Below are 144,179 nucleotides of genomic sequence, written 5' to 3'. Positions count from 1 at the left end.
TTTTGGTTCCTAGCAAAATGATGTCTAAGGTAGCAGCAGTCATGAGCTTGCCCATGCTTTCTCTCACTTCAGCCACTGGGACGGCGGCATCAGCATCTTCATAAGGCAAAAGTTTGGCCCATCCCAGATTTCCCGAATCAGAGACTCCAGGTTGTAGCCAAGCAATCTACTTTGTGGGCAATTCTGAGGCCTGCTGAGGTTTTTGAGCCATCACTTTGATTCTTGCAAAAATTCAGATAAATTGAGCCAGAAGTTTTTTTTTTTAATCTCTCACTTCCTCTCAGTTCTACTTATAGAGATATACAAGTCAGACAAGTAAAGTCAAATGCCATGTGAAGTATTTTATACTAGTGGGTCACCATGGCCATCAGAAATTCCCATTAATGGGGTCCAGTGTTAACAAACAAATATCTGCATCCTTTATTTCTATATTTCATTTCTTTATTTCCATATTTTCATGATTTATTCCATTTTCATTGTCCCTGAGTAATGGGTGGTACAGGGGGAAAGTAACAATCCTCTTTCTGTTGGCAAACGTTTAGCTTGAGTGATGTGAAGATTTCAGTAGAAAAGCCACAAGATCAAAGACCATAAGTTATTGAATGATAGTTCTACTTTTGAGGAATTATGTAGGTATCATAATTGCAATTCAGCTTCTTAGCCTTCATCTTTGAGTCTGGAATTCTGTTGAAGAGTTATCATAATCACTGGAAAGTATAATATTTCAGGCTGTGTATAAAAGTCTTTTTTAATGACTAGAAAATTAGTAAAATTTGGTCTGTGTGGGGATCAAGTAAAAGAAGCTGTTTTGATGAAGGGAGAAAGGGGTGACTAAATTGTCACCATATTGTTATTCTTGTTGAGTTTTAAAATATCAGTTGAGGCCAGGTGCCAGTGACTGTAGCTCATGTCTATAACCCTAACAACTCCAAAGACTATGATCTGAGTCTCTTGCTTTGAAGTCAACCCCAGTGGGAAAATCTATGCCACTCTTTTTTTTCCAATTAACCAGAAAAAAGCCAGATGTGGAGGTATGAGTCAAGTGGTAGAGCAGCATCTTTGAGTCAAAAAAGCTCAGGGATAGTGCTCAAGCCCCAGTACTGGCACACACACAAATAAGAATAAAATAAAATGTCATTGGGTTGGATGATACTTGTAACAGAACACATCAATGTAATTTATGATATTCTGCAGGTGCTTTGGTTTTAAAGTCAACCTCAGGTGATGGATTACATTGATCATGCATGCATGGTTCTGAGGACTCTCCTCTCCTGTCTGGGATAGTGGGATCACTTCTCATAGACTGGGAGAACAAACAAACAAACAAACAAAAACAAGAGAAAGTAGCTTCTTAATAAGCATGCAAGTAGGCTTCATTACAACTTCTCCTTGTAAGTCAAACAATTTCTTGCTACATACATTTTCCTGTTTATTATAACTTCACTATCTTTTAACTTAAGCAGTCACAAATTTAGCTGAGTGGATCAAAATTACAGTCTGCTTGTGTAGATTTACACTTCAAACCGGCACATTTTCTATTTGCAGCCAAGGCAGAGCCATTTAGATTTTAAAACATAGAATGTGAAATTCCTGTGTTATCAAGACTGTTTTCAAAAGCAGATTAGAATCTAAAGAGATTGCTCTTGACATCAATTAACTCTTCTTGAACCAAGGTCTTAATGAATTGATTTGAAACTTCAGCACAGACATATTCATAGTTCCCTTGGAATATACCAGCATTCCAAGTGAAGGGTCAAACATAATTAACTCATGCAGTGCATTTGAGGGTTTATTGATCATGTTTTTAAAAATGGAAATAATTAATAGGGATGAAACAAGTCTCATATTCAAGGGGCCAAGAATAAGAAAGTAAGAGCTTATCATAAAGTCTATAAAATGTTGTCCATATGAGCTTTTAGGTTACTGTGCCTGTACCCTAAACATACTTATTCAAGGGGCTCTGTGTTGAAGCTGGAAATCTTTTTTTTTAATTCTATTTTTTATTTCTACTATCTAAGTAGTTAATTCTGCACGTCAGTTTGTGAAGACAATGCATCTTGATCAATGTTATCCCTTTCATTATTCTCCATTTCTCCCAATGACACCCATCCCCTCAAGCTACTTGGTTTCCATTTTCACATATGTACATTGAGTATTATGAGACTAGAATCCTTTGTTAACGTTTTTCCCTAAATAATCAGTCATTGTCATGTAAACTGATGGTTGTTTTTTTTCAAAGGATTCCCCCATAACTACCTGAACCAGTAGCCAGCCACGCTAGCTCTGATTATGTGGAGGGGCCAGTACTCTATGTTACCATTCTTCCTTGTTAAGCAGGTACTCCTCTTTGAGCCATGGGTAGCCCCAGAAGCCACATAGTGTGAGCTTCCTTTCTCTCCTCCCCTCCCTAAGTGATCAAAGCTACAATCCCAAACCTACATGAGATGGACCTAGGCTTCCAGGAGAGGAGGGGCTTGGGAGTTCCCTCTGTTCATTTGGTTCACTTAAACCAGCTCAAAAGATTTACCCAGGCCCTTGGGTAATCTGACTCTCACAAAGCTTTTGGTGACTCACTGCCATTTTTTTCTCCCATTTTACAACAGTAGCTCCGCACTAAGACATCTTTAGCCCACACCATCTCAATTAATCCCCATACTTATATGTTCCAACTGGCTAATAAAGCCCAGATCTCAAATGAGGGATTCTAATTCTGAGCTTAACTTCTCACTGTATTTTGATGCCTTTTTATAAGGCCTAAGTAATAACAATGATTATTTTGAGGATAATTACTGGGTTAGGAACATTCTCGCATGAGACCAGGTGTAACCTTTCCAAACAACTACCATGAGGAGGGTTCATATAATCTACTTTGCAGATTAGTAATAGGAAGCTTAAGAGGTTAAATCACTTGTGTAACTTTACTCACGATGAGTTGAAGCTAGGATTTGAACTCAGATGATTTTATGGCAACTGGAAAAATGACTATTCTCTTCTGTTTTTATATGTTTCTTGTTGCCTAAGCCAAAGGTCATTTGTATTAATGTATATCTTATTTTTAACTGTACAGATTTAAGTATGTTCTAGATGAATTCCTTGTGGACTGTTCATAGATCAATTATTCATCACTCTTATTTCCTAAGGGAATAAATTAAATATACTCAAATCTCTTTCTCTCTCTCACTCTCTCTCAACTCATGAATTATATTACATGTATGCGTTGTGCTTAGCACAGTTCCTGGTGCATAGTACACACTCAATAAATGTCAGTAACTTTGAATCACTCATTCATACATCATTTATTGAGTTCTTGCTCTGTGCCTGTCATGAGCCATTAAAGCCTATGTATTAAAGGTTGTGCCACCCTCCTATGGCATTATTGAAAGATGGTGGAACCTTTAGAAAGTGGAACCAAATGGTAGGAAGTTAAATCACTGGGGCTGTGTCTTTGATGGAGATATTGGGACTTTCGTCCATATTTTATTTCTCTTTGCCTTCTGACTGCCATGAAAGTGAGCAGCCATGAAAGTGAACAGGTTCTTTGCCATGTGCCCTTCCTGTGATGTTCTACCTCACCTCAAGCCCAAAAGCCTATGATAGGGCTAAGTGACAATGGATTAAAAGTATTGAAAATGGGAGCCAAGATAAACCTTTCTTCCTTTTAAGTTGGTATGTTCCATGTATTTGTTATAACAATAGAAAGTCAACTAACACCCAGCCTCTAACTTGTACTGCTGTGCCTTCCAAAGAACAGAGATTAGGAGCACTGGAATTCATCCAGGGAGTCCTCCCAAAATGTAGTGCATAATGGATAGCATAGTTCAAGTAAGGAAAGAAGGGTCAGCCCCACATTGAAGGTGGAATATGTAGAACAAAAATGATAACTTGTTTCCTAACATCGCCTTATCTGACCTTTTCTGCTTGACTCAGACATATACTAGTTACTGCAAATAAGGGAAACCATGGGACCTATGTTTCTTTGGGCTTGGCTTACTTCACTTCATATAATTTTTTCCAAGTCTTTCCATTTCCTAACAAATGGGGAAATGTCATTCTTTCTGATGGAAGCATAGAATTCCATTGTGTATATATACCACATTTTCTTGACCCATTCATCTACTGAGGGGCAACTGGGTTGGTTCCATATCTTAGCTATAGTAAATAGTGCTGCAATAAACATAGTCATGCTGGTAGCTTTAATGTGGTCTTGTTTGTGAACATTTAGGTAAATGCCCAAAAGTGGGATTGCTGGGTCATAGGGGAGCTCTATGTAGAGTCTTTTGAGGAACTTCCATACTACTTTCCAAAGTGATTGAACAAGTTTACACTCCCATCAACAATGCAGTAAGGTGATGTTAGGGAAATGAACCCTAAGATATGTATTCAAATGTTTTTTTTTCTTTCATGCGATTGTTTCTAACACATTTATAAGATTATTTCTTTGTTGCTTTGTATGTCCCTCCCCCACAGTATAATCCCTGCTTTCATTCACTGTATTTCATGTCAGTATAATTTGTGGAGGGGAAGGGGAAAAACAAATCGTTTAAATAGGGATACAGGTGGACCCATTGCAACAATAAGACATACAAGTCATTATGTTGAAAACGAACTTTACAACTTTGGTGGGGGGTGAGGGGGAGCGGGGAGGATTGGGTGGGAGGGGGCAGGGGGAGGATGGGAAGGGATGGGAAGGGGAAACAAAGGAGGAGGCTACAATGCTTGATAAGAAATGTACTCATTATCTTGCCCATGTAATTGTAACCCCTCTGTACAGTATTTTCACAATAAAAAATGATAACTTGTTCATTTTAGCTCAGACCTGGTAGGAGGCCAAGGAACATATTCTTACTTACCTACCTTTGTCACAGACTATGTCATTAAAATTAACCTTTTTGGCAGTCCTATAGTATTTAAGCGTCCTGCTTGCTTTCACACATTTAAAAAAGATATAACAAAGTTAGTGGTGCCCCCCCCCCCAAGCCCCCCGGCACCAAAGTTGTAATGTTCATTTTCGATACACCAACTTGTACATCTCATTGTTGCAATGGGTCTACCTGTATCAAGAAAATAACATTTGAATACATATCTTAGGGTTCATTTCCCTAACATCAACTTATCTGATCTTTTCTGCTTGACTCAGACATATACTAGATATTGCAAATAAGGAAAACCATGGGATCTATGTTTCTTTAGGCCTGGCTTACTTCGCTTAATATAATTTTTTCCAAGTTTTTCCATTTCCCAACAAATGGGGCAATGTCATTCTTTCTGATGGAGGCATAGAATTCCATTGTGTATATATACCACATTTTCTTGATCCATTCATCTACTGAGGGGCATCTGGGTTGGTTCCTTATCTTAGCTATAGTAAATAATGCTGCAATAAACATAGTCGTGCTGGTAGCTTTGGTATGGTCTTGTTTGTGAACATTTGGGTAAATGCCCAAAAGTAGGATTGCTGGGTCATAAGGGAGCTCTATGTGGAGTCTTTTGAGGAACCTCCAGACTGCTTTCCAAAGTGGTTGAACAAGTTTACACTCCCACCAACAATGCAGTAAGGTTCCTTTCTGTCCACATCCCCTTTAGTGAGCTTTGTTGTTTTTGTTGTAGATAATAAAAAATAGCTGGGATTTGAACCGATTTTTTTTGGGGGGGGGCTGGAATCCGGTCCTGGGGCCTGACCTCTAGGCCTGGGCGCTGTTCTCAGCTCTTCAGCTCAAGGCTAGCACTCTACCACTTGAGCCACAGTGCCACTTCTGGCTTTTTTCTTTTTGCTTATGTGGTGCTGAGGAATCAACCCCAGGGCCTCATGCATGCAAGGCAAGTGCTCTACCACTAAGCCACCTTCCCAGCCCTGAACCCAATTTTGATCCAAGTTCTTAATCACTTTAACATCCTACCTCACTTCCTATGCAGCTCACCAGTGGATCACCACAGCTTTGAAAACTAAAATAAGAATGGTGGACAGATGTTTTTGTAGCTATCTTATTTCTTCAGGTCTTCAAAGCTTCCTGGAAAAAAAAGAAAAGAACTGGTATTGCTCATACAAATCAAAGTTGCCCAACTTGCAAATGGCAGTGAGGAACTGTCATATTTTAACTCCTTGCTGCCATTGGCTTTCACAGGTCTCCATAGGAAACTCATTTTGTACATGAGACACAACACTTACAAACTTCCCTCTTCCTGTGCCTCTTAACCTTCACAAGTAGTTAAGACACAAAAATGAGATAAAGCACCTAGCATATGTGTCATTCTAGATGGTCAGTACAGAGTCCTTGAATTTCTGGAGAAGACTTTACAATTTCTGACATCCTCTGGGCATAACATAAAAGATCTCCGGATGTTGTAATGCTACTGCAGACAATCAGAAATTGAAGGTGATGGTCTTCTTCTGGTTTACCATTAAACCATTGCAGTGATAACCTGTTCTTTGGCATCTCCGACTCTGAGGAACAGAAAGATCTCAATCTTGCTTTCTTTAAGAAAGAATATTCTGATGATCCCTAAGCTGACTAGAAAATGATCGTGCAACTACAAGATCAAAGCTGAAGACTGTTTCTTTTCATAGTTGAATTAGCTTTCATGTGGTGTGGACATGAAGAAGAGATTGATCAAGGACTTGAATTTCTATCAGAAGTACATAAAAGAGAAGAAATTATGAAAAGCGGTGATGTGAGATCCAGTTCCAAGGAGGAGATGTGAGATCCAGTTCATAGAGGAAACTGGGACAGCATAGGTCTTGAGAACCAGGCTGTGACATACAGCTTGATGTTGCTATTTGCTACCTGCCAAATATGGGAAGAATTACTTCAATTCTCTGAGCTTCTATTTCTTCAGTGAAGATACCAATTTTGTAGGGTTTTGATGAAAATAAGATGGAATAGTAATGTAAACCGCTGGATGTAAGGTCTGTATTTAAGGCATGTTAGTTCTTTCCCTTCATTCTCTTTCATCTGTCCTGTAAGAGAACACAGTGTTCCTGGTTAGTGTTCCCCTGTTGGGATGTATCCGTTGGGAAGATTGTCATCACCAAGTCCTACAAACTGTGTGGCTGAAACAACACATGTATTGTTTCACAGTTCTGGAAGTCCATGGGCAGAGTTCCTCCTGTGGGCTGAGGGAGTTTCTGTTCCATACCTTTTGTTTTGTTTTTTTTTGTTTTTTTTTTTTTTTTTTTTTTGTCGGTCGTGGGGCTTGAACTCTGGGCCTGGGCGTTGTCCCTTAGCTCTTCAGCTCAAGGCGAGCGCTCTACCACTTGAGCTACAGCGCCACTTCCGTGTTCCATACCTTTGCACATCTTCCAGTGGCTTGCTGACAATCTCTGGTGTGCCTTGGCCTTTAGAAACATCCCCCTCATATCTGTTTTCCTCTTCACATGAGTTCTCCCTCTGTGGCTGCCTCTGAATTTCCCTTTCTATAAGGACATCAATCATGTTGGATCAGGATCCACTCAAATGACCTTATTTTTGTCTTTTGGGTTTTTTTTTTGATTTTTTAAAAAAAATTTAGGACTTATTAATTAGCACTTAATAAGTTTCTGGAGAGTAGGCCTCCATTCCTCATCTGATAATGGAGGCATAGACTATCTAAGAATTTTCCTAAGTGGGAAATGAAATATAAAGGAGCCAGAGAAAGGATTATTTTCAACATGGATTCTGATTGGCATATGTGCATTTATGGACAAATATAACATATTTGTATATTAGATGTTATCATTTATCTTGCTTGACCTAGAGATTTTAAGACTAACATGTACATCACACCTCATGAAAACTATATTTCTTTTTTTTTCAAATGATCTTATTTTAAACTCTGAAAAGATCTCCAAATAAATTCACATAGTGAAGTGTGAAGAGTTAGAAGTTCAATATGTAAATTCAAGGGGATGGTACAATGGGGCACATAACACAAGGCAAGATCATGATATAATAGACCACAGTTTGAGTGTTCATCTGGGATTTTGTCTGTTAGCTGTAGACTGATTTTACTACACGGAGACTTCCTTTATATCATTGGCCCTTTGGAAAAAATAGACGTACTGCAACAGCAGAAGGAAAATACTTTCCAGTGAGCCACAGGAATAAACTTCCTCCTTGCATTCTGAGTATGAAGATTGACCATATATGCACACTTTAAGATGGCACAGCTGAAATGAATACCAATTTCCTGGCCTAAGAATTGGTTCAAAGTAAGAGATTGTACTTCCAGAGAGTACAGTGTTAAAAACATTTGATTAGGACATCATTTTTTTTCCTTTGGTTAGCATCTTCAGCTCTTTCCAATTCATTCCTAAAGTTGAGGTACATTGTAATTTTATAGGTGGCACTTTTTAATTGACTAGCTTTTATTTTTTTAATTTAATTTAATTTTATTTGTGAACATACTGTACAGAGGGGTTACAATTACATGGGCAGGATAATGCGTACATTTCTTACCCTTCACATCCCTTCCCAGCCTCCCCCCTCCCCCCCAATCCCAATCCTTCTCCTTCCCCCCCCCCCCCGCACCGACGTTGTAAAGCTCGTTTTGGACATGACAACTTGTACTTCTCATTGTTGCAACAGGTCCACCTGTATCCTTAAACACTGGTTTTTCCCCATCTCCTCCACAAGTTATACTGACATCAAATATAGTGAAAGCAGGGGTTATACTGTGGGGGAGGGACATACAAAGCAACAAAGAGATAATCTTATAAATGCGTTAGAAACACATGCATGAAAGAAAAAAACATTAAAATACATATCTAAGGGTTCATTTTCCTGACATCACATTATCTGACCTTTTCCGCTTGACTCATGCATATACTAGATATTGCAAATAAGGGAAACCATGGGACCTATGTTTCTTTGGGCCTGGCTTACTTCACTTAATATAATTTTTTCCAAGTTTTTCCATTTCCTAACAAATGGGGCAATGTCATTCTTTCTGATGGAGGCATAGAATTCCATTGTGTATATATACCACATTTTCTTGATCCATTCATCTGCTGAGGGACATCTGGGTTGGTACTAGCTTTTATTATGAACAAATACATTATCTCTCTTCATTTGTGAAACAAGATGTAAAATTACTTTACAGGTGCCCATTTTACACATGAAGAAACTGAACAACAAAGACTCATCAAGAGTCTTAAAAGTGCTCTTTGATCACTCACTGAAGGATTTTCAGTGATGGGAGTCTAGGAGAAACCTGCTCCACTACAGGAGTAGCACCAGAACTCAGCAAGCATTTCTGCTTTGACAACAATTATAAGGCCTTCAGCATGTGGCAGTTTAGTCCACTGCAGACCATTCCAATTGCAACTTAGCCAATTTTTATCCTCCATGGTTTGTCTACACAGTAGCACAATTGGCAGAAACACAAGAGTATTGGTTACTCTCATTACAGTGACTTTGGGGACCATGACCGATCAGTTTAGACCAAAATTCCAACCACAATAATTCTGGAAATTTGCACTGCCGTGGCAAATGTGAAAAAAAGTCAGTCAGAAATTGTATCCATCACACACACACACACACACACACACACACACACGCACACACACACGCACACACACACACACACGCACACACACACACATTTGTTTATTATTGAAACATGAATGGGCTAGTGGGTTTTTGCTTTTCTGTAGTTATTATTACACCTAAGGCAAAATCATCAGGCTGCTATGAAATTAAGCCATCCTTTTGAGGGCCTTAAAATTGGAGTAAGATAATCAATAATGTGTCCTTTAAATTTCTGAGTGGTGGTGGTAGAGAAAGGAACTTCCTTTGGGTTAGCCTATAGTGGTTAACAACAACCTATAGTTGTTGTTGCTACTGCTGCTTCTGTTGCTGCTGGTAGTGGTGGTGGTGGTGGCAGTGGCAGTGTGGACTCTTCTACTATTCTTTTCTAGAGCTTTCTGGATTTTTCTGTCCTCTTGAGACTTAAATGTATAAGGGTCCCCTGAGAAGGCCTTATCATCTTGTTACAAAACTGTCAACTGAAGTTTGAGAAACCTTATCATTGAGTGTTACCATGTGCCCATCTTATCACTGTCCCTGCGTAAAAGTGTCAGTCATAAACAAGCCAGAGGTAAAGTCATTTTTCCCCCATTCTTCATTTTTTACATTTGAATGGAAACAAATGGCCTTAACCTTGTATTTAGCTGCTGAACTAATTTCCTTAAAGCTACATGGACAACTTCTTATAATTCACATCTACACATGGCCATTTGATATTTTGTGACTTAGTCGTGGCTCTAGTATGACGTGTATCCCTTGTAAGTTGATGGAGGTACAGGATAGGGGTTACATAGGTAGCTCAGGTACCGAATTCTGCCATTTCTCCTTTTCTTGACTCGGTTGCAGATTTGAGCTGACATTCTCAGCCACATGGGGTCCTTGTGGCAGCTGCAAAGCCCAGATGTCTAGCTGGAGAAATGTGGCCCTTATCCTGTTAATCTGAAAGACATATGAGTCTGGGACAGAGAAAGTTGGCAGCTGAATTGTCACTCCTCATAATCCTTTGAGCTGGTCATGAGTGGGTATGTTGGGAGTTACCAATCTGTTCTTTCATACCCAGAAAGATTCAGGAGAGAAAAACAAAAATAAATTATTTGTTCAAATCTAGACATAATTTAGTGGTTCATCAGGTGCTTTCTACAAGAGCAATGGTCTATGGTAGCTCACTGTTAAAAGGAGAAAGAACAGAAAACAAGGGAAGAGGTGACACTTTTCAAAAGATATGTACTCATTAACTGATTTATGGAACTGTAATCCCTCTGTACATCATCTACAATAACAACAATATATATATTAAAAAAGCAAAGCCTAATAGATAAATATTACATAAATGGTAAAGGAAAATATGGGCAAAAGTTCTGGATATTGGGAATTGATCAATGATTTAAAGTGTTTCTTTGTGAATGAAGCAAAGCTTAAAACCAAGTTCAGGTATGACAAATATCACAATCTCAGAAGTAAGAGTTTCCCAAAAGCTGAAAGTGTTTTCAAGATCTGAGGTCTAATAGCATTCTTTATTAGACTTCACTGGCTTCTAAACTTAGATCTTATGCACTGTTAATAAGGTATATTTTAGTTTCTTACAGAATTGTTTAGATGACTTTTCATAAAATATTTTCAAAATCCTTATTGGCTTATGAGCCACTGTTTTTTTTTAATTTTTTATTGTAAAGATACTATACAGAGGGTTACAGTTACATGAGCAAGGTAAGGAGTACACTTCCTATTGAGCATTGTTACCCCCTCCATTGTTTTCCCCCTACCATCTCTTCCCTCCCTACCTTCCCCGAGGTTCTTTTTTTAAATTGTGATTAAGTGATTACATAATTTCCCAAATTTCACAGTATTGTGGAATAATGATGCTCATTTAAAGTCACAAGTTCATTCTAACTTTCCTGGAGCAAATTGTCTATCATGGTCTATAACATATAACGGTGTACACATATACACCATACATGTGATCAGCAGCATGGGGATATTTAGTAGTGGTTCAACCAGATGAGTTTGAGTTTTTTTGTTTCTTAAGTCCTGTTAATTTTGTCGTATCACCTAACATTTTGGATTTAGCATCCACTTATCAGGGAGACCATGTACCATTTGTCTCTTTGCTCTTGGCTTACCCCGCTCAACATGATTCCTTCTAGCTCCATCCATTTCCCTGCAAATGCCATTATTTTGTCATTTCTAATGGCTGCATAATATTCTATTGTGTATAGATACCACAATTTTTGGATCCATTCATCTGTGGTGGGACATCTGGGTTGTTTCCATATCCTAGCTATTGTGAACAGTATGAGCCACTGTTTTTATCAGTCATACTATCAGTTACATTGAAACATATCAGTCATACTATCAGTTACATTGAAACATCTGTGTGTGTGTGTGTGTGTGTGTGTGTGTGTGTGTGTGTGATTATATTTTTCTCAAGGCTGACACTCTATTACTTGAGCCACAACTCTACTTCTAGTTTTTGGTGGCATGAGTTAATTACATATAAGAGTCTCAAAGACTTTACTGTCTGAGCTGGCTTTGAACCTTGCTCATCAGACCTCAGCCTCCTGAGTTACTAGGATTACAGGCATGAGCCACTGGGGCATGGCAAAAACATTTTGATCTCTAATTGTTTAAATAGGGATACAGGTGGACCCATTGCAACAATGAGATGTACAAGATGTTATGTCGAAAAATGAACTTTACAACTTTGGCTGAGGGGTGTGGAACAGGGGAGCAGGGGGTGGGTGTAGGGGGAAGATGGGAAGGGGAAACAAAGGAAGAGGCAACAATGCTTGATAAGAAATGTACTCATTACCTTGCCCATGTAATTGTAACCCTTCTGTACAGTATTTTCACAATTAAAAAATTTTTTTTTGATCTCTAAGTAAAGTTTTGGTAACTAACCAAGAGAACATAGGGTGTAAGATTATGATTTAGAATTGTACTGTCCAAAATCATAACCTCTAGAATTATGTTGTTACTTAAATTAAAATTAGCTAAAATTAATCAGAAATATTCTGTTTTAGATCTTTGGATAACTAAGATCTCCTTTACCAGATAGCTTAGTTACATAAAGCTTTCATTCTCTTTTAAAACTAAACTTTTGAATGATTGCTTTCCTTTGCTAGATAGAATTTTAAAGAATAGCACTTCCTACTCAGTAAAAAAGATGATGGAAAAACAAGTCTATGTTTCAGATGGGAAAATACTGAGTACTCTTTTCTTTAAGAAAACATGATTGTACGATGTGAGTCCGTGTTTGAATAGTGTGGTAACTAGCTTATTCTGATCCATATTAATATTGAGAACTGGCATCTAGGAATCTTATTTGAGATTCAGCTACCTTAGACAAGACGCTGGTATTTTTTTCTCTAAGAGGGTTAGACAGTAAATATTTTATGTTTTTGTACCATACTAGCTCTGTAGCAACTACTCAATAATGCCATAAGAGCATAAAAGTCATTAACAACAAAAGACTAATAGATGTAGTTTGTAGGTGTGTCTCTATAAAACTTTATTGATCAAAATAGGTGCTGTGACAGTTTGTCTTTATCTGTCCTAGAATATTTTTAATGACAGCTCATTTTGATAATTTCATCAATAGGCTTTTTACTGAAACTAATGACCAGTCTCCCTATAACATTGTTCTTATAATGTAGACAGCCAACCATTTTTATATTTCCCTCCTTTGGGGTCTGCTCAGACATAAATCATATTGGTAGCTTCTCTCTAAGGTCAGTCTATGACATTAGACAAATTGTTTTATATTTAGTTGTGTATGCATACTACAATGTCAGCCTCAGGACTCACATAGAAACCAGGCTTGGAAAGTAAGCACAGATATCAGAATGGGCTGTTCTTATTTTGTTTCTTGTTTTCTTTTCCTTTTCTTTTTGTTGTTATACTAAAGCCTGCATTATATAGATGGTTCTTAGACTAGGGAGACTAATTCTATTTCAAGATGCTTTCTGATTAGGTACTCTGCAGAAGTACACTCTTGCCTTTTTTCACCATTCCCCATCAGCTGTACACGGCTCCAAAAGTCCTTTCAAAGGCCCACAGCTCAAAGAACCTGCTCCTTCATTCCTTCTAGTGATTTGGAAAATACCTGACTCCCTGCTTAAAATGCCTAAATTCATTTCGTCCAGTGAATCCCAATTGATGTCATGCTGTTTGTAATTTTTAGGAATTCTGAAGTGTGTCAGAATTGATAATCTTTTTGGGAAATCTATATGTCGAAATGAGCTTTCTAGTTACATTTGAATGAACCCTAACTTTACTCTTCCCTAGTCCTTTCAGAAGTGATATTGTGTTGTGTTATAAGAAATATTGATCTTTTTCTCTGGTTTGGCACCACAGTCATAAAGTTTTTGCTGAATACATAAGGTAAGAAATCTCTTTCAGGTTATTTGTAATAGTCTCTTTCAGTGTTGATGCTAATGAGGTAAACTTTGGTGGGCTCCTAGATAGCTTCAAGATGAGGGGAGGTTATCAAAGGAACAAACTAGCTGGGCACCCATGACCTACTTCTATGATCCTAGCTACTCAGGGGGCTGCAATCTGAGGATCTAGGCTTAGAGTCAACCCTAGAGTCAAATCCTAGAGATTCTTATCTCCAGTTAGCCAGCAAAAAGCCAGAATAGGAGACCTGGCACCAGCCTTAAGTGAGAAAGCCAAGCAAAAGCCAGAGGCCTGAGCTTAAGCCCCAGAATTGGAGCAACAATTTGCTTAGAGGGCTAAAACTTTTAGGTCCATTCTCTTAACCCATGGGAGGGATCTGATGCTGATAATTTAGTAAATTGCTAATCACTAGTCATTAAATTGATCATGTCTTCATAATGGCACCTACACAGAAGTCTTGTATTCATAAAGCTAAGTTATGGAACACATTGGAATACAAAAAGATTGTGAGCCCACAGAGAGTGTGGAAATCCCATAAATTAAATTATGTGTTGATGTCAAAGAAAGGGCTGACATGGACCCCATTCCCCAAAAGACACAAATGTCAAAAGTGTACTGTGAGTAGAAACAAATCATAGTAGTAGCATCTTTCTTCATTTTTCTAGATGGAGAATTGGGCACTTGAATGCCAATCTTTAAGGGAATCAGGATTTGCATCCTATTGGTACTAGCCTAGGACTATATAAGAAAGACTACTATTGAAACTGGAGACCAGAATCTGTTTAAAGGAAGTACCTATCAATCTTGGTAATATGTATCTGATGCATGTCTCCTGACATCATTATGCCATGTAACTTCAGAACCCCTACCCATGTATGCAAAATGCATTAAAGAGACAACTCATCACCTGAGTTTTATGTATTGAAATTAGATTGTGTCTGTGCATTGATTTCTAGCCAGCTCATATGGGTTTATCTTTGACCTGTTTAACATTTTCCACAAATTCCATCTTGACTGTCTTATTTAGATTCCTAACTAGTAGAACTTTGCAGTGCCCTCCTTCTATGGCCTTGTTCAGGATAGATGCCCAGCCTGAATAGCTAAGTCATATTCACAATGCATCACTAAAAACCTTAACATTTTAATTGAGATTCAGTGGAATGCCAAACAGGAGTTGTTTTTTTTTTTATTTAAGAAACCATTACAAAGCATAATGCTTTATGATTAATTACCTTGAGTTCAGATATAATTTAAACATATTGACTTGTCTGAAATAAGTGCCAGACAGAGGAGCTGGGGAGACAGGAAGTGCCTGGAGAGACTGCTGAAACAGGCTGGAAGGGAAGTCAAGGGGGGTGGGGATGGACATTATCATTTAACTGCTCTCCACCGCTGGGCACAAAACGGCTACAAATGCTGATAGTCAGTGGAATCAGAGATAAATTATGCCTGAGCCCTGCCTTTGAAATGAACAGAAAGTGAGTCAATACTTCAAGTTTGCACAATCTTAAAAAATTGGTTCTGAGACAATCCATTGCAAATGATTATTTTTTCTTCTTCCATGCACACAATCTATCCAGAGACTTCTCCAAGGAGCCAGATCTGCTTTGGCAATTCCCAGCCTCAGGTGACCAGGGGCTGGGGGGGCGGGGTGGATTGCAGACTCCTTGCTTAGCTGGGGCTCCTCAGCTGGAGGGAGAATGGCACCCGTAGGGGGGAAGGGCTGCAAATTCTTGAGCATGAATGAGATCAGAAAGATGGGCATTTTTTTTTTTGGTGGGGGAGAGGAGTGGAAGGGAGCCAAGCTTCTTCCAAGGCTTTGTGTAGCTAGGCTGGGTGTGAGAGAATGAAACCAACTTCCTTGCAGCAAACTGGGACCAGATGCGTTTCTCTGTGTAGAAAGTTTAAAAATCCAACCAGCTGCTTTCAGTTTTTGATAATGGATTATGGTGTTGAGGAGCCTGCACCCACTTTGATACCCATGCATAGGAAAGTAAATGTGAGCATTTGGGCTAACCTCACTCATGGATTTTAACACTCTGAGTGTGCATGATTTGGTGACCCCTTGAAGATCAGTGGAGCTGTTCAATGCCATCTGGGTGACTGTGACATCATTTACCAAGGCCAGCTCACAGACTACCCCTGTTCTTCTCAAAGTCTGGCTCCCTAGTCCTTGTGGAAGTTTTCCAACTCAGCACAGAGAGCTGAACATTGATTCCTATGTCTGAAGTTGCTAGAGAGCTTTCGGATTCAGCCAGTTGCTCCTCTTCCTCACACTGAGGCCCCCTGAAGCTTGAAACTGTGCAAAAATTTCACATGTATGGTGAGAACAGCAGTGATTGCTTTTTGGTTAGCTTTTCAAAGAAACTCCCTGTCCCCATTGGGAATACTGAGCCCCAGCTCCAAGCTGTGGGGAGAATAGATGTTCGTAGGTGAATCCTTCTTTGCTGAGTGAAGAGAAGAAAAATGGGTATCCAACTCCTGGAAGTTTTCTGGCCAATTAACCTTCAGCTAATTCAAGGACTAGACCCCAGAAAGCCATACAGAGCTCCTAAGAAGACTCAAAGAGGATTTCAGGAACTGATTATATAGTAGAAAATAGAAAAATAGGAATTGGCCAAGTTATTTGATTACATTTTGGTTAAAAGATCTGTGTTTATCTCCACCAAACCATCACTACAAAAGATTCTTAAAGATGTCGTACACATAGAAAACCAACAAGACCACAATAAAAGCCAAGAAACCACACCCAAACTGAGAATCCAAGAACCATAGGAAGAACCCAGTTGCCACAGCCTCCAAGAAGGTAGATAAAATGGCAGGAACTCCCAAACATCTCTCAATCCTAACTCTCAATATTAATGGACTTAACTCTCCAATTAAGCAACATAGACTGTCTAGTTGGATTAAAAAGCAAGATCCTTCTATCTGCTGCCTTTAGGAGTCACATCTTGCCCTTAAAAACAAACAAATTTTCAATGTGAAAGGCTGGAACAAAATCTACCAAGCAAACGGCCCCCATAAACAGGTGGGAGTTGCAATCCTAATATCAGATAAAATAGACTTCAAATTAAAATTCGTGAGAAAAAGAAGGTCGCTACATACTAATTAAGGGATCTCTCCTTCAGGTGGATATTACAATTCTAAATATCTATTCGCCAAACAATGGAGCAACCAAATTTACCCAAGAAACACTACTTTCCCTCAAATCTCACATAGATCCAAAGACATTAATTGTTGGGGATTTTAACACACCACTTTCCCCACTAGATAGATCAACTCAGCAAAAACAGAGAAACCGCAGATCAAAACAACTGCATAGATCAACTAGGTTTAACAGACATCTACCGAATATTTCACCCAGCAGCATCAGAATACGCGTTTTTCTCAGCAGCACATGGAACATTTTCTAAAATAGACCACATTTTAGTCCACAAAGCAAACTTGTCCAAATTCAGAAACATTCAAGTTATAACTTCCATTCTCTCAGACCACAAGAGAATACAATTAGAACTCAACACCAAAAGCCACCAAAGAAAGTCCTGTAACACATGGAGGCTGAACAACACACTACTGAATCACCAGTGGGTCATGGAAGAGATTAGAAAGGAAAATCAAATGTTCTTGATATTCAACGAAAATGAACACACAAATTACCAGCTCCTCTGGGACACAGCAAAGGCAGTACTCAGGGGCAAGTTTGTAGCTCTTAGTTTCTACATCAACATATTGGAGAGATCTGAAACCAACAATTTAATGAGACAGCTGAGCCTCCTTGAAAAAGAGCAGCAAGATAAACCCCAATCCAGTACACGGAAAGAAATAATTAAAATTAAACTAGAATTAAATGAATTAGAATCCAAAAAAACCATAGAAAGAATCAACAAAACAAAGAGTTGGTTCCTCAAAAAAAGTAACAAATTGACAGACCCTTAGCAAATTTATCAGAAAAAGAAGAGAACACACCCAAATAAATAAATTCAGAGAGAAGAATGGAAACATCACCACAGAAACAACAAGGATTCAGAACATTACAAGGAAATACTTCTCAAAACTTTATGCTAATGTTTGAGAATTTGGCAGAAATGGACCATTTCTGAGCAAATATCGACATGCCAAAACTAAACCAAGATGAGTTAAACCCATATCAAGCATTGAAATAGAAACAGCAATAAGAGACCTCCCATCTAATAAAAGCCCAGGACCAGATGGCTTTACAGCAGAATTCTACAAGGCCTTCAAAGCAAAGCTCACACCAATATTCCTCCAACTCTTCAATGAAATTGAAAGAGAAAGTTCACTACCGAACTCATTCTATGAAGCCATCATAACCCTCATACCAAAACCAGGCAGGGACTCATCAAAGAAAGAGAACTATAGACCCATTTCTTTGATGAACATTGATGCAAAACTTCTCAACAAAATTCTGGCCAATCGACTTCAACAATTCATCCAAAAAATCATACACACGATCAAACAGGATTCATTTCAGGGATGCAAAGCTGGTTCAATATATGCAAATCAATTAATATAATTCATTATATCAACAGGAGTAAGGATAAAAACCACATGGTTATCTCAATAGATGCAGAAAAAGAATTTGACAAGATCTAACACCCTTTTATGATGAAGGTCTTGGAAAAATTAGGAATCCATGGAACATTCCTCAATACAATAAAGGCTGTATATGACAAACCTACAGCCAGCATTATACTAAATGGTGAAAAACTAAAGCCATTTCCTCTTAACTCAGGAACAAGACAAGGATGTCCACTCTCTCCACTTCTCTTCAATCTAGTATTAGAATGCCTAGCTACAGCAATAAGACAAGATGCAAACATAAAGGGGATCCAAATAGGGAAAGAAGACGTAAAACTCTCCCTCTTTGCAGATGGCATGATCTTGTATTTAAAGAATCCCACAGACTCTACTCCCAAATTACTCAAGCTGAGTCAAAACTTTGGAAAAGTAGCAGGTTATAAAATTAACCCCCCAAAATCAATGGCTTTTCTGTATGCCAACAATGAGAAAAGTGTGGCTGAAATTAGGAAAGCAACTCCATTTGTAATAGCCCCACAAAAAATAAAATACCTAGGAATTAACTTAACCAAAGAAGTGAAGGACCTCTATGATGAAAACTTTAAGGACTTGAAAAAGGAAATCAAAACAGAACTTAGAAAGTGGCAAAAACTCCCATGCTTCTGGATTAGAAAGACCAACATCGTGAAAATGGCAATACTTCCCAAGGCTATCTACAAATTCAATGTGATACTTATCAATATTCCAACCTCATTCTTCAAGGAAATAGAAGAGGCAATCCAAAAATTCATATGGAACAATAAAAGACCCCGAATAGCAAAAACAATCCTCAACAGAAAGAACAGTGCTGGAGGAATATCAATACCAAATTTCAAACTCTACTACAAAGCCATAGTAATCAAAACAGCTTGGTACTGGCACAAGAACAGACCTCAGGACCAATGGAATAGAATTGAAAACCCAGATATGGACCTACAGACCTATAGCCATCTAATCTTCAATAAGGGAGCTAAAAAAAATAGAATGGAAGAAAGACAGCCTCTTCAGTAAATGGTGCTGGCAAAATTGGTTAACTACATGTAGAAAACTAAAGCTAGATCCTTATATATCACCCTGCACCAGAATCAACTCCAAATAGATCAAAGACCTCGGAGTCAAAGCAGACACTCTGAAAACATTACAGGATGGAATAGGAGAAACCCTAGGTCTCCTTGGTACAGGCTGAAATATTTTTAATAGAGACCCAGAAACACAAGAAATCAAAGAAAATTTGGACAAATGGGATTGCATGAAATTGCAGAGCTTCTGTATGGCAAAGGACATAGCTAGCAAGATCAATAGAAAGCCCACCGATTGGGAGAAGATCTTCACTAGCCATACAATGGACAAGGGTCTCATATCTAAAATATACCTGGAGCTTAAAAAATTAAATCCCCCAACAACAAATCTTCAAAGAAACAACTGCCCAATAAATAAGTGGGCTAAAGACTTAAAGAGAAACTTCTCTGAAGAGAAAAGAAGGATGGCCAATAGACACATGAAGAAATGCTCAACCTCCCTAGCCATAAAAGAAATGCAAATCAAAACATTGAGATACCACCTCACCCCAATTAGAATGGCTATAATCAAGAACACTAATAACAAATGATGCTGGAGGGTTAGTGGCCAGAAGGGAACCTTACTGCATTGTTGGTGGGAGTGTAAACTTGTTCAACCACTTTGGAAAGCAGTCTGGAGGTTCCTCAAAAGACTCCCCATAGAACTCCCTTATGATCCAGCAATCCCACTTTTGGGCATTTACCCAAATGTTCACAAACAAAACCACTAAAGCTACCAGCATGACTATGTTTATTGCAGCATTATTTACCATAGTTAAGATTCAGAACCAACCCAGATGCCCCTTAGTAGATGAATGGATCAAGAAAATGTGATATATATACACAATGGAATTCTATGCCTCCATCAGAAAGAATGACATTGCCCCATTTGTTAGGAAATGGAAAGACTTGGAAAAACTATATTAAGTGAAGTAAGGCAGGCCCAAAGAAACATAGGTCCCATGGTTTTCCTTATTTGCAATAACTAGTATATGTCTGAGTCAAGCAAAAAAGGTCAGATAAGTTGATGTTAGGGAAATGAACCCTAAGATATGCATTCAAATGTTATTTTCTTTCATAAGATTGTTTCTAACACATTTATAAGATTATTTCTTTGTTGCTTTGTATGTCCCTCCCCCATGGTATAACCCCTGCTTTCACTGTATTTGATGTGAGTATCATTTGTGGAGGGAGAGGGGAAAAAGTAATCATTTAAATGGGGATACAGGACCCATCGCAACAATGAGATGTACAAGTTGTTATGTTGAAAACGAACTTTACAACTTTGGTGGGGGGAGGGGAGGATTGAGTGGGGGGGGCGGGGGAGGAGGGAGGAAGAGAAGGGATGGGAAGGGGAAACAAAGGAGGAGGCTGCAATGCTTGATAAGAAACGTACTCACTATCTTGCCCACGTAATTGTAACCCCTCTGTACAGTATTTTCACAATAAAAAAAGTAAAGATCCGTGTTAATTAGGATTTTCTGTGAAAACAGAACAAATAGGGCATATATATATGTATATATATATATAATATAGTATAAATACAAGTGTATATAATATGTGTGTGTGTGTGTGTAAGAAAGAGAGAAACAGATAAGTTATTTTAGGATAAATCAGTACATATTTGAGGACTGGCACATAACTTTAAAAAAGCTTGAAAATCTGAAGTCTGCAATGTAGACCAATAGTCTGGAAATCCAAAGAAGAGTTGATGTAGGAGTCTGAAGATAGTTTTCTGGACGAATTCCCTCCTCTTTGAGGAACTTCTATCTTTTTTGGTGAAAGACCTTTAGCAGATTACATGTGCTCACTTATATAGAGGAAGGGCAATTTACTGTAGTCAAAGTCTAGTGGTAAGTGTTAAAATCATCTTTAACATTCCTTCACAGCAACACTGAACCATACATCTGGTTACTATGGCTTAGCAAAGCACACAAATACAATTAGTCATCATAAGAACTTAGTATGGGATATTTATATTTGCTTTTTCCCTAAAAGGCAAAAAACTGGGGTGCAAAGGAATGTCTATATTCCATGTTATAGTGTAACCAAATTCATTCATTGCAGATCTATACACACGTGCGCATGCATAGGTATACACACACACACACACACACACACACACACACACACACACACACACACAGTATACACCTATGTGCCCCCAAGCCCATCCAGGTAGGGCCAAGAAACAGTCAAGAAAAGAAATCAGAGACACACAGTAGCCTACATGGTAAATGTTTTTTTCTCTAGATAAAGAATAAAAAGGAAAACTTGGCCCTGGAAACTCTCTACCATTTTTTTCTCTTCTTGTTAGAATTTACTAAGTTCAAAGTTTTTTTTTTCTTTTGCCGTTTTTGAAATATTTCAGCTCAAATATCAAGATGTCCAGGGAAGAACTCTCTGCAGGTGATACTTCCTTCTGCCTATGTGAGTGTCTGAGGATGATGAAGCACCACAATGAACACCTTTTTCAAAGAGTCTCAACAAAATGGTAAGGGCAGCAGGGATCCGCATTAAAATTCTGAGGATTTCCAAGGAAGAAACTGCTCATCCGAGCAATGACCATGTCTTGTATTTTGGGAAACTTACATTTTAATGGAATTTGGCAAAACCTCATAATGAACAAGAAGCTTTTATTTTATTTTTTTCCCCAGCACTTCAAAGGAAATCCTGCCTCTGAATAGCACATTTCACTGTGAACTCATCAATGAACTGATTCATCAATAAAGTTAGCACCCTCATGAGTTACCAATCACCATTCTAGGCTCTGTTTCTAAACATTGTAACACTGGGAATCAAGCCTTCAACACAGAAATTTTTTTGGTGGGGGGACACTTCACATTTGAGCCATAACAGTTGATGCTTAAAGTGATAAATAGTCATACTAGAACAAAACAAAAGGAAAAAAAACGCTACCCACTGGCTATAACTATGATTTTGAGTGCTTATCTGTGGAGCCAGCCTGGGGTACTTCTTTGTCTAGGGGCAAGATGGATATCTAGAGACTTATATGTAGTCCTCAGAGTGATGGTTTTTGTTGTTGTTGTTTCTATTTGGTTATAGCTAAGCCCCTTTGGCCAGTCCTATAAGATTCCCTCAGGGAGTGAGATTAAATGGCTTGTAAGGCCTCATCTCAGTGATTGATTCTGTTCTCCAACAATTTGGCTTCTGTTTCTCTGCTTTCCTGATGGTTACCGTACCCCAATCTATTCTGTCACCATTCGTCCATTGATGGAGCATTTAAAGTTGATAGCTTCTAGTTCCTTTCTTTCACATTATAAAATATAAAATCTTCAAGTGTCTACTAGGTCACTGACTACTTTTCCTTTGGATGAGGTTGCCAGATTTGGCAAATCAAACTTCAGAACAAAATTTCTTAGTATAAGTATGCTCTATACAATACTTGAGATATATTTATGCTAAAAATTATCCCATATTTATTTGAAGTTTGAATTTAACTATAAACTCTGTATTTTATCTGGCAGTGTATTTTTTTTGGCAATGCATTCTTGAGGAGTTCAGTTTCAGCTGCTCCCCAGGTCCATATGGATGGACGATCTCACTTTACTGCCCTTGGGTTTGTCTCCCAAGTTTTTATTCCCAGGAAAACATTTCTCCTTCTGACTATTCCACAGCAATGCCTGGAGTCCCTGCTGTTTCTCTATCTTGACTGTGATTTCTTGTATTCCACTTATTGCCTAGGCTTTGTCTCTGCCAGAAATGTTTAAATCACAGGCTCTTATTCCCTCCCCCGCTAGTTTCTCCTGAATGCCCCTTAAGATTTCCTAGTATGTGGTATCCTGAGTTGTGAAGAGGAACTATAAATACAAATGCATTCAGGGGCTATTAGGCAATTTTAATGTCTGAATCAGGACCCAGGACACAATAGGGAGTGGTGAGGTTTTTGGCCAAGAGCAGAGTATTAATTCTTCCTAAAGACATTTCCAAAATCTTGATAAATTATTATGCTAGCCAAATAAGGCATGTCGGTTCATCTACTATGTGGCATTATTATGTCTCTTGGTCTCACCCTTCCAAACTTTTCCTTGAGGACTCTTGTATCTTCCAAGCAATTGAAATAACGTTGAGAATAATTGTGTATGCTTCTCTAGTAAAATATCCATACCGTTCATGCTGACTGTAAGCTTCAGGAAGGCAGGAGATGGGCTTGTTACACTCATAGCTTTAACCTGAGAATCTAGCTTATAGATGACTCTCAATAAATATTTGAGTGAATAAAAGAAGAATGAAGTCTTCATTATTTTCTATCCTCACTTCTCATTCATCATGAGAAACCAATATTTGTACTATACATTTTGGATGAAAACCAAACTGCACAGAATTATTAAAGATTCTTGTGGCTGAGAAATTAATTGAATTTAACATATGATACCTAAACTTTGAACCAGAGTCTTGCTGCTGAGTCTGGCTCTGGGATGTGTTTTATTTGGCTAGCAGAGTGTTTTAGAAAAATGTGAACTTTTATGCTTTGAGACAGATATGAGTTGATAGCTCACCAAAGTCTTCACTACTCCCAGTTGTCTCATTAGTTCTTTCCCCTTACATCACTTACCTGGCCTCTGGAGCCATTTATGTTTCAGTGTCTTATGGGAAATGATTGATCAGTTTTCAGAAGGCAGTTTTGATGGCAAACCGCTTTGAGAACAAGATCTCCTTCTAACTGTGTGATTGTGGATAAGTTATTTACCTTTCTACACCTTAGGATTTTCATTTGCAACAGGAACAATGACAACAAAAATAATGCTGATGATAAGAATAACACTTCTTGCTTCATACATTTGTTAGAAGATCACATGACAGCATAAATGTAAAGTGTTTAGCCCACAGCTGGCACCAAGTACATATCTAATAGATGTTATTTGTGAATTAGAAATAATTGTTGTTTCAATCTCACCTGTAAAGATTGAGCTCTAGAATTAGCAGGTTGATCTCAACAAACTCAGAATTCAGAAGATGGCAAACTCATTACATAAAGTTTAGAAAGAGTGAAGTAAGCCAGACCCAAAGAAACATGGGTCTCATGTATACTAAATATTTGCAATATTTAGTATACATCTAGGATAATCTTAGCAGATGAGCAGAATAGCTCAATAACTACATACATTTGACCATATAAGATCATTCTAACTGAATGAACTCTAATACATGGTTGCAAGAGGTTTTTTTGTTGTTGTTGTTGTTCTTGTTTGATGTACTATGTGATTTGTGTCTTCTTCCCCCTATGGTTTATCTCCTGTTGTCACTGTATTTGATTTTGGTACCTGGGGTATTGTATATACGTTTATCCGAATTAGGGAAGGGAAGGGGAACAACAAAATGGTGAGACAAAGGACAAGGGGGAACCAATGCAACAGTGATACTCACAAGACAATATGTTGAAAATGATCTATACAACTTGGAGTGGGGGGGTTAAAGGGGAGGGAAAGAGGGAGAAAAATGAGGGAGGGGATAAAAAATTCAACAAGAAATGTATGTATTACCTTACTTAGGTAACTGTAACCCCTCTGTACATCACTCTGACAATAAACTTTTTTAAAAAGTTTAGAAAGAGGATGGATGGATTCATACCTTAAGTCTGCTTGTTCACTGTTTGGGCCCTAGAGTGGTATGTGGATCTTCAGGAGGAAGGGCCTTGTGAAAGATCCTTAGGTAATTGGGAGGTGACTGTGGGACCCTAGCTCTTTCTTGTTTTTCTTTTACATTTTGGTGACACACTTTCTACCACTGCCATCTGGCACCGCCACCTTTGAGCCCAAAGCCATGGTCCACCAGCTCCTTGTCTGGAACCTCCAAAACTGTGAGTGAAAAATAATCCTTTTCTCTAAGTGAGTTAATTATCTCACATTATTCATTATAGGGACAGAAAGTTGACTAGCACAACAGCTTAATAGATAAAACCAACATCTGGGTATCCATCATGAAAGTCAAGAAATAGAAGTCCTCCAAATGTACCTTTCCAATTTTATCTCTTGTTCTCAGTTGAAAGTACGTTTCTTACTTCTGTTTTCTTATTCCTGTCTTTCCCTATTTTTAGCAGCCATGTCATTGTTTCTGTGTTCCTATAAACCATATATGCACAAGGCATGTATGAACACATGCACAAACACACATAGGCACAGATAACAGCTGTCTACTGAGGTTCCCCGAAGGAGACAGGCTGAAAAGTTTCAGGGCCTTGTGTGAAGTGACTCTTGCTGAGTTTACGAGAGGGCAAAGTCTGTGACCAAGACATCTGGTAGGGCTGTTGTACAGCCAAATATACAGTCAGAGTGGTTGTTTTGACAGAATTATATCTCTTCTAAATTTGTATGTTGAAATTCTAAGGACATTAGACCATGTCTGTGTTGAAGCCTCAGAGAAAAGTTGTTAAGGTTATATGCATTCTTATGGGAAAGCCCTACTTCAGTCAGACTTGTGTCCATATTAGAAGAGGGTATTTAGATCGAGTCACGCCGGGAATGTGAGTGTGCAGAGGAATCATGTGAGGACACAATGAGAAGGCCATTGTAAGCCAAGGAGAGAGACCGAAGAAAAAGCCAGACATGCCTACACCTTGATTTTCGATTTCTAAAAATGTAAGAAAGTACATTTCTAACCTTCAGCCTATCATATTTTGTTATAGCAGCTCTATGAAACTGATACTAGAATAGATGCACTGTATGCTCTCTTTCACTCCCAGATATCAGGTGAAGCTGATAAGGAGGAAAAGGCTCTGTTATCTGATCCTGGCAGGGATCCTAGAGAGCAGACCTACATAATAAAGGTGATGTTACACACAAATGAGAATCCAGGCCAGATGCCCCCTAGACACCTAGTCTTTGGGGTAAAATGAGGCTGGGAAGGTGGCTCAGTGGTAGAGTGCTTGCCTTGCATGCATGAGGTACCACATAAACAGAAAAAGCTGGAAGTGCCACTGTGGCTCAAGTGGTAGAGTGCTAGCCTTGTGCTGAAGAGCTGAGGGACAGTGCCTAGGCCCAGAGTTTAGGCCCTGCTACCGGCAAAAAAATAAATTAAAAAGATAGCATCATGGTATTGGAGATCACCAGAAGAAAAGGTAATAATAATAATAATGTATAAGAATATAATAATGTTTATTTTCTCAGTTCAAAATGTTCCTATCGAAACCAGTTGTCAGTGCATGTACCACTTAACTGTTATCCTGGGAGCTCTTCATCATTCACCTCCAATTTTTTGTTGAGAAGCTTGTGAACCTTTCTTTCTGTTCCCAGTGTTCTGAAATTTTCTGATAATATCCTTTGATGTAAGCCTCTGTTCACTCTGTGTGCTAGGGGCTGGGTGAGCCTGTCAGCCTTACAAGCTACAACCTGTAGTGATGCATTTTTTTCTGATGACTTCGGAGATTTCTATGACTCATTTGGACACTCCCTGAAGAGTGTTGCAACAAGCCTTTCACATAGTAGGTGTCTGAGGAATTTTTTGTTGAGTTGAATGAAACATGTGGATGGAGATCCTATAAGAAGTCTCAGATGCATACTCATGCATGCATGTTGCTTTCCATTTTAACTTTTCTGACATTGGTATGTGGCAATTACATCAAAAAATTTTACAACTACTAAGCCAAAGGGTGAATTGTAACATATGGGTTGTTGTCTGAATATGTGTGAAATAAATGATCTGTAGAATTTGTTCATCCATTTGTCACTTCAGTTATCTGCGTTGGTGGTTATGTGGGGGTCGAATTGTAATAGGCTTGTTTGTTGTACTCTCACAAAACATTTGGCTCTACATTGAACTCATCTGGAAAACTTTAAAAGTATCAATGTCTAGGTTCCACACCCAGAGAGATCATGATGGAATTATTCTCCCCACATGATCCTAACATTCAACACACTATGAGAATCACTGTGTTAAAATATCTTTACAATTATGCAATTATGAAACACTGAAGCACTGTGTTATTGTGTAAGTATAGGCAATGCAGAAGAGATCGCTTTGTAAAGGAGAAATTATCATCAACTCTGCAAAGTTTGCAGAGATCAGTTAGCTAGTTTGTGGGTTGAGCAGGAATCTTAGCTGAGTAGTATTAAATCTTATGTTGAAGGCATTAAAGCTTGTTTTTAAACAAGTCTTATATAGACTCCTCATAGACAAAAGGCCAAAACCTGAAAAGGTGATCCACTATGACTGATTTTCTTTTTTACTTCCTAATGTGGCTTCAACCCATAACCAGAAAGCTCTCCTGTCTTCCTCCCTACTTGGTGGCAGAGGTTTACAATTGGGACCTGTGTGTGAATGTGTGTGTGTGTGTGTGTGTGTGTGTGTGTGTGTGTGTGTGTGTATTTATAGGATCATAAACAACTTATGGATTGCATCTTTCTACTAAGAACAATAGTTTAATCATAGAACTCCAAGTTCTTATTTTGAGTTCCTTATTTGTCAAAACATGTGTTTTTCTAAATTTTTTAAATTTTATTTTATTGTAAAGATGCTGTACAGGGCTGGGAAGGTGGCTCAGTGGTAGAGTGTTTGCCTTGCATGCACAAGGCCCTGGGTTTGATTCCTTAGTATCACATAAGCAGAAAAAGCCAGAAGTGGCAATGGCTCAAGTGGTAGAGTGCTAGCCTTGAGCTGAAGAGCTGAGGGACAGCGCCCAGGCCCAGAGTTCAGGCCCCATGACCAAAAAAGAAAAGAAAAGAAGAGAAGAGGAAAGAAAAGAAAAAAACAAAAAGAAAAGAAAAGAAAGATGCTGTACAGAGAATTTACAGTTACATGAGTAAGGTAATGAGTACATTTCCTGTAGGACACTGTTACCCCTTTCTTTGTTTTTCTCCTACTATCCTTTCCCTCTCCCACCTCCCCACACTTCCCTCCACCACTCCCCTGAAGTATTATTTCCAACATAGTGTCTTGTGAGTATCATTGTTGCAATGTGTCATCCTGTGTCCTTGTTTCAGCATTTTGTTATTCCCCTTTCCCACTTCAAATTAAATAAATGTATATACAAGATGCAGGGTACCAAAAGCAAATACAGTGACAACAGGGGATATACCATAGGGGAAAGAACATACAAAAGAAACAAAAAAGTCGCATAGTACATTAAAAATAACAACAACAACAACAACAACAAAGAAAAACCTCTTGTATCCATATCTTGGGGTTCATTTCACATAGCATCAGCTTATATGGTACATAGCTTTTGAACTTTTCTTCTCATCTGGTAAGATTATCCTGGAAGTATGCTAATTATTGCAAATAAGGGAAACCATGGGCCCTATATTTGTTTGGGTCTGGCTTACTTCACTTAATATGAATTTTTCCAAGTCTTTCCATTTCCTCACAAGTAGGGCGGTGTCATTCTTTCTGATGGAAGCATAGAATTCCAATATATATTCATTCATATATATATATATATATATATATATATATATGGCACATCTCATCTACTCATCTACTGAGGGGCAATTGGGCTGGTTCCATATCTTAGATGTGGTAAATAATGCTTTAACAAACATAGTTGTGCTGGTAGCTTTAGTGTGGTCTTGTTTGTAAACATTTGGGTAAATGCCCCAAAGTGGGATTGCTGGATCATAGGGGAGCTCTATGTGGAGTCTTTTGAGGAACCTCTAGACTTCTTTCCAGAGTGGTTCATCAAATTTACACTTCCACCAACAGTGTAGTAGGGTTCCCTTTTAGCCATATCACTTCCAGAATCTGTTATTAGATTTCTTGATTATAGCCATTCTTAGTGGGGTGAGGTGGAATCTCAATGTTGTTTTGATTTACATTTCTTTTATGGCTAGAGAAGTTGAGCATTTCTGCATGTGTCTGTTGGCCATTCTTATTTCCTCTTCAGGAAAGTCTCTCTTTAAATCTTTAGCCCACTTATTAAGTTGTTTCTTTGAGGATATGCTTTTGGGGGATTTAATTTTTTGAGTTTTAAGTATATTTTAGATATGAAGCCCTTGTCTGTTGTATGGCTAGTGATCTTCTCCCAAACAGTGGGTTACTGATCTTGCTAGCTATGTCCTTTGCCATACAGAAGCTCTGTAGTTTCATGCAATCCCATTTGTCCAACCTTTCTTTGATTTGTTGTGTTTCTGGGTCTTTATTAAAAAAAATTTCAACCTGTGCCAAGGAACCCTGGAGTTTCTCTTATTCCTTCCTGTAATGTTTTCAGGGTGTCTGCTTTTACTGCAAGGTCTTCGATGCATTTAGAGTTACTTCTGGTGCAGGGTAATATATAAGGATCTAACTTTAGTTTTCTACAGGGAAAAGGACTAGAGGCATCTCTTGAAGATGTTTATCAGTAACTAATAAATAAGCTACAGATTTTTATTTTTTCCTATAGTTTTAGAATAAATATAAAGGTCTCAGACCTAGATGATTTCAAAAAAGTTCCTTAGAAGCTCAGACCATACAGGTTGATTAAATGTTGAAACATTTCTGTATTCTACTTGTTGGACTGGTGGTGCTGCACCAGCCTTTACCTGGGCGGGCAAGGGGAGTTCTTGTTCCTGTGCCATGGCAGGCAGCCAGGCAACAATGGCTATGAAATTCTTTGGTATAACCCCTGGATAAGATATGAGTCATTCATCTCTCCTGACTCAAAAATCTGGGTGTAGATAGATAGATAGATACCTTTTTAGTCATCAATGCCATTGGTGCCATATTGCAAACCTACAAAAGTTTTCAGAAGATAGAGCAGGATTACCACCCAACAGGAAAGAAATATTTAGTACTTTTCAATGAAAGGACTCAAACTTGTATGTTTCAAAGATATTTCCTAAAGTGCATTAATTACATGTCTGCAGGTAGAAACCCTCTTCCCATTTCAGGAGACATTAGAAGAAAATTATAAACTCCTTTGTAGATATAGCTGCAGTTTAGTCTATTGAATGCCATTGAATTATGAATTAGAAAAGAAATCCTTTCATTGCATCCCTTTCTGAAGGTCTTCCTTGGGGCACCAAAGCAGAGATTAAATTGTAGTTTTTGATTGTTTGATGATTCCAAGGGTGTTTATGTGAGTTGTATAGACATGTTTTTTTTCCATACTTAGAATACAGTTATGTGTGTGTGTGTGTGTGTGTGTGTGTGTGTGTGTGTGCACATGTGCAAACAGGTATTTGCCCCCTAGAATACATAGCCATACTGATTTTGGCATAGGAGTCTAGCTGTTGTAACTGTGAACATAACCCTTGTTTGTAGCCTATAAAAGATCATAGGAAAAACTGAGGCAGATTATGAGTGCTATGCCAGCCTAGGCTACATAGTGAGTTCAAGACTAGTCTCAATGCAAACTGAGACCCTGACTCTCAGAGAGAAAAAGAGAGAGAAGTAAAGAAAGGGAGGGAGAAACAGAAACAGAGACAGAGAATAGGAAAGCACTTCAGCAGAAAATAAACAACAAATTGTCACCAAACCCATCAACAAATATTTACCCTTGGAATGTTTATGTTCCATGTGTGCCAAAAACTTTTCCACCACAAGATTTCCATCCTTAGCAGTTTATAATCTAGAGGATAAAACACAAATAAATTAATAAACAAAATATCTTTAAGTCCTGGGAAGCTCATACATAGGGCCTCAGTAAGCTGGAGTAAGAGAAAGTAACTAAGAGTTACAGGGAGGAGTTTCAGGATAGGCTCTTGGGCCTGAGATCTGACTAGTTATAAAATGCCACACTATGAAGAATTGGAGGAAAGATCTGCTAACAGAAATCACATAAGAGGTCAAAAAGCAATGAGGCAAGCTATGTGCTTTAATGTGCAGAAATTCTAAAAAGAAGACTACTGTGGCTGGAATGAACTGAAGAAGGTAAGACCCAAGAGGAAGGAGGTCACCCAGATATGGGGGTGGGGTGGGGAAGGATGCCTCCAGCTGAGTGGCGGATCCACTACTCTCTGAAAAACCTCCTGTAGCAGAAATCCCAGTGCAGAATCAATTACAACATATTTTTAATGCACAGCTGAAACTGCATGAAAGTCAGGTTGCTCCACGTGAGTGGAAAGCTGCCTGGTAAACTGAAATCAGGGTGTTGAGCTAATGGGGGAGCTGGGTCTAGCCTGGAGCAAATGCTATTAAGAGTCTAGAGCTTTGTGGGTGAATGATCACATGCAAGAAAGGAAACTGGGAGAGCAAACACAGGATGGAAAGAAGATCATGAAGCCTCCAAAGCTCAGCAAAACAACAGGCTATGAAAAAGCAGCCATAATGGAAACTTGTGTTTCTCAATTGCAATTCCAGTTGGAAGAAAGAACAGTCTGGGCTCAGATCTATTCTGTCCTGGATAGTGAGGAAACTTCAAACTGAGAAATGAAATGAAAATGGCCCTCTACTGGTCCCATTGGATCCCTGTAAAGGAAGTACAGATTTTCTTAGAGGAATGTACCAGGTCCCTCTGGATCCTTCTTCAGTGAAATAGAATATCTTGATTAAAAATGACTAAATTACTAAATGAAGTGGGCTCCTGTGAGACACACTGCAAAGAACAAACACTTAAACTTTGGAGAACTTCAGGTGACAGAATTCCTAGACACAGAATATTAAAGTAAGTGTACAAACTATCTAATCAAGTTAAAATGGAAAAGAAAAACCATAAGCAAAGAACAAACATTTCCAATGGTCAACCTGAACAAGGAAACAACAAAGGATCTGGAAATGAAAACAATTATTTCTTTTTTCTTTTGTTCCTTTTTCCCCTATGATTTGTGCCCTGTTGTCACTGTATTTGATTTTGGTACTCTGTGAATTGCATATACATGTAGGGAATTAGGGAAGGGATGGGGAACAGCAAAATGGTGAGACAAAGGACAAAGGGAGAACCAATGCAACAATGATACAAAACAATGTTGGAAATGTTTATAACTTGGGGGGCAAGGATTGAGGGGGAATTAGAAGAAAAATGAGGGGGTAACAAGAAATGTATTCACTACCTTACATATGTAACTGTAACCACTCTGTACATCACCTTGACAATAAAATTAAATTTAACAAAAAGACTATAAAGAGACAAAAAAACTAAAGGATGATGCCCATTGGTAAGGAGCTTGGATAATTCAAAGAGAGACGATATGACAAAATACAAGAACAAAGTGGTTTGTTTTGCATTAAAAGAGTCTAGGAAAAGACACAATAACCAATGCGCTTTGTGAAACTAGAATGGATCATTCTTTAAAAACAAATCTTAGATCTCAAACCAACAATTTAATGAGGCACCTGATGCTCCTTGAAAAAGATCAACAAGTCAAACCCAATCCAGTAACAAATAATTAAAATGAAATCAGAACAAAATGATTTAGAATCCAAAAAATCCACAGGAAGAATCAACAAAACAAAGAGTTGGTTCTTAAAAAAAATAACAAAATTGACAGACCCTTAGTAAATCTTAGCAGAAAAAGAAGAGTCCACACCCAAATAAACAAAATCAGAGATGAGAATGGAAACATCACAGAAACAACCAAGATTCAGAACATTATAAGAGAATACTTCTCAAACCTTTATGCTAACAAATTTGAAAATCTGGAAGGAATGGAAGAATTTCTAGCAAATATTGATATGTCCAAACTAAACCAAGACAATTTAACAGACCCATATCAAGCATTGAAATAGAAACATCAATAAAAGAACTCCCATCCAAGAAAAGCCCAGGACCAGATTGATTCACAGCTGAATTCTACAAGACCTCCAAAGCAGAACTCATACCAACACTCCTCCAACTCTTCAATGAAATTGAAAGTGAAATTTCACTACCAACCTCTTTCTATGAAGCCATCATAACCCTCATCCCAAAACCAGGCATGGACTCATCAAAGAAAGAGAACTATAGACCCATTTCTTTGATGAACTTCAATGCAAAATTTCTCAACAAAATTCTGGCCGATCTACTTCAACAATTCATAAAAAAAAATCATACACCATGATCAAACAGGATTCATTTCAGAGATGCAAAACTGGTTCAATATACGCAAATCAATTAATGTAATTCATCACATCAACAAAAGCAAGGATAAAAACCACATGATTATCTCAATTGATTCAGAAAAAGAATTTGACAAGATCCATCACCCCTACATCATAAAAGCTCTGGAGAAACTATGGATCCATGGAACATTCCTCAATATTATAAAGGCTGTGTATGACAAACCCACAGCTAGCATTAAACTTAATGGCAAAAATCTAAAGCCATTTCTTCTAAATTCAGGAACGAGATAAGGATGTTCGCTCTCTCCACTCCTCTTCAACTTAGTATTAGAATGCTGAGCTAGGGCAATAAGTCAAGATGCAAACATAAAGGGGATCCAAATAAGGAAAGATGAAGAAAATCCCTTTCTCTTTGCAGATGACATGAATTTGTATTTAAAGAACCAGTGGTTTAAGGATACAGGTGGACCCGTTGCAACAATGAGAAGTACAAGTTGTCATGTCGAAAATGAACTTTACAACTTTGGTGGGGGGGGGAGGATTGCATGGGGGCGTGGGTAGAGGCTGAGAAGGGATGTGAAGGGTAAACAAAGGAGGAGCCTGCAATGCTTGATAAGAAATGTATGCATTATCCTGCCCATGTAATTGTAACCCCTCTGTACAGTATGTTCACAATAAAAAATAAATAAAAAAAAGAACCCTGTGGACTCCACTCCCAAGTTACTCAAGCTGATCCAAAACTTTGACAAAGTAGCAGGGTATAAACATTCCTCAAAAATCAATGGCTTTTCTGTGTGCCAATAATGAGAAGAGCAGCTGAAATCAGGAAAGTAACTCCTTTTGTAATAGCCCTCCAAAAAATAAAATATCTAGGAATTAACTAAAGAAGTGAAGGGCCTCCATGTTGAAAACCTGAAAAAGGAAATTAAAGTAGAACTAAAGAAGTAGAAAAACCTCCCATGCTCTTGGACTGGGAGGATTAACATTGTGAAAATGGCAATACTGCCAAAGGCTATCTATAAATTCAATGTGATACTTATCAATATCCCAACCGTATTCATCAAGGAAATTGAAGAAGTAGTCCAGAAATTCATATGGAACAATAAAAGACCCCAAATAGCAAAAATAATCTTTAGCAGAAAGACCAGGGCTGGAGGAATATCAATACCAAACTTCAAACCCTACTACAAAGCCATAGTAATAAGAATAGCTTGGTACTAGCACAGAACAGAATAGAACTGAAGACCCAGAAATAAAACTGCAGACCTATAGCCATCTAATCATCGATAAGGGGAAAAAAAAATGGAACAGAAGAAAGAAAGCCTTTTCAGTAAATGGTGCTGACAAAATTGGTGTATCCTGTAGACTGATTTAATTCATGTATGTACCAAAGATTTCTTAGAAGCATGCCTGCTTTCAAAAGACCTTTTAAATAACTGGTTATGAATACTAATCTCTGGTCCTGAGGCTTGAACTCAGGGTCTGTGTGTTGCCCCTGAACTTTTTTTTTTTTTTTTTTTTTTTTTAATTGTATTTTATTTTATTTGAGAACATACTGTACAGAGGGGCTACAATTACATGGGCAGGATAATGCATACATTTCTTACCAAGCATTGCAGCCTCCTCCTTTGTTTACCCTTCACTTCCCTTCCCTGCCTCCCCCCTCCCCCCACCCAATTTTACCCCCCTCCCCCCACCCAATTATACCCCCCTCTCCCCCCCACACCGAAATTGTAAAGCTGGTTTTGACATGACATTTTGTACTTCTCATTGTTGCAACAGGTCCACCTGAATCCTTAAACGATTTGTTTGTCCCCATCTCCTCCACATGATATACTGACATCAAATATAGTGAAAGCGGGGGTTACACTGTGGGGGAGGGACATACAAAGCAACAAAGAAATAATCTTATAAATGCATTAGAAATACATGCATGAAAGAAACGAAAACATTAAAATACATATTTAAGGGTTCATTTTCCTAACATCACATTATCTGGCCTTTTCCGCTTGACTCATACCTATACTAGATATTGCAAATAAGGGAAACCATGGGACCTATGCTTCTTTGGGCCTGGCTTACTTCACTTAATATAATTTTTTCCAAACCTTTCCATTTCCTAACAAATGGGGAAATGTCATTCTTTCTGATGGAGGCATAGAATTCCATTGTGTATATATACCACATTTTCTTGATCCATTCATCTACTGAGCCCCTGAACTTTTTTGCTCAAGGCTAGTGCTCTATCACTTGAGCCATACTGCCACTTCCTGCTGTTTTTTTTCTTTTGGGCAGCTAATTGGAGATGATTCTCAAGGACTTTCCCGCCTGGGCTGGCTTTGAACGATGATACTCAGATTTTAGCTTCCTGAGTAGCTAGGATTATAGATGAGCCACTAGTGTCTGGCAGAACCTTCTATTTTAAGTGAACAAATATAACCTCCCTTCTATTTTCTCTTTATGTGTGAACATAAAGTGACCAAAATTTCAGTGTATGACCAAAGCTCATTTGGTCATTAGATTGTAGAATATTGAAGACTTTTGGAGAAGACCAAGGAGGTAGTTCCTAGTAAATACCTATAATCTAGATAAGCTGCCTCAAAACGTTTTTTGGACTTGAGGTATAATTGGTCAGGAAATGATTAGCCAAGAGGATGTGAAGGAAGACAGGTATTCTCTAATTCAAACCTGATGATGAGACAAGACTCAGCTGTCCATAAATCCACTCATCCTTTTCACGAAATGCAGGTGTGGAGTAGGCTGGCTGTTGTACTATGCATAGCATATCCAGACAAAAACGGAGACACTTTTTCTGGTTATCTTCCCCTAAACACTTTTAGGATTCCAATTATAGTTTTTCTGACACTTTGGCAGACATGTGGAATTGCTTCACAACCATGTCAAGGGGAAATAGAACTTGCTTCCTTATAATTCAACTGGGTCTTCAGTTAAATATAGGAAGTGACTTTTTTTCCCGTTCATCCAGTGCAAAATGGTCCTGAGAAAAGAGATGGAGATACATTTGGCATTTTGTAGCTGGAAAGAAACATTGAACAAATATTGCGTTTGTGGTCAGAGGAACCACAGCTGAAACTTGGAAGAGGATTTGCTAAGGAAAGGGAGGCAAGAGAAACTGTTTTGCAAACTGTTTTCTTTAGCTTCCAGAAATAAAGTAGTTTACATGCTACTCTACATCTGTGTAGACTTGCAAGATGTGCGTTGCCTAATTCTTCTGTTGTACTGCTTTTGCCATTGGCATGCAGAACCTTAATGCCATTTTAATATTTATGCTGTTAACAAGCCTCTCCTGCCCCAGTGTCTGCTTATCATAGTGTAGCTGAATGAGTATTGGAATTTCACATATCAAATTGAGACATCAACCCCCATTGTTGGGGGTTGGGGCAGATCAGTTTTTTTATCTTTGATGGAAAATGCTTTTTTTTTTTTTTTTTTAAAAAGGATATCCAGAATATGGTCACCCACTATAAAAATTCTGTCCAGAATTCTGGACAGAATTCTGGACAGAATTCTTTGATGAACATTGATGCAAAACTTCTCAACAAAATTTTGGCCAATCGACTTCAACAATTCATCCAAAAAATCATACACCATGATCAAACAGGATTCATTTCAGGGATGCAAAGCTGGTTCAATATACGCAAATCAATTAATATTATTCATCACATCAACAGGAGCAAGAATAAGAACCACATGATTATCTCAATAGATGCAGAAAAAGCATTCGACAAGATCCAACACCCCTTTATGATGAAGGTTTTGGAAAAATTAGGAATCCATGGAACATTCCTCAATACAATAAAGGCTGTATATGACAAACCTACAGCCAGCATTATACTCAATGGTGAAAAACTAAAGCCATTTCCTCTTAACTCAGGAACAAGACAAGGATGCCCACTCTCTCCACTTCTCTTCAATCTAGTATTAGAATGCCTAGCTACAGCAATAAGACAAGATGCAGACATAAAGGGGATCCAAATAGGGAAAGAAGAAATAAAACTCTCCCTCTTTGCAGATGACATGATCTTGTATTTAAAGAATCCCATAGACTCCACTCCCAAATTACTCAAGCTGATTCAAAACTTTGGCAAAGTAGCAGGTTATAAAATTAACCCCCCAAAATCAATGGCTTTTCTGTATGCCAACAATGAGAAAAGTGTGGCTGAAATTAGGAAAGCAACTCCATTCGAAATAGCCCCACAAAAAATAAAATACCTAGGAATTAACTTAACTAAAGAAGTGAAGGACCTCTATGATGAAAACTTTAAAATCTTGAAAAAGGAAATCAACACAGAACTTAAAAAATGGCAAAACCTCCCATGCTCCTGGATTGGCAAGATTAACATCGTGAAAATGGCAATACTTCCCAAGGCTATCTATAAATTCAATGTGATACCTATCAAAATTCCACCCTCATTCTTCAAGGAAATAGAAGAGGAAATCCAAAAATTCATATGGAACAATAAAAGACCCCGAATAGCAAAAACGCTCCTCAACAGAAAGAACACTGCTGGAGGAATATCAATACCAAATTTCAAACTCTACTACAAAGCCATAGTAATCAAAACAGCTTGGTATTGGCATAAGAACAGACCTCAGGAGCAATGGAATAGAATTGAAAACCCAGAAATGAACCTACAGACCTATAGCCATCTAATCTTCGATAAGGAAGCTAAAACAATAGAATGGAAGAAAGACAGCCTCTTCAGTAAATGGTGCTGGCAAAATTGGTTAACTACATGTAGAAAACTAAAACTAGATCCTTATATATCACCCTGCACCAGAATCAACTCCAAATGGATCAAAGACCTTGAACTCAAAGCAGACACTCTGAAAACATTACAGGATGGAATAGGAGAAACCCTAGGTCTCCTTGGCTCAGGCCGAAATTTTCTGAATAGAGACCCGGAAACACAACAAATCAAAGAAAGGTTGGACAAATGGGATTGCATAAGGTTGCAGAGCTTCTGCAGGGCAAATGACATAGCTAGCAAGATCAATAGAAAGCCCACCGATTGGGAGAAGATCTTTACTAGCCATACAACGGACAAGGGTCTCATATCTAAAATATACTTGGAACTCAAAAAATTAAACCACCCAACAACAAATCCTCAAAGAAACAACTGCCCAATAAATAAGTGGGCGAAAGACTTAAAGAGAAGCTTCTCTGAAGAAGAAAGAAGGATGGCCAATAGACACATGAAGAAATGTTCAACATCCCTAGTCATAAAAGAAATGCAAATCAAAACGACATTGAGATATCACCTCACTCCAGTTAGAACAGCAAAAATCAAGAACTCTAACAACAACAGATGCTGGAGGGGATGTGGACAGAAAGGAACCTTACTTCATTGTTGGTGGGAATGTAAACTTGGTCAACCACTTTGGAAAGCAGTATGGAGGTTCCTCAAAAGACTTCACATAGATCTCCCCTATGATCCAGCAATCCCACTTTTGGGCATTTACCCAAATGTTTACAAACAAGACCACACTAAAGCTACCAGCACAACTATGTTTATTGCAGCATTATTTACCATAGCTAAGATATGGAACCAACCCAGATGCCCCTCAGTAGATGAATGGATCAAGAAAATGTGGTATATATACACAATGGAATTCTATGCCTCCATCAGAAAGAATGACATTTCCCCATTTGTTAGGAAATGGAAAGGCTTGGAAAAAATTATATTAAGTGAAGTAAGCCAGGCCCAAAGAAACATAGGTCCCATGGTTTCCCTTATTTGCAATATCTAGTATAGGTATGAGTCAAGCGGAAAAGGTCAGATAATGTGATGTTAGGAAAACGAACCCTTAGATGTGTATTTTAATGTTTTTGTTTCTTTAATGCATGTGTTTCTAATGCATTTATAAGATTATCTCTTTGTTGCTTTGTATGTCCCTTCCCCACAGTGTAACCCCAGCTTTCACTATATTTGATATCAGTATAACATGGGGAGGAGATGGGGACAAACAAGTCGTTTAAGGATTCAGGTGGACCTTTTGCAACAATGAGAAGTACCAAATGTCATGTCAAAACCAGCTTTACAATGTCGGTGTGGGGGGGGAGGGGGGTATGATTGGGTGGGGGGAGGGGGGAGGCTGGGAAGGGAGGTGAAGGGTAAACAAAGGAGGAGGCTGCAATGCTTGGTAAGAAATGTATGCATTATACCGCCCATGTAATTGTAACCCCTCTGTACAGTATGTTCTCAAATAAAATAAAATAAAATATTAAAAAAAAGGATGTCCAGAATATGGTCACCCACTATAAAAATTCTGTCCAGAATTCTGGGCTTATGTGTTTGGATACACTTTCAGCAAAGGGTAGACCCAAACAAGTATATTCCATGCAAGAAAGGAGTCTCCCCCTAGATGGGAGGTGTGCGTTAGAATTTTTCCTATTTTATTTTTGTTATTGTTACCTTGTCAGAGGTTTCACTCAACAGTTTTGAAATGTCCAGATTCTTACTGCATCCCTTCTCTTCCCTGAAGGATGTCTTCCTTTGTCAGGTGAGCATGTCTATATATTCGCATTTTTCTGTCACTAGCTCTGGCACATTGGTGGGCTCTTTGCTCCATATCTTTCCTGCTCATCATAAAAAAAGTTCTTCCCTAGATCCAGGGTTTCAGTGATAATAAAACTGGATCACTTGGCCACTGTGTGGTTCCTGTTCCTGTTCACCTCATCACCTAGCCTAGAGTTAAAAACCACCTTCCACAGCAAAGAAAAATTGAAACAATATATCTCCACCAAACCAGCCCTACAAAAGATACTTAAAGATGTCTTACACATAGAAAGCCAACAAGCCCACTATACAGGCCAAGAAACTACACCCAAACTGAGAATACAAGAACCATAGGAAGAACCCATTTGCCACAGCCCCCAAGAAGGTGGAAAACATGGCAGGAGCTCCCAAACACCTCTCAGTCCTAATTCTCAATATTAATGAACTTAACTCTCCAATTAAGCAACCTAGACTGTCAAGTTGGATTAAAAAGCAAGAACCTTCTATCTGCTGTCTTCAAGAGTCACACCTTACCCATAAAAACAAACATATTCTGAAAGTGAAAGGCTGGAATAAAATCTACCAAGAAAATAACTTTTGCTAAAAAAGAAAATAGACTGCCCTACTTATTGCTTTACTGGCTCATTTCACTGTTGTGCAACAATTATCTATTACAATATAATGAGCCAGATGACCTATTCATAAAGAAGTATTTGTGCAGTGAAGGGTTGTCTCTGAGAATAAGTGAAGAGCAGTAGGTCTCTGGCTCTGATTGGACAGCCTCTGCCTAGGCCTCACCAGCTGCCGGCTCTGTATGAACCCGGACTGCTCTTGCCTCTTTGGCATGGCATGGGCTCTTCCTTTACCTATAGTTTGAAGGCTGTATATATTTCTTTACAACACTCCTCTTCAATCCCAATTCCTTTTGCTTTGTTGTGCCCTGTGAGTTCTTTTTTTTTTTATTGTGAAAATACTGTACAGAGGAGTTACAATTACATGGGCAAGATAATGAGTATATTTCTTATCAAGCATTGTAGCCTCCTCCTTTCTTTCCCCTTCCCTTCCCTTCCCATTCTCCCCCCCTTCCTCCCCCACCCAATTCTCCCCACCTCCCCCTCTCCCCCACCTTCCCCCCGCACGAAAGTTGTAAAGTTCGTTTTCGATATAACGACTTGGACATCTCATTATTGCAATGGGTCCACCTGTATCCCTATTTAAACGATTTGTTTTTCCCTTTCCCCTCCACAAATTATACCAACATCAATTACAGGGGCTATACCGTGGGGGAGGGACATACAAAGCAACAAAGAAATAATCTTATAAATATGTTAGAAACAATTGCAAGAAAGAAAAAAAAACATTTGAATACATATCTTAGGGTTCATTTCCCTAACATCACCTTATCTGACCTTTTCTGCTTGACTCAGACATATACTAGATATTGCAAATAAGGGAAATCATGGGACCTATGTTTCTTTGGGCCTGGCTTACTTCACTTAATATAATTTTTTCCAAGTCTTTCCATTTCCTAACAAATGGGGCAATGTCATTCTTTCTGATGGAGGCATAGAATTCCATTGTGTATATATACCACATTTTCTTGGTCCATTCATCTACTGAGGGGCATCTGGGTTGGTTCCCTGTGAGTTCTTTATCTGGGAATACTATTCTTAATGAATGAAACCAGCAGCAAGGCACTTGAGAGCTTGGTTTTTGCTTATCATCCTTCCACGGCCCTCTCTTCTCATTTTCTTCTTTTCTTGTTCTCACCTTTGTATTTCTCAACTTCTTCCTTGGTTCAAAATGGAAGAGTATGTAACACAATCAAAGCCTATATACTAGGAGATTTAGAAAGGAGGCAGGGAACTGAGTTGGGAAGGACATTTCACTAGCTTTGCATCCCTGTAGGATCAATTTATACATTATCTCACCATAAATTCTCATATACAGAGCTACACGAGTCCTGAAAGAAGGTCTGGATGTACAGTCCTGCCTACATGTCCTATGCTTTAATTTTAAAAAAAAAATCATCTTGTAAATTGTTACAATGTAAGTACAGATGTATAAAAGATGTGACTTTGTGGGTAAATATATTTGACATTTTTATTTTTCTTTAGTATATACTAAGCTCCTTGGCACCTCTAAAAACAAGTAAAGAAGGAAAAGCAAGGAAGAAAAGAAGGAGGAAGGGAAGAAGGATGGAAAAAGGAAGGAAGGGAGGGAGGAAATGGTCATAGATAGACCTCTACTTTTGTGAGGTCTTGGCTATGGGATAAAGGGAACAAGGAAGAGCTAACTCGGTGGCTCCTCATGGCTCCACTGTTGACAAACCTGGGACTTGGTGATCCCACAAACCCTCTGCGTGCTTCACTGTGCTCAGGTGATAGACTGGAAGTCTTTATGGTCTCTTTCAGAGATGGCAACCCTCCATGATTCTGATTGGCCCTTTGAAGAAGAGATGCATTTAAAGGTTGGACTTTGCATTCCAAATTTTCATAGAGAACAAGTAAAACTTGATTATTTTCTTCTGCCCTGGCCTGGACACATTAGAGAGAAAGCACTTGTCAAATATTACTTGAAGCAGCCAAGTTTAACAATATGGTAAGGACAGGCTACCAGAAGCCAAGCAAAGGATTGAGGACTTAACTAAATCCTTCAGCAGAGTCCTGGAAGGGTCTGCCTTCTGAGAAGCATCAGCTGTATCAGGAATTGAAATGAGTTGGAGAGGCTGTTGAAAGCAGGAGTTCTCATGACAAATGCAGATGTGACCAGCAGAGGGTTTGCCTACAGGAAGAATGCAGGAGGGGGTCCTTAGAGAAACATCCATCATATCCACAAACACTTCCTTAAAAGCTACCTTTAAATAATGGAAAATGCATTCTAATGTATGTAGCCGACCGAGTGCATTGGCCCCCTATTCTACAGCGTGTAAGTAATAATGGAGCCTCCATGTCCCTTGACAGGCAAGATGTCTGCAGGGACTAGGGCTAACTAAGAAATCCAGTCCACCTCTCACTTTGTCCATCACAGCAATTCTGACAGTGAATTATTTCCCATTCTCCCTACAGGAAAGATGAATTGCCAATTCTACATGCAAACACTGAACTCATAGTGGCCTCCAACAATCTAGTGAGTGATCCTCACACAGCTGTGTTATTCCGTGTGCCCTGGAATCCAGGCAGTGGAGGCAAAAGAGGAGCAGGCAGAGGACAGTGGCAGTAGATAGGATGGGATCTGGTGAAAATAAAAGTCTTTGTGCAGCATACTCTAGTAGTGTCCATCCAGAAATCCCAACATCTTAACAAAATGTCAATTAATGCAAAAAGTGTCATCAGAGATGGAATAAACATGGTGATCATTTTATCATGATAATTGTTGTAAGAAGAGTACTCTACCTGATGAAAATCAAGAGCTGAACTTGGATATTCTTTTTTGTTTGTTTGTTTAGTCGTGGGACTTGAACTCAGGACCTGGGAGCTGTCCCTGAGTTTTTTTTCCTCAAGGCCAGAGTCCTACCATCATCCACTTGTGATTTTTCTGATGGTTAATTGGAGATAAGAGTTTCAGAGATTTTCCTGCCCAGGCTGGCTTTGAACCTTGTTCCTCAGGTCTCAGCCTCTTGAGTAGCTAGGATTATGGATGTGAGCCACTAGCACCTGGCTGAACTTGAATATTCTTATTTGCTTTGAAGATACTGATTGAAACAGTCACCTTTATTATTTTTTTTATTTTTATTTGTGAACATACTGTACAGAGGGGCTACAATTACATGGGCAGGATAATGCATACATTTCTTACCAAGCATTGCCGCCTCCTCCTTTGTTTACCTCCCTTCCCAGCCTCCCCTCTCCCCCCACCCAATTCTCCCCCCCCCCACCGACATTGTAAAGCTCGTTTTTTGACATGACAATATGTACTTCTCATTGTTGCAACAGGTCCACCTGAATCCTTAAACGACTTGTTTTTCCCCATCTTCTCCACAAGTTATACTGACATCAAATATAGTGAAAGCGGAGGTTATACTGTGGGGGAGGGACATATAAAGCAACAAAGAAATAACCTTTATTTTTTAAGACAGCAGAAGGAAATATTATATTTATGTTTCAGTTATCAAGGACTTTCCATGTGCCAGTCACTTTATCTACTCTATGTTCTTCAGCCTTCAAAAGAATTCTGTAAGGTATACACAGCTATTCTCTATCTGGCAGGGAAAAGTTACTGAAGTCTCCTCGTAGAAGCCATAAGAGGCAGAGCCAGGGCTCAGATCACAATCTGACCACGTCACTTTTCCTTCAGCATGGATATTCCTACCTAATTTTGAGTCCAGCATTTCTTCAAAGGAAGGGCATTTGCTTTGCAAAGCTCAAAGAAACTGAGCATATGCCAGTACCATGTTCTTGAACTTCCTAGCATCCACAATTGTGGGCTAAATGAACTTGTATTCTTTATTAGTTACCCAGTGTGTATTCATTTGTAAAAATGGAGAATGAACAAAGACAGATAACATCTGTTTGGTAGAGGATCTGAGCCTAGAGGTCAGATATTCATTTCCTTCCCGTTCTTGAATGCCTTATTAAAAAAATCCTACTTGTGTTCTGAAAGCATTAGTAAAGTTTACTTTTCCTATACACATCTTAACATGCTAATCATTGTTCAAGAGTCCTTGCAGGCTGTATGTATCTGCTTCATTCATTGTGACAGTTGGGTGACTAGTTGACTGTTTCCATAAGTGTAGCGTTTGGCTTCACATGGATAGTAAGTTCAGCAGGGCAGAGAATGTTAATTTTTCTGTGTTTCCCACTAATACTGAACATCTAATTCTATAACATATTTACTAAGATCCTACTATGTGGCAGGCACTGGGCTTCTAAAGCAAAATAAGATTTTGTACCAGATATCAAGATAACTTGCATCTTTTTTCTTAAAAAGAAAAGTTACCTTTAGGTAGTTGTTCAAAAGGGTTTTATTTCAACATGTCAATTTATTGGTACACTGTTTCTTGATTAGTATTACCCTTCCATCATTCTCTCACCCCCATCTATCACACCCCCACCCAACCTTTAAGTAAGCTGGTTCCATTCTCACATATAAACATTGAATGTTATCACTGGGTGCACCTACCCTTGTCTTTTATCCTTCCCCACCTCATGGTGCTGGAGATTGAATCCAGGCCCCTGCACATGATAGGCAAGTGTTCCAGCATGACTTATATTCTCAGCCCTTGATTTTTTTGATGGGGGGTGGGGAGGGGAGGAGACAGTTTGTCGTTGTGCATCCTACGCTAGCCTTGAACTCAAGATTTTCCTGCCTCCTGTTCCAGAGTGCTGGATTACAGATGTGATAGTAGTTTACATCTTAGACACACGAGCAAGCATGGGGGGGTAATACTACAGTTAGCATGATATATGTAAAGTGTTTGGGGGGAAAAAGGAGGAGGTTTTTTTTAACGTGCAGAAAACCACTCAGTGAAATATTTGTTAAATGAATGTGATATATGCATGTGAAAAATGACAAATAATGAATGATGTATCATAGTAGAGATTATTATCTCAAAAAGTGTTCCTTTTGGTAGAAGACCAAAAGTCACTTACCCTGTGCCTTATGGGGGCCTGTCTTTTAAGACCAGAAGGGGCTTTAATTGAACTCCCTCATTTCTATCAAGGAAAAAGAAAAACAAAACCAAATCCAGAAAGGTTGGGTTGCCTCAGTTTATCACAGCATGAGTTGTATTTTCTCCCTCCTCACCAGCTCTATCCTCCAGACAACAGTCACTCCGAGGACCAGGGGCTAATGCAGCATCCTTAATAACCCTGGTTATTGACTTGATTGAGCTTTCCCTAATCAAAGCACAGCCTTCGTAGAAGGGGATTTCCAAAAAAGCTGCCTGAGGCTTGCTGATCAACAATTCATTTTTAGCATTTCTTTTTAAATCGCTCTAAGTTGCTGCACCTGGGTCACAGTGACAGCTGAATAAGGGGCTGAGCAGCAACGTTCCGGGCACCAGGTTGGTGAGCCCCCTCTTCCATGTATATGCATGAGCTTGGCATTTGCATAAAGTGAAAAAGCATCGCTCCCATTAATCACCGCATTCATCTTAATAATTAGTGGCAATAATGTTGAAGAGTGGTGGTCTCCACATCGATCTCTGAGGCACCATGGGCTATTTCGGTTGCAGATGGATGATCATCAAGAATGACAAGTTGATGTCTTTGGATCAGCCACCCCAGTTCCATGTACTTTACAGCCTGGCAGCTGGTCAGGAAGCCCAAGTGATCTGTGGGGCTAATGCTGCCCCTCTAACAAGACCAGTAAAGAGGAATGATGTGACACCTGGGAGGGGGCTTGGAAAAAAGTCTCTGACCACTTTAAGGGGCCTTCCCTTAGCCATATGCATAGTAAACTAGCTGTAACTGCAAACCAAGAGGCTATTTGTCATAAAGATTATGAGTCTATGGTTAAGCACTTGAAAGGCTACCACTTGCTCTCAGACCTTCTCCATAAAAGATTGGCTTGGGGTCTGTAATTTGCCAATACTTCTGGGTCAAGAGAAAGCCATTTCAGATCAGAAATGTAATAGAATGTTTTAAGGCCTGTGGTACAGTGCCAGAAAGGAAGGAAGAAGTATTAGTAATTTTCATGGGTTTTTAAGAAAAGCCCCATCAGGTAGAAAAACAGAAGTCACAAAGGAATCCACTGAAAGATTTGAAGAGAAACTACAAAGGACTTCATTAATACAAAAGGGGAGATTAGGCAGAGAACAAAAGAATAAGGAAGAAGGCAGCAAATGGAAAGCTAGGGGAGGAATTATAATAATGTAAGTTGAGGGAGACTGGCCCAGAAAAACTAGGGAGGAATTAAAAACAAAGACGCCTCAACCCCTTAGATCCATGAAATTGTCCTGAATGATTTCATGAGGAGATGAAGGAAAGAAAAGAAGACCCAGGGTGAGTGACAGGGAAATTTGGGTTTCTGATACAAATGGATAATTTAATTTCTCTGCATTCTGGGTTAGTGGAGAGCGCACAGTGCAACATTTGGGTTGACTTAGGAAATCTGATCATTCTGACTATTTTGCTCTCTCAGCTTATATTTACCATTAAAACAACTGGACTTACCTTTGTAATCTCCCCTCTGTCCTTCATCTGAAATGGAGCTTTGTAACATCTATGCAAAATTGATTTTACAAACTCCTAAAGAGAGTGCAGGTGTTTTCAATGGATATTTTAATTTTTTTTTGGTAAGGATACAGTTAACTACTATGACCCCAACTGATATAACGTAAGTGACATGGGCCCTCCTCTCTTTAAGGGGGTTTATATACTGGTTCCAATACTCTCAAAGAGACAACCCACAGAATCCAATCAAGCACCTGCATGAACATCATTTTAGAGAAAGAAAAGTGTTAATTTACTTAAGCAATTGTCTCTTTTATAATTGATCTTGAGGTATATGTGACAGATGTGTTGGTGAATGTCTGCATGTGTGTTTGTGTGTGCTATGAACAGTTTTGTATGAAGCACAGTCAAGTCATTTTGGGGGCAAAATATTTTTGTCAAACTGAGCATTTTTTTTATTGCTTTGTGTTCTTTTCTGCTCTGTGGAGCTAGCTTGCTTTGGTATCTAGAGAAAGATTTTGTTAGGCCTCCAAAGTGAGTGTAAGTCACCCATATCAACAAGGACTAGCTGGGTGCCGGTGGCTCATGCCTGCAAACCTAGCTACTCAGGAGGCTAAGATCTGAGGATCATAGTTCAAAGCTAGCCCAGGCAGGAAAGTCTGTGGGACTCTTATATTCAATGAAAACTACTCAGAAAAAGCCAGAAGTGGCTCTGTGGCTAGCCTTAAGCACAGAGAGGCTCAGAGATAGAGCCCAGGCCTTGAGTTCAAGCTCCAGGACTGGCACATACACACACACACACACACACACACACACACACACACACACACACACACACACACACACACACACACACACACACACACACACACACACACACACACGACAACCAGGATTAACACTTGTCTTAAATGAAATGTTAACATTCAGGTCTTCCCCAGTCCTCAGAACCAATTCCTATCCTATTCTGGAGATAAAGGATGCTGAAAAGGAGGGACCACTTCTATACAGGTTTGGAAAAAGGACAAAGATGATGAGGGTGGGGAGGAATGAGCAGTAGCATCCCCTTGCTATGAGGAATCAGGAGGGAAGGGAAGAGTCTGAAATGATGGCAGGATCTGGCATCTTTGACCTCAGGAATTACAGCATTTGAATCAACAAAGCAGGATCACAATAGGGCTCCATCTGGAGGTCATTGGTCTGTCCATTCAGATCTGAGAGTAGGTTGACCCCTCAGCCCAAGTGGTCACATTCCTAGGTTGGGTATCCATGCTTGAAGCACTTGACTTGCGTTTTCTGGCTGAGATGTGGGTGCTTTGTGAGGCTAGCTTGTCTCTCATACCCTCCACCCACTGGGTCTGGCTGTGCTTGGTTTCTTTGCTCTGCTGCTTAGTGTCTGGCATGTGTAGGGCTGTGTTTAATTGGATCCTCTGAAATGCATTTTTGACACTGATTTGGTTATATTATATCCTATTCTGTTATCAAACAAATTTGCTGTCAAACAAAAGATCAATGTTATTGTAGTGTCCTACTTGATGGATTAAATAGGGTATTATTCAACTCTTATTAAACAATCAAGAGAAACACACTGGGAACATGCTCTTATTCGCAGCTGTTAACAAATACAGTGTATCTGATCTGTGATTAAGAAACAAAGCCTGAGCAGTTATTTTCAGATTAATTAAACAAACAAGTAGGATTTAGGGGCCAGCATTTTTCAAACCCAGTGCAATTCTTAGAAACATGTTTGGAAAAGGATATAATTTACTTTAACTACATGAGTGAACACTTAAGAATATAAAAATCTTTCAGTGACGCAATACTGGATTAATTGCCTTGAACTATCGCAAATACCATAAACAAAACCATTCCAAGAACAGACCTTTCAATGTAGCATTTCCTTCCCCTCCCCATCCCCTTTTCCCTCTCCCCCTCAACCCTTGTAAGTAAATGTCCATTTAGAGAGCTTTTCTAAATTTAGGAGCCATGTTCATCAATCATTTATAATAAGCACTGAATAACTGCACTCGCCTGCCTAAGATGCAGCCCCCACCCCCCTGCCTTGAGTGAATGCTCTCTATGCTGAGCCTCTGTCCCTGCACTGGCACCTACTCCATTACCAGGGCCTGACCTTTCAGTTTCTCCAACTTCACTCTCAAGATGCCCAGAGAAAGCAAATATTAAATCAGGAGAAATCTCCCTCTTATCTCAGCCTGCCTGGGTCTATATTATCTTTAGACTCCCTCCCCCCCCAACCCAGCCCCCATCACTCGGCTCTACATACAGTTGGCCACATTTTGCCTTCTTCTGTCTGATGCTGTTTCCGCTAATGGCTGAAGAAATGGAACATTACACCATTTAACGTGTGTGGGTCACATTAATCACAGAAAATTCTTTTAATGTCTCAGAAGTAACTGTCAAACTGGACATACTGAATCTATTTAAACTAAAGCATGCCATTTTTTATCTACAGTGATCTTTAATTCCCATAAAAGGGTCAAGAAAATGTGATTAAGTGACAGTTTTAAAATGTACTATAATATTAAATAGCTTGATTAAGTGACAACTATAAAATGTAATACAATATTAAGTATCTGGCTATGTCCCAAAAGAACTTTAAAGTATTTCTGAACGGTTTGGGAATTCACTAACCCATAATAGGTTACTAAAGAATTTTGTATGGGGGGTCTGTGGGGTGGGGAGCTAGATATAAAAACAGTTAAATTTAACATACACTCAACACAAAGCAAAGGAAGAAAACAAAACCTGCCCCCAAAGAAAAATAAAGCTCTCCATATTTACAGGTAATATAGAATTGCAAAGTTTTTTCTTTGGAGCATTGAGAGTGGCTTTTTGTTAATATGGAAGCATTGTTTTAGGACTCTGAATGGAGCAGGGGTTGGCTGGGAATGCAATGCAGGTAACACAAAGAAGAATTTCAAAGGGAGAAGTGACGGGAAGACCTTAGAGATGAGTAGAAAGGCCCAGACTCAGCAATGACCTTTCAGTCTATCTCCAAGGACTTGATCCTCAATTCTCTAGGTGCTTGGTCTGCCATGGGTATTACAGTTCAGCTCTTGAGTGACAGAGTGGTTGGGCTCAAGTCCTCCATCTTGTCAGCTCTCTCCACAGAAGTAAGACAGTGAAGATGCTGAATATAATCTGGGAACCCTAAAAGGGTCCTGGCAATGTCAGAACTTTAATGAGTGGCTGGCAAGGGGGTTTCCCCTAAAAGGGCTGAGACTGGAAGGTGTCAATGTAATACTTCACATAAATGCCTAGCGGGGCTGCTCAGAGCAAATACTCAAACATCTGTGCCATTGGTTCAGACAATTTAAGAACTCTTCTCTCTCACTAATGTGGTCATATGTGAGCTTGGGTTCCTACACACAGCCTAATGTAATGTGAAATTTTGTTTTCTATTATTCTATTGAGAGGTACCATTTGGGGGCCTGGGAAAGAGAAGGGGGAAGATAACAGCAGCAAAGGAGGGAGAGCCAATGTGAAGATGCCATATTCTATCTGCTGTTCGAGTCTGGTTGCTGGCTCTGCAAATTTGTTCCCCCCTCCCTGTTTAAGTGGACAGTTCCTCTGGGAGGAGAAAGGAGATCATTTATTGTCCAGTTCCCATCTCTCACTGATCAAAATATGCATCACCTCCACCACTTCCAGGTTTTATGAGGGTTCGTGCAGGTGCGAGTATGTATTCATGGTCTTGTATGTATTCAGCCTCAGTATAGCAATCAGAAAGCTCTGAGCAGGACACATGCAACTGGAAAGCTATGAGTCAGATCTTGTGCAGAACTGGTCCCTGTAGTGGTGCCTGGAACTCGGAGAGTCTGGGAGGTCGTGGAATGGCCTGGAGGAGCTTCTCCCTCCAGACCAGGGAGGCATTTTGCAGTGGGAAATTTCACTACTTTCTTTCTGGTAAGGCATCGATGGATTTTTGAAGTGTTCCTTCAGCTTTACTTCTAGGCAGAGGTTCTGGAGTGGACGCTGAGCACATGTGCATTTTGTCTGCATTAAAATGAAGTAGAAATTAATGAAGTAGAGATTAGGTTTTGGTTGGTTAGCAAGTAGCTGGGTCTAGAATTGCAGGCTTGGACTCTATGACCTTTAAAAGCCTCCTGGAGTCCCATAAAGATCTCAGCGAAGGGACGATTCTGACTTTTAAGGACACTCTTCAAAGCAAAGATGGAAAGCCGAGCTAGATAGCACACGCAGTCTCACCGTGATGGAGACAGACTGCCGTGACACATTTATGTAGGCTTACTCTTTCTCGGGGTGAGTCTGAAGCTTCATTTAGAAGATTTGCTCATTGGTCTCATAAATCAGCACAGAAAGTTTTCCTGATATTTACTCAGGACTTCCTTTCCCATCTTCATTTCATTCTCTGCTTCAGATTGCCCACTCTGGTACCATGCTCCATAAATCTCTTCTCTTTCTTCTGCCCCTTTGTCAACCATTAGCCTGCTCCCCCTCTGTCATTGTTTCACCAGACTATAGATGTAACTCTGCTAATCTGCCCTGATAAATCAGGCTTTCAGAATCACTCCTTGTTGCTCCCTCAAACTCCCTAGAGCTGGGATATAGGGCTCGGAGGGCCTAGTGCGGACGTTTCTTTTATAATGGGCCCTGAAAGGTTGTCAGCTGCAGATAATTAGGATCTCACTTCCCTCCATCTCACTGCATATATCTTCCGTGCGAAGAACCCCCATCACCTTCAAAAGAATTAACACGTGCAGAGGAGATATATGAGAGGGCTGAGTGGCCAGATGATGGGGTTAGCTCTTCTGAAGGCCCAAACTTCCTGGTTCTTAGGAGACAGAGGTCTTCTTTCCAGTGGAGACCCTACCCCTGTCTCCATTTCCCTCATCCTTCTTTCCATCCTTACTCATGGGGAAATCTTCATGCTTTGTGTCTAGACTGTGTGTCACAGAGCAATGACAAAAATCTCTTTTCAAATAAAGTATTTTATAATTGTGTGATCCTTTAATGGTCTACTCTCTGTGTCTCTCTCTCTGTCTCTCTGTCTCTCTGTCTGTCTCTCTCTCTCTGTCTCCCTCTCTCTCTGTTGAGATAAAATTTCATCTTGCAAATAGAACTCAAGCATACTTTATGGGTTTTATTTCCTAACTTCCCTGATGATAATTGGCCCACATCACATTTGGGCATACCAGTCTTGCTTTTCTTGGTCAGTCATGGGTCTTGAACTTGGGACCTGGGTGCTGTCCTTGAACTCTTTTTCTCAAGCTTAGTGCTCTACCACTTTGAGCCACAATACCACTTCTGGTTTTCTGGTGGTTAATTGAAAATGACAGTCTCATGGATTTTCCTGCCCTGGCTGGCTTCAGACCACAATCTTCAGAACTCAACCTTTTGATTAGCTGGGATTACAAGTGTGAGCTGTCAGTGCCCAACACCACTTATCATTTTCTTAACAGTTTCTTTGAAATGTCAAGGCTTTAGTTTTGGAAATTCAGTGGGCTATCAAATGGATACAACATCAGAATACAACCTTGCCCCCAAACTCAATCTAGTACAGAGAAAATTCTTTTCAGACAGGAGATCCAAGAGTACTCCAGTTAGAAGTAGAATAATAACCAGAGGAAAAGGAAAAAAGTAAGTGGGTGAATCTGAGATGGCCCTCTTACTTGGAGCAGGGCAGTTTTTTTTTTAACCAAATTGTATCCTGAGAGTCCAGGAAAGTGTTGATATTTCAAAAGAGGGTACTGAATGTGGAAGCTGAAGAGGGTATCACCTTGTTCATGAGAGTGACCAGAGAAGGAAAGAGGCCCAGATTCCCAGGGCTTTTTATTACTAAACTCAGGTTGGAATCTGGGATCCCCAATACCTGTTTTGTTTTATTTTTCCATTGTTCTTCACCACCGTGCTTCAACATAAGTGTCATAATAATGTTCTTGAGTGTTGTATAGGACTCATTAGAAGGCAGATGGACCCAGATGGCCCAGGGAATAGTGTTGATGATGAAATGCTCTTCGTGGTCTGGGATGCTCCTGCTGACCTATGTACTTGAAGTGATTTCTCTGGTGGTGGTGACAGATGTGCACCGAGTCACTCTCATGATCACTATCATTTGGGAGATGATTTGTGAATCTCAGGGGTGTGATCTTTGACCATGAACCTTAGCAAAAGGAATGAATGCCTTGGAGAAGAAAACACTATTTGGCCTGGGTTTTATCAGGGTCACTATGAGGGATAACTGTAGAATTTCAGAGTTGAATGGGATCACAGACAGATCCCCTCATATATCTCCTCTGCAGGTTGCCCACCTTTTAAAAATGAGAATATTGAAGCCCACAGAGATGAATTGATTTTTCCACATAGAACAGAAGTGATCTCAGGATTTGAAAGCAATAGGGATTGGTTCTTGTCATGGATGGAAAGAGCTGGACTCATCTATTTTATTCCCCTATGTTTACCTGTAGCAGTAATAAGATGCGGGTGTGGGAAAAGGCATCTGTTCCGTAGACTAAAACCTCTCCTGGGCGAACTGTTCCAAGGTCTAGGGAAGAGAGAGAGAAAGTGGCTTGTCCAGTCAGACATGAAGGTGAAGAGTCAGAAATGGAAGTATATAGTTGTAATCCCTAGACAAAAAGTTTAAGAGTTCAAGACGAACTTGGGCTGTATGGCAAGTTTTGAGGACAGTATATGATACACAGTGAGATTATGTCTCATGAAATAATAACTCCATACCACCTCCACCCCAAAATAAAAATATAATAAAATCAGAAATCTAATAGTTAACTTTTCTGTTTCTGAGTCCAAAATGCCTGAAAGGCAGGAAGGTTTTTGTTTTTTGTTTTGTTTTGTTTTGTTTTTGGTCTGTCTTGGGGCTTGAACTCTGGGCCTGGGCCCTGTCCCTCAGCTCTTTAGCTCAAGGCAAGCACTCTACATCTTGAGCCACAGTGCCACTTCCAGTTTTCTGAGTGGTTTATTGGAGATAAGAGTCTTACAGAGTTTCCTGCCCGTGCTGGCTTTGAACCACCATCTTCAGATCTCAGCCTCCTGAATAATTAGGATTACAGGTGTGAGTCACTGGTGCCCAGCAGCAGGCAGGCTTATTTTAGCTCACAGTTTCAGAAGATTCAGTCCATACTACTTGCCTTCCTGTGACTGGGCAGAGCATAATGGTGGTAGGAGCAGGAAAGAAGGAGATTCCCATCTCATGGTATACAAGAAGCAGAGAGAGGAATACAAGAGGAGGCCAGGGCAAGGCATGGTTCCAAGGACATGCCTTTAGTGACCTACTTACATATTTCCTTCAGCGAGGCTACACCTACTCACATTTCCTCATTTTCCACTAGCTGGGGAACAAGTGTATATCTTGTATAAAAGCCTCTGGGAGATCTATCATATTAAAGCAAAGACAATCTGTCTGTGCCCTTCCCCCTCAAAAAACCTGAAACTGTCTCAGAATGCAAAATATGTTTAGTCCATCTTCAGGACTCTCCAAAGTCTTAAAATCCAAACTTAGATCTCTTCTGAGATTCAAGATCAACTAACTCTAAGCTTCCAGCGCCTGTAGAACCAAAAGCAAGTTATACTATTCCAATATAAAGTGGCATGGAGTAAACATTCCTACTACAAAAGAGAGGGACTGGGACCATGCCAAAATAAGACTGAAGATCAGCTGGATAAATACTAAACATTGTAACTTGATGTCACCATGTGAGCTCAATGGGCTTGGTTAGCTTTGCCTCTATCTGCTTTCTATTTGAAGCCTACATGGCCTCTCTCTTTGGCTGGCTCTACTCTAATTTCTTAGCATCCATTTCACCTTCCTGGCCACTCCAGCATCTTGGATTCTCCACTATAATTCATGCTTCACCCTCATTATTTCACACATTGTTTTCTTAGGACCTAATGGTCTCTTAGGGTTTCCTTCTAAATCTGAGTGGAAGCTTCCAGGATTCTGTAACTGTTGTATTCTTCATGACTTTAGAATCATGTTGGGTGATGTCAGTGTCTACCACCAGCTCAAGAAGTAGTCATAGACAACTATGAGAGATTCCTGGTGATTGAACTTGGGAGGAGGAAGAATGGGTGAACTTCCCTAAGCAACCCTACTGTCTCAAAAGTCTTACAGACAAGTTAAAATCTTTGTACTTTTGATCCTGTGATATGTAGGTCCAGTCTATGCCCGGAATGCCTTCAAGGCATCTTCCCTACTGCTCTGATTTAACAAAACACCTCTCGTTACCATGGGTCAACCTGTATCCTTGTTTCAGCATTTTGTTATTTCCCTTTCCCTCCCCAAATTAGAAAAATGTATTTACAAGATGCAGGGCACCGGAATCAAATACAGGGAAAACAGGGGTTATATCATGGGGGAAGAACATACAAAAGAAACAAAAAAATCACATAGTGCATTAAAAACAACAGTGACAAAGATAAAACTTCTTGTGTCCCTTGTGAGATGTACAAGACACTATGTTGTCAACAAACTTTACAACTTGTGGGGGAGGAGGGAGGAGTTGGTGAGGTAGGAAAGGAAGGGATGGCAGGTGAAAAACAGGAGGGGTAGCAATGCTTGATAGGAAATGTACTCATTACCTTACTCATGTAACTGTAACCCCTCTGCACAGTATATTTACAATAAGATATCTCTATCTATCTATCTGTCTATCTATCTATCTATCATCTATCTATCTATCATCTATCTATTTAAAACCTGATTTCCTCCTAATGACATTAGCTCTTTAACAACCAAACCCTCCTTCTCTTCATTTGTGAGGGGGTATTTTTCTGAGCAAAGTGCAATTTTTTCAAGTCTTTCCACTCAGCATTGGCTCCTAGTTCTTAATGTAAACCTTACTAAAAGTAACAGCAAAAAGTGGCCATATCATGAATGCTATGCTATGTTAACATTTCCTCCAACAAATTAATTAGGTCATTATTGTAAATTTAGCTTCTCTCAAAGAGTCAGAATAGGCTGGGAAGGTGGCTCAGTGGTAGAGCACTTGCCTTGCATGCATGAGGCCCTGGGTTCGATTCCTCAGCACCATATAAGCAAAAAGAAAAAAAAAGCCAGAAATGGTGCTGTGGCTCAAGTAGTAGAGCGCTAGCCTTAAGCTGAAGAGCTGAGGGACAGTGCCCAGGCCCAGAGTTCAGGCCCCGCGACCGGACAAAAAAAAAAAGAAGCTCAAAGAGTCAGAATATCAACAAAATTAAGACTCTTTTTGCCCAAATGTAACATGAACGCCCTTTGTATCAGTAAAGGGAGCATGTGATCTTCAGTAGAGTCCTAATGGAGTCCTCATTGCCACCTGAAACCTTCTGAGTCCAGTCTTTACCCTTTGTAGTTCTCTCAGTATTTTGATCTTCTAAGCTTTTACCAGAATTGCCCACTAACTAATTGAAGCATTGTAGGTGTTTTATAGTCTTATTCATCAAAGTCTTCTAGATTCTTCTAGCAAAACAATTCCAAAGACTTAAAAACCACATTTTCAGGTTGTCACAGCAATGATAACATTCTTGGTATCTATTTTCAGAGTTAGCTACTTTTCTCATTGCTGTAAGAAATATATCTAACAGAAATAACTTTAAAAAAGAAAGATTTGTTTTGGCTCATTATTTCAGAGGATTCTGTTTGGTTCCAAGCACTTGGGCAGAACATCATGTCAATAGTAGACATGCCATGGTAGACAGGATACAATACAGGAAGAAGCAAGAAAGAGATATCTCAAAGGATCTATAGGGATATATTGATATATTTCCCTAGTGACCTACTTCCTCTAGCTAGGCTAATCCTCCTGAAGTTTTCTCCAACTTCCAAATAGTGCCATTAACAAGAGCAAGCAATTAACCATGCATAAGTTATGGGGATCCATCCCATATTTATAACATCAAAAGGGGCAGGCAGGAAATGTTCAAGAATGCTTGCTTTTTTCCCTCCTAACCTGTATCTTCCCTTGGGCCATATAAATGCTAAAGATGTTAGGCCTACATCAATATATCAACTAGTTTCTCCCTGTACTTTGGTTAGGAAAAGGAGTGTTATATACTGGATACCTGCATACCCCAAGTCTCAACATCTGCCTTCTAGAACTTATATTGCTATCAGTTTGCTTCTGGCACCTCTGTGAATTTAAACCAACTTCCTTGTGGCGCATGAAGCCAGTTGGTGGTTGGCTTCATTCCTTTAAAGGGGTAAAGGCCAGTTAAGTCATAGTGAGTTTTTACTGATATTTCTTTACAAAGTAGTATTTTTGTAAACACTTCTTCAGAGTCAAACTCAAAACAAATGGGAGGCCTTGTTCCCACTCAGACTTAAAATACCAACATATGTCTCAAGGACTATATTCAATTTGATAAGTCAGTTCAAAGTGACCAGGAAATAGCAACAAAAAGCCAGACATGAAAAACCAGCATTTGGTATTTACAGAACATTAAACCATCTGTATGTGGACTGTTCTCCAAAATCCTCAAGTTCTAAAACATTTCTCTTCATCTTAATTTTTCTTCTTTTTTGTCAAACATTTATTTTAAAGATCTAGAGGGCTTTCTCTTATTCCATCAAGGCCTCTCTCTCTCTCTCTCTCTCTTTCTCTCTCTCTCTCTCTCTCTCTCTCTCTCTCTCTCTCTCTCTCTCTCTCACACACACACACACACATACACACACACACACACACACACACACACACACACACACAAGTTCCATTTATCAGGAAGACATCTTTCTCAAGGACAAGATGGATAAGGGAGGGATGCCCTGGAGGTCATGAGAAGAGCTAACCAGTGATTGAAGGCATCTCTAAGAAAGTTGTGCTACTATACAGTCACTTATTGAAAAAGGCAGTGGTTTGAAATAAGTTTCCTCATCTGGAAGAAAGCTAATCATAACTACTTCATGAAATTGTTATACAGACTGATAATTATGTTTAACATAAACTGGGAAATGCTGTAAAAGCACAACATAGAATTAAAAGAGATTATTCCAAACCCTGAAAACATAAAAGTCTCCCAGAGGGAGGTTGTAAGATTTTTTGTGTGTGCTAACTTGACAAAGGTTTCAGAGTCTATTTCTTCTTTTAAGTATAAAACACCAATATGGACTCATTCTAGAACAGGCACTACTATTTTTTAGATCTGGAATGTTCCCAGAGGACTATATGTTGAAGGTTTGGTAATCAGTCTGTGTCAGGCTGAGATGACTTAGTGGGAAGATGGAGCTGAATGGAAGGAGGTTAGGTCATTTGGATGTGTCCTTTTGAAATGGATATGGGAATCCCAACCCCTTCCTATTTTTCTCTTTACTTCCTGTCTTCCATGAAGCAGACAGGACTCTTTGGTCATCATGTTTGGCCTTGAGATACTACTGTGCCATCAAAATCCAAAAACAACAGGGCTGAATGACCATGGACTACCTCCAAAATGACTATATACCAACATAAACCTTTCCCCTTATAGGTTTATTATCTCCAGGGTTTTCTTGTCATAATATAAAGCTGACCAACATAGGCATCGACTCTGATCATCAATGTTCTCCTAAAAATTTAAATTATTAAGAGTGCACAATGTGCTTCGGACTTAGTGCATAGTGCCTAACTACCATCATCCTCCGAGGAGCTTCTCTTTAGGACTTTAAAGATAAGAAAGATTAGCCAGGCACTAATCTGAGGCTGAGATCTGAGATCTGAGGATGAAAGTTCAAAGCCAGCCCAGGCAGGAAAATCTGTGAGACTCTTATTTTCACTTAATGACAGAAGAAGCTGGAAGTGGTGCTATGGCTCAAAAAAAACCCCACCAAGATTCTTCATAATATGTATGGCCAGAGACAGCCAGCACTTGAAGTTTTCTGGTTTCTATACAGCCAAAACAAAACAAATTAATAAAAAAATTTAAAAAACAAAAATTAGAGAAGCAGTAGAGCTGCTAGATGAAAAAGACTTCACTTGACACACAATAGATGGATGTAGAGTGGTGAGGGAGGATGGCTTTATATTTTTTATTTTAATCTAAAGACCAAAAATGATATTGATTGCAAGTGAACTAAAATATAATGAACATTTAAGCAAGAATGAGAGTGTTTATTCACTACATGAACTTATTTATTTATTTATTTATTTATTTTGTCAGTCATGGGGCCTGGGCACTGTCCCTCAGCTCTTCAGCTCAAGGCTAGCGCTCTACCACTTGAGCCACAGCGCCACTTCCAGCTTTTTCTGCTTATGTAGTGCTGAGGAATCCAATCCAGATCCTAATGCATGTGAGGCAAGCACTCTACCACTGAGCCACTTTCCCAGCACCAATATTTATTAAGTATATAGGATTATGGCTATGACAGAAGCTAGGGAAGACACCATTATGAAAAAGGACAAAAACCCTTGAGGGCTTACCTTCCCAGTGGGATGACCAAATGATAGTCTCTGTCCTCTGTCTCGAACCAGGTCACACCATCCCTCTCCCAGGAACTTTAATGTGGACTCTTCTGTAGTCCATTTTGAATAGCATAATCTGTATGGATTGATTCTGACATCTAAGGTAGGTAAAATTTTTCTCTTTTTGCCTGTCATCCATACGTTCTTTTACATTTTCAGAAATCAAAGAAATTTGCTTACTTTCTGTACAACTTCAACTTGTTCCCCTTAAGCATCTGGCCTGGGTGTTTTCCATTAGCATAAAAATTCAGGAGGCTACAAAAGGGAATACCTAAAAACTAAGTACCAAGAGAGAGACAGACAGAGAAAGAAAGATGGAACTGGAAAGAGATCTGATTCATCCCCCAGACAAGTAATGTGTCTTGCGTTTCTCTAGTGTAAATAAGATGATAATTCAATGAGTGGTCCCCATTAATGAGTATCTGATTTGGAATAAAATAAAATCCATGCTGGGAAGTTGATGAGCTTGATTCTGCTGAATTGCCTCTAGCATGCAGTACATATTTATTGGTCCTTTCCTTTTGGCAATTGTCACCAGTTGTCTGCTGTTCTGGTTGCTGAGTAGAAAGGGAGAGGGCTTGCAGGTTGATGCTTGTTCACAGTAACTGGAGGTGACATTTGAAAGCTCAAAGCTATTGAAAAGGTAGGTGATTATTAAAATGTAATGTGTTTCTGTTTTCCTGATTGTGACCTTACGGTCTTGTAATTTGCTGCCAAGCATGTGCCTAAGCTGGAACCCAGGTGGGGATGTCTCGCCCTAGCATAGGGAGATTTTTAGACCATATTTCCTATGGACTGGCTCACCACTTGTAAATATTTATAATAGACATGCTGAACAATGTACATACAGGAAGAGAAAGACGTAAGGTGGTCTATGGAGAGATGGCAGAAGGTGAGGCTAGAACAAAAGAAAGAGGGAGAGTAGGAGAGAAAGGAAACAAGAGGGAGGGAGGGAGGAGGGGAGAGAAGACAGCACAGAATTAGTCATAACACTTAAAAACAATTGGTGCCAGGCGCTATTGGCTCACGTCTGTAATCCTAGCCACTCAGGAGACTGAGATCTGAGGCTCTTGCTTCAAAGTCAGCCTGGACAGAAAAGTCCATGAGAGTTTTATATCCAATTAAGCAGCAAAAAGCCTGAGATAGAGGTGTGTTTATGTGGTAGAGAACCAACCTTGAGCAACAGTGCCCAAGAACTAAGTTCAAATCTCAGTACCAGCACAGCCATGAAATGAAAGTATACTTCATACCAAGTATGAAAGTATAGTTTCCAAAAAAGTAACAAAACCTTTCCTGGACACATTCCTATTTGTGTTAATCATACATTCCAAGCTAGGCTTAGACTGACCATTCTTGTATGCTGGAGTGGGAGGTTCTATGAATGACTCACCCTATTATAGACAGCCCAAATCATGGTCACGAGAGGAAGGAGTTTTTCTGGGGATAAAGGATGGATTCCCCATGCAGGTTGCTCAGGATGTGTGGTTGTTAGGACAGAATGCAATGTGCTGGTAGAAAATAGCCACCTAGAAGAGGGCTTTAGAGTTATGCAAGCCAGGATAAGGAGAAGAGCAGGAGCTCTGAGGCTATTTAGCTGTATGTTGACTGATTCTTTGCTTGTAGAAGCCCTCTACTTTCCATTATGAAGTGAGACTAATATCTGTATCAAAAGAATCATAAGAAATGTCCCTAGACACTCAAAGAAACCCTTCATATTGTATGTACCTGGTAGAGAAAACATATGTTTCCTAGTGTTGAGGCTCTCTTCAAGGGATATTTTTAACTTTGCCCTTTGGTATTTCATCACCAGAGAATTCAGGTATTTAAAATTAAGGCAAATTCCAAGAGGGAACATAGTCTGCCGCATGTAGGCTATGTCTGTAGGAACCAAGCAAAGTAACTCAAGCCTCTGCCTTTATGACTGTTTTCTATTCTTACTGTTTCATTTGATGAGTGATTTATGCTCAAAAATCACAAACACACTACCCTGCTCTACCCCCCCCCCCGCAAGGAAATATCAAATTAAAAGTGGCCAACTCATCATCTCTTCTGAACTGAGTCAGGTTAAGAGCTAAGCCCTTCCTACAAATGCAGAGTCCAGGGACAGAATGACTTCACACTTAACCCACATTGCTTCCTCTCATTCCTGAGCCAGATACTCTCCTTACACATGGGACATGGGTCCAGTTCTTTACAAGGATGTCTTGTAGATTTAGGTGGGAGTATAGGGTCTTGACGTTTCCACATGCTTGGGCTGGTCAGTCTTCCTCTGCTACACACATACCGTGCCACAGGCTGGGCCGAGCATTCCTGGAAAAGAACATCCCATGGGTCTCCAGGAGGGAACCAGCATACAACCAAAGCCACCCCCTCCACCCTAATCAGATCCATCTCTGTCCCGAGGGGGCCAAGTGCAGTTGAATGTGCTTAGAGATGGATAAATCACTTACAGAACCTCAAGGAACAAATAATTGAGAGTGAAAATAGTGACTAAGCTTTCACCTCTTGGCATTTTTGTATTTCTTTATTCCAGCTTTTAATTTAGCAAAAGGGAGGATTAAAATTGTTTCAAGGGCCAAGCTGCAAGGAAGGGCCAGATTGAGCTGTGGCATCTGTTTCACATTCTAAGCAATTTGAATATTCACAGGTTTGCCTTAAATATATACTTTTTTTTCTGTCCCCCTTGCCAAAAACAAAAACAAAAACACCTCCCCCCAAATAACAACTAGAAATCAACCTGGTAGTTTAGCACTGTCCAATGGTATCAACATAGAGAAGGCTGAAGAAGTGGAAAAGGAAAAGGAAGAGATAACATTGAAAGAGAAGATGGGTGGATATTAAAAAACAAAACAAAACAAATCCTAGAAAGAATACAGCAGCAGAGAAGACTTCCATGGCCCCTTTTCCCCACTCATAGCCTTCTTATTAGATGTTAGAAGGAAAGGCTCCATCACTCATCCATTGTCCAGTGCAGAAAGAACTCAGGAACATGTCAAGGGCTGGTGAGTGTTTTTTGTAAAGAGTTATGCTAACAGTTAAGCTTCACTTTCCTTCTCTTTCTTCTTTTCTTTTGTGTTTTTCTTTTTTTCCCCTCATCTCCCCTCCTCTCTTCTCCCTTCTTCCTTCCCTCCCTCCTTTGTTGCTTGTTTCTTTCTTGAATTTGTTTCTTTTCTAATCATAAAGGTATTAAATTCATGGGAGAAAATCTGGAAAGACAAGTATAGGGTGTCTTAAAACATTAAAATCCTCTGTAACCATATTCTCAAATGTTTTATGGGATATGCTTATATATAGCAGTGTTGGCTTGTTGGTCTGGAATTCAAATTTAACCAAGTATTGTGTATTTTACCTGACAACTGTGCTTTGAGGGATCTCTCAGAACTTGGGTTTAGATAGGAGATATCAACCCTGACTGTCACAATTGGCTGTTTCTCAGTTCTTGATCCTCAGACTCATTCAGAATGCCTAACCAGAGAGAGGGAAAAAACAGACTTCCTTCCCTTCCATCCTTTTCTTTTTTTAGTTAAATATCTTTGTTAAACAGAATGGTTACAGTTACATAACTCAGGAAAAGACTGCATTTCCTTTTGGGCAATGTTACCCCTCCCTTTGAGCTCTCCCAGTTTTTCCCTCCCATCCCACCCACAAGTTGTTCATTTTCAATATAGTGTCCAGTGAGTACCACTGTTGCATTTGTTTATACTTTGTCCCTCCGTTTCTGTGCCCACCCTTACACTTCCCAAAACATGCAGACAAACAATACAAAATGAAAAGAAGACCAGCAAAACAAAACAAAACAAAACAAAAAAACAACCTTTCTGTACCAGAGCTGAAAACAGGACAGCCTTTGGAATCCTCTGCTAAGCCTGTTTATCACAGATATTGAACAATAGTGGTCTAACAGCATTAGATTCCTGGAACTTTCCCTTCTAGACACACATGAAAATCCTCTTGCCCTCTCTTGCTTCATCTATGGTCATCATTTTGCTGCTCAAAGGGGTAAAAAGAGGAGAAAGCTCTGGGGAGGGAGCTCCTAAGCTGGTTTTTTTACATCCATTTATTTTCTTTAAGAACAAGAATCCTTGGCTTTCCTGTAAACCTTGGCTTTCCTATAAACCAGGTCTCTGTGTTGGTGTATATGTTTCTGTCATTGTTTTCCCACCTGTCTATGTGCTCATCTCCATCCTTAACTCTGGGTTCTTGAGTCTTTTCCTATTATGTTAGCCATTACTGATGATGCTTGCAATGCAGAGGTTGAGTGAGGGCCCCGTGTTTTGTTCTGGATTCACTGTACAAATAGAACCACTAGTATTTGTAGATTCATGGAAGAGATTTATTATGGGAAGTGATTCCTGTGATTAGGCAAGCTAAGAAGTCCCACCATATGCCAGTCATAAATGACAAGTCAGGAAAGCTGATGGTGTAATTCAGTCCAAGCCTGAAGGCTCAAGAACAGGGAAGATGCTAGTATAATACTTTCCCCAAAGATGAAAGCCCAAGAACCAGGTGCCCCAATGTCTAAGGTAAGGCACAGACATCTGTATGTGTGTCCCTCCTCCATTGTTTTGTTCTTTTCAGTTCCAAAATGTTGAGAGTGAATCCTTTTTACTCTGTCTATACAAATCATATGTCAATATCTTCTTGAAACAGTCTTATAGATACACTTAGAAATAATCTTTTACCAGCAATCTGGGCATCCCTTAACCTGGTCAAATTGACATATAAAATTGACCATCATAGAACACTCCCCTGCCCTTATGATGGTCTAACCTTATCTGAATAAGTTAGAAGACCCCCTTCTGGGACACAAAGTAATATTCTGTTTTCTTCTTTCCATGATCAAGAGATTTGATGGCCAGACAAGCCCCATTTATCAAATTATTTCACCAATATCTCTCTAGTGCTGACTTTTTTCTGTAGCATGTGTTTCCAAAATGAAGCTTTCTGTGATTGCTCAGGAGATATCTGTCCATTTGCATCCATAATCCATTGTCACATTGGTGGCATTGCGGGGGTAGGGGTGGGAGAGTAATGATCCATTATTACTGCAACCAGATAGGGTAGCTTGTATACAAAGGTCAGGACTGAATGACTTGAGTTTAATATTGACTCCAGGTTGGCAAATAAAATATGATATAAAAGAATAACAGAGTGTTGTGACCATTACGGAAGGTGTCAGGTAGAGGAGACACTATACCCAGTGACACCTGCCAGTATCTAGAACCTCAACTGTCACTTCAGGTTCAAGATCAGGCAGAGAAGTCAATGGGGGGAGATTGGGGCCTGAAGGGCTTTGAGAAAAACTTGAGTCACAACAGAGAATTGAGCAGAACTAAGAGGAAATCCTAGGTACCTAAAGTAGTGAACAAGAGGGCCCATGTTCAAACACAAGACAATGTCTTATCTTTGACAAAACAGGAAGGAATTGGATAAAAGCAAGTGATGGATAGGTAGTCATGGTCTTGAGTTAGAATTGATTAAACTCTCCTTTTCCAGGACCAAATTGTTTCTTGGGGCTCTGTGAAGCTGAGCTTGCATCTGTGGGAATAACTGGCTTTAGAGATGGACTAGATGGGCTGGGTAGGAGCTGGGAAGGGCTTGTCATGGCTATGGGCCCACCTCAGGTGTTGCCTTGATCCTAGGCACTGAACATGATTTCCCCATGGAATGAATCAATTCCATCACACTAGATGGCTGGGCCAGTTACAGGTCAGCAAACTTAAATTTTCACTCAGATTGAAGAAACAGACAGAAGGATCTGACTTTGTCTGGAAAAGAGGACTGGCCAGGAGGAGGACACTGAGTCTTGGTATCTAACCTATAATGGCACCTGCTTTACCCTCAAAGTAATGCTTTTTGCACAGCCAAGGGCTGATGGAGGAACCAACCACAGGCGAGATGCTAGAGATAAGCAAAGAGCATATATTCCAGTCACAGGCCATAGGCCAAATAGACAATATTCTCAAGTGGTGGCAAAGGGCCTGCAGGTATTTCCCTCTCTCAGCTCCTGGAGTCAGCCTGTAAAAATGGCAGCTGTGTCTCCCATGACAAGTGACACTTATCAAGTTCTCTGGAGCATGAAGTCATCTGAGCAGAAACATCAGTCCACAGCTGAGTGTAAACAAAAGCAGGAAGGTTAGGTGCCCAGTGCTAACCTGAGGGGCTGCATGAAGGATGATGCTGCGGAGAAAGCACAAGCCTACTCTGACTGAGGAGAGAGGCCAAGTGCGGGAGGAAGCTGTCTGGCTAAACAGACCATCTAGAGAACTTGAGCACTACTAATATCTAACGGAATAGAAAGTATTTGTGGTAGCAACTGCTTCCTCCACGTATTGCCCTGGCTACGCCATCCCAGGGAAAAAAATCACACAGCCAGTCCTAGGTGAGAAGAGAATCTAAGCACTTATATGCTCTCAGGATTTGGGTTGATAGTTGTTTAAAGGTCCCTAAATACGTATTTGCAGGCTTTCCTTTGGAGCTATGTGTCCAAGTTATCTATTTATAGAGATTCTGTTTCGGAAGTGTTCCATACATATCCTGGGATGAAGTGCTACTCCAGCTAAACCCTTGGACCCTGCCCATCCTGTGCTGGTGGCTGGATTTGTCAGCCCTGGGACTTTTCAGTCTGAGGCTCTGGAAGGCAAGTTTACTGGCCAGGCCGGGTTATTCCATTCTTTCCTGCTGAGCTGTTACAGTGGTCCAGACTGGAATGTGTTAATGCAATGTCAAAAAATGCTTAGACTCAGAGAGCGGATAAGAACGTAATAATCCTGAACACCTGCCTAAGTCTTTTCACTTTTTAAAACTATAATGACAGCTAATAGCTCCACTTGATTCTCATAACAATCCCACAGAGGAAGTCAGGTCATTATTATCTTAATTGTTTGAGTGAGAGAACTAAGGCCCAGAAGGGTTGGGTAACTTGCCAGAGGCCACACAGCTAACAGTTCCAAGCTTCTCTCAGCAAAGGGGAGAGACCTTAAAGTGAGAGCATGCTTCAGGGGCCTAGGGGGATGTTTGAGTTGTTCTTCACATTCTCTCCCACTATCATTTAAAAGAAGGAAGTCAGGATGCATCCTTGCTTAGACTGAATCCTCTGGGTCGATTCTCCACAAGGATTTTGGTTTGGTGATGCTTCAACCCAAGGATTTTCATGCTTGAGACTTCTTTCCTCTTACTCATCTCATTCATAGTGGTAAATCCTTGGCAGGAATCTTCATTTCTATTTAAGCTCTCACTCTATGTAAGATGCTGTTATTAGTTTTATGCTAATTCCAACTCATTTATTCCTTCACTAATCCTCTGAGGGGAAAATGATCATCTCCATTTTGCAAGTAGGAACCAAGACCAGGAACATTAAGCAATTGTCCAAGATCACACAGACAGGAAGTAACACAGAAGGATTTAAATGTAGCTTGGCAGGCTTGAGAGTCAACTGTCTTCACCATTATACTCTGTCACCTCTAGTGATGCCATATCTACTCTAAGGCAGATTCACAAGGTCTAGTGTGCAACACGATCTTGGAAGGGCTTGCCAATCTTGGGTGAAGACTCAGTAAGTTTGGGGTGGGCTCTGAAAAGCTGTTTCTAACAACTGAAGATACTCATGCCAGTGGTGGGAGCCCATACATTGAGAACCATTGATGTTGGGGCTCGCAAGGAGCTTTTGTGAATCATCTGGGTGAGTTTTTGAAAAGTAAAGACAGTAATGCCCATTCTTAGGTATTTTGATGTGATGGGATTTAGCCAATGGTCTACATCCCCCTACTTTTACAAGGCTCCACGGCAGATTTTAATGTGAGACCTGCTATGGAGGCTTCTTGGTTGATCTTCTGATGACTCAGTTTCCCCATCCAGAAGATTAGTAATTGGTCTAATTTCATGGCATCATTGACAGCTCACAAATATGAAAATGCTTTGTACAGGTTGAAGATCTACTCAGAAGCAGTTTGTTGAAGCAGCTGAAGCAATTTGATTTCATTCTAGCTCTTCTGTGTTTTTTTTAACCTGTAAATCTTCACTTCTAAAATAGGAATGATAATGTTTTCATAGAGTTGTAGTAAGGATGAAGAAATGATATTTCTACCCATATATAGAATATTAAAAATATATACTTCCATCAGCTTTAGAAATAAATGACTTGTACAGTCTTACTTTCAAACTGATAGTAGTACCAGTAAACTGTTGAACCCACATTGACACGCTCTTCCTTCCTCCTAAACGCCCAAGTTTTTGTTGAACTAGATCAGTTCTTTCATTCCTTATATGCTGTCTGATCTTTGGCATATATGTACATATTCATATAGTCTATGATTTCTGGATCATATTCATTAATTTTTTTTTTGTCAAGCAAGGGCTTGAACTTAGCCTGGGCTCTGTCCCTCAGCTCTTCAGTTCAAGGCAAGCATTCTACCACTTGAGCCACAGCACCACTTCAGGTTTTCTAATGGTTTATTGGAGATAAGATTCTCATGGACTTTCTTGCCCCAGCTGGCTTTGAACCACGATCCTCAGTTCTCAGCCGCCTGAGTAGCTAGGATCACAGGCATGAGCCACGGGCACCTGGCATTATTATTATTATTATTATTATTATTATTATTATTATTATTATTATTATTATTATTATTACGGATTTTGGATAAGGACAATAGCAACCTTTGTATCTCTGGTTTGATGTAGAATACAAGGAGCATACCATGAGGATAAGGGTGATTTCCTTTTCTTTTCACAAGTTGGACAGAGAAGCCATGGAAAAGTGATTTGCACTAGATTCCCAAACTCTAAATGTAAGAGACAGGACTCATCCAGTTCTATGCTGATCTCCTACTAGACTACAGAGAAACATTTTCTCTATTGCCTGACTTTTCCTTCAGGTACATTTTGGTTCCATCCTCTCCTTCATCCTACTACCACAAATACTGTTGAAATTTCCATGTTGGATTCTAGTAGGTTTGTCAATTAATTCTTGTGATATTGAAACTTTCTATGTATTTTGTTTCAATACTTCCCTAAGCCTTGCATATTCACTGAATTTTTCTTTATGCCTGGCATAAATATATCTTGTTCAGCTTGTCTTTAGATATCCTTATATTTTGTGCTTATTTGGGTGAACTCATTTTTCTCATTTCCCCCAGCTGATAATTACTGACAAAGAAGAAAACTATTTATTTTTAATACCATTGTTTTTTTATTACTATGTATGAGCAGTTATTGAACTAAATTCTGTTTTAAGTAATCATTTTTTTCTTCAATAGATTCTCTTAGGTTTTATAGGCAAAAAATTATATACTTTTGAAATAATAATCAATTTTTATCATTTCTAATAATCTAAACTATTTTCTTATTGCCTTGGCATGGATGCGTTTGTAGAATCCAAGACAATAACAAGACAATAAAGCAGTTGGCTTAGGCTTACTTTTTATTGGTACAAATAAGTAGACTCTGAAAATTAATCCACATGGATAAAGTTCAGCTTCATGTCTCATGTCTGTGCCTATAAGAAGAACTTTTGAAGGGTTGGTTTGCTCTGATTTCTTTATGTATAACTGGAATAGAAAAGTTTATTCATCATTAAATAGGCAACAAAAAGAATATAATTTCTACATCTCAGTATCCAGCATTTGCTGGCTTGATTTCAGAAAAGCAAATAAAACCTATTCCTAGAAAATCAAAATAAAGTTCATTAAACCACAATGAATGGACTGACCGAAAATAACAAGCAATAAATATGAGCCAACCTACTTCTTTTGACATTAATCGTAATTGATGAACTTTTTATAAGTACAGTGAAAAAAAGCATGATTATACAGATTTTTGTTTCCTTTGTTCCTTGGGAATAGAAATATGATTGTAATTTTAAAAGAGAATCATTTCTGTTGATAAGAAATATTCAAATTTGTATGTACTTCCATCAAAATGGACTTTAAGACTTCAAGAAAATATCAGAGTTTAAATGAAGAAGCAGTCCTGGAGAGCTGAATTATTTTTCAGGGGTTCATATATACAACAAAGGGAGAGGAATAGATGTGTTTCTTGACTCTCTAAATGCATTTATGTTTGGACAATTTCTAACACCTGACCTGTAGATAATTACCATTTTTATTTGAAATACTCTTAGTTGTTTTAGTGGTACTGACAATACCATCTTTTGGCGATATTGGGATTCACACTCCAGGCCTGTACTCCACTAGGCTGGCAGGCATTCTGATACTTGAGCTCTGTCTGTCTCCAGCTCATTCTGCTTTTGATGATATCTTTTGAATAGGGATTAGCCATTTTACCAAGGCTGGACTTGACCCTGATCTTCTTGTTTATGCTGCCTGTGTAACTGAGATGATAAGTGTATGCAACCATGCTCAACTCTTTATTAGCCCTTTTCAAACTGACCATGAATGGTGAGCCTCCATATCTCTGCTTTTTGTGTAGCTTGGATTGCAGGTATGAGCCTGCTGTACCTGGCCTAGCTCATTGTTCTTTGACTGAACTTTTAAGATCTCTCTGGCCTGGCGCTGGTGGCTCACGCCTGTAATCCTAGCTACTCAGGAGGCTGAGATCTGAGGATCGAGGTTCAAAGCCAGCCCGGGCAGGAAAGACCGTGAGACTCCTATCTCCAATAAACCACCAGAAAACCGGAAGTGGCGCTGTAGCTCAAGTGGTAGAGCGCTGGCCTTGAGCTGAAGAGCTGAGGGACAGCGCCCAGGCCCGGAGTTCAAGCCCCATGACCGACAAAAAAAAAAAAGATCTCTCTGGTCATTCTTCTAGGAATGAATATCAACTTATCTTTTCCAAATCATAGAGGTCTATACCTAGCTTTCTTGAGGGTGAAGATGAAGTAAAGGTCATCATTCATCTTTTACACATGGAAAAGTATAATGCCAGAAGACACAGGTGGGCCATTTCTTCTTTCTTATCTTTAGTAACAGTAGAGTTAGAAAAAATAATTATTAGTCATCTCCAGAAATTCCTAATTAATATCTGAGAAACCTAAAACTTTACACTTCTACCTTGTTAGATGTAAAATTAACTGCCAGACATTTTTTTTGTGTGTGGGGGGGTCCGGTCATGGGGCCTGAACTCTGGGCCTGGGCACTGTCCCTCAGCTCTTCAGCTCAAGGCTAGCACTCTACCACTTGAGCTACAGTGCCACTTCCGGCTTTTTTCTTTTTGCTTATGTGGCGCTGAGGAATCGAACCCAGGACCTCATGCATGCAAGGCAAGCGCTCTACCACTGAGCCACCTTCCCAGCCCCCCAGACAATTTTTTGAAAAATAATCTTTCTATAACACATTATTGGTGGGATCAATCCATACTCATCACAGTGTTCCATGGGCTTTTTGTTCCTCCTCCACTATGCAGGTTGTAAGGCTAAAAATAACCTGGCTAGACTCCGTTGCAATGAGGATATGGATATAGAAGGCGATTCAGTTCTGCTAGTCAAAGCCAATCCCATTTGTAATTTGAAGACATTAAAGGAGATAGACAAACCTTCTGGGATCTTCTGGGTAGGAAGGAGTTTTATCCAGAAAATTTCCTGAATACCAGAATGAGATCCAGACAATCAAGCTAGGATATTTTATTTCTCCATGTGGGGACCACTCTCCATCATTCAGGGGTCAAAGAGTGGCCCCAAATTCGAATAAGTCAGGGAATATAAAGACAAAAACCACAGAGGCCACTCACAAGTAGTGGTCAGTGGTAATTTTGCAATCAGCAAGAAAGCAAGTTACAAAAGCAGAACTAGTAGTCTAGCAGTAATCATAAATGGTGATTATAATTTCAATAATCAATCAATGCAAAGTTCTCATTCTAGATCTTCTCTTTGTTCCCAGTTTTGGGTTTAACTGATATTGACCAGAGCATACTGTAAACTCTCCCTAGTTTTTATCTATTATCAAATCTTAGTAACCCTTTATTTAACCCCTCATTTACTCAAACCTTTATCTCTAGGTTTTTGATTAACCTGGAGGATTTCTTCTAAAGGGAGATCCTACCATTCAAGTTTGGCCTTATTCTTATTAACCAATAAAACCTAACTGCAAAGGGTCAAGTTTCATGTTTTAGTATATTTGCTGAGCAAGCATAATCACAGAAACAGACATTGGGACATTGGTGGTTAGCCTTGCAGAACGTTGGCCCTATTTTTACTAGCTTTGCATTTCTCAGCAAATGTCAAGCCACAGGTTTGTTCCCCTTTCTGAAGTTTGCATTTAATTATTTTGTAGGTCCTGGGACTTAATTATTCCAGTTAAATTTCCTTCTTCCCTAGTCTAACATCTTACCTGCTTAATTTGACCTGGTCCTAACAGAAGGCTTCTTCTGAGTAGTGGCAGAGTTCTTGGAGTCCAGTATCCAGGGTAGACAATGCCTAAAGATAGGCAGTGTTCTCTCACTGAAAAAGAAGCAGTCCTGGAGAGAGAGAAGGGGGAAGGAGGGAAGGTATATATACATATATATGTTCATATAATGTATATATGGTCTTTCAATATTCTTAACATCTATTTCTGCTTAAGCTATCTAGATTTGACTCTCCTGATTGTAACTAAGAACTAAAATTAATGTAAGTATAATAAGAATAATAGCTAACATTGTATTTTATAATTCATAACTATCCTGTACACAAAATAGTGGGCAAGTGGTAATATATCTGGTAAAATTTGTAATAGGCAGTATTCCAAACACTTTACATTGATTTGTCAAATTTTGGCCTTCATCCTTAGGGTTTGTTACTATTAATATGTGTGTATGTGTGTATGCATGTGTGTGTGTGTGTGTGTGTGTGTGTGTGCACGTGTGTCATCCTAGCACTTGAACACAGGGCATGGGCACTGTTATTGAGCTTTTTTTGCTCAAGACTATCACTCTACTACTTGAGCCACAGCCTCATTCCTGGCCTTTTGGTGATTAATTGGAGATAAGAGTCTCATAGATTTTCCTACCCAGGTTGGCTTTGAACTGCAATTCTCAGATTTCAGCCTCCTGAACAGCTAGGGTTATAGCTGGTACTTGGCTGTTACTATTAAGCTTTTTTATTAAAGACAAACATGTACAAGTGTAAAGATAAGGATGTTAAAGGTCACACAACAAACAAGAGGAAATAGAATTCTGTGTGTGTGTGTGTGTGTGTGTGTGTGTGTGTGTGTGTGTGTGTGTGTGCCATTACTGGGGCTTGAACTCGGGGTCCCATGCCTTTGCTTGCTTTTTCATTCAAGGTTGGCACTCTACCACTTGAGCATAAGCTCTACTTCTGGTGTTTTGCTAGTTTGTTGGACATAAGAATTTATGTTTTTATGAGTTTATCTGCCTAGTCTGGCTTTGAATTGCGATCCTCAGATCTCAGCTAGAATTATGTGAGCCACCAGTCCCAGAGGGACTCTGCTACCTGTCAACCACAATAGGTATTATTACCATTTTACAGAATCATGAATGAGTTACATTCAGAGTTCAGTGGCATTGGTTATTCATCTGGTAAGTGACAGGGCACAAGTAGACCCAAGATTTCTAGATTCTACATCTTGAAGTCTTCCTGCTCTGCCCCATTGGTGGTCAGAATTGCAGTCTATTATTTGTCTATTTAGTTACTCATATTATCAAATATTTATGAATCTGTCTATTGATTTAGCTGTATTATTCCTTTGAAAGTACTCTGGTCCTTTCTATTTGTAGAAGAATATAGAACTTGTGGTCCCAGGGCCTCCTGCTATAATGTGCTGAGACCCATACTTCATTTCCTTTGGGGTCCTGTGGAGGTGTAGCCTGGGCCATAAAAAATACCACCTCTGCTCGTATCTCATGATTTTTGCAAATTAATGATCTAAGTAAAATGGAACATTGCCTTTAAAAGTATGCAATAAAATAATAATAAATGGCAGGCTGAAGATCATAATGGAAAAACAATTGTTTGGAATATTTTGCTATGGTACAGTCCCTCACTCTGAGTGCATTAGGTGGCTCTGGATAGGTCTTTTATTTTATTTTGGGGGGGATGATTTCCATGTTCAATGCCTCAAGTCTTTACACATGGCTGGGTACAGAATAAGAATTGCTTGTGAAGTCAGAAAAAGCTTAAACTTAAAGCCTGCCAATAGGCATATCAATTAGACAGTGACCCAGAAATTCTTGGAAGAATGATTTCTGAGCTCTCTTCTATCTTCATAAGGGCCCCTTTCCTTTCTTCTTCCCTTCCATGATTCCTTGGTTAAAAAGCTAAAGGAGCTGGGATTTTTGCCAAGGAGGGTTTAGGAAAACAAAAGTTAACTGCTGTAGCTTTGAGAAATAAATTACTCCACAAGGCAAAATCGGGGAGAAATATCAAAGATCTTGGGAGAAAAATGAAGCTACAGTTTCAATTATAACTGTTACCAGGTTTACATCCAACTTTGGGCCAAAGTGTCAACCAGACAGATGTTCTTGCAATTTGGTTTCCATAATAAATGTTGTACTTGTGAAAATATTTTAATGACATCTCAGCTCTTTGCTAGCCCTCAAATTCTAGAAGATTTTCCAGGTCAAGCGAGGACCATTTGCACCATCTCACCCGGTGACCTCTTTCATTCTTCTGGGGCTCCTGGAGAACATTACACTTGCAGATGCAATTATTGCATAATACAGTATTGATTTCCTAAGAAACTCTATAACATTTTCTTCTTCATAATTAGCATTTACAAGGGATACGTCCAAGAACTTTTATGGAGGATTAGCCACCTATTGCCACTTGAATGAAACTCTTAGTACTTTAGTTAAAGAATAAACAACATTAGAAAATAGCTTCAATTTGCAGAATTGAAAAGTAGATGTACTTTATGTATAAGGTTCTTTCTCACAGTAAAAAAATTAGTGTGATACATAACATAAGCCATTTTAGAGATGTCATGTAAAGGCAAATCAAATGATCTTCTTATAGCTGATATTAACTTTGTTTTGCTTGGGATGACTTACTAACTCATCTCCTATGAGCAATTTCAGCCATGAAACCATCAGAAACAAGAATAAGGCACAATTCAAACATGAAAGACCCTCCCTTAAAGTCAGAGAAAAAAATAAAGTCTCGTTTAAAGATGATTAGGTTATGTAGATAACTGAAGTTATCAATACTCCAATGAAACAAAGGCTATGTGATAACTTTGTACATTTTCAGGGAAGGAAAGAAAAACTTCAGATAATTTATGAGGACAAGATATGTGTCTGTGTGTTTCTGATTTGTTCCTGTTGAAGTTAAAGAAGTGCCTTCATTTCTTTCATGCATTCTGTTGAAATTGCCTTCTGGATGTGGAAACATTTGTGTTGGGAAACCCTCAGACACCAGGACTGATAGGTCTTTCGAAGAAGTGTGTAAATATTAATAGACTACTGCCAACCTGAACTCTACTTCTAATCACAATAATGATAAGCTCTGAGACTTCAATATGTTGTTTATCTGGATTGGCTAGGTTCCCCTGCATATCTCAGGTCTTTTAATGAGGTTGGATAAATGCTTGGTAGAAAATCATATATATCCTCTCTGTATATCTGAAAGACACATTTGCTGATGATAAGACATAAAACTGCATTAAATTAATATAGTTATTTGGTTATGTGTCATATTCCTAATAAACTTAAGAGTTAGTGGTGTTTTACACCAAAAAGACACATATTTGAATCCTGGACCTACCATTATAGGGCAAAGGACTTGGATATTTTTGGAATAACAGTAGAATTATAACATAGAATTATAATGGAAATTCAAATGACCTGAAAATTACCTCTAACAGTGTTTGGCAAGCCATGCATATTTAAGAATTGCTATTGTCCAGCCCTATATTGTCATGGATGGAAGGAAAAATATCTGGAGTTGTGTATCCTGTACATAGTATATATTCAAAAATAGTAGATAATAATATATGATGCCAAATGAATCACATGGAGAATTACTAGGATGGCATTTCACAGAAAGGCAATCATCATGGGGCTACAGTGCTGACCATATAGTCATGAATGATGTGAAAGTTGAGTGAACATAGAAGGCTACATGCAATTTCTACTGGTGACAAGCTAAACAAAATATTCACTCTTCTTGTGCACTTTTATGTCAAATACTATACAAACCACGGTGTGTATTGTTTATCTTCATAGTAACCCCAAAAGGTATTATTATGATAGATGCCATTTTCCTGAGAAGAAAACTGAAGCTTTGGGAAGTTGAAATATTTTTTTCAGACTTATATAGGTAATATATTGGCCATTTAGTGTTATCATAATGCTGTGTTGCAAAGCACATGAAGACTCGGTGTCTTGGAGAAGAACCATTTATTCTTATGCTCATGGGTATAGCTTAATTGGCCTAGGCTTGTCTCCAGAATCTGGGTTCTGGCTACAAACCGGTCTTATCCTCCTTGCACCAGTTGCTATGTAGCATGTAGTGTGCTCTGTTTGACTCCTTCTAAGATGAGGCTGCAGACCCACAATTAACTAGCATATGCTTCTTTTGGGGTATATTATGAGGACATAAATGGACAAGTCTAGTTATGCAAAACAATTTCAGTGGTTCACACATTCTGTGAAACAATTCATTGACTCCACTGAAAGGCAAGAAGTGAGGAAGTTAATGCTCCTTACTACAATAGTGTAACAGTGGTGTGGATGTGTCTTTGTATTGCAAGAAGGACCGCTAAGTCGATTCCACAGGCAGATCTAGATATGGCTGTATCTGACTTCAGTCTCTGAGATCTTATTCTCCATTGTCTACCCACTTCAGCCAAAGAGAAAGTGGCTTCAGGTGGGGAAGCAGCACATGAAAAAGTAGTATGACAGTTGAAGACGGCCTGAACCAGCGAGGGTGGTGAAAACCTTGGAGTGGTTGCAAAGGCTCTGCAAGCAGTGGCTGCAACTAAAAATTTGTAAACATTCATGATTTTATTAGTGAGCCAGTCCTGAAATCTGAGATCCCTCAGTGACATGGCAAGCATTTATTCTGAATTTCAAAGTGTCACCAGTATCCAGACCCTCTGCTAGTTTATATGGTTCATCTGTGCAGCTTTGAAAAAGCTTCCTATATGTCCGTCTCAGTGTCCCAACAAGAAAGAGATGACAGATTCAAAAGGGTTTAATTTAACAGAATTGAATAAAAGAACCATATGCAGAGATGTGGAAAGAGGGAACCCACAAAGATTTGAGCAGGCATCCAGGGGCTAGCAATAGCAAAAGTCCTGTGACCTCTAGAAACAAGGGGAGAGAACAGTGTCACTGACTCCTAGTGAGGGCCAGAGCTTGGAAGGTCCATCCAGCAGAGCCATGCTGGTGCTCCTGAAGAACATGGAATACACCAACACAATTATTGTATAACAAAGTATCAGTTTACTAAAAACTTTATAACATTTTCTTCTTCAGAATTAGAACTTACAAGAAATATATTCAAGAACTTTTATAGAGGATTAACCACTTATTGCCACTTGAATAAGACACTTAGAACTTAAAAAAGAATAAACAGAAGCTCTTCTAGCTTTTTACTGAAGAATTTATGGAAGAGAAAAAGGAAGAGAAGGAGCTCTTAAGGAAATGGAACGGAGCTAAACATTTTCAGAATGTTGGGTTACTCATTGATATTCCTCTAGGAAGACCTTGGATTTAAATGTCTTCTGACTTAGTAACCACTGTGGAATAGTTAGGGGATATGGGGCATAAGAGTGAGGAGGAGGAAGGAAGACAATGAAAAAAGACCTACATGAATTAGACTAATTTGGTCTCTCTTTCTTCATTTTTCTTACCATGCTAATTCTACTTTGCCAAACCCAACTGGTAGCCAGGAGATAAGAGGAGCTCAGATGAATTTTATAGAGACCATTGTCAAGGAGTGTGGAGCAGTGGGAACAAAAGTAGTGAATGGAGGAAGAGAAGAAAATTGCTAATAATTAGCATATCATGCTGTGACCTAAAGACATTGGCAAAAGCCATTTCCTCTGGCCAGATTCAAAGTTATCCCACTAGGGAACAAGATGCCCACCAAAAGGAATCCATGACTTTGTGAACAGAGACTGGGATGGTTATCAGTCTCCACGCACAGGTAAGTAGAATTTCTCTCTAATTTCAGGACGTCCAGCCTAGAAAGTGATGGCTTTAAGGCTTCACTAATCTGCAAACACAGGCAGTTTTCTGAGAGTGATTGCATACCTGTTCATTTTCTCAGGTTCCCAAGGCCTTTTGAATACCAAGAGTCTCCCACCTGTCCACCTTTGTTTCATTGCCTTTGAAAACTCTGCTTTTAGTTAGGCCCCTTGGTATGCAGAACTGTCTGGCTGAATGGCATTCTTTGCCAAAAAAGTGAAACAAAACAAACCTTGTTAATTGGGTAGCTTTGTTGTGGGTTATTTCCAAGAATATAATTTTCTTGAGCATTATAATTATTTAATTCTTTATTCAACCCAACATGAATGAGTCTCTACTATGTGCTAATTGCTAAGGTTACTGAAATAAATAAAAGTGGCTGCCCTTAGGAATCCAGAGAAAATATACCTGGAATACTAGATCCTTGTGCAGAGAAAAACTTAATTGTTCTAGTGAGTTAAGCCCTTGATTTTATTTTTTTGTGTGCTAATAGTAGGGCTTGAACTCTGGACCTGAGAACATCTCTTAGAATTTTCCAGTCAAAGCTGACATTCTACCATTTGAGCCACAGTGCCACTTCTGGCTTTTTGGCAATTAATTAGGGATAAGAGTTTCACAGATTTTCCTGCCTGGGCTGGCTTAGAACCGCTATCCTCAGATCTCAGCCTCTGGGGTAGTTAAGGTTACAGGTGTGAGCTACTGACACACAGCCAGCTCTTCCTTTTTTATAAACAGCTGTGCTGTTAGCTTCACTTTATAGATAATCCATAGAAGGATGAGAACATTTACAGTTGATCTAAACTAAGGCCTTGTAGCTGGCTCATGCTAGAGAAGAAGTTTGAAGAGTGCTCATTCTCTTTCGATTGTCATGATGTCTTAGTAAGCAGGACACATGTTACCCTTAAAGGTGCTGAGAATTTCCCATTACTGAGATGACTGTGTCTCCTCATTCACAAGTGGAACCAGAAACAGGTCATTCTTGTTGGAGGTTGCATCCATCTGTACTACTTCAAGATTTGATGGGAAAATCTGAACTTGTTAGTGACCTCATTTTCAAAGCCAGCACTATGCCTATAGTAAAATGTTTCTGGCTTATTTTGCATACTTCTCTCTTTGGGCTAGAGGAGGGGAAAGGCTTATGGTTCACCTGGTAGACCATCTGTCTCTAGGCTAGGGGTTTAGTTCTCTTCTAGGCCAGTGAGATGTACTTGACAACCTTTGGCCTAGAATGAGGTCCTGGCCTTCCTGAGAGAGGTCCTGGCTTCCCCAGCCCACATCCAAGTGTCTGTGTCCCAGCATCATTGAAACAAGAGCTGAATATTGCTCCACAACTGTGTGGTTATACTTAGTTACATAGCGGCGTAATTAATGCCACTTAATGTAAAGTGAAAACAGAGTTTTTGCAGCTGCCAACGTCCTCTGGCTCAGCCAGTATTATATACTGACTTCATTTATGAGCATTATTTTCTTTTTCATCATGCTGATTGCAGAAAGAGAATCAATCCAAGAAAAGAGAAACAGACATCAAACTTCAACTGACAACACACCAAATGCAGAATTTAGATTCTAGGTATCGATTTCCATCTAGCATCATGCCAATTGCTCCATAAAGCCGAATCCTTCCTGACATCCTAGTCACTGGCTGATTTGAATATATCAGGCACCATGAGCTGTGATGAACTCCAGGTAAAGCATCACATTCTCTATTTCTTCAATTCATCCCTATTCTCATACCAGCTTCTTTGTGGAATGTCTGAGAAAAGCTTCATGAAAAATCGACTTTAGGTTTTCTGGTTTAGTGGTTTCATGGTTCTATCAGCAAAGGCCTGGCTAGCCCTATGGGCATTTTTTCTGTATTCCACCTTTATTTTTACTTAAGTATGTAGCTATGAATCAGCAGGACCTGAATGGAACATGGTCTTGAGCCACAGTGGAAGGATTTTCTCAGCCAAAGCAAAATCATTTAATGCTTAGAAAAATCAAATTCCCTCAAATTATGCATGATAGTAATGGAGAAGAAATGAGTTTTGACATAAGGGTATGGCAAGAGTGGATCTGAAGCTAGGTGTGGTAAGACACACCTGTAATCTGAAGTTATTCCAGAAACAAAACAGGAGGACTACGAATTGGAGGCCAGCTCATATAAAAGGCAAGATCCTATCTGAAAAATACATTACAGACTAAAGGGCTAGAAGTGTGGTTCAAGTGACAGAGCACTTTTCTAGCATGCTCAAGGCCCTGGATTGACTTAGCGCGGCAAACCAAAGGGTGAATTTGTTTGAGCCAAGATGCAAAATAGTGTACATAGTTGGTATTAGAGAGGTAGAAGGGGAGGGGCAGACTTGTCAATCTGTAATAGGATACATGGGAATTAAAGTCAGTGTTTTTATGAAAAAGATGAGATCTAACTGGTCACCAAGTTTAGTTAAGAAATACCCCTTCAGGATCAAAATTCCAGCTCCATTTCAAGCTTTTCTGAACAACTTTTGATACTTCACCTGTCCCCAGGTAACTTGCTTTCTGCAGTGGTGACACAGACTTAGATAAGAGGATAAAAAAAAAAAAACAAAAGAAACCAAAAATCATATGCACAAATCACATCTGACTCCACTGGTAAACATCTTTGCTTTACTCTCTGAGCCCTCTGAAATCAGTAGAAGCCTTCCTAGCAGAGCAGATATGTGGGGGAGTAGGATGTGGATTGGAAATCAGACCATCCTTGGAAATGAAACACTACCTATAATTAAATTAAGCCTTTTGTCAATGCATATTTTCCAAAAGTACTGGAAATCTCTGAAGAGTGCAATTAGAGAACTTTGCTCTTCAACAATTGAATTTCCCACATCTTGCTTTAACTTTCAAGACATATGAAAATGCTAATGTCTATTGTTATATATAGAGAAGGATGGGAAAATTCCAAAGCAGGCTCCAGAACATAACAAAAAAAATGGCCTCCGCCCTCTTCCCCAGGCCCCTGCACTCTAATTGGTGCATCATTAGAGTTGCACAGTTTATAGCCTCAGTAATCAATTACATTCCAGCCTTCATCATCTGAGCCCCCATGCCCAAGGCAGGGCAAAGCGAAAGCAGGCTCCCAAAGCAGCTGAGATTCATGCAAGGGCACCCCCAGATTTCCTATCTCCACATCACAGGAGGATTTCCCCTGTGCTTGTGTATGTTTGCTCTGTGAGATGACTCCACTCTATTCATGCAAAATCTAACATGAGGACCTGTACCATGCAAAGCTGGACGTGTTGTTCAGGGCTCTTCCCCGCCACCTTGTGATGCTTGCTTCATCTTTTTCCTGTATGTGTAATTTTGTTCTGTGTCACTACACTTCCAAAGACTTCCCATTTGTACTTTAGGGCTCATCATTTCTCCTGCAGCAAAGATGTTTTTGTTCTGCTTTCTTGGGCTGTACTCCCTTCTACTCATTGTATTAACTGATGTAAATTAAAGTCTTAGTGGTTGAAAGTGGCTTAGAGTGGTAATCCAGCCAAATAACAAATGTGTGAGAGAATAACAGTTTTATCATCTTAGCTATTAGCCAATCTCTCCTAGGGAGGGGATTGCCAAGTTTCTTTTTTTTTGGGGGGGGGAGGAATATCTTTTTAAGACATTTGAAATAGAAAATGAGACTCTGAGGCGAACAGTTTTAATAAGAGTACAAAATTTTTCGAAAGCTATGGAAAGTTTAGTTAATAAGGGCTGAGTTTGCATCTAACTTCCAGGAGAAAAACAAGAAGAAATGCTACTAAAATGGGTCTATGTTTAATATATGTTACTGACAGGCTTGACAACCTAAGAAGTCTTTGTTTTTCCCTTTTAGAGCTGATTAGTCTATAGTTTCTTTAATGTATTATAAAGATGATACACAGAAGGGTTACAGTTACATAGGTCAGGTAATGAATACATTTCCTTTTGCAGTGTTACCTCTTCCCTTGTTTCCTTCCCATTATTTCCCTCCTGAACCCTCCTCCCCAAGTTGTATAGGGCATTTTCAACATAGCCTCTAGTGAGTATCACTGCTGAATTAGTTCACCCTCAGTCCCACTATTTCTGTGCTTCCCCCTTACCTTCCCTCAAAACATAAACTTATATACAAGACAAAAAGCATAGAACTCAAAAACAGTGAAAAAAGGGGAACAACAACAAAACAAACAAAAGTGATTATTTTAAAGATCCTTAGAGTGTCTTTTGAGCAACTGAAAGAGACATGGGTTTTGCTTCTGACAGAAAGGACAAAGAAGAGAAAAATGGACAGAAAATATATATGGAAGTAGACAGAACAAGATCAACCCTGAAAGATTGAGGACTAGTGAAAATTCCATACAGGAATGGGGTAAGCCAGATTTAAGGAGAATTTCTCATATTGTATTTAAAAATTGTGTACTCAAGAGGCTGAGATCTGAGGATCATGGTTCAAAGCCAGCCTGGGCAGGAAAGTCTGTGAGACTGTTATTTCCAATTAAATCACAGAAAAAGCTGAAAGTGGCGTTGTAACTCAAGTGGCAGAGCACTAGTCTTGAGCAAAAGGAGCTCAGGGACAGTGCCTATGCCCAAAGTTCAAGCTTCAGGATTGGCAAAAAGAAAATTAGATGAAAATAAAAAATTGTGCTCATTGTTGCAACATCAACTCTCGTTTCCAACCCTCTCCAAATTTTAGTTTGTGTCTACTAATATATAAACATACCTTCTGTGAGTAGATTTTGTGTGTGTGTGAAAATGGTACAAAACAATAGGATTATGAAAAAAGAATCTTCCTCTAGAGTAGGGGCTTATAACCTGCACACTGGAGATTAGTACAAGGCTGTGCGATGCCTTGAAACGGTACACAAGTAAACTTATGCGTAAGAATATAGATACTCCAATTTATCTCTTATTCTCAAAGAGGTGGTTATTTCTCCAAAGTTATGCACTGTGTTTCTAGAGATCATTAAAGTGTGGATATGCAAAATATTACAAATGGGAAGAGGACTGGGTACCAATCTAGGCTCCTTTCTATGATCAATCTGTTCTCTACCACTAAATGATTCCATGCTCATTATGGTTCCTTTTGTGATCCACTGCGTAATTCTATTATACAGATTCGACAGCCAAGGAAGTTGTCTTCCTTGGAACTTCATTTGAATGTTGAAACTTGTCAAGTGCCAAGAGGAAATTTTGGATCTTTCCCTCAACCGAACCCTTTTCAGTGTTCCTAGAAGCACATACCATAGATGGAGGAGTCATCCTTAACTTTTTCCTTTTCATCTTTACTCTTTTTTACATCCATTTCATTATCAAATCCTGTTACCTTTCTCTACACAAATGTCTTCTAAATAAATGTCTTCTAAACCTGCCCACTCTGCCAGGCCTTTCTCCATCATTCTCCACTAATTGCTACTTGGTTGTGCTACTTTCTGGGATACTTTCACCACCAATGACTCCTCTCCAGATCATTTTCCATGTCACTTCCAGGTGGTTAGATGTTCTAGGAAGCTAGCTTGAGATTGGGATTAGCACTAGACATGTACTGAGGAGGGCTTTTATGGAAAGAAATGGCAGAGCTTCATTGACGTCTTGAAAAAAGCTTCAGCTTTTGGGAAATCTCATTTGCTGCTTTCTGGATCTAGGATGACCAGTGTAGTGCCAGGGTAGAAGGAGCAGGTCAGGCCTTTGTATGCTCATACTGATCATGACATGAGCCCTGCAAAGGTAGTTTAACTTTCGTGGCTCTGCAGATTGGAATCCAAATGGTTTGACATCCAAGGGCTGTTTTTAGGGCAGACTTACAGCAGCTGGGATAACAGATCTTTCTCTTTTTCTCTTTTACTCTCTTTTGTCCTCTTTTCCTTCCTTCTTTTTCCCTTCCTCCTTCCCTTCTTCTTTCCTTCCCTCTTTCCCACATGGTTGTACTGAAGCTTGAACTCAGGGTATCTGCTTGCTAGAAAAGCTCTCTATCACTTAAGCTCATTTTTTGCTTTTGTTTATTTTTCATGCACTGTCTTACAGATTTGCCTGGTGCTGGCATCCAACCATGGCCCTCCTACCTATGGCTTTCTGCATAGTGTGGTCACACGTACTTGTCACTCAGTTTATTGGTTCAGATGGACATCTTACAAGATTTTTCCTTAGCTATCTTCAAACTGAGATCTTCCTGATCTATGTTTCCCAAGTAGGTGGAATTGCACATGTGTGCTCCAGTATCTGGCCTACAATTTTCATTTCTGAAGCAGAATCTGTCTGGCGCAGTGACCTTTTCAGTTCTGATCATGCCATCCTTCTGTTTTAAATCTCTCAATGACCCTCCAATGTCTTTTGTGAAACGCTAAAACTGTAAACTGTAATGTGATACTAGAAACTGCAATGATCTGACCCCAGTTTGACCTTTCCATCCTTATCTCCATCCTATTTAGCTTTGTTATCTGGGCTTCAGCAACACTGACCTTTATAAGAGTCTTCCATATTTATATTGCTTCCTCTCACCACACTAGGCCTGTCCATGTACTACTTCCTGTTTGCCATTATTCTCCCCTGTTTTCACATTGCCTAGGAGAACCTTTAGGCTTCACCTCAGCACCTCTTCCTGCCCTTCCTGGCTTTCTTTTAATAGATACTCATAGCACTCATAGCATAGTGTAGTTGTACATATCTTGGTTGCAATTTTCACATTAGCTTGTGAGCTTATTTCATTGTAATCTAAATCTTCTTCTGGAGGACAGGGCTGCATTACATTATTTTGTAAATCAGGTTACCAAAGATTGAAGAAATCACGTGGACGTGCTCAGAGTCAAACAGCTGCTTATTGTCAAAGAAGGATATATATATATATATATATATATATATATATATATATATATACACATACAGATGCATTTACATATTATTTAGAGACTTTGTAGCCCATTCATAAATAAGTTTACAGCTAAAATTTAGTTACTGCTTCTGACCGCTTCTCCCTGATTAAACAGGACCATTGATTTTTTTTCTTCTTTGTACTTATCCATATTGAGTAGTGCTTAGCCAAGTTGTTTTCAGTCAAATTGTTGTTGACATTGATTTCATAGAACAAGTTTGATGAATTAATTCCACTCGAGCAAAACTTTTAAAAATGTGATAGAATAAACAGTTTGACCAATTCTTTTGCTTTTCATTCAGTTGCTTTAACAAGATGGGGATTCATATGTCTTATCATCACCCTTCAGTCTGCATTACATAGCAATGACAATAAGAAAAACAAGGCAGAGAAAGGAGGTAGGCATATTTTTGGGCTCAGGTTTAGAGAACAATGATTTGGAATCTTAGGCATAATTCACCAATCAGGCAACACATGCAAATGAGAACATCCTGACTTGTTCAAAAGAGTTCCGTAAATAATATTATTCACCTCCTAGAAGCAAGCCATATTTTTACTGGACTTTTTCCTTCAAGCCTGCATTACTAATGAGAATATATATATTTAAAACTCTGTTATTTATTTCCCTTCTGCTTAATATTTCAATCAAACATACATTTACTCTATTAATCACAGAACATGACGGTTTTAAAACCTCAGAAATCATTTTAATTGAATACCTCATGTCCATTTAATCTAAAGTTAATAAAACTTTTTTTTAAAACATCACTGAGCCAAATTTTAATTTCTTACTATAGAACTTTATCCTTCCTTTCTCTAAGTTTCTTTTTCAGATTCATTCTCACAAAAATTCATACTTTATTTTAAAATCAGATTCTATTCAAGTTAATAACTCAAGCCTGTTATTTACTATAAAATTAGTACGATAACCAATGAAATGGAGAACTAGGTCTCAATGGCAAGTGTTTATAGTGTATTGATGCAAAGTACATTTTGAAATAAATTCTTAGCTGCTATCAAGTCATCATATATGAACACTACTGGGAGAAGAGAAAAGTTTTGTTGTGAGATTTTCATATATTTGTACGTGAGTGGAAGTTCTGGAGTAACAAATAGGGGAATAGGGAATTAATTGTATATGGACCCACTGGCATTTTTTTTGGGGGGGGGGTCGGTTGTGGGGCTTGAACTTTGTGCCTGGGTGCTGTCCCTGAGCTCTACAACTCAAGGTGAGCACCCTACCACTTAAGCCACATTGCCACTTTTTTCATTAATTTGCCTAGAAATAGGTTAGTTATGATAATTTAGATTTGAATATTCAAGCCATAGAATTCATTGGTCTACATATCTCCAATGCTCCTAATCCTACTTTTTAGAATTGCAGTGTTTTGTATTTCTTCTGGTATTGAGAGTTAGACTTGTGCTTCCACTTAAACCATTCCTCATGTGCTTTAGTTTTCAGATAGAATCTGGCTAACATTTTCCAGGGCTGGCCTTAGATTGGTGTCCTCTGACTTCTACCTTCCATGTTGCTGAAATTTTAGGTTATATATCCCCAGACCTGGTCCTAGAATTACATTATTCTTTATCTACAGACAAGAAGCAATAAATGAGTCTTCAGTTATTGCTTTGTTCAAAATTTTCTAGCTCTTTGTAGATGTAAAGTGAATGGAAATGTGAATTGAGAAAAATGGTGTCACAGAAACATTTGGCACCTGACACATGGAATGTGCATGCGAATCCCTGAAGGATTCATGGGTTAGGGACCTGATTACCTGGGGGAAGAATTATGTTTCTTTTATATTTATTATCCAATGTTGCCTAGTAGAAGACTCCTCTTCTGGCTCTTTTTAATGTGAACAGGTGCCTTGCCTGGTCAGCCCTGCGCAAAACAGTGAACCTATTCCTTTTGGAGACTATTATCCAAACATGATACAGGTAAAGAGAACACATTATTCTTCTGCCAACCTGGGACACTTCTTAGTATGAAAGAGAAGGCACTATTGAGTCAGGGTAATAGGCACAATTTTCAAGCATCCATGGAAAAGCAGCACCTATCTTTATTCTATTTGTAGTGTACCAGAAGAATCAACCAAACTACCCCTTCCCCCTCACTTAGGAGAATTTAACTTTCCATATAACTTCATATCTGTGTCATCCAAATCTGTTTGACCCAGGATAGTTCATGGTAAATGTCTTTGCCCACAATCCCCATCTACGTACTGTGTTATATAAAAAAGGATTGCCAGTATTTACATTAATGTGGGGGTGAATTACATTCCAGTCCCTCACATGTTTGTTCCTGGCTTCACCCCTCTGAGATCAGAAGAGGCATGACTGCTCCTGTTCACTAGGACACTGAGGCCCAGGAAGCATAATGTTCTGTCCAACATTTCATGTCTAGACAATGGCAGACCCACAGTGAGAACTCAAGTCTCCTGCATGTCAGATTTCTTTGCATGTTGTGATGGCCACACTGCTTCTCTCTTTTTTCTCTTTCTCCTAAAAGAGACATCCTCCATTAAGCAATGTGTGAAGCCTTCAACTTTCTTGGGTACAGCATCCTCTAGCTATCTGTTTGTACAAAATATTAAGCACTGTTAAGGGTTTAATACCTAGTCTTGGGTGCTTCCATGCTTGAGGAAGGTGCTTAAATTTTCTGTAGGTATGGATAATGTTTTTGTTTGTTTGTTTTAATAAAATCTGGAAAAAAAATTTTTTACCAAAGCCTTGAGAGGCATATTAACACCATTTTGATTATTAGTAGCTGGACTCAGGCCTTGTCTCTTCTGTCTAAATCTAACATTAATGATCAGAAAGCAAAGAATGAAACACTACATGCCAGTAGCCACTTTAGGTGAGTTTATAAAGACTTTCTGAGTCACATGGTATGTTGTCGATAGAGATTCTAAAACACTAGAAAGAAAAAAATTATTGGCACAGAAAGTTGTTCAGAGAATTAACACAGGGCAATTCAAGGCAGGCAACAATGAAATGATACTAGGAAGAGTAAAGCAGAGCAGATAGAGAAGAAAAGGATGTGCTTGAAGAGACTTGAATTTTATTTGTGACCACAACACTCACGTTGCTATCTCACCCTGTTGAGCAGCTTTAATCTCCCCATGTTCTATCTCCATGCATGCTAACCTGCTCGCCTTTCCCCTCTGGATTCCCACAGAATCACTGTCCCCCTCCCCAATAATGAACACGACTTCTACCTTCTGAAGGGCTAGATAAAGATAAGAAATTATAGGCTATTACACACGTAGTAGGTACTTAACAAACATTTATTGAACTAAAAAGGCCATTTCAACTAGAATTGATTACCTCTCCATACTAATTCCTAAGATTATATGCCAATAATTATTGCTTTAATGGAAGCAGCTAAGTGAATTAACCTACTGCCAGAGTTATGATCCAATAACATTTTGGAAAATTGTGATTATTCCTCAGTCCTGTGGTATCTGGGTATGGAATGCAGGAACAAAGAGGCAAATTCTGGACAACAGCCTGGGTGTTTTTTTGCTACTTGATAAAATTGGAATGCTTGAGTAGAGTTTTTCCATTTGAAAGACACATTACAAAAAATCTACCAAGACAAGTTAAGTATGTGTCTCTGGCAAAGGAATTAAACAAATGTGGGGAGTGAGAAACATCAATGCAATGCTAGCTATTTTAGTGCTCTATTATCACCCACAGAGATTCTTGTTGTAGTATGAAAATTCCATGATTATAAATTCCAGATATATGGCCTGCCTAGTAGGCTATCAGCCTCTGTGTTGCTAAGAATAGCCTAATCTGAATTTTAAAAATTTACTGTCTACCCATGCTCATACTTGTAATCCTACCTACTGAGGAGGCAGTTCAAAACCATCCAGGGCAGGAAAGTCTTTAAGACTCTTATCTTGAATTAAGCATCAAAAAACAGAGTGGAGCTGTGTGTTGCTCAAGCAGTAGAGTGCTAGCCTTGAGCATAAAATCTTAGGTACAGCACACAGGCCCTGAGTTTAGGGCACAGGACTGGTACAAGAAAAAAAGAAAAAGAAAAAAAGAGAAAAGAATTTACCACTTAATCATCACCAGTCTCCCGCTCTGTGTACACACATACACATGCATACATGTATTCATAAGAAGCTACTACTACAGTGAAAAAGATTGCATTCTTGACTTCTGTAATTTCACCAAGTAACTCTGCCCCAGAGGTTCTTCTGTAAATGGCATACTGAGGGTAATGGATTGCTTTGATATTTAACTGTTCTGCACAGTTCTTTTATATTTTTCTTTGTGAAGCAAAAACAGGTGTCACGCACTGCTATTACCTACTCAGTCTAATGACCAATCCTTGACTTCCCAAAAATATCTTATGGGTACATTATCCGCTATCTCTATTTATAAAATTACATACACATATTTGTATATATTATCTATTATCTATTTATTGTCTTTTTTGCAGAATTGGAGATTAAACTCAGGACTTTGTGCTTTCTAGGCAAGTACTCTACCACTTAAGGCAGGCCCTCATTCTTTTACTTAGTCAGAGAAGGTCTCATATGTTTGCCAGGGTTGACTTTTTAAAAATTTTTATTGTCAAGGTAATGTACAGAGATGTTACGGTTACATACATAAGATAATAAGTACCTTTTTTGTTGAACATTGTTAGCCCTTCCCTTGTTTTTCTTCCACTTTTCCTCCCTCTCTATTTCCCCTTCCCCAAGTTGTAAAGTTCATTTCCAACATATTGTCTTATGAGTATGGCTGTTGCATTGGTGATCTTCCTACCTCAGTCTCATGAGTAGATGGATTATCAAGTACATTTTTTGGTCTAGTGTCAGAGTTCGAGCTTCAGACCTTATGCTTGCTTGGCTTCCTTACTCAGCTGTCACTTTACCGCTTGAACCACACTTCCAGCCTAGGTTTTGGCTGGTTATTTTGGAGATGGAGTGTGATGGACTTGACTTTCTGAGCTGTCTAACTGTGATACTCCAGATCTCAGCCTCTTGAGTAGCTAGGATTATAGATATGAGCCACTGGTGCCCAACTCCTATCAAGTATTTTTGAGTACATGTTGACCCTGTGGTCTGGGGTAGTTCTAGATTGAAGGGAAGGTGCTTTAGTTTTTCCAGAGATTGGCTAATGTATTTTTGTCTGTTTTTTAATTGGATAATGAATCTCCAATATTAAGGCTGGGTAGATTGTTCCAGCCTTTCTAGAGGTAGCTGGAGGGTTTCTTCTGATTGGGAGTGGCTCCTGGATAATAGGACACAGCCATTGGGCTGTACTCTCAGGCCGTAGTTCCTCTTGCTAAGCCATAGAAGATGATTTCTTTCTAAATAATCGTTTTTAAATGCAAATTTGCACAACATGATGAGAAAAAACACACTGTGTAATAATTTTTTAAAAACTGGGTAAGTATATGCAACATGAAATTTGACATTTTAACTATTTGTAAGTTCAGTGGCTTTAAGTATATTCACATTGGTGCACAACTGTCACCCTCATCCATCTCCAGAATGTTATCATGAAGTAACATTGTACATCTATGAACACTAATTTCCTATCCTTTCCCATCATCCCAAGCAACTGAAATTCTGAAAATCTGACTGACAACTCTAGTGACCTCTGGGAGATAGAATCATAGAATGTGTAAGCTTTTGACACTGCCTCCTGCCTCTTACCCACATCTCTGAGGTATAATTACAAATTGGATACTATCGCATTGTGTGCATGTGCCACATTTTCTTTATTCGGGTGGCAATGGATAGGTTGCTTTTGGGCATTGTGAATAATGCTGCTTTGAACATGGGTCTGGCAGCATGGTGAGTTTTTGTGAAGCTACATGATCTGTATACGATCTGCTTACAGTTGTCTGTTTGTTATTGATCAGCCTTACCTTTATGATATCATGCTAATAGCCAGTGCTAGAGTCTGTATGTGTCTCCTACAAACTGTTTAAATCTAATCCTAATGGGATACTGTTAAGAGCAAGAACATTTAAGAGGTTACTCAGGCATTAGTTCCCTTATGAAAAAGGTCCAGAGAACTTCTTTGTTCCTTCCTCCATGTTAGCACACATGTAGAAGTCACCATTGATGAGGAACAAGTCCATATCAGGTACCAAGTCTACCAACACTTTGATTTTGCATTTCTCAGGCTCCCAAATGGAGAAAAATAGTTTGCTATGTTGTATCAAGTTTCAATGTTGCATTATTGTGATGAAATACCTGAGGTTGGATAACTTTATTTAAAAAAAAAACCTGAGTGGGTTATTTAGCTCACAGTTTTAGAGGCTCAAGGGTATGGTGCTTGTGTCAGCTGGGTTCCAGAAAGGACCCTCTATGCCAGATTCTATCATGAAGGACTGCATCATAAGAGGAGAATATGTGAGAACAGAAAAAAAACATTGCTAGACCGGAAGTCAAAGTGTGAGGGGCTCGGTTTACTCCTTTTAATCCTCAGACAAAACCAAATCAGGGGTCCCAAGAGAATCATCTAATCCCCTTTTGAAGACACATCCCAATGTTCTGGAAACTGGCCCACTAGGACCCCATCTTTAACATCACCCAGTGAGAACCAAGTCCCAACCAATAAACCATGGGGAACACAATTAGACCATACTCAAACCATAGCACCACTTGATGGTGTTTTCATTATAGAAGCATCAGTAGATGGAGACAGCCAATGGTAGATCTTTCTTATTTACTTGACAGAGTCAAATGTAGAAAGGCAATCCTACTTAATGAAAATATTTATGAAATATCAAAATCTGAAAAATAATGAAAATCTTCTCAAACATGAATTGTCTTAATCATCCACAAAGCTTTGAAGAATATAGTTGTCAGCAGCCTGAACTACACGGATAGAGCCCAAATCTCTAAAGAAGCAACTGAGGGCATAATATTATCATCTCAAAGCTCCTGGATTCTTCTGATTTAGGAGAAATTTAGGAATAACTTTTGGCTTTCCAGAAATGCCCTATGTGTCAAGCAAACGTATACCAGTTTGTCCAGTGGTATCCCTTCTGTTATCACTAAACATCATACTCAGCACTACCAAGCATGTTCAGGACTAGTGACAAGGAGAGTCTAAGGCAGGACAGACGCTGCATAAAAATTTAATCTATTGTTCACAGTACAATTCTGATTTCCAAATCAAGCCAGAGTCTGTATGTTTTCTCCACAGCTGCATGCACCTGTTCCGAGGGGAAAGGAAGGGATTCATTTCCACGATCTCTTTCCTCCACTTCCTCAGAGTTCTTGAATTTGGCCACACCAACCTTCCAAAGTTTCATTTGACCCAACTTGTATACTCTCTGATTTTGTTCTTTCTTGAAACTCCAACCCAGACTGAGATGGGTTTGTTTTCATTCACACATGGACTGATTTTCTTTTCACAGCTAAGTAGCTTTAGAGCCCATCATATGTCTGAAAAGTCGATAAATCACACACAGAAGTATCCCCCTTAAATGACAAAGCAAGTTAGATCTGGTGAAAATCTTTCCAGTGCAATCCATGGAACCCATTTACTGTTCGCCTTTCCTGACTCCCAAATACCAAACATCCCTTGATGGTGCACGATTAGTGAGAGAACTCTGAGTGGATTAAGTACTGTGACATTTTGAGAAAAGCAGGACATTCCTCATTATCCGCAGATCTGTGCCTTTGAGAGAGACGGTGTGAGCTCTCATATTAGCATTTCCACACTCGTCTCCCTTCCTCTCTGCAACTTCTAGCAAGGCAGCTTGCCTTATTAGTAACATGTTTGGGATTAACAGCTTTGCTATTGTGTTAGCATCTCTGTCATTACCCAGGGAGGAAAGCTGGCAAGTGCTAAACCAGTTATGAACAGACCTAAACGGTGCCCAGGATGGAATTCTCATGTACCAACCAACCTTAGAAGCCAAAAACTTGCCCAGCAATGAGGGAGGTGTGTGTGCCTTAATAAAAACAGGCCTTATAATTACGGTAGGGAAAATTTTAAACATGCTAAAACTCTGGTGTCGCATTAAAAGGAAATGCCATTCAGCATTTACAAAGTAATGGAATCTGTTCCCATCTGCTCAGGCTTCCTTTCAACACCTCTCCTCTTAGTGGTGCCAAAAGGAGAAACATTCTAGGGCAGTAGTGTGAACTGTAGGAGAGCCAACAATGTGGCAGCGTGGCATTGGGGGCTGGGGAGACTATGCTCTGAAATTGGCTGGAAGCATGAAAAGTGTCAGATTAGTGCAAAGAGGACCTGTAGGCTCAGGAGTTGTAATCTGGATTTCCACAATCAATGAATACTGGCCCAAATCTCTGACCAGCACAGGGCATGGTGGAGAAAGCCTGAAAGTAGAAAGGAGACCAGATGTGTATGGCAGGTCTAATCTAATGACCCCATTCGGTGTGCATTCCTATCCCTATATTACTTTCCTTTAAGCTTTGGAGTGGAGTTGAAACAGAAAATACAGGTGCTAGAGAAGCACTTTCCCATTATTCTGGGCACCTACCCAATTCTGCATGTTGGTTCTCACATGGCGCTGCTTTGGAGTTGCAAGAATAGAATGAGCACCTGCTACTGATAACCCTCTTCTCCTCCTAGTGGCAAACAGCTCCAAGTCACAGAGGCAGAAACAGCCTGGGGTGGGAGGGGAAAGTGGTTTCTTAAATCACTCTGGCACTGACCTCAAGACAAAAACAAGCAATTTACGCCCCACACCCACCCCATTTCTAGTTGAAGCTCCCAGGCTAAAATGGGTCTGTCTTCAGCAAGAGTTCTCCAGACCTTTCCAGTGATAGGAGGAACACTCACTTGTGATTTCCTCTGGTGAACTCAATGTGCCTAATTTCTCTTACTGCTTTCTCCATAGTGAAAGCCTGTTGTTGGAAATAAGGCTTACGTTCAACACCCCCCAGTTCAACATTAGAAGGGAACCCCGTAATTCCACACCTCCCACTGCCTCTGACTCTGAGGCTGCTGGGAACCTTGGAGTCATGCTAGTCAGAGAAACTACTCCATGGGAAGGTCAAAGGAGGGAGAGCAAAGGCTAGGCTGTTGACTTTTTATAATGTTGCTCCAACAGGGTCTTGCTTCTAGTTTCTAGATCTGGTAATAAAACTTTGCCAAGCAGAAATTTCAGCACTAGGTCTGATAGGATTTTCTCGGATTTGTAGAATTGCTCACCTGAAAAGTCTTAGAACATCAGTTCCACCCAAAGACATATCTAACAAGTCACTTTGGGGAAAAGAATACAACTGTATGATGAGGGTGATTGAGGTAAGCCTCCATATTTACGATGTCTAGGACCTGCCATGTGTGTCCAACTATGCAGGGGCTGGCTTACATGGAGCCCCTTGAGCTCAGCGCTGGACCCGATGGCAGTTTGCCTTGTAGTATGTGAACACTCAGTCCTCACATTCTCCTGATCCTTTCCTGGAAGTGTTTCCTCTGGTAATGTTGAGAGGTGAGCTTTCTTGGGCTTTTGCAAAGGTAATTTACTCCTTCCCTTATGAGTGACACATCATGGCTTCTAGAAGGGCATCTATCTGTGCCCACTCCACCTCTAGCTGTAGTCTGCCTGGTAGATGGGTCCATTTCTGACCTCTCAGAAAGTCGCCCTTTGTCTCTTCTCCCTGTTGTGCAATGGAAGGAAAATCTACGAACACATGGGTGTTCCTGTTTGAAAACAGTGACCTGACCCTTAAAGTCAGCACTTTCACCATCCAATTCCTCCTTCCCAGCCTTGCAAAGACAACCAACAGCATGTCCACCTGTGATCAAGTCATAGTCCCTTTCTAGTTATCTCCGTAAACTTTGAACATTCATCCTATCAAAATAAAAGTAGACATACGTATTCTCCCTACTTGGCAATCTCTTCCTCTGTCCTTTTTCATGTCCTCCTCTTCCATGTTACCCAAGGAATGTAATGGTGTGTGTATGTGTTTCCATGTATTTCAGTAGCCGGTGGATACTGGAATCTTCCCTCGGGTAGATTGGTAGGCATTAGCATCGCCCTATGCCCAGTCTTAGACTACAGCATCTGGGGATCTATAAGGCTGAGGCCTGGTAACTGCTTCACCCTGCTTGCTAAACCTCACTGGGAACGAAGCACAAAGTTCACTGGCGACTCCAGGCTTCTACTTCCTCATCTGTAGTGCTGGAGGAAAGAATTAAAGAGCAAAGGACTGTGAGTCCCTGGCAGAAAACTGAACCTGCTAAGAAGGTGCTTAATCCTCCAAATAAGTATTTCTCTTCTCCCAGAAACCCTTTCTCCCAGCACCAGCCTATAGGAGTGGTCTTCCTTTGTAGCCCTTCACCACTACCTGTAATGAGATGTTTCTACTTTGGGAGACAAAGCATAGAGGGGGCTGTAGCTTTCTCTGAGTTCCAGACCCTGATGTCCAGACCCCATCTTCAAGCTTGAGGTAAGAGCATCTGAGACACAGTCACCTTGAGGACTGTGGAGCACAGCCACCGACACACTGGTTCAGTCTGGTGAGGGAACTCAATTCTTTATACAAAATAACAACAACAACAAAATCAACCCTGTTGGATATCTGGAATTCAAGTTTATTGGCATCTTGTGGGGTTTTTGTTGTTGTTGTTGCTGTTCTAGTCTTAGGGTTTGAACTCAGAGTCTGGACACTGTTCCTGAGCATTTTGTGCTCAATGCTAGCACTCTCCCACTTGAGCCACAGTTCTGCTTCAGGCTTTTTGATGGTTCATTGGAGATAAGAGTCCCACAGATTTTCCTGCCTGGGCTGGCTTTGAACCACGATCCTCAGATCTCAGTCTTCTGAGTCGCTAGAATTACAGGCACGAGCCACCTACGTCCAGCTTTAAGCTGTGTTTCTTATTTACTAAATCTGACAACATTAGTTTGATGTCGGGGGGGGGGGGGAACTTGGGAGGATCTTCGTGTTTGTGCAGAGAGGCTATTCTGGGCTTTGGGGGGCCAGAGGGGAGCAGGAATGCTGAAACCATGATTACAGGGCATTGATGTTCCTTCTGGGAGCCATCAACCATATTGTTATTGTACTTGCTTGGGGGAGACAACCATAGCCAAATAAAAGGAGAACCTTTTCTCTTGGTTTATGTCTACATCTGGTGACCATTTCATTTATTGTTCCAATAGGGACTATTTTTTTTTTACACTGGAACAAAAGGTAGAAACCAAGATAGTTGCAGGCAATGGGAGCTACATGCTCTCTCTGTAAAGCACCACATTCAATATCCAATGATGCATTATTTGTTTTGTGGGCTATCAGCCGTTTTCAAGGCAAACATTTCTGAGTAATTCTTTGTTAAACACAATTGAAAATCTTTAAACTCCCTTCCTTCTTCATCATGCATTTTGTGGGTTTTGTGGATTTTCATTCAAATGTTTGTCTACCCATATGCAACCAGATTGTGGAGCAAAACATTCATTATGCTTATAAGGAAGGCTATAGAAAGGATCCAAAAAAGATCAATGCCAACTCACTGAGTTTGATGACTTCTGTATCTGGGAACTAATTTCTGAAACAAGAAAATTTGTTTGAAGAACCAAGCCAGGTAGTTCTTTCCAAGAGCTGAATTACATTAACTTACCAGGGTTCTGAAAGCAGTACTATACCCCCAAACAACCACATATGGCCTCACAAGTCATCCTCTGAAGGGAGACAAAAAGGAACACAGCTCAAATTGGTCAATGAGTACTTAGCCATTTGGCCCCCTTTCCTGGCCCAGGTCCTTTATTGTGATTTTCCTTCCTCCCCTTAGCTGCTTATTTTGTCTCCATAAAGTTGATGTATTTAAGGACTTGATTCCTAGTAGGGACTGTGAGAAGTAAGTGGTAGGGTCGTGTCATCACTGTCTTCCTATTTGGTTTTGTTCCTATCACATAATTTTTTTGGCAGTTGTGGGGCTTGAACTCAGAGCCTCAGGTGCTGTCCCTGAGCTCTTTTGATCAAGGCTAGTGCTTTTTGAGTCACAGTGTCACTTCCAGTTTTCAGATGGTTAATTGAAGATTAGAGTCTTACCGACTTTCCTGCCCAGGCTGGCTTTGAACCGTGATCCTCAGATCTCAGCCTCCTGAGTAGCTAGGATCACTACTCTAGGTCCCATTAGACTCTACTGCAAATAGTACTGGGGCCCTTACAAATTTCAGAAAGTGGTTCATTTATGTCCAGCTGCTAGCTATACAAATAAGGATTGTTCCTCAGAGTCGTCAGACACACCACCTCTCCTCTTGATCCTCTAAATAAAACTTGGAGGGCTGAGGGCCTTGTCCTTCTCAAGATGAATGTTCAGAAGACATGGTTAGGAGGATGAAGTTACTGTGTTTCAAGGTAGAAATTTGAGGCAGACCCAAAGGAGAGATTTTTGATTCTTGATTTAAAAGATATCATCCTATTTTCAGATAGATTTTGTTCAGATATTTGAGCTTTAACTATATTAGTGTTGATAGTAGGAAACTATGTGCTTTCAAAAAGCCTGACTTTTTGGACTGATGGAATGATTCAAGTGTAGAATGTCTGCTTAGCAAGTATGAGGTCCTGAGTTCAAACTCAGTATTGCCAAAAAAAAGGGGGGGGGAAGAGAAGGAGGAAAAAATTAAACCTAAAAGACTGAATTCCATAAACATTTCATCTTTTTTTTCTAGGTTATCTAACTCAGCTTTTTAAAATCGTGATATCAGAAGTCTCTGGCGATGTTGTACATGAAAGCTGGTGGTGGCAGCTGCTTCTGCCTGAAAAGATGAAGGAGCATGAAAGAAAGGCCATCAGCCAGTTTGGAGTTTGTGGCATTAAAAATGATTCTATACTTATCTCTGAGAAAGTTTCCCCTGGTGATTTCGAAAACTCAGAATTAAGAATACCACATTTTAACTAATGCTTAGGAAAGGGAGGGGGAGGGAGGAAAGATCAGATTCGATTATGGCCACCCCCTCGTGACAGTTTTAGCCTGATCACAATCTCACACTACAAGGGGTTTTGTTGTTGTTTGGTCTTGTTTCTCTTTAATGGAATAATTGCTAACATTTGAAAGGTGTGTGTGTGTGTGTGTGTGTGTGTGTGTGTGTGTGTGTGTGTGTGTGTGTGAAAGTCCCCATTTCAAACTTGATTCTCTTGAATATTTATTAATGATTGATGATGGATTCTTATTCTGCACAGGGACAATATTCTGGCACAGTTTCAAGGCTGTTTCTGTTAAATAGTTTCATTCTTTGTTTGCAAATTAGTCTAACCTAGGTGGTTTGCCTGAGTCTTTTCTACTTTCTAGTACTTTTTGATGCCAAGGCCAAATGCCAGTTACACTTTTATCATACTTAAGTGGATGATTTTCTTACACTTGGAAATTTTAACCAATTTTTGTGTTACTTCCCTGAGCCCTATCAACATTTAAGTCTTCCAATGCAGAATGATTAGATTTGTCCCCGAATATTTGCCTCAAGTGTGCTAGAAATTCCTTCATCACCATTACTTGGGATGAGCTAATTCTTATGTGATCCTCCACTAAAACCAATGCAAACACTTCTATGAAGAAGAATGTTTCTTCCCACATTAAATTAGTAAGGATTTAATCAGATCATTCTCTGCCTACTATATCTGAAAAGAAGTAGTTCCCCTACAGGTAACTGGTTTGGATGGCAGAAAACCACTTAGAATCTTCCAGGTCAGTGGAAAAACTAATTCTGTGCCTGTGTTAGGATTGGTGCCTCCAGATAAATGCTACAGAGCAACCTGCCTGGAGTTCAGGTAGAAGGGCTAAATAGCTCCACCTACTACATGGGAGGTATTAAAGTATTTGGGACTTTAGGAAATCCAAAGAAAGGCAGCTTCTTCCTAAACCAAATTCAGAACTGGGTAAGAAATAGGCACAGAAGTCAGATAAGTAGAGAGCCAACTATTGGCTTCCATGTGATCTGGCTGTGAAACTGAATGGGCTAGCTAGCACTCTGTAACACTGACTCTGACCTTTTCACTGAACCACAGGCTGCGCTGCTAGAGTAGTAAGAACTAGTGAGAATCTCTGGCGCCAATGGACCGACTACTTCATCACCTGATACACACATTCCCTCAAAGTCAAGGGTGAGCATTATAATACCCCATAATACTCATGTCTCTGCCATATTATGAAACTGAAGACTTCCTGTAAGAATACTTTTGATCTTATCCTTGATGCCTGTTACATATCCATATTTATAGCTTTTTCAGTATATATTTGTATAGAATTAGGATTCCATAGAATCAGAAAATATAATTCTGTAGAATAGACAGAATCCTGGCTCACATGGTAGAGCACTTGCCTAGCAAGTACAAATCCCTGAGTTTATACCCTAGTACCTCCTCCCTCAAAAAAGGAGAAGAATTAGAAATATATATTTATGACAATGATTCCTTTCTGAAGGATTTCATAGGATATGGAAGCATTTATGATTGTGATGGAGACCAAAACTAGGGCACCAGCCTGAAATCCAAATCTTCTCACACAAATACAGAATGCATATAAATCACAGAATAACTACCTTACATGACAAATGTAAAACCAGTGAAATATGATGCAGTCAGGCTGGTTTTATGTGTCTTTTGTCTTTGGTATCGAGTAAACGGAGAGTTTGTGATGTCAGGAAAGACCCTAACGGGATCAGAATGCTCAGGGTCCTGTTGAGTGATGAGGTCCTCAACCAATCTCGACGACCACACAGATGCCTGTTTCACAACCAGGGTCACTGCGGAGACATTTCTCATTGGATCAACTCGATATAAATATTAGGTTTCAGTCTTTGAGCCTATATTGCTGGTTTTTAGTTACTTGTAGCTTTAAAACATCTGCTCTTTCCTAGCCAAAAAAAAAAAAAAAGTGAAGATGAGGAAAGAAGAAATCAAGAACTCTCTTAGAAAAAAGTAACTGTTTTAAAAGTCAAACTGATAGATTTGGCATTTCTTATTTGTGGCAGAAATAACAGACTTCACAGGGCAGCATGACTTCAGTATTACAGAATAAATGCCTTAATATTATTAAACTCAGCATAGCAGGCTTTATAGCAAACTTCATAATAAGGTTAGATGTTCCAGTATCAAAAAGGGCACACACATTGCTTTAATGGTATCTACATGTTATGGATTGTAACGGTCCATTATGACATCATCTGTTAGAAATTTACTATGGAAGCTTGGAGAGGGGGGTTCAAAAGCTTTCTTCTAATAAGATGCCATGGAGTGTAACTATATCTAATGACAATTGGTCAATTATGAATAAAGCAGTTTCAAAGACGACTGTTGCTTTAAGCTCTATTAAAACGTTAATGGGGCTTAGCAAGAAGTCTCCTTCCCTTGCCCTGCTGTTCTCTCATCTGAAAAGCCACAGTCCTGTGTGACCCTGTCCAGCTCCCAGACTACACAGTTCAGAAAGGCACCCGGGGAAAATATGACTACAGACAAGGATTTCAAATCAGCAGAATTGGGATCACATCCAAGTCAGATCAGAAATTTCAGATAAGAAATAAAAGATTTAAGCTTCTTGTTGCACATTTCATCCTGTCTGGCTCTCTGCTTTTGGATCCTGTGGGAAGCATCCACTGGAGAGAACCTATTGACCTGGAGTTCCTAAAAGAAAAAAGTATGTGGCTGGTGGTAGTCAAGTTGGCTGCCCTCAGAAAAGGTACTTACTGTCACTCTAGAGATAAGGTTGGATCTCAGATTTTTCTCCTACCGATTCATTTTGTGTGACAGACACTGTGCTTGAAAGATAGAAATCTGAGTGTCATTCGATGAGATGCACCTCGCAAGTCTCAATGGAGCTTATCAGCATCATCATATATTAGGTGTTACCTGCAAGGCCTCTAAAAGCTTGAATATTGCTCTGTTCTTATTCTGACTGATGCAGCCCACAGCTGGGCCCTGTTCCTCACAAAAAGTTTCTGGTGAAACTAAAGCTATAAAGACTGGATTAAGAGCAAAGTCCAAGGAATCCCAGAATCTTAAGACTTTGCAGGCAAATGTAAGAGTTTGGGATATTCCAACCAAAGATGAGCAACCTGAGACCTAGAAATGGGATATACCTTGCAAAGGTCAGCTCCAGCAAGAGATGGGCAGAGATGGAAAATACACAATTTTTTTTAAATTCTAATCCTGGATTCAGCACTCTCCCTTCTACACAGCTGGCCTGAGATATGTGGAATTTTAAAGTCTTTCCCTACATTCCTAGAGAATGTGTGTCTTTTACAAAGCCACTGTGCACACACCCAGTACAGCACCAGCTGTGCAGCCCAGGCTCTCCACACTATCCTGCTGTGTCTAGTAAAATGAAAGGGAAGACTAGTGCCATCATACTAAACCTACAGTGTCTTAACCCGCTTCTCCACCAGTGGTGAAGAACTTTGTGCTTGAGATAGATTAAAATGTAAAACAAATCCAAGAAGTCAAGTTTACAAATGACACAGGTTATTTGTGTTCCAGTCTCCTGTGTGTTCAGAATATACTTCGGGGGCTGAAGTTGAAAGTAGGCAGAAGGGTGGTAAAAATACAATCATAATATTCAATGTACTTATGTGAAGATGGAACTAGGTATTTTGAGGAGGTGCATAGATTAGTAGAGATGTGGGAGAAGAATGAAAGGGAGGATATTGACCAAGATGCATTGTACTCAGGAACTGACATGTTGAATTAAAACCCCTTTGTACAACTACTCAAAGATAATAAAAAATAATAGAAGAAAAAAGAAAGTAGGCAGAAGGTTTTTGATGCTTCTAGGTATCTTCAACTTACCCCCCAAACTCTCCCTTCATCCCCAGATCATCTCATAGCTTAAACCTTCTATCCCCGAATCAAACCAAAAATAGTTGTAATTCATTTACTAGCAATTAATTTATGTACACCAAATGTTGCCTTATTCAAGCATTGTGCTTTGTAAAAAGTTTCCTGGAAGAGAGAATTTTTAGACTGGCTGCTTCAATAAACTTTCCATGTAAGTGGAAAGGATGGAGGACAGGGAGCATTCTGGACATTAAGAAGAGGAAGGAAGACATGTTGGAGGATTGACATTGACTAATAGAGAAGCTATAACACTATAGGGTCAGTGAGGGAGATACTGGAAAGAAACCACTGGAATTACAGAACATTAGAAATATTTGTGGGCTGGAGAGAAAGGGAAAGATGACTAAGATTGCTCTGCCAAAGGCTGGCTGTGGACTCTTCTGTCCAATATCCCTAGATTTCCAGTCTCTAGCTCCTGCCAACATTTTCTGTAAACCACTTTACAGAGCTACAAAAAGGAATACAAGGATCCCACGTATGGTTTAATGACTGGTAGATGAATTCAATAAGTATGTGCTGAATGAATCAATCAAATGTTTGTAGTGTGTATGTGTGCAACCATCACTTTGTTAAAGCCTCTAGGACACTTGTCCAGGGTTTCAAGCCAATGGGATAGTTTCAAATCCTAGGGGACATGAAGTACCTTGGACAGGAAATCAATGCTTTGCATTATGTGGGATTATCCCTGGTTGATGATTTTTCTTACTTCAGGTAAAGTGAATGTTATTCCACAAAGCACACACTTGAACTGTACCTGGTAAGTATCATACAGAAATCACACAGGATTCTCCAAAGTAGCTGAAGGGGAAATCAAGCTACTCAACAGAGATAGAATAAAAACACAGATATAACGTGAAACTAAGTTTTCCAGTTAAGATGAATTAATGGCCATTAAGTTGTAGTATCTACTGGAGTCAAAGATGAGACTGTAATAAAGAGATAAGATGTAAATGTGACCTGTAGAAGTTGACTGCCATTACTGCTTTCTAGGAATGATTTCAAAAACTGGTGTAGAGTAAGCTCAATGCTGGTGCTCATTCCTGTAATCCTAGCTACTCAGGAGACTGAGATATGAGGATCATGGTTTCAAGCCAGCCCAGGCCAGGAAAGTCCGTGAGACTCTTATCTCCAATGAACCACCAGAAAACCAGAAGTAGTGCTGTGGCTCAAAGTGGTAGAGCACTAGCTGAGAGCAAAAGAGCCCTGGAACAGCATCTAGGCCCTGAGTTCAAGCCCCATGACCTGGAGGAAAAAAAAGTATAAAGCTCTAAGAGGACACTAATAGCATTGGTTCTGGAAGAGAATGGATCAAAACCAAGAGACCAAGACAGATGGGTGGGAGAGGCTAGGCCCAAGGAGAGTGTGTGTGTGTGTGTGTGTGTGTGTGTGTGTGTGTGTGTGTGTGTGTGTGTGTGTGTGTGTGTGTGTGTGTGTGTGAGTGATGACATCGTGTGGGGTTGGGAATTGGAATAAACCAACTGGCTTATTAATTGGCTACAGTAGAAGTGAGGACTGCTCAAAGGATTGCAAAAAGTGAGGCAATTATCAGCATAAGTCTGAGTCAGACAGAGAGAGTGAGCTGAAAATGTCTTTGGATAATTTAGAACAAAATGAGCGTGTCTTGTTTGGTTTTTCTTTTCCACTCCATTCATTTTCTATGGTTGAATATTATATACATTCAATGGAATTTTGTATTAGGAAAGTGTTGAATGCATCACAATTTCCACACAGGTCAATGGCTCATGCATTTATGGGGTGAGGGTCAGAAATATGGTCTAAAATGCTGCTTCTTAGTTTACAGTTTCATCTTCCTCATCATTTCTGAGATGGAGTCAGTGTTTTCTCAGATTTGGAATGCTTTCCTCACTTATGTATGTGTGTGTGTATATATATATATATATATATATATATATATATATATATATATATATATATACACACATATATTAATGAAACTCTTTCCAGACACATGATTCCAGGAATTTTTATGTCTTTTGTTATTAGTCCTTTGATAACATTTTCTAATTAAGTCAATGTGATATTCAGCCAAAGAACTGAATTACTTCAGAATACCCTCATATGTTCCTTTTTGTGATACAGTTTGCTCTCAAAGCAATACAAAGAAATCAGTTTCAGCTGCTATTAGAGGGATTTGGTTTGGACTGAGAAAGGAAGCCATAGACTGCAAGAATCTAAATGGATTGTCATGTGGGGGGACTTAAAATCCTCATCTCTAGAGAATTCTTGGAAGAAGTAAAATCACCATTCACATATGGAGTTGCCTCAGTGCAAATTCTCCTATCCAGGGAAATCCTCTCTGCTTCACAAATTTTAATGACCTTCAATCCTTTATTGTTGTACTAGCATACTAGTGCTCAGAGAATATGAGCACTTTCATAGAATAACGTGGAAGCTCTGGGGCTCCATGTCCAGTCTCCAGTCCCCTGTCCTCACTGGCATTGCAATGGTATCTAAAGTTCATGTGGTACTTAAAATTGTTTTCTGTGATGGTGGCCATGCCACCATTCAGGTGAGAGCTGATTATAGTCAGGTATCACCCAATCTAAGATATAGTAACTATATTCTTCCTTTTGGGAAATGACACTGGGACTAGTAATCATGAAAAACACAGGTTTTGGAGCTAGGCTGCCTGGGTTTGAACTTCAAATCTATTCCTTGTCTACTATGTGAACTTAGCCTTTTGGTCTCAATTTTGTTACCTTTAAGATAATGACAATCTGATAGGTTAGATGGTGGGTGTAGGTGAGGTCATAGAGCATGTCAATTGCTTAGAAGCTGGAATGCAATAAGAAGTCTTTAAGAGTTAGCTAATGTGTGATCTTGGGTGGCTACCTGAATGAAAGAGCTATAGGCCTGGGAATTGAAGACATCACTGTGGATGATCATCTGCAGCCAAGGACCTGACTAGAGTGAGAAGGGTTTTCAATACAAGGTGAGAGAAGCAGAATGCACTGAGAATGCAAACAGAAAGCCAGGGAGGCAGACAGGTAGACAGAGCAGGCACCTTGTTGATTCATGTCTTTCTGGTTTCTGGTTTCAGTTTCTCTTGAGACTCACTTCACTTTAGCCTATTGAGTTGTCTGATCTAGTTCTATATCCTTAAAAGACATGTTGCCTTTTTGGCTTCTCCTAGTTTAAATGAGTTTCTATTATTAAAACTAAGGATGCTTGGATAGGAGGGTTGGAGATAATCCTCAGTTCCTCTTGAACACAAATTCCTAAGGAACCATAAAAAACCATATGGTTCCAAAGGAACCATAAAAAACAAGGACAGTACTTCAGGAGAAAGACATTGTGTATTCCACTTGCTTTAAGGCCACTTGCCATTTCTCAGCATAAATAACTTCATTATATTAATTTTTTAGTGCCAGTAATGGGGCTTGAACTTAACGTCTGGCTGTTATTCTTTATCTTTATTTGCTCAAGGCTGGGGCTCTAGCACTTGAGCCACAGCTCAACTTCTGGTTAACTGAAGATAAGAATCTCATGGACTTTTGCCCTGAGCTGAGCAATCCTCAGAACTCAGCCTCTTGAGTTGGGGATTACAAGTGTGAGTCACTGAAGGCCGGCTAGTTCTTTTATTTTATTTTCAAAGAACATTTTTACTTTCCACTGACAGCATCTAAAAAGAGTAATGCCTTCAAAAACAGAAACTTGCTTTTCCTCTACATAAAAATAACACTGGGTTGGGTGAGCCCAATTTCCCTTCTCCTGCCTCAATTGCATCTGGTAGTCTAAGACACAGTGTCCTCCTCCCCAAGATCTGATGCTAGGAGAGCTCAGGCAACAGTGAGATGTAAAGCTCACACATTATAAGTTATTTTCCACTGTCAAATCCAAGTCCACAGACTCAACCTGCTAAATCCTTTGACTTTAGTCATGAAAAATGACACATATTGCCATGGCTCATAACACATCTTCTAAAACATTTCCAAATAACCAACCGGCAGGCAGGTCTGCCAGCCTCACCACAGACACCATCATTTTTTCCCTTCCCTGTCTGGCTCTGGGTTTTTGGAACAGAGATGAAACTTAACCTTCCCCAACAAAAACCATTTACTAGGTAACTCTGAGCCAGTAATTAGCTCACACACCATAAGGTGGCACAGAGCTGTTTGCACATGGCCTCCAAGTTCAGAGTTGTTTTATTTTTCTTCCAGAAATTCACCTTTTTCTCTAATAACCCACAATCACTTACCACTGAATGAAGAGACTACACTTATTAAAAGAGTAAAATATTTAAAACCTCTTTCAAGGATGGTCAGACATGCTCATAAATCATGTTCTCCACACTGGTGAGTTTGGGATGGGAAGGTCATGTGTTGACATATTTAGAAGCCATCAGGGTGCTGTGGTTTCACAGCTAGGAGGGAAACTCAAGCTTGTTGAAGTTGGAGCTTACTTGTATTTTTATTTATTGAATTAATGAAATCTTGGCAACAAACCATGTTGTACTTTAGACAAGATGTGTTATTTACTTCTTTGCTCTTACCTACCTCATCTCCCTCACTGCCCTTTCCAAAAAGACATTTTTATAAATATTTCAAACACCAGAAAAGCTTCCTGGGTAGCCAAACTGAACCTCAATAAAGTCAAGATGAAACATTCAATATATAGAGATGTGGCTTTCATTAAAATTGATATTTGGATGCTAGAAGAAGAAAGAAACCCATGAAAGTAAATATTTTGAATGTGTTTACAAGGCTGCTGGATTCTAAGTGTTTGCACATTTATCAATCTGTATGTCAGCTTGACTGTCTGTTTTCAAAAACTCTAGCTCACTAGAATCCAGTTAGCTTAGCTCATGATACTTCCTTACATTTGGTGAAAAGCTCTACCATTCTCACCACGTGTGTGTGTGTGGGGTGCACATATGTGTGTGTGCACTAATGACTTAGTCACAAAAACAAGTTTACTGTCATAGCACAGAATAAGCCATGTCAATGCCAGCTGAAATTAGAATCACTTGGTTCACTACTGAAAGCACCCAAAATGTATACTTCTCAATATTAGTTATGGACACTACAATATAAATGGGACACTTATAGTGAGTAGTCAAAGGAAGGCTTAGTCAAAGGTACCAATAGAGTAATGGAAACTGGAAGAAGATATAGGGTTATCTTCTGCGGAGTCTGAAGAAGGAAATAGTGGGTAGATCATTAGTGCTCAGAGAGAGAAAGGGCCCTCTGGAAAGGGTTCTCTGAGCCATTTAACATCCAACCACTTCCTATTAACATTCCAAGAAGGAAGCAGGAGTACCCTAACTTCCTTCTCTACCCCTTCTGAAAACCCTGCTAGTGAAATGCCCCAATGGAATTGCTAGAAGCCAAGATAGGAGCCTTTTGATGAAGTCCATAAAGGTCATCCTCTCCTTTCTTTCCTAACACTACACAGATTGGAAAAGGGTAGAGTTCATTTGGGAGTCAAACCTTGCCCATAAGAGATTCTCTTACAACCAGATTTCTGATCTACCATGGAAGCCAAGAGCTTCAGATTCTAGTCAGGATCTATATGCCCTTGGTCATATTTTGTTAATTAAAATATAATGCACTTGGCTAAGCATGGATGGGCATGACTGTAATCTCAGCACTTGGAAGATAGAGACATAAAGATTATGAGTTTGAGGCCAACCTTTGATATATAGTGAGTTCCAGGGCAACCAGAGCTGCATAGTAAGACTCTCTCTCTCTCTCTCTCTCTCTCTCTCTCTCTCTCTCTCTCTCTCTCTCTCTCTCTCCTACACACACATGTATGTGTGCTATTAGTGGAGAAGGAAGGTAGTACCCATCGCTTTCCCATATCTTTATAAATCTGCAACAAAGTCTCAGGTGCATAACTGAAAGAGAAAGATGAGTAGCATGGAAAGGCAAGGGAGGATAATAGAAAACAATAGACAGAGGTCAGGTAAAATCCAGAAATTCTAAATATTAGATTTTTAAATGAAATAATACAAAAATGGAGAACCATCCCTTTGTGTCCCCCAAACGACTATAAATAAGAGGATATAAACAGGAAAGTCTCAGGGAGCTCCATAGATGCAACTGGCACTTTACAAACATAAGGTTTAACACAGGGAAGCGGTATCCTGTACAGTAGTCAGATGCCATAGAAATCCCTCTTGCATTTCCTAGCTCTCTCAGTCATGCTATGGGGGGCTTCATCTTAGATCTTAACATTAAGCTTTCTGGCTGAGGAGAACAGAAGAACTTGTGTTTTTATATCTCCAAATATCAAAGGCATCCTCTTTTCTACTGGCTAAGTAAGCAATTATCTCAAGAATCAATGGGGACCCAGGAAATTGGCTGTAACTTGGGCTCAAGATTCATGGACAAAGATCTTTTTGGGTGAGAAGTCTAAGTCACAGAAGAAAGCTCAGAGTAATCACACTGATGGAGCTGCTGGTTGAATTTTGATAAGAGGAAAGAAGAGACCAGTTGTGTATGAATAAGTGGAGGTGCTGGGACAGAAAATTGAGAGATCAGAACACTAGGATCAATTGGAGCCCTGTGCCTACTCATGACTCATAGACTGTTTTGTTCTGACTGACTAAATACTCTCAAAGGGGCAGAAAGATTGGTGGAAAGCAGGACAGGAGTTCTGCTTTTGTGGGTTTGGTGGGGGCAATTCCCAAGTGGAGGCTACTTTCCAAGAGACCACAAGAAAATGCTACTTTAAAATATTTATTTTTATTGTTATTGTAAAGGTGATATACAGAGGGGTTACAGTTACATAAGTTAGGTAATGAGTACATTTCTTTTTGAACAGTGTCACCTTTTCCTTTGTTTTCTCCTGGTTTTTCCTTCTCTACCACCTTCTCCCACAAGTTGTATAGTTCATTTTCAATGTAGTATCTAGTGAGTATTCACCTCTGCATTTGTTCTCCCTTTATCTCACCATTTCTGTGCTTCCACTTTCTCTCCACAAAACTTACATGTAAGACAAAAGGTACAGAAAAAAAGAACATTTCTAGAATGTAACCATGGTTATTACATGAAAGATTTGTTTTAATATTTCATAAGTTGTATTAGAACACAGGAGGATATGTGTGAATATCAGTCAGCTGCTTTCTAACAGTGAAATTATTTCACAGAAATGAAAATTTTGTTTCCATAAAAAGTTACATAAGGATATTTATTACAATTACATGTTTTCTTAGTTAAATGACAGAAGAAAAAAAAGAAAATGTTACTCAGAATATCCTCATAAAAATGGAAAGAGGTACATTCCAACAAATGCACAAATCACACGAGATATAAACAAGCAAGACAATATGCTTCCTGCAAAAATTCATGGCTTGTTATAATTGAACCCAAGATACTGAAATGGCTGAAATGCCAGAAAAAACAATTCCAATGTCTACTTGTCAAAATGATCAACTGTCTCAAAAAAGATTCAAGCAAAAAGATGAATGAAATAAGAATATCATCTCAAGATTTGGGTGAGAAAGTCAGGAAGAATATTGAAATCCTAAAAGATATGCCAGAATATTGAAATAAAACAGTCAATTAATTAAATTAAAAAAAAAAAGCACAGAAAGTATTATCAATAGACTAGATCAAGTAGAAGAAAGCCAGGGATTAAAGATAAAGTTGAGTAAATGCTATGCTCAGACAATATAAAAAAAAATAACTAGGCATAAACACAACTTTCAAAACTTTGAGACATGATCAAGAAACAAGATGATCAAGGGCCATGAAGAAGAAAGAAACAGATACAAACTAAAGCATAGAAACTCTATTAAAATTATAGCAGAAAGAAAAAACATCCAAGTCCAAGGATCAATTAGAACCTCAAATAGACTTGACCTGAAAAGAAGAATATTGACAACTGTAAGAGAAAAATGTCAACTTACATGGGTAAAATCATCAAAATTCCATAAGTCTAAAATGTGGAATGCACTATAAGGTGGTGGTCACAATGAAGCACCAAACCTATCAGCAGAAACATCAAGAGGCAGGAGCAAACATAGCTTCTAATCAGGCTTACTATGTGTGGTTACCATTATATTAAGTGAAAAATAAAGGTTTTCCAATATAAGCTACTACAAAGTTGGAATTGAAGGAGATATTTAATAGAATCCTGCACACAGATAAGGAAGAAAGCTAATCACATGAGGAAAAAATAAATTTCATCAGAGAAATGAGCAAATGTGAATTAGGAAAGAACCAAACATATTCAATTCAGTAAACCAGCAAACTCCTAAGATAAATAAGGGACAATTAGGAAAATAAAATAATCAAAACAGCCAGGAAAAAATAGCTATAGGAATCTCAAAATTACTAACCTCAAAATTACTAACCCTAAATGTAAATGTTCTTATATCTCCAGTGAAAATCTGCAAATTAACTGATTGGATTAAGCAATAAATTCTAACTGTATGGACACATACAAAAGGAAAATACAACAATGGAAAATGATACACTAAGCCAACAGAAATCTGAAAGCAGGCAGGAGTAGTTATATATGACAAAGAAAATTTCAAGAGAAGACTGGATTCAAGATTCAAGAGATAAAGAGACAATGACAGGAAAAATACCATCAGAAAGATATAATAATTGCTTATAAACAGAAGAATGGAGAAAGAAACATGACATAAATATGCAGTGAAGTATTATTCATCCAAAAAGACAAATAAAATTATACAGTTGTCAGCAAAATGGAAAGAACTGAAAATCACAAGAAAACTTGGTGTATGTACCCAATGTAGTAATAGTCATTCTTATAGACAGACAAAATTAGGTAATTTGCAGGAAAATTTAAGGAATTTAAGATTGCCATGTAAAGCAAAATAAACCAGACAAAAGAAGATAAATGCCCTTTTTTCATATATAGAATCTAGAATTTTTTTAAGTCATGAAGGAAGAGAGGGATCTATTTGAGAAGGAGACCAAAAGATGGAGGGTGAAGGAGGAAAGAGAATAATGGAAAGGAATGACTATGATCAAAGAACATTATATACATGTATGAAAATGTCATAAGGAAGCTCATTTTGTACAATTATATGTTAATTAAAAAAGAATAATATATAGTGCATTGATTTAGTTCAGTGTTTTCCAAAATGTGTTCTAGTACACTGTTCACATAACTCAGAAGTTCCTGGGATGGAAAGACAGTTTAAATGGTGAGTTCTATCCTGCTCTCCTCTGACTTCATAAGAAATAAATAACTTGCATGCTATATTTCTTGAAGAATGTCAAATTGTTTTTTAGGCTTACAATGTACTTTCTTACTTTTTGGACCAGTACTGGAACTTGAACTCAGGGCCTTGTTACTATCCCTTAGCTTTTGTGCTCAAAGTTGGTGATTTACCACTTGAGCCACAATTTCCATTCTGGCTTTGAGGGTGAAGAGAGGAATGTCATAGACTTTCCTGCTTGTACTGGGTTTGAATGCTAATCCTTAGATTTCTGTCTCTTGAATAGATAGAATTACAGTATAGAGCCATCCCTGGTTCTAGGTGCATTTTAATACTAAGTTGTTTTGTTTAGTTTTTCTGCTGGTCCTAAAGCTTGAATCAACTCAGGGCCTGGGAACTGTCCTTAAACTTTTTGTGCTCAAGGCTAGCACTCTATGACTTGAGCCTCAGCTCTACTTCTGACTTTTTGGTGGTTAATTGAAGATAAGAAACTAATAGACCTTTCCTGACCAGGCTGGCCTTGAAATATGAACCTCAAATCGTAACCTCTCCAGTAGCTAGGATTACAGGCATGGGCCATCAGTGCCTGGCTGACATAAGTTTTTATGCCAATGTGTGTGTTGATGTGAAAAAAGCATATATAAGTATGTGTATATATTTCCAAATAATTTTAAATGTTGTGGTGAATGTACATATATACATATATATGTATATATGTATATATCATGGTGGTGTGTATATGCTCTTGTAGACATAGTATAGATAAAAAGGCATTTTTAAAGTTGAGAATATTGTGTCTTAGATTAATCTTCCCCATAGGACAATGGCTACATCAGTTGCCATTCTCAGCGACACAGTAAAGCACAAGTAGGAGGATTGAATGCCCAGGTTGGCCTAAGCATAAAGTGAGAATCTACTTTGAAATTAATCAAAGCAAAAAGGGTGCCTAGAGGTATGGCTCTAATTGTAAAGCACTTGGGTAAATGCCCAAAAGTGAGATTGCTGGGTCATAGGGGAGCTCTATGTGGAGTCTTTTGAGGAACCTTCAGACTGCCTTCCAAAGTGGTTGAACAAGTTTACACTCCCACCAACAATACAGTAGGGTTCCCTTTCGGCCACATGCCCTCCAGTATCTGTTGTTATTAGATTTCTTGATTATAGCCATTCTAACTGGGGTGAGGTGGAATCTCAATGTTGTCTTGATTTGCATTTCTTTTATGGCTAAAGAAGTTAAACATTTCTTCATGTGTCTATTGGCCGTTCTTATTTCCTCTTCAGAGAAGTTTCTTTTTAAGTCTTTTGCCCACTTATTAATTGTGCAGTTGTTTCTTTGAGGATTTGTTTTCGGGGGATTTAGTTTTTGAGTCCTAAGCATATTTTAGATATGAGACCCTTGTCCGTTGAATGGCTACTGAAGATCTTCTCCCAGTCTGTGGGCTTTCTGTTGATCATGCTAGCTATGTCCCTTGCCATGCAGAAGCTCTGCAGTTTCATGCAATCCCATTTATGCAACTTTCTTTGATTTGTAGTGTTTCTGAGTCTCTATTAAGAAAATTTTGGCCTGTGCTAAGGAGTGTCTCCTATTCCTTCCTGTACTATTTTCAGGGTGTCTGCTTTTCACTACCCAAACTATCACAAACAAGATCATACCAAAGCTACCAACACAATTATGTTTGTTGAAGCATTATTTACCATAGCTAAGATATGGAACCAACCCAGATACCCCCTCAGTAGATGAATTGATCAAGAAAATGTGCTACACACACACACACACACACACACACACACACTGGAATCCTATGCCTCCATCAGAAAGAATGACACCATGACACCACCCCATTTGTGAGGAAATGAAAAGACTTGGAAAAATTATATTAAGTGAAGTAAGCCAGGTCCAAAGAAACAGGTCCCATGGTTTCCCTTATTTGCAATAACTAGTACATGTCTAGGACAAGCAGAAAAGTTCAAAAGCTATGTACATATGACTATATAAGATGATGTTAAGCAAAATGAACCCCAAGATAGAGACACAAGTAGTTTTTTCTTTCTTATTATTGTTTTTAATGTACTTATAAAGTGCTTTGTGATTTTTTTTGTTTCTTATATATATTCTTTCCCCATGGTATAACCCTTGTTTTCGCTGTATTTGATGTCAGTGTCCTGCATCTTGTAATACATTTTTCTAATTTGGGGAGGGGAAGGGAAATAACAAAATGCTGAAATAAGGATACTGGTTGACCCATTGTAACAATGAGATGCACAAGACACTATGTTGAAAATGAACTTTAAAATTGGGGGGGGGGGAGGGAGGAGTTGGGGAAGTAGGGAGGGAAGGGATGGCAGTGGAAAAACAAAGGAGGAGGTAACAATGTTCAATAGGAAATGTACTCATTTCCTTACCTGTAACCCCTCTGTATAGTATTTTTACAATAAAAATATATATGAAAAAATTGTAAAGCACTTGTCTCACAAGTGTGAGGCCCTGAGTTCAATCCCCAGTACTGCCAAAAAAAAAAAAAAAAAGTAAATATACGATGGAGTTGTGGTTTGTGCCTAGGATTGTTATTTCCAAAAATGATGCTATGAAAAAATCCAAAAACTGAACAACAATTTACACACACACACACACACACACACACACACACACACACACACACACACACACACACACACACACATACACACACCACTTCCTGTTTCCATACATGTGCTTAGTATGCCTTCCGTTTATGGCATCTCCCCAAGTTAATCTCTCCTTACTGGGTTTTACTCCATCTTCTGGTATCTTTCAACACAGACTACCATATGACAAATGAGCAAAAACTCTTACGTTTGGGTTTATGCAATATTTGCAATAGCTCTATGTTCCCAATTTTCCCCAACTTACAAAAGAATTTTATTTTAATAATAATAATAATAAGTAATCATAGGGTTCTTAAGGACTTATTCTCTCACACCATGACTTCCAGGATTTTCCCAGTGGGAAGCTGGGCTTTTGAAGCCACTTTTAGAGGTTCATATGTTCCCAGTTGAAGGATGACAGAGGTCAGGGAGGACAAGTAGTGCCAGAGACTGGGGACCTTCAGGGGGTCTTGGATGAAGGATATAAAAAAATGTGACATTTGTTCCATATGAAGTTCTGAGTCTAGTGGTTGTCCCTCTAAGGAAATTCCAAATATAAGCTTAGCAACTTAGGGAGCATTTAGGCAGCATTTGTCTGTACCTTTTAAATGACTGGACACCAAATACTTTATTTAGCAATATGTACCATATGAGGTGATAAGTGGTGGGAGACTGTGATAAAAATACTTTTACACACAAAGAATGGTTATTAAAATACATTGAAATCATTTATGCAACATGAATTTGATATAATGAACAAAGATAGAACAAAGAAATGCTTTTTGTCTGCTTGAGTTAATGAGGGCCATTTTCATAAGGGGGACTATGTAGAGACTTGAAAGATGATTAAGTTGTTGCTCTCTTGGAACCAAGTAGGGACATTTTAGGTCAAGAAAACTCAATATGAATTTGGTACTGAGATATAATGAGACAAATGATTTGAAGAGTGGTAAATCATCCAATAAGTCTATAACATGGAGAGCGAGCAGGCGATTGTCAGAATGGAGCCTTTTGGTAAGCAACAGATCATGACCAGCTTTTGTCAAGTTGAGGAGCTTATATTTTATCCCACTTTTTTCATGATTTTACAAGAAATTTGCACACTCATAGATACACATATTCAATGTGCCTAAAAGTTAGGCAAAATAGCATATCTTCTCGGAGGATCAATTTAGCTGAAAATATAGGAGTACTATTTTTTAAAAAAATCAATTTCCTGTTACATTGACATTACATATGCTATCTTTTCAATAAAGTCCAGAGGGTAAAATACATTTACCTGTGGGGATTACATTGTTTTATACTTTCATGTCATAAAAAACCCAGTGATTGATTCAGTATAAACAAAGTATATTAATATTTGTCTGTTTGCTCCTGGGTATGGTTTGGAATTTCTTGGTTGATACTCACGGAACAAGTTTGTTCTGTTAGAAGCCAGAAAATTTGGGCTGAGAGTGTGGTCCAGGTGGTAGAACACAGAAGTCCTGAGTTCCAGTTCTAGTACCCCTAAACACACAAAAACAAACACCCATAAATTAGAATATTTGAAATGAACATTTATCCTGATGCCAGTGGTTCACACCTGTAATCATAGCTATACTGGAGGCTGAGATCTGAGGACTACAGTTCAAAGCCAGCCTGGACATAAAAGTTCATGAGACTCTTATGCCCCCCAAACAAAACAAAAGAAGGAAGTAGAGTTGTGACTCAAGTGGTAGAGTGCTAGCCTTGAAAGAAAGAGTTCAGGGACAGTCCCTGAGTTGGAGCCCCAAGACTGGCAGAAAGAAAGAAAGAAAGAAAGAAAGAAAGAAAGAAAGAAAGAAAGAAAGAAAGAAAGAAAGAAAAGAAAGAAAGAAAGAAAGAAAGAAAGAGAAAGAAAGAAAGAAAGAAAGAAAGAGGAAGAAGAAAGGCAGATAGACAGAAAGACAGACAGAAAGAAAGGCAGATAGACAGAAAGACAGACAGAAAGAAAGGCAGACAGACAGAAAGAGAGAGAGAGAGAGAGAGAGAGAGAGAGAGAGAGAGAGAGAGAGAGAGAGAGAGAGAGAGAGAGAGAGAGAGAGAGAGAGAGGGCTGGGAAGATGGCTCAGTGGTAGAGCACTTGCCTTGCATGCATGAGGCCCTGGGTTGAATTCCTCAGCACCACATAAGCAGAAAAAAAAAGCCAGAAGTGGCACTGTGGCTCAAGTGGTAGAGCGCTAGCCTTGAGGTGAAGAGCTGAGGGACAGCACCCAGACCCAGAGTTTAGGCCCACGACTGGACCTAAAAAAAAAAGAAAGGAAGGAAGGAAGGAAGGAAGGAAGGAAGGAAGGAAGGAAGGAAGGAAGGAAGGAAGGAAAGAAGGAAGGAAGGAAGGAAGGAAGGAGAGAAAGAAAGAAAGAAAGAAAGAAGAGAAAGAGAGGAAGGAAGATAAACTCAATAATCCAGAATAATTGTGGACAATGGCACTCTTTATTTGCATTTTGTAAAGAATAAGCATTTTAGACACATTTTTAGTAAAAGGCTTAAAGTTGAACCAAAAATACGTAAAAAATAAAATTCAAAATATCTAAAAAATTACTGAGAGTTATGAAGACACTTCCAAATTTTGTACAAGGAACTTGACAATTAAGTAGCAATCCAAACACTGATTTAATGTTGTGAAAATCAGTATTAGTATAAATCTTAGCATTTCTTATATTAGAAAGTTATCAATTACAACTTTGTCAAAATAGTTATTAGCCAGGCATTGGTTGCTATAATGCTAGCTACTCAGAAGGCTGAGATCTGAGGATCACAGTTCAAAGCCAATCTAGGCAGGAAAGTCCATGAGACTCTTTTTAAAAATGTTTTTATTGTAAAAATGCTGTACAGAGGGGTTACAGTTACATGAGCAAGGTAATGAGTACATTTCCTGTTGAGCATTGTTGCCTCCTCCTTTGATCTCCAATTAACCACCAGAAAACCAGAAGTGGCTCTGTGGCTCAAGTGGTTTGCCTTGAGTTGAAGAGCTCAGGACCAGCACCCAAGCCCAGAGTTCAAGCCCTATGACCAACAAAAAAACAAAAACAAAACAACAAACAACAAACATAGTTCTTAGAAAAATATAAAAAACAAACAAACACAGCTTCAGGAGGCTATATCAACAGTGAGTATATGTATAGCTAGTTGTACATATTTGAATGTGTAAAAAATAAATAAAACAGGGAAAATAGATTCAGTCATACTTGTTTGATGCAGGCATATCAAACACTAAAGATAATTATGCAGGAATTGATAATAACATGATCAATCATTCCAAATTTCATATGTGCATATTTATATGTTTTTCTCTTTAAATACCTTTATTAAAAAACACATAAAGACCTTTTTGGACATTCACATAAAACATTTGACAAATATAATTTCTACAAACCAATTAAGCATCAAGGCATGTGCTTAAACACACACACACACACACACACACACACACACACACACACACAAACCTAGATTATAGAAACTTATGTTTTAAATTCATAATCAATATATTTTATTTTATTTTTTTGGGGGGGTCCGGTCGTGGGGCCTGAACTCTGGGCCTGGGCGCTGTCCCTCAGCTCTTCAGCTCCAGGCTAGCACTTGAGCCACAGCACCACTTCTGGCTTTTTTCTTTTTGCTTATGTGGTGCTAAGGAATCGAACCTAGGGCCTCATGCATGCAAGGTAAGCGCTCTACCACTGAGCCTCTTCCCAACCCTATAATCAATATATTTTAAAGCAAGAAGGAATAACATTTTAAGGCATATATCACATATCAATCTGGAAAATTAAACATATACCTATGTATATCTTCAGAGAAAGAGGTAATTATAAGAAAAAATGTGAAACAGTTAATACAAATAAAGTAATATATATGTATAATTTGCAAGTCATCACTAAAATATTATTTGAAATGGACTGTATGGTTTTAAAATGTTTGTTAAATTCAAAGAAAACTAAAAATAATGCAATAACCACTGAACTAAAAAAGACAGCAAATCCATTAGTTTATGCAAAACATGAAAAACACACGATTCAAAACTTGAAGAAAAATAGTTACATATACACAAATAGCTGCAGAATAAGTTTAAAAAGTAATTAGGGATTTATAATCCCCAAAGTTGTTTTGGGCATATATAACATTAAAGGAAATAACTTCCAAACTTTTAGAAATTAGTAGCTCTTTAAGTCTGTATTTTGCCAAAGAATCAGAGAAGGGAAACTGTAGCATTCAATTTAGATCTTGCTATAATCTCAGTTCCACAAGAGAATTATAAAAGCATTTCTTGAAATTATATGTGAAAGTTTTTAAAATAACTAAATGAATCCAAGTATTTATTAAAAAACAATCCATGGGGATCTAGTGGGCTCATCCCACAAGTCAATACTTCACTGACGCAACGTAATATATTCATTGAAAAAAAATTGGGATCATTATCTCACTTGATTGCAGTAAAAGCCTTTAAGAATACTGAACATCACATTTACAGTTATTTTAAATAAAAACCCTCAAAAACAAGGTTAGTAACTTTTATTTTTAGCCACAATAGAGTAAGGAGGGTTAGAATTACCCCACCCCCACCCCACCCCACCCTCCACATACTCACTTTAGGCAACTAGTAGAATTAGAAAAGTTACATAAAGCAGTGGTTGTTAGATGTTGAGAAATAGGTAGCACATGCTTCTGATTTTGGAGAGATCAGAGATCTGAGAAAACAGGAAAAAACAATAGCTATCCATGAGATAGTTTCTGAGCTTTAACATAAGGCGGGGAACACAATTTAAGCCTACTAGTCTGACTAAGTTGAAGGACCAGAAATCTGAGATTGTGGAGGTTAAGGTAGCTAAAGTTTTCTAAGAACAGTATTAGACAGGTGAGACTTAGAGAAAGTGAAAATGGAAAAGAAGAGGAGAAGGCACAGAAAGAGAAGAAAGAGAAGGAGAAGGAGGAGGATGAATATGGAGGATGAATATGGATTTTCCTTCAGTACACTTGGAATATTCACTAAAACAGACCATATTCTCAGTCATTAAACAATCTTTAATAAGTTTAAGAAAAATAATGTCATAAAATATGTATTATGACCACAACCAAGACTAATAACAAAAAGATGTGGAGAGAGTCCAATATTTTGAAATTATGCATTATAATCTTGACTATCCCTTGGATAAATGAACTTAAAACTATTTTAATGCACAAAATGAAAATATCACATGCTAAAATTTGTGAGATACAGTTAAAGCAGGATCTAAAGAGAAAACAGTAGCATTGCATGCTTCTATTAGGAAAGAACAATAGTTTTATAATAGAGATATAAACTTTGTGATTAGGAATCTACAAAATAAAAGCAAATTAAAACCAAATTAAGGGGAAATAACAAAATAATAGGACTGCTGGATGCTGGTGGCTCAGACCTGTAATCCTAGCTACTTAGGATGCTGAGATCTGAGGATTGCAGTTTAAAGCCAGTCTGGGTAGGAAAGTCTGTTAGATTCTTATTTCCAATTAACCACCCCAAAACCAGAAGTGGAGCTATGGCTCAAAGTGGTAAAGTGTTGGCCTTGAACACCAAAGCTCAGGGACAGTGCACAATCCCGGAGTTCAAGCCCATGACCGATGATGACGATGATGATGATGATGAGGAAGAGGAGGAGGAGGAGGAGGAGGAGGAGGAGGAGGAGGAGGAGGAGGAGGAGGAGGAGGAGGAGGAGGACAAAGAGAAACAAATGAATTTTTAAAAACAAACACTACAGATAAAATCAATAAAACCATTCTTTTGCAAATATTAACAAAATTGATCAACTTTTAGTCTGACTTACTAAAAAAAGGAAGAAAAGAATTTTCTCAGATCAGGAATATCATCATATACATCATTATAAACATCACAGACAGTAAAAGGATCAAAAAGGAAATGTCAGGAGCAATTTGGTGTCTATAAAATTGTCATTTTAGATGAAATGGGAAAATGTACTTGAAAGATACAAGCTTCTTAAATTCACGCAAAAGGAGACAGATATGCTAATGGTTCTGTAACTGTTCAAAGAAGGGATGTAATTAAAAGCCTTTTGAGAAAGAAAAGGCCCAGATGGTTTCACTGATGTTTTTCAAGCTCATTGTAGAACCAGTATTACTCTGTAACATAGCTTGACATAGGAAAAAACCAAAATCCTACAGACCTATGGCCTATGAACATGGAGACAAACTCCTTCTTAAAGTGCTTGTTTATCAAATCCAGAAATATATAAAGGGGAGTAACACATGAGGATTAATTGATCATAAGAATGAAGACTGGAGGATGGACAAATGCAACTTCATGAAGTTGCAGAGCTTCTGATGGCAAAGGACATAGCTAGCAAGATCAATAGAAAGCTTACAGATTGGGAGAAGATCTTCACTAGCCATACAACAGACAAGGGTCTCATATCTAAAATATACCTGGAACTCAAAAAATTAAATCCCCCAACAACAAATCCTCAAAGAAACAACTGCCCGATTAATAAGTGGGCTAAAGACTTAAAGAGAAACTTCTCTGAAGAGGAAATAAGAATGGCCAATAGACACACGAAGAAATGCTCAACTTCTCTAGCCATAAAAGAAATGTAAATCAAAACAACATTGAGATTCTAATGTGGCCAAAAGGGAACCCTACTGTATCACTGGTGGGAGTGTAAACTTGTTCAACCATTTTAGAAAGCAGTAGGAGGTTCCTCAAAGACTCCACATAGAGCTCCCCTAATGACCCAGCAATCCCACTTCTGGGTATTTACCCAAATGATCATAAATAAGGCTATACTAAAGCTACCAGCACAACTATGTTTATCAGAGCATTATTTACCATAGCTAAGATATGGAACCAACCAAGATGCCCTTCAGTAGATGAATGGATCAAAAACATGATATATATATATATATATATATATATATATATATATATATATATATATATATATATATATATATATATATATATATATATATATATATAAAATGGAATTCTATGACTCCATCAGAAAAAATGACACCACCCCATTTGTTAGGAAATGGAAAGACTTGGAAAAATTATATTAAGTGAAGTAAGCCAGGCCTAAAGAAAAATAGGTCCCATGGTTTCCCTTATTTGCAATAACTAATATAAGTCTAGGACAAGCAGAAAAGGTCAAAAGCTATGTACATATGACCATATAAGTTAGCGTTAAGTGAAATGAACCCCAAGATAGGGACACAAGTAGTTTTTTGTTTCTTGCTATTGTTTTTAACATATTTAAAATGTACTATGTGATTTTTTTGTTTCTCTTGCATGTTCTTCCCCAATGGTATAACCCTTGTTTTCACTGCATTTGATGTTGGTGCCCTGCATCTTGTATATACATTTTTCTAATTTTTGTGGGGGGAAGGGAAATAACAAAGTGCTGAAATAAGGATACAGGTTGACCCATTGTAACAATGAGATGTTGAGAGCGAACTTTACAACTGTGGGGGGGTGAGGAGTTGGGGAGCTGGTGCAGGAAGGGATGGTAGTGGAAAAACAAAGGAGGAGATACCAATGCTCGATAGGAAATGGTAACTGCTCATGTAACTGTAACCTCTCTGTACAGTATTTTTAAATAAAAACCATATAAAAAAGAATGAAGATTGGTTCATCATTTGAAAATCAATGTAATTTGTAGAATTAATAGATATAAGAATAAAAATCCATGTGATCATCACAATATACAGAAAAAAATTGAGGAAACCTAAAGTCCAACTCGATAAAAAAAATTCTCTCACCAAGATTAAAAAATATATAGAGTATGTGAAATAAGCCAGACCCAGAGAAACAAAGGTTGCATGGTTTCCTTCATTTGTGGTAGAATTTACCTATTATTCTAAGTAAATGATTTGGATAGTATGCAAGGGGCTACAAATAAACAACGGATTTATAATAGACTCTATGGAGAGATCAAATAGTATATATTTTTAGAAAGACTACGTCAAAGCCCAACCAGATCAGCACCAAGAAATGGGTAGATGTGGGGGGTGGGCAAGGCACGAGGTAGTTGAAAGAAGGTGAAAATGGGGGAGAATTCAGCCAAGATTTTGTATATACCACAAAATTAAGAAAAGTCAGGGAAGGGGTGGGTCAAAGAATGTTGAAAGGGCTGACATTGATTAAGTTGCATGGTATTCCTGAGGTATTTGTTAAATATCTCCTTTGTACAAATACTTAAAAGATAATGTTTTTAAAATTAAGAAATCTCACAAAAATGGGAACAGAATCTTCTCTTTGCAGATTCTAATGCCTATTCGACCAAAATGCTTGAGTAAACTGATAATCAGAACAGTTGGTCTGTTGTGAATAAACAAGAATAAAATATCACTAAAAAGGGGGAATGGAGCAGAGGGAATATCTTCAATTTGATAGGCAATATCTACCAAAAATGAGGCTATAGAATGGCTGAAGCCCTACGTTCAAACCAATTACTGCCAAATAAAGAGCGAGGAAAGGAAAGAAGAGAAGGAAAACAAAGACGACGAAGAATAGCTACATATATTTTTTAAAAAGAATTTCAGGTGGCTCATTCCTGTATTCTAGCTACTCAAGAGACTGATACCTGATGATCATAATTCAAAACTAACCTGGGCAGAGAAATTTGTGAGACTCTTATCTCCAATTAGCTTGCAAAGAGCCACAAATGGAGATGTGGCTCAAATTGTAGATTGTAAGTAGGTAAGCAAATAAATAAATAAATAAAGCCATTTGTCACTAAAGAGAAAAAAGAACTGTCACGGAAATTTTAACATGTTATGGAGAAACAGGCAGCAAGGATAGGGAGAAGAAAGCATCAAGATGAGGATCAGCAGCTTAGCATGTCTCTGAAAAGCTCACTGAGAATGTTCATTTAGCAAAGCCTTAAGGGAGATGAGCGAGTTAGCCATGTAGATATCTGGAGAAATAAAGGAAACATTTTTTTAACCCAAGGAAGAAATGCCTAGCATATTTTTAAAAATACATTCAAGTAAAGCCAGGGAAGGGGTGATACTGTTCAAAAAGAAATGTATGTATTACCTGACTTACAGAACTGTAAGCCTTTTGTATATCACCATTACAATGAAAAAATACAACCGAGTAACTCAGTGTCACAAGAGCAGAACGGAACATGCAGAAATGTCTCTGAAATGGTGAGAGAGATAGGGTGTGTGAGTGGCAGATCACTTAGGGTTTTGGGCCATTGTAAGCATCTGGGCTGCTTCCCTGAATGGCAGGGGAGCCATTGTTGAAAGTCGGACAGGCCAGGTGAGCAGTTGAGGACTGCCATGTCAAGGGCAAAGTCAGAAAGGTGAGTTAAAGCCTGTGAGGAGAGAAATGACAAGGCTTGGGCTTGGAGAGATGTCAGGTAGGTGGGAAGAAGTAGTGAGAAGGTAAGTGTATTTTGAAGGTAATAGCCCATTAGATTTCCTGGTCAATCAGAGTACGGAAGAGAAACTAAGAAGGGTGAATAGCAGAAAGAATGGAACTGCCATTTTCTGAGATAGAGAAAGTTTGTATGGCTAGGTCAGGAGGTCCATTTGGGAGGTGAATGTCCATGATATGTATTTGATTTCCAAGTGGAGATGGGCAAGCAGGCAGCTGGATATATGAGTCTGGAGTTCAGGGGAGAAGTCTGGGATGGAGACATATATTTCTAACTAGTCAGCACTTTCTGGTATATAATGCCATAATTTAGGATGAGATCACCCAAGGAGTGAGCAGAGAAAGGGAAGATAAAAGACTGAGTTTCTTGGGCTTACAGCTGAAGGCCCTTGCAGCACACTGTTGATATGTTAATTTTGTCCCATGTTCTAAGTGTCTTGCTATGCTCTCAGCCAAGGGAAATAAGCATGATGAGTACACTGCATATTTGAACACCAAACTACAAGCCACCAGCCAACACCTGCTGTAAATTCTCATTAAATTCAAGGTATTTGCAGAACTGTGGCTTTTACTGCTGTGCCCTCTCTCTCATTTTTTTTTTTTTGGTGTGGTCTATACATCTTTTAATCTATATTGGCTAACAAAGTGTTGCAAGTACTGGCACAGGGCCTGCAGAAAGAAACAAAGGTAGGTTATGGTCCTGAGTATTAACTGCAAATTTTGAGGTTGCTACAAGTGTTTTCACTGAAGTGATTGAGGAAATGAAGTTTAGCAGGAACCTAGCGACCTTTTGACATTATGAACCTACAGCCTATGGGAATGATCCAACAACTGTAACCAACAGTGTCTCAAAGATTGAGAGAGGACACAATTACTAAACTCAGGAGAAAAAGAGCAAAGAGCAACCCTAGGCAAGACTAATTTCCATAGGATTTATAAGGAGTGAATGCAACTAGTATTACCTATTCCAAAAACAGACTATTTTTTTTCTGCCCAGGACAGAATAGCAAAACTTGTGCCTCTTATGTGGATGACAAATCACTTCACCAGCTTGCCTCTCATTTTGTTACATTTTCTAACCTAGATCCTATTTTATGCAATTAGAACCATCCATATTTTTTAAACTTCTCTTATGCTTTAAAATCTTTTCCACCCAAATTACTTCCAGCTTCTTAGAATGCAATATCTTATTTAGTGATTGTGTGATAAGTTTCATTATTGCTTTTTTCATTGTTGTTCTTCACTTTGTTTGGTTTTGGGTAGCAGGTTGGAACTCTGGGCCTCATGTTTTTTGTTTTAATTATTGGATAGGGTCTTACATTTTTTTTCCAAGGATGGCCTTGGACCATGATCCTCCTACCTCTATCTCCCCTCATAGCTGGAATTAAAACCATGAGCAATCACACCGACCTCTTGAGGTATCCTGTTGTTTTCTAGGACATACAAAATTTCTCTGAGAGTTTTCTTACTTGCTTCTTCTGTGATATCAGCACCTCTCTGAGTTTCAGAGTCCTAAAAGGCACACTTTTCTTCAAGTGGTGAGCTCATAGGTTCATAACAACTAGTGTTGTTTTTAGAATGGAGCCTTTTGACCCAGGGTTCCAGGTCACAGCACATCATGGAATCTTGGTCTACTCCCTTATTCTGCTGTGATGTAACAGAGTAAGCTCTAATGTTTTAGCCTAAGGACCATAGATGCAATTTCCTTTCATCCTTGATTCAAGATGTCACTAACAGCCATATGGATCATTCTCTGGACTTTATATCCTCACCTAAAAAATAAGGATAAAGAACTATACAGCCATTAAGATCCCTTCCAGGTCAAAGATTCAATATTCTTTGACTTCATACCATACAATATTTTATAAGCAAGAGAAACGATTGCCAGAAAAGAAAATGAATTAACCTAAAAGATTGTTTAGGCCATAACTGTTCTTGTTTCAGAAACAAATACCTTAAGGGTACTCATTATATACAATTAGCTTTTCTCTATGATAGCATTGATTTAGTACCAGATGAGGAAGAATGAGAAAATAGTCACTCAACATATTTTCTGTGATCAGTGGTTCACACAAGGAATTTCAGTTGCAAAATTTAATAAGGACTGGACAGATCTGGTAAGACTGGGGTTGGCAACCCGTGTGTAGATAGTGTTGAGATGGATGCAGTGGCCTTTGAAGAAAACACAAATGCAAGCATTGGTGATGCCTCTTCTGTACCTCTAGCTATGGCAATTCATTCACACTACTAGAATATAGCCCAAAGCAAATCTCTTGGATCGTGCACCTAGATGAGTTTTCCACTCACAAAATAGGTAAGTGATTGTTTTAGTGTGCAAATAAATCTTGAAAATGAAGATTGTAACAAGTTTCTTTTTTTCTAGGATGTTTCAGGGCCTTTATCATGACAGTTATTTTGCTCTTCAAGAAAGTTTTGCTAAATTTTATCTCCTGGAAGCTCTTTTGTTGATGGGTATCTCACTGGGCACAGAATTAAAACCAGTACTCTAAAGTTACAGGTTAACCCTCTCACAAGGCTGACTGTAGTTTTAGTCTGAATTGGAATCTTGAACTAACTCTGAGAGCAAGTGTGGAAAATTCTAGTGGCCAGTAGGTGCCACAAAGGTGAGAATCTCACTCTGTGAGATAATTGCTTCTCTAGCAATGTTGGTCCTGCTTTTGTCATGTAGTGCACATTACTTCCTGGGGTATGGCATGTCCCATTCCCACGTCCATCCACCAACTTGAATCATTTGTAAGGTGATAAAGAAATGCTAGTGGAAAATGCTAATGGTTGGCCTTTTTCCATTTTCTGAAGAAGCCATTGGCTTGGCCTTCTTCTTTCTTAAATTACAGGCAGAACATAAACATTCTTCCTAAATTTATCCCTAAAGACTAATGACTTTAATTTTTGAAGTACTGAGAAATAAACTCAGTGGTTCTGGAGTTTGCTACGACAAAAACTCTACTAGAGAAGACATGTCCTAGTCTCTTTGGTTTTAGTTTATTGGAAAGCGTCTCCTGCTAACTTAACCAGGGCTGGTCTCCAATCATCATCCTCCTACCATCACTTCTGAAAAGAGCTGGCACTGTAAGTGTGCCTCACCATACCCAGGTTGTTTTTGAGACAGAATCTCACAAACTTAGTCTGCTCTTCAGTGAAAGCTTCCTGATAGTGTTACCTCTAATCATTGGCTCTGATGTAAATATAACCAGTAACCCTATCTTTATTGCATTACCCCAAATCCAATAAAAATTACAAAAAAACAAAAAATAAACATAATAATTATAAAATAAATGGAGTGGTTGTGAATCCATAAGCACCTCCATAAACAAATAAATGCGAGACCTTTAAATTATTCCTTATAAATATAAAACTGGATTTTAATGAATATTTCTCTGGAAACTAGGTAAGTTTTTAGGAAAATGATACATACATGTCAAGCCTAAAAGGAAGAGAATCCAGAGGGAGAATCCAAAATTGCAAGGGCCTTAGCCTTTTATTCATAAGGAAATGTTTATAGCTGCTTGACCCTCTGACCCCAAGATTAATGTTTAAAATTATTTCATAATCAATTAGCAGGTTCATATAGATCCAGAAATGCTAAGGCTCAATATGTCAGGGATACCACTGAACAGAAGCCATAAAAAAAAATCTAACCCTCCTCCACCTTCCCAGACCAATTCTGAAAGAAACATTAAAAGCAGCCTTTGATGAACAATTGGGGAACCGACCAAGAGACCCAATTTCAGTTTCAACAAGTCATCAAATACTCTACGAGTCAATTACATAAACACTGGCATTTCCCAACATCTGATTCCAATAGCAGAGGAGCGCAGCCCAGGTTCACAATGGAGATTTCTCAATAGGCAATGCCGTTTTCCAGGTAATTAAAACTGTTTGTATAGGAGAGTAGATTTATCTTCTGAAACCATTTTAGCACTAGTGCTCTCCTGAGTGGTATCAGTTGACACACTGCATAATCTAGAACAGACTAATTGCCGCATGATTTCTAATTTTTCTGCAGCCATGTAAATGAGCTGAAGTCTGCACAGGTGGAGCCCATTAGAGTGAATGATTTCCCTCTCATGTTGTTATCTTCATTTGCCGTTGTCTTATCAACTCCAAGTAGGAAATCCGCTGTCATGAAAAGCAGGCGAGGGAACAATGTCTGGCTGAAAAGTCTTGTTTCATTATTTTTTAATTCATACAGTTCTACCTGCTTAATGCAGTTTTCTGATTAGCATGCTAGACAGCCAGTAATGCAGTTTTATTCAAATAAAGAGGCAGGGCTTTAATTTAAACTAAGAAAATCATCTCCATTTCTTATCAGGGAACAAGGATTCATGATTCAATAATACATGAATTTAATAATGCATACTGGTGGAGTAGACTTCACAGGTACTAAATAGCAATACCAGAGTGGGTTAGTATGCTCTATAGGTCGCTGTCTGAAACTCCTATTCTAGTTTATCCACATCGCCTCTCTTCATGTCTTCCATTATTTCCTTTCAGGAAAAGAGTTGTGCTGTTTGCTGTGTTTTTTTTTCCTGATACTGCCCAGAGCCCAACTTGCAGACGGTATCTTCACTTTATGACTGTGTTTAATAGCTGTTAAGCTGCTGGACTTTAGCCTTTGCAAGAATTCCTAAATTGGACCCAAGGGACTTTTGAAAGGTCTGGGAGGAAGAGAATGGAGGAACGAAAGCAAAGACCTTCCTCCTCTACCACTAATTGCCTTTTCCACTGAGGTATCTACCCATTGCCTCATTTTAAGTGAGGGAAACTATACAGTATATCTGTAATATTGAGGACCACAAAAAAAATCTCCTTACAACTCTATTTATGCTTTCCAGCATGGAAATCTGGCACTCTGGTGATAGTTGGACTCATTGTTCCTTCATTTGATGGGTTATGTGGTTCTCTTTGCCATGGTTGGCCCAGTGGATGTCATACCACTTAGCCTGCTCCTTTTTTTTTTTTTTTTTTTTTGGTCGGTCATAGGACTTGAACTCTGGGCCTGGGCACTGGCCCTGCACTCTTCAGTTCAAGGCTAGCACCCTACCACTTGAGTCACAACACCACTTCCGGCATTTTCTGTATATGTGGTGCTGAGGAATTGAACTTGGGGCTCCATGCATGCTAGGCAAGCACTCTACCACTAGGCCATATTCTCAGCCGTTAGCCTGCTTCTGAGAGTCAAATATGCAAAGAATTTCAGAGGACCCAGCTGAATTACCTGAACTGTGTGACCTACAGGAAAACCAAGTGAATCAAATGTGCATTGTTCATCATCATGCTTTTATTTGTTTTTCATTTTATTCAGTTTAGAAAATTAGATAAAGCTAGTTTGCCTCATTTTTTACTTCTTTCATCTGAACATAAGGGGTTAAACTTAAAGAAAAGAATTTAGAAAATTTCTACATAGGAAAAAATTTAAATGTGCATGTGGAATCTTGTTGGCACAAACATATGAAGAATATAATGTGCTATGTAAGAATGATTGATTCATCTTAAAGCATTATGAGTTTTAGTCTGCTACACAATGCCTCCTAATACGCAGGATGGTATCTGAGACCTTTGTATGGGTCACAAAATTATCCAAAAATATGTCTGTTGCATAGCAGTCATTGCAGGAAACATTAGGTATTAAGAAGACAAATGAAACACAGGTCTTCTCACAGGAAGAATCATCAGCATAAATGAGAACAAAGAAAAATATATACAAATGCTTTCTACTATGGTAGATGACAGGACTTGTAAGTAGAGGGTTCTCTGAGTCCAGGAGAGGACCATCCCCAAAAGAACTAAACACTGAGCAGTTCTAGAAAAGGAGCTATAGTTTCAAGGATACATCTCCTAGACATGATCATATTTGTGGTAATGTATTTGAGTTAATGATTCTTTTTTACTTCTCAGTTGATTGTACAGCTAACAGTTTATCTGGCTTTGGCCTATTTTGTATATATCCTTTGGCCCAAATAGCTGAATAAACTGGGAAAAGGAAATTCTAGTCAAAGTAATTCTCAATGTTGTAAAAATCAAATTCATCCTTCCTGAGAGTTTATGGGTTTGTAAACATATGCATGAAAGGAGATTATTCTGTGTTTGCTTTTATGTCTTTATAATTTATATCCCACAGGCAGCCTTTAAGGTGAATTATAGTAAACACACACACACACACACACACACACACACACACACACACACACACACACACACACACACGAACAAAGCACTGAGATAGTAAAATAGAAACAACTTTTAGAAGTGAAGCCAATAGAAGGAGAAATTGTACCAGGATCAAAACTTCAGACAGCTGATTATGATGAGTAAACTTGAAGTGTCCTGAAAGTTGACCACATTTAGATGAAGCAATGTGGGAAAATACAATCAAATGTATAGTTCTTTTCATTTGTCTTTAGCCTATTTCACCTGAGATGGAGGGGGAGAGGTAGGCAGGGAAGGAGGAAGGTGATAGTACAGAATGTACATAAATCAACTCTAATTTCTAATGGCATTTTCCATGTGCAATCTTAAAGAAGGTCACAGGAAAGATTTTTCATCCTCCCAGAATGTTGCTGCCTCTAACACCCACACTTACGATCGTATCCTGGGAATTTTTCCCAGGGAATTGAAATGGGATGTCTAATTCATTCTTCTGCACCCTGCTCAGGGCACTAATCCAGATTCCTAACATAGAGAAACTTGCTTCACAGGTGGGTTGCTGAAGTTATAGTATTTTTCTTTATATTTAAAGTTAATCCAGTTCAGTATCAATAGCAAATCCTATTAAAACATGTACATAGGAGGCCAAGCCAGTATTTTGACATTCCTGGCTGGGAACTATGCCATTAACACCTCCAATTAATCTCCATGCAAGGTCATTTGGCGGCCTACATTCAAGACCATATGTTAAGATGTTATTAGTTTTCCTGCTAAGGGAATGTTTGGTCACTTACAACTAGAAACAGATGCCCACCAGTGGAATCAGAAGGGAACTGTTGCCGTAGTTACAACATCTCACATCTCACCTGTACCTGGGATGGGGCAGGGAGCTCCCTTTCTAATCACTGAGCTCAAAATTCCATCAGTTAAATTTGTATGAAGTTCATTATTATTAGTGAGGAACAACAGGACAGAGGAAAGAACAGAGACCCATAAAAATGAACTTAGTTGCAAATTCACATCTTAGGTAATTGCCAGATAACATTTCCTAGATCATCAGGAAAAACAATCTACCACTGTCTAGATATGTGACCTAGGAAAGTTTACCTAGCTTCTCTGCTCTTCATTCATTTTTTATTCCTTCAGGCCTAAATTTGTGAAGAAGGGGATTGGGCAATTCTGGGATTAAGGTATGGAGCATTATCAGGTGAGAAATACATGAAAATATGTTTTGAAAGCTAAAAATTACTCTTGAAATTTAAGGTGTACGTTTTTCTCACTGACAAATGATTTTTTTTTGAAATGTCATACAGTTTGGGTACAATTCTATTGCAACAGTTTGAGCTACTGGCCAAATCCATTAAAATAATCTATTAGCATGATCAAACTCTCATGAATTTGAGTCATCCGTGTAGGAGAGCCACTATTTGACGTGTTTCCAATGTATGATGAGTTCTCTGAAATGCCACGGAAGCTTATAGAATGGAATAAAGCCACTCCCAAGACAGGGTGTGTATGCCAAGATTTCCAAGAAATTTGTTAAAGGCTTTCCTTGCCATCTACTTAAGCTGAATTTTGCTGAAGGAGCCTTCAGCAGTCACCAAAGGTTCTTGCAGGACCAGCTTAGCGAGCATCAGAATCATTGGCGGGGATTGTGATCCAGTAGGTCTGGACAGGACCCAAGAATATGAATTTCTAACCAACTCCCATGGTGTATACTCAGGGAGCAGGCTTTAAAACAGCAGCTACGTTTGAGAAGATGGGAATACAAATTACCCTGATTTGATCATTACATTGTGTATTTGTCTATTGTATCATTGTGATCTACTGCATAAACATGTACAAATATTATCTGTTACTTTGAAAGGGTCCTACTTCCTTGTTCTCTCCAACTGGGTGAAAAAAACTGTGACTTTTCAGAAGCAACTTCAATTCCATAGTATCAAGGGGGTATCTTGGAAATTCTCTTCTCCCTCTCTACTACAATGAGCTGATTGTAACTATACTTTAACCAATTGCCTTCTCAACATGCCTATTCTGCAAAAGATGTCATCTGAGGAAGCTTGTTCTGTATCTGTCCCAAGCAAGTTTTAAAGCCAAACCCATAAATTCAGGGATCTCTAAGATTCTTTCAGACTCTAACCTTGCACAAATGTCTTTGCTTTAGTGTCCCAAAGAAGTTTAAATATCTTTCCATACTGGTATTGTACAGACCCCAATAAATGTTATAAGACGTTTCAGAAATCACAGTTATCTCAAGCTTAAAGTGGCTTAAAAGTAAAGGAGGTTCCATAATTCTAAATGGCCCAAGATCAACAATCCTATGTCATTGCAGTAACTTGAACATGGAGACTATTCTATGGAAGGTAAGGACAGGTCTAGAAGGGTGTGGTGATGCTTTTCAAGATTTAAGTATCCCTGGCCAGCTTTCCTATGGCACTCTGAAGTTAACAAATTGCTATGTCAGGGTCTCCATACATTTTCCTCCTTAACATGTTCTTGGTCAGGAGTGAAATGATCCATTTGGGATTGTTCATACCACTGACTCACACAGGTCAGTTTAGAGATAATAGTAACAGATGGCAGGTAGGCAGTGGACTGGCACATCCTTCATAGATAATCTAGGTATTGTAAATACTTATAATGTTTATTTTAGAGAATTGCTAGTGGTACAGATGTTTGAATTTTTGAATAAGGAAATGCTCTGTGTGTGAGAGAGAGAGAGAGGAGAGAGAGGGGGAGGGAAAGAGAGAAAGAGAAAGAGAGAAAGAGGGAGGAGAGAGGAAAGGGGAAGGGAGGGGAAAGGAGAGAAAGAAGAAAAGTGGGCGGGGCCAGGGGAAATGAAAGGGGGAGGGGAGGATGAAGTGTCATTTTTCCTAGGATGCAAGTATGCATCTGCGTTTTGAAATTCTCTCCACAGCACCCAAAATAGACTTTTCTCCCTCTGAAGAAGCAACTGATGGGCCAGAATGATGGGGTACCTCGCTTGGAAGTGTTTATAATTTGGATTTGCTCTCAAGTGGGTCTAGCGTTAACGATCATCTTGAAGCAATGTTTATCCATTTGTCTAGAGCCCACTCCTTTTGCCACATCAGTGTTCCTTTATCTCCTGGAATGTAGACTTATACCGTGAAGACCTGCAGCCTTTACTTTATATTTTAAAATGACTCCCTCAGATGGGCTTCTTTGTGCTCTGGCCTAATTTCTTTCAGACTTCAGGTCTACACAGTTCTCTACACAGTCCTCGGGCTGTGCCAAGCTATGGCAGCCTTCCCAAGTGAGTCCAGCTGGACCTCGTCTGATAGACGACTGCAGAGCAGAGGTAGCTCTTCACCATCCCCAGCACTCAGCAGCAGGAATCAATTAACTTTTAGGACAGGAAAGATAGATCACTTGGATTGCTGAGGCAGGAATAACTTCTGTAGCAGCTCTGAGAGAGGAGCCAGAGAGTGAAAATGCTGTAGCCCTGGCTCAGCCTCTGCTTGGCGTCAGAGAGTTTGCTGAGTGCAGAGTGCTCTTAATGAACACAGCCAGGATGTTTATTGATGGGCCTCACCCATGCAGAACACCATTCAGAACACCGGGCATTGTTCATGGTGTCTGAAAAAAGACTAGCTAGAAAATGCACAGTACATCCATTCAATCCTTGGGGTGATTCCTTAATGACATTAAAAATGCAAAAGGATATCTTGTGAGCTGTTCCTATAGACATTCAAAGTATGCTTTAGGAGCAAAAGGAAATTGATATAGAACAATTGATATTGTTCCATGAAGAAGAATAAAATGCATCCTGGGAATTCACTTTAGGTGTGTGTCATGGCTTCCAAAGGTGTTATTGAATGTGCTGAAAGTGCTGAGATAAAGCTAGCAGTAGGCATGGAAATCAGAAATGCCCTTGCCTATGGAGATACCATGCCAGTATACTGACATGGTCTACCAGATGCCCTGGAGACACATGGCAGATACCAGGCCACAGAAAAATCAAGGACCACGGACACAGACTCCGCTATACCATGTGGGAAGCAGTGTGTTTCCATCTTGCTCAGGAGATGCTATTTTATTTGAAATTGTGGCCCCCAAATTCCAGGAGAGAACAATTTTAAAACACGATTATCCAGTAGAGAGCTTATTGTTCAGCATGACCAAACCAGGCAGCACTTTAAACAATTAAAAATGATCACAGCAATGGGAAAGACTGAAGTAGCTCCTTATCAGCAAACAAAATATCTCTCAGATACAACCCTAAATGAAAAACACCTGGCGAGCATATATGGAGGTACTGTTTACATTTTCAGGAAGATTACACAAGAAGCTATTACAATGATTACTTTGGGGGAGAGGGATTTGAGATAGAGGAGAGCAGAGATTTCCAACTTTCACTGCACACATTTTTGTAGGCTTTGAATATGCTGCCAAATGTGTATACCTTTACCTAGGTTTTTAAAATGAAACTCGCTTCTATTTACTATCATGGATTTGTGTCAGAAAAGTACTCCTTAAAAAAGCAGATGGAATATGGTCTGCTAAAAAGGGCTGTCCCCAAACTACACTGCCTTATTACCACAGCTCTGTAGTAAGGTTTAGAAATGGGAATGGTCTGATTCCTCCCATTTTTATCTTCTTCAAGATGCTTAGATATTCTAGTTCCTTTGTCATTCCATATAAATTTTACCATCTCTCTGTGTACATCTATAAAGTGACTTGCTGGAATTTTGATAGGAAATTGTGTTTAGTGTGTATATAAGTTTTACAGAAGAGATATATTTCCTATGTTGTTTTCTAAATTGAGTATGCATAGCTATCCATTCACTTAGATCTTTGATTTCTTTTGTCAGTATTATTTAGTTTTTGAACATACAAAGACCACACTTGATTTATTAGATTATATTTAAACATTGCATTTCTTTCAGTATCCATGTTTACTGCATCTATACCTATGTATGATTTATTTCGCATGTCTATTTTATATCCTGCTACTTTACTGAAATCCCTTAGTTGTAGTTTGTTTTAGACTACAAAAATAAAAGGAAAACCCAAAATAAAATAAAAAAGTCTGACCATTCAAACAAATTTTAATTAGCAAAAAAAACCCCACCAAATAGAAAAGAATAAGCTCATACCGCAGTGGATATGAAGTGTTAAGAACATACAGATTAAAGATGATTCTGAGAGTTCTACAGGAAAAAAAACCAGAATAATAGAAATAATAAACTCACAGGCATGTCCTCCTGACACCAAATTTATTTCAGTGGTGCTCATGGCTTTAATTGTTCACTCCAAGATGGCAACAGCTCTGTGGCCTTTCTGGGTATTGAAATCTGTGACAGAAATGGATAGGAAACTGTATTGGTATAACATTCCCCTCTGTAGGCCCTGTATTATTCTGCTGGAAGAAAAAGGTAACCTCCCATTCACAACAGTGGCAGTGCCACCACCAGGGACCCTGTTGAGGGCAGTTCCTCTCTACCTGTTTTAGTAAGGTGGGATGGTGTGTGTATGTGTGTGTGTATGTGTATGCACGTGCATGCACACACACATAAGCACATGTGTGCCTGCTAATTTTAGGAGAATCCTGCCAGGAAAGGGAGCATCAAAGGATGACAAGGAATATGTAGACACAGAATCTGAGATGAAAGGGATCCCATTTTGCCAGCAATCACAGTAAATATCTTACTTGCATAAGTGAAGCCAATTACTGTATTATTGCCTCCTTTTGCACTGTGCACAGTAGGGATGTCACTGGATAATGGTTTGCATGTAGAGTTAATCACTTTGATGCATTTCTGACTGATCCCAGCAAATTATGTTTTGGTTCCACTATATTAAACACAAGAGCCGGGGATTATCATTAATAAATCTAAGGCACAGCATGCATAAATCTTGAATAAATCAAATATCAATTACATAGGCAGGATCTGCTGACATCTGCTTTCATCAAATAATATATTTGAAATAGGTGTTATTCCAATTTGTTGAAGTCAAAGGGATCTTCATACCAGGAGCACAGGCCCTGGGCCCTCACGAGGGGAGCAGCTGAATGTCGCTGGAGGCCACGTTGTGGTGTGCAATTTTAATCTGGGAAGACGAGGCAGAAATGGTTGCCCAGAAACCCAGAGGGAAAATTGTCTTGCTGTGGCAAGGGCCCAGCCAGATGCCATTTGCATCTAGATATGTGGAAAGTGGAGCAAGAGAGAGTGAAGTAAGAAAGAAGGAAAAAATTTCCTAAGAATCCAGCTGCCAGGTACAAGAACAGGCACTAGAAAGGTCAGGATGACCTTCATAGTACAAGAAAACTAAGTTTATCCAGAGGAGAGAACCTCCGTGATGCAATATTACCTTTGAAAATGAGTAAGTATAGGAAAGTTTCTTGGGCTGACTCCTGGAGAAACACAAGTAGAAGGGTGAGGGGAAGGGGAACTGACTTCACTGAGCTCCAAGCACAGGGAGAATCATCCCCAATCCCCCTCCCCCTTGATCCCCACAACCTCCCTTTAGAGAGAGATACTAGTGTTTGTGTCTATTATCTGAGGAAAACAGAGGCATGTGAAGTTAAATAACATGTCTAAGGTTACTCGACTTTCAAATGACAGAGATTTAATTCCAGATCTATTTGACAATACTACATAAGACAGTGGTGATGATTATGATGGTAGTAGATAGTGTGCATATAAAAATGTGAGAGAAGGGTAGAGGTGTTGCTCAGTGGTTAGAGTGCTCAAGTAGCAAACACGAGAATATGAATTCAAACCCTAGTACTGCAAAAGGGAAGGAGGGAAGGAAAAAAGGAAGGAAGGAAGGAAGATAGGAAGGAAAGGAAGGAAGGAAGGAAGGAAGAGCAAAAGAAAGAAAGAAAAGGAAGGAAAGTTTTCAGGGTACTAATGGGTCAGCTCTGTAATTCTAGCTACTCAGGAGCTTGAGACCTAAAGGATTGTGGCTCAAGACCAGGCCAGGCAGAAAAGACTGAAAGACTCCATTTCCAATTAAGTTGTAGAGCTTCAGTCATGAGCAAAAAATGTTGAATGAGAGTATAAGGCCTGAGTTTGAGCTCCAGTGCCAGCATGAAAAAATTAAAATAAATGAATGAATAAATGATAAATAAGATAGAAGAGATAAGGTGGTGGCTCAGTGGTATAACACTTGTCTAGCATGAGAAAGGCCTTGTGTTTGATCCCTAATACTACCACCTCCCTCCCTAAAAGAGAAAATACAAATGTACATGGAGTAGGAGATGGGAAAGGAGGCAGTGCGACTATATGTATGTTTATTTTAGTACTAATCAGGGCTTGAACTCACCCTGGGTGCTGGGATTTAATTTTTGATCAAGGCCCCCACTCTACTACAGTTCCACATCCAGATTTTTGGTGGTTATATGGAGAGGAGGAGGCAACAATGCTTGATAAAAAAATGTACTCATTACCTTGCCCATGTAATTGTAACCATTCTGTACGGTATTTTCACAATTTAAAAAAAAAAAGAATCTCATGGATTTTTCCTTTCCTGGGCTGGCTTTGAACTGTGATCTTCAGAACTCAGCCTCCTGAGTATCTAGGATTACAGATATGACCCACTGACGTCTAGCTTTCTGTGTTTATTTTTGAAAAGGCATTAAACATTGCTAAGTCAGGCATGGAGAAAGCAAAGAGGGACTTCTCCATCCCATTCCTCCCTCCCTCCCAAGCAGCCTTTTCTCCAGAGATTTAAACCCTCCAGTTTTCTCTAGAGTGTTATTGGTTTTTTTTTCCAGTTTCCACGGGAAAAAAATCTTTATGGAATTTTCTAGGGTTAAATGCATGTTCAGGGAGGGTGGAGCTCAGTTAGGAAACGTTCTCTAGGGCACTGGCTCATCGTGACAAGTACAAAATGATTGTCTCATCTGCTCTCCTCAGGCAAGGCAGGAGTTGAGGCCAGAAATGAAGAGAAAGGAGAGCCACTTACCTGAAGCAGTCCTGAGGCCTTGGCAGGGTGGAGATGGTGTTTAGCGGGGTGGGTGGAGTTGTTCACACACTGCTTGCCCCAACCTGAGTAGGCAAGCTGTACAAAGAACCCAGAGTCTTTAGGCCATTTCTTTAATCATGCTTGGTTTTCGTCAAAAGGAAATCAGAGAAGCAAACAGGCTGTCCAGGAGCCCCCTAGGTTTGTGTTGGCAGACAGAGGTAGGTGAGCATAGAGGCTATCTCCTTTCGGGACAAGGAGCCCATGGGATGACTCAGAGGAAGCCTAGCAAGAAGGCTGAGTAGAAACAGTTCTCAGATTTCATTAGGCCACAGCTCTTTCACATACCAAGCTAACCCACATCAGACCTGCCTGGGCCTCTCATCCCATATTTCCCCCTTTCTGCACCCTGCCTTCTAGATCAGAACCTGCACAGGGAGAGGAAGAACACTCCATATCAACGGATAAGTAAAAACTGATGTGACACCACCAGAGACATGGACTCATTTTCTGGACTGCAAACACATTTGTATTCTTCTTATTATTACTATTATTTATTTTTATTTTTATATGTTGGTACAGAGTCTAAATAGGTCATTTAAATATTTACAGCATTTTAAATGTGACTAATGGGGTTACTTTGCTTGGTATTCACAGAGAATGCTGTGGTTGCTGTAAGATGTGGGACATCTTCAGATAGTGACCTGAAGCTATCTTGTTGGTGAAAAAGGTTTTCAGGCTGCTATTCCTTCCTAAAAATCATGTAAATCTGGCCCAAAAAGTGTTATCAAATGTCAACAGATAAAGAATAAGTTCAAATCCACCTCCCTTTTACAAAACTCCACCTCCCCATCACATATGCACAAGCAGAGAGAGAAAGTGTGGGAGAGGGAGAAGAGAGGAAAGGATGTAGGTATGTGTGTGTATAAGAGACAGAGACACAGAGAGAGAGAGAGAGAGAGAGAGAAAGAGAGAGAGAGAGAGAGAGAGAGAGAGAGACAGACAGACAGACAGACAGACAGACAGACAGACAGAGACAGAGACAGACAGAAGCACATGGCTGATAAGGGAACAAGGGAGCCAGAAACTTCCATCTCAATGAGCCTTTACCATGTAGTTCCATTTTGTCCAGAGTCAATAAATCTGAAGAAAATTATCAGGAATAGACAAAAGAATTTCTAATTCAATTCAGAACAAGCTTGACTAAGCTGGAAAGAGTGAAGCAGACTTGAAACATCTTTTACCTTCAAACAACAATTGCCATGATGTTTCTCCAAGCTTCAAAGAGAAGAAAAATTTCATTAACCACCCTCTATCTTAAACCTCTGCCTCTGTACATTCAGTAGTGAAAACAATAGGTCACCTAAAGATCTCAGTTTGAAGCTATCCCAGGCCAAAAAAAAATTTTTTTAAAAATCTGTGAGACTTTTATTCCTAATTAACCAGGAAAAACCTAGAAGTGGAGCTATGACTCCAGTGGAAAAGCACTGGTATTGAATGAGAAAGCCAAGAGAGAGCACAAGGCCCTGAATTCAAGCCCCTTGCACCCCAAAAAGAATCCAATCAGAAAGACTATGTTTGAAGAAAAATGGATTCCAAATTCTCTACATAAACATTTCCCTGTGAGATACTATTCACCATTTGTAAATAATATGTAGAACCTAGAAGCTGATCCTTGTAAAGTAAAACTGAATTTGGACGGTTTCAAAAATAGACTGTAAGTATTAAAGTAGTAAAGTATTAAAGATGGTGCTGACATTGTTAGGACCATTTGGATGACTGTAAGTATGTTAACAAAATGAAAATTTAAATGACAATGTATGTTTAAAAAATCAGTCGGTGGGGGCTGGGATGGTGGCTCAGTAGTAGAGTGCTTGCCTTGCATGCATGAGGCCCTGGGTTCGATTCCTCAGCACCACATAAGCAGAAAAAAATGGAAGTGATGCTGTGGCTCAAAGTGGTAGAGTGCTAGCCTTGAGCTGAAACTCTGAGGGACAGCGCCCAGGGCCAGAGTTCTGGCCCCACAACCGACAAATAAATAAATAAATAAATAAATAAATAAATAAATAAATAAATAAATAAATAATAAAAAATAAAAAATCAGTTGATATTCAAAAATACCCCAATGAAAAAATGTACTGAAAAGGAAGACAACTCTCAGACAAGATTCTTGTATTCATTTTGTTTAGTAAATATTACTTTCTTCTAAGCTAGGGATTGATGACGAAAGAGATACAAGTTAGAAGTACTGTCAGCCAAATAAATATGTCAAGGTTAAGTAAGCAAAGCGACACAGATCCTGTACTTAGATGACAGACATAACAAGAACCAATACAGAAGGTGTCAAACTGGAGACTTATTCTCGACTGTCTGGTTCTACAGTGAACTAGCCATGGGTATGATTTTTTGCCTAACTTCAGCCATAAAGTTTGAACTGACAGTGATTGTGAAATCTTTTCTTGAGAAGCCTATTGATTTTCAGAAACCCTAGGAATATCAGTTTAGTTTGGAGGGAAAAGTGGGGAGGGGGAGGGTGGAATAAAGCTACAGCCACTAATCAAGAGGGAAAAGTTGGGCACTTTTCTGGTTGTTTACATCTGTGTCTTGTTACAAGAGTCTCCATGTCACCCTATGTTGTTATGTCTCTATGCAACACTGAATGTTTGTCTGCTTTGCAAAGGTCAGAGAATGGCTGTCCCGCAAGTCCCTTTGATCCTCTATCACCACATCCAATCAGTCTGTGAGGACCTGAGGGTGGAGAGGGTGCAGACCCACCATGCTGATGTGTGCACACACATATCACTTACCAAAAAGACTCTTGCCTGCACATCTGCATTTTTCCATCATTTCCTGAGCCATTTTATTTCCAGATATCACTGGCACATTGCCAGATATTCTGATAACAAAAAAATCACGTTGTTCTAACACATAAGCAGAGTCCATATTTAAAATGCTTCCTCCATGTTTGCCCCCATAGACAGCAAAGATGTCACCATCTTACCACAACCTTAGCAAGTTTTTAACACAACAGGGTTTGTGGGAATGAGCCAAGAGCTCTGGATACATACATACATACATACATATATACATACATACATACATATGATTGTGCAGCATAAAAAGAAAATTCACATGTCCACATGTGACCCATTGCCTTTACCTACTATATGTTTGAGCTCTGTGGCATTTTATCTGTTTGAGCAGGAAGCAAATTGGACTTGGGATTTCCTAAGAAATATTTATGGCAGAAATTTTACCCAAATCCCAACATTTCAAGAAATCAATAGGGACGTTTAGTTGGTCACAGATGTGTTATATAGATTACAACTCTCACCAGCCTTCCTTCCTTATTCTTTCTGATCCTACCTAGTAACCCTAGGACACTTTGTTTCCAGGGATTACTAAAGAACTTTGACCTGGTACACTTGAATCCTTTACATCCTGTAGGAAGAAAACATATTAGGAAAACAGCTGTGAGTTTGTGATCTTTAGGTATTTTTGAATATGGGTAAGTTTATTCTGGGTTCTAAGGGGTTTGAGTGAAGAAGAGTGCATAGGCTTTATGGCATTATTTCATTTTATGAAGATACTATTTGTGAAGAGGCAGAACCCAAATAAAGGGCACACTGACCTACTTAATTCAATAAATAACAAATGGTATACCTCATTTGCTCTGTGGGTTTTATTGTTGATTGATGTTTTCCTGCAACAAAGGCAAATGGACTGGACTCTCCAGTCAGGAAGGCATGCCTGGTGTACTAGTTTGACCAAACTGGGCCCTCATTACCAACTCCTACAAAATATGGTCACCATTTAGTTGACATCCTTCACTCTGATGATTAAGAATGATGAGCTATGTAGAAAACTGGTGTTTCCACTTAACTTATTCATTCCAGGCAATGTTTCTCAAGCCTGAACCAAAGGCCATCTGTATCAAAATCATATGTGGGGACATACTTGGTAAAAGAAAAAAAATTCTCATCTCTGGGCTGTATATTAGACCTACCCAATCAGCACATCTAGAAAGGATGAGCTGTCTGAAGTTTTAAGTATTTCTCCACATTATTCTTCATACCCATTAAAGTTTAGGAAGCCCTAGAGTTAGATAAGCAGAGAAACAAGTTCTTGAACAAGTAAGGATACTGGTTGAGCAGTATCCTCAAGCAGAATGGCAAGGTGGCACAAATGTAATCTTACACCTGTGGAACGTCTAGCTCTTTACCGACCAAAGTCTGGCTTTGCGTCCAGCTCTATCAGCACAAGTGGGATTTAATGAAAAATTGAATCTCATGTTATAGCAGATTAACAGAATCTAATCTCTAGGAAACTCATGTGCTCATTCTTCTTAAACTTTGAGAAGCACCATTCTAGGTGATTTGCAAATCTTCTGATCATCTGTGTGTGTGTGTGTGTGTGTGTGTGTGCATGCACGTGAATGTGCATGTGTGGCCATGTATGTACTGGTACTAGGACTTAAAGTTTCTGGTCCAGATTGGCTTTGAACTTTGTTCCTCAGATTTCAGCCTCTTGAGTAGTTAGAATTACAGGCATGATCATCAGTGCTCAGTGGCACTCTTTACTTAGCAGTCTTGTCTTTATCTTTTCAAAACCCCCCAAACTCGAGAAAGTGGAGCAATGGTAAATAACATATGCAGAAAATGAATAAAATCTTTAAAGATTTTCTTTCCTTTATGATCACAGGAATCATTTGTAAGAATGTGCATGTCTATATAGGAAAAGGTTTTTGAAGATATCTTTAGCCCTACCCATTTCCTTCTATTAGACTCAGGCACATGTGCCCTATGAAGTTAGCAGAGCAACTAAGCTACCCTGTAGCTTAGCCTAAAGAAAAGGCTCCACAATGGAGCCATTTTAAGGATTAGCTTGCTTTGAGCATTGAGTTTTTCTATCCCTGGAATTCATCCAAGTCTGGATACTCATTCAGTGCATCCCTTTTAGAAGGGACACAAACATAGCATTGGAGGTTATTTTATCCCATACCTATTTCAGGTTTATGTTGTTTCTAATAAAAATAAACAACATTGAAGCTTTGGGCTGGTCCCCTACTCTGCTTCAAACTTTTACTGAAGCTTTGTTCAGTGCCATGCATGGAATATTGGTATACAATTTATCAAATCAGCTTATGTGTATGTACTGATATTGGGTCTTGAACTAAGGGACACATGCTCTTGCTGGGCTTTTCACTTGAGGCTGGTGTTCTACTTAAGCCTCACTGCCTCTTACAGTTATTTTTTAAGTCAATTGGAAATAAGAGTCTCACAGACAGTCCTGGCTGGATTGGCTTTGAACCTTGATTCTCAGATCTTAGTCTCCTGAGTAGCTCGTTTTATATGTGTGAGCCACCAGTGCCCAGCTTGAATCACTTTTGAAAACAGACAAATTCTGATGATTATCCCAGAGCAGAATTCTTTTTGGCACATTTTCCTGACAACTGGGAAACTGAGTGAAGGCTGAGAAATAGTATTATAAAACCTAATACATTTTACTTGCATTATTTATATTTCAAATTATTTTTATTTGTTAAATGTCTATTAGATGTACTTCTCTCCTCTCCCTTAAGAGTTGGCTTGAGTTTAGTCTTTGTTATCTCTCTACTCAGTGTTGGAAAGGAATGAACACTCATTTCATCCAAGACATGATATTGAAGCGAGAGGCTCTGTTACCTTGGCTTTCAAGGAAGTTCCAAACTAAAGCATAAAACATATGACAAGAGTGGGCAAGATGCCCTTTTATTACTATTGAAATACCAGGCCTGGGCATATGAGATACCTGATTCTCAGTCCAACGAAACATCATTCGAGCGACATGCAATATCTCAATATGGCTATGTTTTATGCTCCCTTTCCATCAGTCTAGGATAAATTGTGTGTGTCAAGTTTGGCAAGCCTGGGTGAGCTAAATGGAGCTGTTAGCTGTCTTTTCAATATATTTGTCTGTCTCATTGACTACTCCAGGATGTCTTTGTAATCATTATACAGGGATCATAGATAATAGGCCATTTGAAACCTCAATTCAATTAAAACTTAATCCTTAGATGTCAATAATAGTGTCTTATAGAGAAGGTTACAAGAAGGCAGTTTCTTTGGAAAGTATCATTAAGGGGGAAAAAGAGCAAGAATAAGAAATCTGTCATTTAAGCCTTTTCTAAAACATGATGGCCAACACTGTTTCATGATCTTTGCAATTGTGATGATATAATATCTGTATGAGTTGACAGTCATATATGATTTATAAGTTAATTGTTATCTGTTGTTCACTTATATCTACTTAACTATTCAGTAATAGTTTTTGTTTTATATGTGAGAACTGAATGGTAAAAATGCTTTTAAGACTACCTCTAAAAATCCAGGCACCAAAGCAGATTTTGCTCCTTACAAAGTGTCTAAAGGAACATAGAAAAATCTGTCAAATTGGCCAATTTGGCACTCCTGGGAAGTTTAAGTGATTCTATTGACTTTCTTTACACCAAGGAGGAATAAAGTTCAGTTGCTGTCCCAATCAAAATTGGCTTGAGCCACTCTGATGCATGGTGAACCAAACACCCAATGGATTGGCTGCCTCACCCATCATAAATGTTAACCTATATGTTAGCCTGGAGTTATTTACACTGACCTACATAAGTCATAGACTTGAATAATAGGTTCCAGGGCTCGCATAAACTCAGCTTTAACCATCATATTAGGAATAGCCTTGCTTACAAAGTGAATTTTTGGTTTCTTTTTCTTTTTGTTTTTCATTCTCCACATTCTCTTGTAAGCTAGCTTTTGGATCAACAATGAACAACCAGATTTGAAGCAACCGAACCCTAACACAAGGGATAAAAGGAAGAAGTCTCTGCGGGAAATCTGCCATTTAATCAAGAAGAGTGAGGGAAAGGTGATCTCTAGTAGATGGAGTTAATGCACCACAGAAGGTCTTATTTTCCCAACCCAGTGGGTTGAACAAAAAGGAGAGTACAGTCAGCAGTAGTTAGATGTAAATGCAGCTCCTATTGGATGCTTGTCTACTTCCACTGCTTCAGCCGAAAATTCACCCTTGGGAGGAAGTGGAGGGAGAGAAGGAAAAGGAAGAGGAGAAGGAGGAGGAGGGGGAGGGGAAGGAGGGGGAGGGGGAGGAGGGGGAGGGAGAGGAGGAGGGGGAGGAAGAGGAGGGGAGGAGGGGGAGGGAGAGGAGGGGGAGGAGGAGGAGGAGGAGGGGGGAGGAGGAGGGGGGGAGGAGGAGGAGGAGGAGGAGGAGGAGGAGGAGGAGGAGGAGGAGGAGGAGGAGGAGGAGGAGGAGGAGGAGGAGGAGGAGGAGGAGGAGGAGGAGGAGGAGGGAGAAAAGGAGAGGGAGAGGAAAGGGAGGTGGAGCAATAGAACTCTTTCAGTTATACTATGGAGTGACCAGAAGTAGTCCCTCCATTTCCAACTACAGAAGTAGTCAACCCAACTTTGTAAGTATAGGATAAGTTCATTCTCTGTGCATAGGAGAAATGGCCATCCTCCATCTCTATCTCTGAGTCAGGGGTAGTGAGTCTAGTACCATTTTATGGCTTCAGATAACAGCATTAAAGCCACCAGGGGTGTGGGCTAAGTCATTGGAGGGGCAGAACAAACCTCTGGAAAAAGAGCATATGGATTCTGATGTCAAGTTGTTTGGGTTCATCTCCTGGCCCTATCATCTCCAAGTTGTAAGGTTTTTGACCATTCATCAAACTTCACTTGATTTATCCTAGAATGAAT

At 39.1% G+C, this 144,179-nt stretch overlaps 1 long non-coding RNA gene across 3 annotated transcripts; it reads right to left on the bottom strand.

The window, feature by feature from the left end:
• Nucleotides 1–68,884: 68,884 nt before the first annotated feature.
• Nucleotides 68,885–123,915, bottom strand: LOC138815182 (uncharacterized). Of its 3 annotated transcripts, none has more exons than XR_011368199.1 (5): nt 123,748–123,915; nt 117,553–117,652; nt 114,357–114,452; nt 71,758–71,884; nt 68,885–69,024 (listed from the first exon to the last, which is right to left on the bottom strand). It is a non-coding gene; the product is annotated as an uncharacterized lncRNA (long non-coding RNA). The 3 variants fall into 3 exon arrangements; XR_011368200.1 differs by having other exon boundaries at nt 123,807–123,915; XR_011368201.1 differs by lacking the exons at nt 68,885–69,024; nt 71,758–71,884 and adding an exon at nt 99,137–99,191.
• Nucleotides 123,916–144,179: the final 20,264 nt, after the last annotated feature.

The sequence above is a fragment of the Dipodomys merriami genome, unplaced genomic scaffold (assembly GCF_024711535.1).
Source record: "Dipodomys merriami isolate MVZ:Mamm:240054 unplaced genomic scaffold, mDipMer1.0.p SCAF_63, whole genome shotgun sequence".
Lineage (NCBI taxonomy): Eukaryota > Metazoa > Chordata > Mammalia > Rodentia > Heteromyidae > Dipodomys > Dipodomys merriami.
Note: the sequence above shows the minus strand (reverse complement) of the source record. Positions and strands in the feature narration are given on the sequence as shown.